This window comes from Sylvia atricapilla, chromosome 2, assembly GCF_009819655.1.
Source record: "Sylvia atricapilla isolate bSylAtr1 chromosome 2, bSylAtr1.pri, whole genome shotgun sequence".
NCBI lineage: Eukaryota > Metazoa > Chordata > Aves > Passeriformes > Sylviidae > Sylvia > Sylvia atricapilla.
The window spans coordinates 23804180-23947915 of NC_089141.1; the positions used below are offsets into that span (position 1 = coordinate 23804180).

The window sequence follows — 143736 nt, forward strand, 5'->3', positions numbered from 1 at the left end:
AAATTAAGATTTTGCAGCCACCTGCATTCCATAAGCAGATGTTTCTCCCTCTATTGATGCCAAGCACCCCAGCCCACAGACTTCCTTTCTTCAATAGGAAGTAGAACTTGTAAAACAAAACCCAGTCATCATTACTGGACTGCTTAGGCCAGTTGACCAGGGAAGAAAAGCTGCCATGCTTTTCTTAACTTACATGCAGGGTAAGAGTGGCCTCACAGGAGGTACCAGGTACTCTGCCTAGTTCAGTGTCTTTTCCCCAGCCATGGGCAGTATCAGCATCTCCTGGAATGAGCAGGAAGGTTTTTACCAGCATGTGGAGTGTTCAAGACCATTTTATTTCTACTCGTATAGCTTAGGCCAGCTGTAACTGCCTTTATGTTGGCTTCTGAGAGTTGTATGGTCATTCCTGGTAAAGGAGGAGGCAAATCGATTTATTCCAAGAAGCCAGTCAGGCCTAACAAATTGTCTCTCCTGTCAAAATGTTTCCGGGGAGTACAATCAGGTCTCTGAAGAGCCATTCCTTTCCCACAGAGGCGTACACTATATCCTAGGCTCCATCCCTGTGCAGGCTTAACATCCTCCAACAGCTGCTTCTCCCTCAATTTCCAGACCCCTGGGTCTCTGTTCCTGAGCATGTGGAAGATGGTGTTAGGTCTTCTGTGTCTTTAGTAATTTCCACTGACCGCCTTCTCTATTTCACTGAAGCTATGTAGCACAGGTGTCCTGATTTTTGAGATTCTCTCTGAACTTAAACCAGCTAGGTCACTAACTGCTGGATGTTCCTCTCCTATTCCCATATTTTTGAACTCTGTCTTCTGGTGTGGGCTCTAGAGTTGGTTTTGCATCTTCTTCTTGGACATATTTCTTCATATCTTTCTCAATATGAAATTTGTCCATTGGACACTGTTATGCTTCCTGCCTGGACCCCCTATTTCCCCTTTTGTTTCCCCATGATGTTATTAGTTATTGTTCATCATAAACTATTCTCAAACTACCTAGTTGGGTGATTCCTTGTTTGAAGGGGAGAAGTCCTAGCAAGAAGACTGCCTGGTCAGGACTCAGTCCAAATGAAAACACAGCCTCCCTGAGGGCTAAAATAACCTCTGTTATCTTTTCAGGATTTCCTCATGAACTCAGACAATTTCTATTTGTATCTATGGCAATGCTTGATGTTTATAGGAGCTCTACTGAAACATCCTAGGGCAGTAACTCCTTATATGTATATATATATATATATATATATACACACATATGAATTCAGATAGGGACGTTTGTAAGGCAGCTTCTTTAGATTCTTCTCTGGTTCCAGATTTTCTGCTTGTCTTCTCAAAAAAAGTCCACTTTAGAGCTACAATTAAAGATAAAATAAAAAGCAAAGCAATTGCATATCTAGGAAATTTCATGTTATAATTCACATTCTAATTTACTTCTTCTTCTGTGGCCTCTGTGTTCATGTCTGCAGGGTTAGTATGAAACATATGAGTCTGGATTTTTTTCTGGAGTCATGATTATGTAAAATTACAGCATCCCCTTACAAAAGTGCTTCTAGCTCTCATGGTGTTGAGATGAATTTGAAACTGTGCCTGGAGAGTGTCAGACACAGAGAAGTATGAATGTGTATGAAGAATACTGAGGTCAAAATTCTGTGAGATTCGAGCTATCTTGCATCATTTTGATGGGGCACAATTTCATCGTTCACAGTTACTGACAAGATTTTTAATAAGACTAGAGATATAGTAGGATGCTGTAAAGCACTTGAAAGCCCATATGGCTTAGCAAGTGTATGAATTTCTAGGAGGTGAAGAGTGCCTGATGTTGAAGGCTGTGGGATGGAAGGTGTTTCCATTTCTGCGTATTGTAGTTAAATGTTCAGCTCTGTGTAGCTCCACTTCAGCAGTCTTTTTATCCCTGTCAAGGCTGTGCCTGTTGCCCCAAGAAACTCTCACTGAATGACTGGAAAGGGACTTTTTACAAGGGTGTGTAGTGACAGGGCAAGGGGGAATGGCTTCAAAATGAAAGAGGGTAAGTTTAGATTAGATATTAGGAAGCAATCCTTTACCCTGAGGGTGGTGGGGCACTGGCACAGGTTGCCCAGAGAAGCTGTAGATGCCCCATCCCTGGAAAAGTTCAGGGTCAGGTTGAATGTGGCTTTGAGCAACCTGGTCTAGTGGAAGGTGTTCCTGTCTATGGTGGGGGCATTGGAACTAGGAGATCTTTAAGGTCCCTTCCAACCCAAACCATTCTATGATTCTAGAGCAAATTCAAACCTTTCTTCACCAAGACTCAGATGTCAGGAGTTTTTGTGCAGAAGAACAATCCCCCGCCTACCTCCATGAAGTGGCTCAGTATAGAGCAGTAACTAATGGTGCTCTGCTAAACCAAATAAGCTCACTCTTTCAGGTCTGCTGATGCTGTCTTTCTCTGATTCCAGTGTCTGGAGAACATTCCCAAGGGAATTATTCCATAGACTGGTGGTAGCCATAGTCTCCATAGGGTCATTTACAAAGCATGGCATCTCTGAGTCCTTGGTTCTAGAAAAAATGAAATCTCTGAGCTGGTTTTAGACTGTAAACACTCTTGCTTAGTATTGACCATAGTTTGCTTGTATTCAGGGCCCAAGTTTAAAGAAATAAAGTTAAATATTAGGTTGTCTTGAAGTAATTTTCTGGTTTTCTCAGGTAAGGTCTCTCCACTGCTCAAGAATGAGGACTTGGTGGTGAGCTGTCCCCCTCTATGTAGTGGGTATGAACTTCCTGACAACTGCTGCTCTGCAGCATTGAGCAGAAGCTAATGCAGTTTGATTCACCATTCACTAAGGGCTGACAGAAGAACTGGTCACTCTTTTTGTGGCAGTTTAGGCTACTTTCATATCCAGCTGTCTGCCTCCTCCACCAGCCACAAGTTATTGCCTCCTGTGACAGAAAGTCTCAGTGGCTCCAGTTCATCATCTGATGTCTCAGTGCTTTTAAGCTAACGCACCAAACTTTGCCATGGCAGAGTCACAGGAAGGATGCACATTCCCGTCTGCCAATTCTGCAAAGGGAGTAATGGGAGGAGGGTCACTAGAAAGTTCTTAAACTGCTGCAATGGGGCTCATCAAAGCTCATCTGTCGGAGCACTAGAGTGAATCAAGTTACTCATAATTGAGATCAGTATCACTGGTCTGTGCCTGAGCAGACCGCAGCTTCCAGGGTATGGAGGCTCCAGCCCAGCCCTGGGTCCTTAGAGCCTTAGGTCCTAAAAGGAAAAGTCTCTGCTTTTTTGATGGATTCAAGACTTCATGATCATATCCATATTTTATATGCTATAGCTGGAAAATGAGTATGCTTTTCATTCAGAGCTTGTCATCTCAAGGAAAATTACAGGATGGGTCACAGAAGGAAGCAAATTATGGACTGCAGCTAATAAATGGCCATTTACTAGGGCTGCAAAGACTTGGGAGATGGAGGGTCTTCCAAGGCTGCACTTTCACAAGCAAAATTAACATTTTGCTGCGTGGAGCTTGACAAGTATATTCAGTCTCTTTATGCAAATCCCTCAAGAGAAAAGAGATCTCCCTTTTTGTGAAATGGGGAGCATGGGCAGGTAGCTGGGGAAGAGAGAAAGATGAAAGGCTACAGGTTGAGTCAGGCAAGGCTTGGTTTTGTCCCTGTTCAGAAAGTTTGGAGGGAGACTACTTCAAGGAATCTAGCCTGGCTCTGGAAACATGCCTTCCCAAAAAGCTCAGCCTGGCTCATGGTCCATTTGCAGGAAAGCAGGAGATGGGCCTGCACCCACTGAAAGCCTCAAACAAGGACACCAATGTGGCAGCTGGCTACGGTGCCTCTTATGCTGCTCAGGCATTTCCCTGTAGCATATCCCTGTAAAACCCAGAGCCTCAGCAGAGACTGAGACTTTGCCATGGTGCAGACATTGGTGCTGGGCTCCCCCTCACCAGCTGGACTGCTCTTCCAGCAGCCAGGAAAAGCAATCATTGGCAAAGGTAATGAGATGGAGTCAGGCACACTATGTAAATACTGTTTGGGCTACATTCATAATCCCACACCATGAGCCACGTTTCCATGAGAGAGGCAGTCTGGCCCCCTTGGATAATTTTAATCATTTCTGACATGAAGACTTCTTCTCCTATTTCATGACTTATTTCCCCAGTATCATTTAAATGTATTAAAACACTGTTAGCGTAGAAAGTAGGCATCATGTTAGCATAATATCTAATCAGAACTAGTCTGCCTGTCCCCGCAGGGTTTATTTATTTATTTATTTAGTGTCTGTTTGTGCTGTTTTCTTGTTAGATTGGAAAGCCCTTCCTTGACATACTCATTTGTTCTGCTGTGTAATAGAATAGGATCCTTCAGAGCTGCTGACATCTGCTTTATTTTTGAGATCTGCAACTCTCAGCCCACAAAGCAACAATGATAATAATAATAGAGATAATAATAATCATAGTGCAAGGAAGCCTGAGAAGTGAAGTTAAGCATGAAGAGAAGAAGACAAAAAATGGATGCGGAAAAAAATGGGCTGGCAAAGAATGTTTCGATCGCTGGGAGTGTATTTTTATTGGCCCTGATTCTCCACTCATTTACTCATGCTTTATGATTGCACCGCCCTGTGGACTGCAATTAATTTCTTTGTGACTTGCAATATTGCAAGGGAGAAGGGATCAGGCACCGTGGTGTGTGTGATCAGGACACTTGTTCTTGGGTATATTCAGCTCTGGTCTCACTCAAGTACATTGCTTTGATTTCTCAATGGCATTGCAGTATTGATTTTGAAGGGAATTAGTTTCTTCAGAGCTCCTGAAGATCTGGCCACTGTGATTTCTCAGGGACTTATTCAGCCTCCTCCCCCACAACTTTATCCTCACATGTCACAGCTGAAATAATTGGCATTGCACTATATCAAAGTGGCAGGATGCAGTCCTGAAGGCTGAGGGAAATCAAATCCATAGCAAGGCTTGACAAAAAGCTGTTTGAGGAAGAGAGTTGTTGGGCTAAGCACTGTCTGAAATAGGCCTGGTAGCCATGACTGCCCACTCCAGGTCATCTTATCTGAATCCTGCTCTGTACAGGGCTTTGTACTAAGGAGAGGAGACTGTACTGCAAGGAGGTAAATGGTAAGAAAAGGTATGAAAAGGAAGGCAAGAAGAAAGGAGTAGGAAAAGAGGAAGGAGAAATTACTAAAAAGAAAATAAAAGGAAAAATAAAAAAGGTTTCTAGCAGTAAGATCAGGTCATGTTGAGCTTTGAGTGTCCTTAAGGGTGCTGCACTTTTTGAGTGTGTTAATCTAAGTGGTTGCCACATCATCTGCTAATGAAAATTATTCACACTTAGGATTCTGCATGATTTTTGACTTGAGATCGAAACAAAACTTAGGATTTGTGGTATTGAAAAGTTAGGTTCTGATGACAAGTTTCATGGCTGATCTCAATAGTTGTGGCCAGTCACTAGGCAAACAAACCTAGAAGGGCTTGAAATTGGTGAATTTACCTCATCCTGAGCAGCTGAGAGTGAGTGGCTCTCTTGCTCTTTAGCCTCCTTACTACTTTCTGTAGTAAAAACAGGGTACTGAGCAAATACAGAGACCTAAAGAAGTCTAAATAGCTTCATTAGCAAAGGCACAAACCACCCAGGCCCAGAAGCAAAACTCAGGTTCCAGCATTTGTTGCCCTCCCTGTTTCAGGACAGTCTGGGCTAAAGACTCTCACTCATAATGATTTTACCATGTCTCACTTCTTCTGGCCCAGAGTTTGGGTGTCCTCAGAGCTCCCAGTGCACACTATTACTAGCACTGGTGTCATTATTTTTTACACCAGACATAGGTTTGACATCTTAAAAATATTGGTAGGGTCACCCTTCTGCCAAGTTCCTTATGTATATGACATATGTATAAAACACAGGGTAATACAAAATAGGAAATGGGTTTATGAAGTTAGAGATGGAAAAGATTTATGAGGTCCTGTCCGCTCCCTTTTTCTCTCGTCATATGCTTATAAAGGATTGTACCTCTATTACTGTTTTGCCTGTTTTTAAATACTCTAGCCACAGGATTCCTGTGTCCCATGGAAGGCTTTTCCATCTACCAGCAGCTCTCATATGCTCAAGAAGTGCTTCAGGAGACCTCCTCCATCACCTCGTCCTGGGTCAGATCCAGAGAAGATAGGCATGTTCTACAGTTTGTCTGATTTGCCACTATTTGAGGTACATCAACCTGTGGCATCCCTCAGACACTTGGAAGCATTTTAGTACTATTGCATTCCATTCCATTCCATTCCATTCTATTCCATATGATCATTTTCCTTCAGGAGACACTAGCAGGAGTGGTTTTCCCTGGAAGATAATGGATTCTTACACTTCTCATGAGTGACACTGTGCCACCAAGCTGTCTGGGCCAGCAGAGTCCTTCTCTGGCATCGGACTGTGCTCACCACTCTTTCACACATCATGATTCAGGCTTGTGGGAGGGGCCTCAGGCTCACTGGCAAGCTCTGTCTTTACAGATCATATTTTTCTTCTGCTATGTCCTATCCTGTGCCTTCTTGTTTTGCTCCTTAATTCAGTCCCACAATACTTTTCTTGCTCTTGTGAATAATCGCTGTTTCTGCTCTCCACTGTTGTTGCCAAGAGCTGCTCTTCCCATGGTCTTTCCTCAAAATAAAACTGTTCTACCCAAATTTAGGGTTATTTCTACAGTTCTTCAGTTTCTACTTGTTGTTTGCTCTTGTGTCTGAGAAATCAGGCATTTACAATTAGTTCACTAGGCAAAAAAAGACATCTTGGATATATTTATAGTGTATCTGTGCTTGTACTCCTTAGTGAGCCAGTGCTTTTGAGTTTGAGAGCCAGAGGATGAAGTAATAATGCTTTTCTTGCCTTGTTGGTTAAATAAGACTTAGAAAAGCTCTGAGAAATGCGAATATGCCAGTGGTTCCTGGCATAGGAGAGGGTGGAGTGGGCCACAGTCTCTTGAGGTAGGTGGGCTAAGCATGCAGACAGAAAATGAGCTGCAAGTTCAGGATGCAAATTTATGGGAAAACATTGAGTTCAGCTGAAATGAAAAAAGAGGAAAAAAAAAAAGAAATAAAAGTGGAAGGTATATTACCTCCACTGAAAGGAAGAGAAGCCTTATGGCTTACAGGCTGGCTGATAGGACTCTTGGAAATGAGGGCAAGTGATAACAGGCTGTAGGGAAGTTCTTTCTTGTGAGAGCAATCTTCTACCTTTCCCAGTTTAACCAATGGGAAAATATTATCTAAAGAGCAAGAGCAGTGAGCTCTGTTTGATGAGGGCCATCATGGGTGTCATTTCAAGAAGAATCCTCACAAGCACTTTTAATTACCTATCCAAGCACAGTGGCTCATATTTTTGTACCTGAGTGCATAAAATTAATCTCAGGTCTTAATGTCTAAATAAAAGTGTCATTTATCTCCCACAGCAGCTAAGGCTGGAGAATTTATGGTTGTATAAGAGCTCTGAAGATAAGGCCCTATTTGTTTCCCATTTTTGGGGACTTAACTATGGTCACCCAAACCAAGATATTTTGTTCTCTGTTCCTATGGATATGATCATGTAATCCACACCAATTTAGCCAAAATAGAGAAATCAACTACTCAGAATTTCTCTCAGACACCAAACATGCCAGTTTTCTTGTACTCCTGTGTCACCTCATCATGGGATATTGATTTCCATTACTGTGTATTTCAGAAAATTCCCTGGGTAATGCTCTGGTGATTTGCTCCAAACAGGACACCTCAGTAATCTTTTGGCAGGCAGGAGAAACTGTCAACCCAAAAGACCAAATTCAGCCCACTGCCCAGTTCCTCATGCAGTATCTCTGAGGTGGAATTGAGCCACTTTTCGTATTTGTTCATGAATCAAGTGAGATTCAGGATCATTTGCTTAAAAATGCCGTATTACAGGTTGCCACCTTTCAGTGTGATAGCCCAGTGAGAAGGCATCTAGAAAAAATACTTTCAGAGCTGTAGTTCATCATCTCCAGCATCTTCTTGGTTCTCTGATTTGCTTCCTTTCTATGCTTCCTTGAGGGTAGGTAAATAAACCTTTCTTTTAAAAGCTCTTATGCAGAGAAGAAACCAGGAAATATGACATTTCTGAAAATAAGGATTTGGGCTGTAGGCCATCTTCAGGATTTGCAGAACTATTCTCTGAATTTGATAATCCTCATGGTTATTTTTCTTCACTGAAGTTTGGATTGTTGTGCCCACTAGAGTAAAGGTCAATCTATGAAGTGACGTTAGGTACCAGTGGGGTCAATATCCTGTTTCAAATGTTTCACAAAGCTCCAGGAAAGAGAGATCATGCACATGACTAATCTTTATGGAGCATGATTACAGAGCTGGTCCTCTCTGCCCACTCCTTAAAGTACAGGTGGATTAATACCTTCTTGAGAGCTGGTCTCCAAGAAGCCCCATTTCAGACATCCATCAGTCCCCTGCCCTTTCCTGCCTCCCCCAACATCAGACAGGTATCATATTTAGGAAAGGATGATTGTCATTTTGCTATTTAAACTAGATACGGTTAACTTCAGGTGCTGGCAGTTACCAAATTTTCAAGTTGTCCACTGTTCCTGAGAGCAATTTTCAAGGTCACCTGAGTCCCCATGTTTTGAGCACGAGCCATTTTCCTCACATAACAATGTCCTCAAAATGAAGGTGCATCATCCTCACCATTCTTGACAAGCATCCTGGGAAGGGATCCCTAGGGGCCCACTCCCATTTGCTGAGATGTGATACATGTGTGTCTGTAAAAGAACGATGGAAGGGATAAAGATGAGCTATTTAGCAGGAGTCTTGGTGCCATTGCCATGCCTGGAAGTGGATTTATCTCCATTAACTTCTCATGTCCCCACTTCATCTGAGATAGTCCCTCCTGGCTCCCTTTACGCTCACTGGAGAAAAGAAGACATGATGATCATGTGACACATCTTGCCTATTTTAGATGTTTGTGGTAGGGGGAGGTGAAATACTCACCAGAAAGACCTGTTTCTCTCCAGTAAGATTAGTTCAGACTGATTGGAGAAGGAGATGCTCAGCACTGATCACATAAATCCCACCCCCAGCTTACAGAAGAGGCCCATGGAAGTCTCATACATAGGTCTGGCCTTCTCTTGAGCTGAGATTCTGCACCTTACACCTTGCTTCTCCATGCTGGGCCTATTCATCTTCAAATCAGTTCATATTAAAAAGGAATTTCCATTTCTTCTACAACTGACAGCAGCAGAAAAAATGGACACCCTTGCTGTAAGATTTCAGAAGAGGCTCTAACCTGTCTCATTTTGGTATTGGTATCTCCCTACCAAAGTCATGGTCCAAACACCAATTTTTTTTACTGAGGTGCTGTTGGGATCTTAATCCAATCATTTGTCCTACAATTCCAAGACCCCTTTGTGATTTCTTTGGTTATTTGGTATTTCCACAGGGGCCTTTAGCAGATGGAGAGACCCAGGTTTTGTAAGTGTTGTAGAGACATAGGAGTTCCTGCTGTGAAGGATTTTAGCAGTTTTGCTTCTGCCAGTCACCTCCAGGCTAGTGACAATGTCCAGACAATGCACAGGTCCTCAGAGGTAAGCTGCAGGAGTTGCAGCTCCTCTGGCTCCATCTCTCACATCCCCATAGGATGTCAGAGAGTAGCTGCAATCCTCTTGGTGGCATGGAGCTGGTGCTGGAGTTCTCAGATTGTACCCATTCTGGCCTGGGGCGGTGTGAGAAGCTCTGATCTCTGTTTAGAGCCCTTCTCACATCCTTCAGAGAGACCTTGTTTGGCCTGACCAGTGGCAAGGAGGGGTTGGCTGTTGCAGGGGCAGAAGGGCACAAAGGCGCATTTACCGCACTTCCGAGGGCTTTCCTTTGGATTGGACCTGGTACTTTTATACTGCTCTTCCCTGATCTCTCTCAGCCTCACTCTCCACCCTCAGAACCAGACAGACTTGCAGGCAGCATAAATGGTCGCCGCTGCACCCAAGGCAGTCCCCCAGAAATCACAGCAGCTGTGGACCCTCTTCTCACCTCTCCCTCTTTCTTTCTCCTGATCTCTTCACTTCTTTGTCTCCCTCCTCCCCACTTTTTCTGCCTTTGTTTTTTTTTTTTTTCCCTGTTCCCTCATGATCTCCCTCCGCCTGTGTCTCTCAGTCCCTCTCCCCGGCTCGCTCTCTGGAGACAGGTCTAGTGGCCTGGTTGCCATCTGCTGCCTGGGCTGTTTTTTGTGTGAGTGCGGACGCGTATGCGCGCGCGCGGGTGCACGTGGGGCTTTTTTTATGAGGTTGAGATCAGATGGCATCTAATCGATCGTCATGGTCTCCATGGTTACCTGGGTGACAGAGTAGTTGGGAGAGACACATACTCCAGCCTGGGGCTGTCAGATCATTCCTGAGAGAAATAATAAAAAAAAAAAAAAAAAAAAATAAAAAAAAAGAGAGAAAGAAAGAGAAAAAAAATCAAAGCTCTTCCATCACATTTTACGCATTTACATCTTCCTTGGATCCAGGAAAACGTAGCCCGCGCTTCTGTTTTACATTGTCACCCTTTGACTTGGCTCGAGGAGGAACAAAGCAGACTTGTTTTTCTTTCTCCATGGCACAGGCACAAAAGTGAACCACATCTTTGGGAGAAGCTTCCCTTTCCCCTTCTGCTTCTCTGAAAGGTTTGCTTTTTTTTACCTTTTTCTTTTTTTTTTTAATCCCCCTGGTCACTGTTGTAACTGTAATGATTATTTTTATTCTTCTAAATTGGTTAGTCTCTTGAATTGACTAAAGGCAATTTCCCAGGTATTCTCTAGGAAAAGAATTACAGTTTATTAGTATGAGCAGTATCTTTTTCTCCCTGGCCTAAACCCCTAACACTAGACCATCTTCAGCTCTTGTTGTAAGAGATCAATCAATCTGTATATGATTCTATGTTTGGAAGCAAGTGGAGTGTGATCCTAAGGATTAATTATGGAATTAAATGAGTTGTCTTTAAAAGCGGATTGAGTTGGGCATGGCAACATCTCTGACCACGGCAATTAGTGTGTCAGGAGCATGGGAACTAAAACCACACAGTGCAGAATATGAATCTGGATGAATCAGGGGAGGAGAAGGACACTGCTGCATTTCAAACAATGTCGTTGTGGCAGACACCCCTCAATAATCCAAGAATTTCACAAAGTTTGCCTACAGTGCACCACCCAAATACACCCTGTCTGGTTCCCTGATAGCCATATTCTGCCTGTTTTGATTTGACCTCAGCATGGCCCCCAAAAGGCAATCAGGTTACATCCTCTGTTGTCTGGCAGCAGCCAAGGCATTAGTGCTCATGAAAGCTCACCCATTGCAGTGCTGGGGCAGCTGCTGCCTGGCCATGTTCCTGCTCATGGTAGCACACAGGGCTTTGGAAATGGCAAATGTAAACACAGGCAAAGGGAGATAATAGCAGAGATGAGCACGGCTGTGATGGGCTGAGACAGGCTGGTGACCCATCAGAGTTCTCCAGAGATCCAGAAGTGCTGACTTAATACTGTTAGGTATGAAATACATCAGATCAGAGCACCCCTGGACCAGGGGTTTGAGAGCTGGATATACCTTTGCTTTTCTCTTCCCCAGTTCTGAAATAAACTGACTTTTAATTGGAGCCTGTGGTCTTGCATTGCTTTTTTGCCTTCCCAGTGGAAGCACAAAGTGCCCAAGTTGGGTCGCTCAGTTCAGGCTGCAGATAGGCACTGAGGGTCATATTAAGTTGTCTAAGGGTGCCATTGCAGATGACATTCTATCCAGTGTGCATGCACCACCCCCAAAAGGCACAGGTCTTAAACTGTGCTTATGTGTGATCTGCCAAACTCCTTTGTTAAAAAAAAAAAAAAAAAAAATCCATGATCATGCCTGTTTGAATTCTGATTCTGCTCCCTCCCAGCAGAATAACATCCCTGCTTATAACCAGCAGGGTGGGAAATCCTCTGCTCTTCAATATTCCCTAATGTTAAATAACATGGGCCTCCTAGATTTTCATACTGTACAAACACAAACTAATTAAGGTCGTACAAATACATCCCAGGCAGAGAACGAGAATCTGCTCACTTGAGGGAAGACTGCTGGCTTCCACGTCCCAGGGAAAGCTCCCTCACAGTTTACATTGTTCTTTTTGCAAGGGATAATTTATGGTAAAGCCAGTTTCCACTGAAACAGCAGACGTGCACAGAGAGGGGAAAAAATGTAAACACAACAGCATCTTTGTGAATGCAGCAAGGTGCTGGTGCCTGCCTCTGCATGCTCCATAATATATTAATACACACTGGCTGGCCAATCCCACTGGAGCATTCAATCATGCCACATTATAATAGAATTTAATGGAGTTGACAGCTAAGACCTAGTTGCTGGAGACATGTGAAAGACCTTTGCAATGAGGATAACAATTAATAAAGGAAAGCGCCATAGATTTTTGGAGAACCTTATAAAAAAGTAAAATATCGACATTGATCACGGCATGCAAGGATATTAGACACGTAAATCGAGCTATTGCCTTTATTTATTTATTTGCACATCTTTAATATTATAGGCACAGGTTTCCCCAAGGCCAAAATGCAATTTCTTTCTCCATTTCTCAGCAGGAGCTTTTCATCTTCCTATTCACCAGGTTTTGAATTGCACATTTAATAAGCGATAAAGAATTCCTGTCTCTTTTCCTTGGGCTTTCAGCCCACAGTTTTTTCCTCCCTTCTGTCTTGTGATGGAAACAACAATCCCCTTTACCTGGCAGTAGGTTGCTTAGGGATGTGGGGGTGGTGTAAAAGGGGACCTGGAGACCACAGGGAGTGTCGGGACTTCAGTGTCTGCTGATGTGCTTTGTATGCCAGGTTGCACTGGCTAAGGCAAAGAATACATGGGATCAACATAAAAAGAGAGAGAAAGAGTCTACAAACACTGTAAACCAACATTTCCCTGTCTGCCTCACCAGGTATTTTTGGTAGGAGGAACAGCTTATGTCTTCACTGCCTTCATCCCTGTCTGGGGAGACACTCTTCATCCTTCATGGAATATTGTAGTCATTTTAAAGAATCAATCCTGAGGGTAAACCGTGCCTAGCTCAATCCTCTCCCAGATGGAGGTGGCAAAAATTTCATCAGCCTGCAGCTGGGAGCATTGCCGGGCTCCCACAGGCTCAAATCTCTCTGGATTTCCTTGGCTGAGCTCAGTTAACACAGTCCTGAATCAGGGCTGGCTCCTTGCCTCAGAGAAGTCCTGAAGAGCACTTCCAAGAGTATTTAGGTGTGAATTGGTACCTGGTGGGATATTTAGAAACACACAGGCTCCTCACTGCCCACAGGTGCTGCCCAGGCCCCTGATGCTCACAGTCCTTGCATCTGTAAGTGCCCATGTAGCACTGGAGAGCTGCCCTAACAGGCTTCAGTCCCTTCTGGCTTCAACTTTACACCACTACAAGCCCACTCATCTCATTGGGCTTCCTGTAAACCTTTCCTGATGAACACCAAGGACAGGATCAGCCCCAAATGAACCCAAGCTTCTGGTAATGTAAAGGTCCAGCTTCCTTAAGTTAGACTCAGTGATCCTTGTGGGATCCTTCTACGAGTCCAGCTGTGCAACCTCAGCTGCCCTGCAGCTTGGGGCATTGAGCTCACATCAAAGCCATTTGGAGCAATCAGGAAAAAAACTGAGGGTGAGATCCATCCCTGGTTTAGGACTGTAGAGACTGATGGTGCTATAAAAGGGATGAATTCAGCATTGTGTTTAGAAATTAAAAACAATTGAATGGATACTTGAATTGGCATGGTGCAATTGTAAAAAAGGGACTAAATAATTAGATACTTCCATTTCACAACCAGCTGCAGTAGGTTAATTTCTTGTCAGGTAAATCAATTTTTTGTTTTTCTTTCACTTACCTGTGGCACAGATGCACTTCCTCAGGACAGCTGACGTGTTGCTTGGAACAAAAGAGGCCATTTGTCCATTTCACAGCAGCAGCGACTGCACCATGTCATCTCAGGCTCTCCTCCAGCAAATTGAGTTTGTCAGTGCTCAGCCACGCAGCTGAGTGGAGTGCTGCGTGATGCCTCACGTCTCCTGGGAGAGAGAAGTTGGCATAAGCCATATCGTAATGGGATCCAGAAACAAAGAAGCGTGAATGAAGTGCTAATTGCATTCATAAAGACATTAACAAAGGAATTAAAATGGCAGAAGCTTCCTTTCCCCCTCAAGGTTCATATAAACAACCAAAAATATATTAATAATCACTGAGGTTTACACTACTTTGAAGGGATTATACAGAGATAGGGCATCAGGGCTTAGAAAGACCATTTCAGTGGTCGTTTTTATGGGATTCTGTATCAGAGATGAGACACACCACTGCTTCTGTTTATCCAAGTTTGTTTTTTCTTTCTATCTTTTCTCTTGTCCTTATGCTCCCTTCAAAGAACAATAAGACTGCTCATTTTCCCCTGAAAGTTTTAATATGCTGTAAAAATAATGATATCATATTAAAAACTGTAAATTTTCCTAAAAATTCCCCAAAACAAAATGACCAGAGAAATTTGGCCAATGGCAGAATGGAAGTTTCCTGTATAAAATGGCCTGAAACATCCTGCCTGGGTTTTTATCTCATTCAGTTCTGCTTACCTTTCCATGGCAAAGGGAAAAAAAGTCATGCTTTCTGCTTTTTTCTCAGTCAGTTTCTACATGATTTCATCCTTCCATTACCAAACTCTAGCACTCTGTTCTTGTTTGCATTGCTACTACTGAGAAAAAAACATTTCCTGTTAAAATTCTCTCCAATCAATGGGGTTTTTTCCCCCTCATGAGAATAGTGCTATTAGTCTTAAACATGGAAAGAGCTCATTTCAGAGATCCTAAATTTTGAGGCTACTTTAAATTGCTTGTGTCAGCAAAATGATAGCTCTTGCTTTTTCAACTACTTAGCTGTATTTATCACACCTCTCCAACTCCTGCACTCACGTCCTTTCCACCTGCTGATGTGGGTGTTGTGCTAGTGACAGCTCCAGCTAAAGTCAGCTAAACGGTTTGTTCTGTTCACTAATCTTCAGTCACTCACAACTTTCTAAAATGTTTGTTCTGGAGGCTGCAATCTGCCAGTTTCTCATGACCACTCAAAAGTGGATTTCTCTAGGAAAGATGAGTCCAAGCCATTCAGCAGTTCTGTAGAATGAGACACCTCTATCACCTTAGTGCTGGGGCTGAGGTGCCTGCAGAGGCACCATGCCTGGAGAAGAGGACCCCGAACCGACACAGGGAGGTTGCCAGCCCTGTGTCTCTATATGTGCTTCACCCTCACCTGAGACTCAGGACTCGAGGGTGCCAGGATTGGTGTTTCCAGCTCCGGAGGGCAAAAGGCAGGGAGAAGTAGGGAGCACGTCCAGGGAGATGAGATGGGATATGCCACAAACACCTGAAGGAAGGAAGCTCAGACCTTCATGCATGTGGGAGGTGTGTGGGAGCATGGGGATGGGGTGTAGGATGGGGTTTCTGGCTGGAGAAGAGGAAAGGCACTAACCAAGGGGGAGGGGCTCTATAAGGTGGGACAGGGTAGGCTGAGAGAGCAGAGAGGCACAATCTCTCCAGTATTCTCTGCCCTCGGGAAGAGGGTCTTCTCCAAGCAATGTTTGGACATGAGCAAATAAGAGAAGCCTTACCCAAAAACATTTTGAAAGAAGAAAGAGAAGAAAATAAACCCCTTTGTGCTGCATGGAGTATAGAGGGAGACATTCCACACCTGGCTAATACCCCAGCCCCTTTAAAGGATCTGAGCCATTCAGGGAAGTGTCCTTGTTTCAAGAGCATACCTTTTCCCATGGTGTGCACAGTCCTTTCCATGAAAGCCAGATTGGTTAGGACAATGAGGACTATTGGAGCTAAAGCACAAACAATGGTGAGGTAGTTGGTATTAAATCCTAATTCTGAGGTGGATTTAAAGCCTGTAGATCCTACCACACTAACATGATATCTCCCACTCCTCACTTCTCCATCTTTGCTTCCTTTCTTTACTCCCAGACACAACAAAATCCCTCAAAAATACAGTCACAGCCCATCTGCCCCTGTCCTGTCCCCAAAAAGGTCCTGCCAACACTTCAATGGAACCTCCATCTGTGGTTGCCTGGCACTACTGCACTGCATCAAGAGCTCCTGAGGTCATGTGCTAAAAGCACCATGGAAGGAGTGATAAAAAGAGTTGGTGCTACGATGAAAAATGAGCAATTCTCCCACATTAAATACAAAACCTGAAATTAAAGCAATTTTCCATGTTACAGACAGCTACAGGAAAACTGGTTAGCAGTTAGCAGCAGCAGGAATTTTCAGGAGGTGCTGGGAATCAGGATTCCTGAAGCTATTCTTCTCATCTCAGTATCCGCAGATCAGGAAGAAAACACTCCTGGCTGTGATTTCAGTGGAAGTGAAGGGAGCGCAAGGGCAGCCTCAGCCCAAGTCTCGTTTCTGAATAAATGAAAAGTGTATCTTCCACGTTTTCAGCTAGGAGGGAGAAGCCTATCTCAGGAGTGATGGCAGGTGCTGCTGAGCTATTTCCATTTTCCAGCTCTGCAACCTCAGGAACCTCTTTAATCCAAACCACCCGCCAAGCTCCATTCACTGGCCCTGAAGATCAGCCAGTGGATTTGGATTCATTTTTAAGGCTGTCTTTAATTTTTTTGAGGTATCTTGCTGGTGGATTTTTGGTCTCACCTGTGACTCAAGAAGAGATTTGCAAATCTCATTCTCACATTTGCAGTCATTTAAAGGGGCACATCACACCAAGAATTTAGATTCTGCTTTCAGTAGAGGAAACAGGGGGGTAAAGGTGTATGAAAAGCAAACCAGGAGGTACAGAAATGCTTTGACAGATTCGTTAGAAATGAAAACATTCTTTATTTAGTTTCTGCATTCCCTGGGGCAGCAGTGAGGGAACCCATATGCAATTGCAGTGAACTAAATATGAAAAAATCAGAGAGGGAATTTGACAAGAAGCTCCACCAAACCTACCCAAAAGCTCAGTGAAGTGCAAAATGTAAAGCTAACGGAGGAAAGAGTGGCGTAGCTCAGGGGCAGGATTTTGGTCACCGTGTTCTAAGGCATTGGTAACAGGAATGGAGGTAAGAAAATACACAGAAGGTACAACCCAGTGTGATCTTACTTGGGGGTTATGCTCCACAGTGCTGACAGCTATTGAGAGATGTCAAAGGTAGACAGTAATTTTTGAGTCACTCATGCAATTTTTTAGTCAATTCTCAGAAGGAAATATGCACACATGGACATGTGTGTGCTGCTACTGTCCAAGCGCCTTTTGGTGTCTAGCTTGCTGAAATGCTTTCAATTAGGGTTTGGAAATGGTTGCCTCAGTCAGCCTATGTGACACTTGCCAAAGACAAAATTAGTTTCAGTCATTGATGTTTTCCTTCCAAAAAACCAAAGCATCATTCTCCCTTTCTCTCTTTCCCTTTTATTGTGGGAGACTATTTCTCAGGTAGGTGTTTAGAGGACTTTTAATGTCATGGAAACTTCATCTGCAAATTAGTTAGAAACTCTTTAGTAAAGCAGCCTAGTAAAACAGATGATTAATATTGGTAAGCTCCTTATTTGCATATTAATTAGTCTCTGTACTCAACTAATTAAAACAGGCCTGCCTGTTTGTAGACTTTCTGAATTCCAGATTGTTGCTATTGCTCCCATGTAAGTGCATTTAGTGCAGCTAAGGCAGGCCATTGATATTACAAATCAGGTACCTCAAGCAGGAGTAGCATTATTTTAAGGCATTTAAGTCTATAAGGGAAGTACTTTCAGTGTTTTCTTAAGAAAAAAAAACAACACAAAAACAAAAACAAGACTGATACTTGAAATGGCAGGATGTAATGACTAAGCAGTGCGTCTACTTCCCTGTGATGCTCTCGCAGAGCAGGACAATTCCGGAAACCAGACAAATCCAAGGCCAGAAGGAGAACAGCACTGCAGAGCAGAAAGAAGGCCAGGCTGAGCTGCCCTTAAGCCTTGCGATACTCACTTTTCTCCAGAGATGCTGCCTAAAATTAAGCTCAGGCTGATGACTCAAGACACGAAAATTTGAGGTTAATTCTGACCTGTGTTGCTCTGGCAGAATTCTCTTCAGTCTTCCAAGGCCAGGGATAGAACTGGGACTTGGAGTCCTTGCAAGTCAGCTGGATTTGTCCTTGCAAGCCTAGTTCATGGCCCCCCATGCTCTGCAGAGACACTGTGGCAGCCAGGCACTGGCTGAACTTTTATAGGTAAAGAGCTGCATTTTCCCCATTCCACATTTCCCTGCTGGCTGTGTGGATGGAACAACAAAGAAATTCCCCTGTTGATTCCTTGCCTTCAAGCTTTAGCACACAAAATGCAGCCCTCCCATCAGCCACAAAGTCCTTCTCCATCCTAAAGCCAGACAGTGTTGCCCTCTCCAACAGGATCCTGCCTCCTCCTCCCTTTGCCGGCCTTGAGAACACACTATTTCCTCCTCTGCCATCCGGGCCAACAGGCAGCCCCCTTGTGTTTCTCTGCCAACACACCTGCTGGTGGCCATGACACTCCTCTGTCTTCCTACTACCCCTTCTAACTTCTCCTGCTGTTCTTGCTTCTGGACCTTGGCTCTTTATCTTCTTCACCTTCTCATGCACCTGTTTTTTGTTCCTCCCAGCTATTAGCATCCCCCACTTTGCTATCCCCACAGTTGTGCTTGACTCCTGTAGAACTTCAGGGACTGAGGATAAAACACCCAGGGCTGAGAGGCACTTCATGATGTATATTTACTGCCATAAAATATTTTGCATGGCAGTGACAAGTAGGTTTTCTCAAACTGTCTGTGCACTGAGACTTTTCCTCACCCTAGCTGCCAATAGCAGTTTGACAGGTTTTATTATACTCCATTATTCACAACAAGCCAGGTCGCTGTGCCATATGCTGTCCAGTCCTGCTAAAGCTAACCATGTGCCCATGTTGGCTGCAAACCAAGGCTGGTTAAAACCTGCTCCTTTTTTGCATGCTATTTGTTTTGAAAGAATTGGAGACGGGCTTCATGTCAGATGTTCCAGTGTGTCTTATCACACCACTTTGCTCACCCTCAGCAGCCTAAACAACAAAACAATTGGAAAAGCAGGGATCCTGGTATGATTTGGATTTGGGATTCTTCTAGAAACATGCTGTTCTGGAGCTGACCAAGTATAAGGCAGGAGAAGAGCCTTTAATGTCTCTGGGGCCACTGGCAGTGTGTTCCGTTTGGGATGTAGCTTTAGATATGGCTTCACGCACTGCTTAGTAGGACCTACAGCAAAGAAAAGTGCAATATTTCTAAGATGAAACCTGTGCTTCACCAATAGCAGCTGTTTTAGAGGCATTGCAGCTACAGCAGTCATTGTGTCTGCATGCGGCTGGACAGACTTCCTAGTGCATTCTCCAAAGCCCAGCCTCCTCCAAGCCTGCACTCACAGCTCCATGGCCCACACAACTTGCTGTTTCTTTCTTTTTAGCTGCTTTTGTTGATCTGTTTTGTTTGAATGTTTGCTGACTTGCCAAACCCTGCAGTTACCAACACACAGCCCCATCTAGAAACAACATTTATTGCTGCCTTTCAAGTCTGCCAGACTTCGGATCCCTCTCCTACTCATTGTTTGCACTGTTTCTGTTCTCAGATGGATGTTTTCCTTCCTCTTGCTGCATCCGTTTAGCTGATCCTTCTTGCTGTTCCCACAGCTTTTTCTTCCCAACTCCCCATCAAATGAGCTGATGACAGAGGCTACTTACAAGTTCACCCATTTTTTGTCATAGCTCTTGTTTCTTTGGATGTGCTGTCTGCTGGTTCTCTTACATTGTCTTTGATGGTGTTTTCTATTTTGGGAAATGAACAAAAACTGAAAGGTTTTTGCAAAGTGGTGCATTCTTTTCACCCTGCTCCATGTCTATCACCAGCCTGTGATTTCTCTGATCGCAAATACTGGGGACCCCTGTGGTGTGTGGCACTTTGAGGATCAAACAGAGGTCTTACCTGCCCAACACTGTCCATGTGGTGTCACTGTGATAGTAGATGTGAATCATGGTGGCAGCCTCAGGCTGGAAACTGTATCTCCCATTCCCCACAGTGAAGGTAGACTTAGGTCTGTACTGATGACATGAAGTATGTTTGATTTTAATTATATACCCAGATTTGCCCTTGAAACACAGTGTGAGGCCTGATTCTTGCATCTTCTCATAAGATTCTCGATTTCCATCACATCTCTAATGTACCTCAGTTTCTAAGAGTCCAGCCATTTGCAGAAATTATTATTTTAATGCTGTGTAGAATCATGAATTGCAACAGACTACATATTTCTTTTTTTTATACAGCCAAGGATCTTCTTGTCACTGTCTTTTTCACTTCATGTTGTCAAGATGTTCTTCATTGTTTTGCTGAGGCCAACAAAACTCTCAGCTCCTTTAGTCTTACAGATGGCACAAAGGGGTTACTATCTAACTTTATCTTAGTCTTGAAGGGCTTTCACCTTCTTGAAGTATTTTGGTATAGAGCTGGATAAGATCTACAATAACCTCTTCATCCTCACATATGACAAGGATGTTCTGGCACTCCACCATGATCCCAAACAATAAACTGAGTACTAGAATTTTGCACAGCCTTTTTTAGGCTGTATCCCACAGGCCCAAGGTAAGCTCAGGGCACAGATACCCAGATCAAGATTGAGCTGTACCTCTGCCTTATCCTGCCTTGCTGGCTGGTTTTCCAGAACTGTGTTGTAACCAGCTTTGCCCAGCTGTACCAAATCTCCTACGGCTTATGATTGAGCTCTCTGACCTCACTTCATCTTGTCTAGGACAGTCAGTGGACTGTCATTGCTCCATCCTGCTCCAGAATTGTGAGACCATGTGAGTGAAGGTGCTGTTCTCCCTATGCTGAAGTCATTCCCAGCTTCCTCTCTGCCCTCCTTAGCAGAGCAGCCATCATGCTGCTCCTGGTCAGGTATTGTGTTGGTGCTGTCAGGCACGTTCTGTTTAGTTAACTCCATAGCAATAAAAAGCAGCCAGCTTTCCAGTCGTTATCAGGAGAAATGGCCTGATGTTGTTGTGGTAGATCTCGAGAGACAATTAAGTCATGATGTCTATAACCTTCAGGGAGATGCTGGCACCCAGGCAACCTTGCTTTAGTACACTCCACACATTAGTACTGAAATTCTGCCTGCTGTTGTGGGTCTGCTCTTGACTCTTCTAAAGCATGTTTTTTGCTTTCTTTGAATCTTTCCTGAGATCAGGATGTGTTTAGCTGTTTCAGGCACATAATAGGTTGCTGTTTCTTGTACAGAATAATGCATTTTGTACTATGAATTGCATTTACCTTCCACTGGCCAATGCATAATCAGCACACGGATGTATTTCTCCCAGCTCATTTTCCTGCTTATCATTTTTGTTGGTATTGCATGGCAGCTGGGTCAGCAGTCCACCAGAAATCAAATTGGTCATTGATCTTAGAGCAGAGTTACTACAATGGTAGCTGAATGGCAGCCCTCAGAGATGTGCCTCGCATATGTGAATCTCTCTGACTCTGTTGTCACACTACAGAAATCCTTTGCACTGGAAGTCTGTGTCATGTACCTTACCATCCATTACACAGCTGTGCTTTCCTTCTGCACTGATCCCACTGGGAAGTGAAATGGTGCTGTTTCTCCAGCATCTTTCACACCTGCTCATGACCTGTATGTTATCCACCTTGTTTCTTGAATTGTTTCTGTGGGATGTGTCCTGGATTATGATTTATTATTTGGCTTTCCTGCTTCATGAAAACTGTTCACTCTGGCAAATACACAAGTTCTTCTACATCAGCCATTGTTTTGATTCTGATTTTTGTTCAGTTCAGTAGCCCATGCTACTCTTTCCCTGAGTTTCCCCTGGGTTTGTGTCTTTGGGCAAACTGGAGTTCTCGCAGTCCACAGGTAGGATCACTTGCAGGGATTTTTAGTGAGGCTCACTTAGAGTTTTATTGTTGTTGGTGTTTCTTCTCTGCCCATGTTTATTATGCATGGTATGTTTGTATAAGCACCAATACATTGTAACTGAAAGCAGTTCTCTCAGCTCTTATGGCACTGGGGTTACTGTACTCCCCAAATATATTGCAGGCTTCCCCATATCATGGGGGTATGGGTGTGTTTACCCACAACAAGTGTATCTCACTCACTACTTAACCTTTGACTCCAGTAAGATGTGAAAGGGATAGCTTTGACTTCTGTGTCCATGTGCCCCGTGACCAATGATGATAAAAAAAATCAAAGCAGGAACACTTCCTTGCAAGCTAGGGCACATAATTTTGAGACTTGAAGCAACTACCCCTGCACCATTTCTGCAAGTTGCTTTCTTTCCATGTAGTCTCATTCTTGCTGTAGATCTTACCGGACTACAGGCAGTCATCCTGTTCTATATTGCCACAAACTCACTGGGTAAAAACCAGAAAGGTTCCAGCTATATAAAAAAAAAAAGAAAAAAAAAAAAGAAGTCTCCTTAGGGATGAAGATGTCTTTTTACAAATAGCATTAAAATACATGTGCAAACTGACTTAGCAGTTCTTCCAATATTTCCTTCCCACTTCAACACAGACTGCTACATCAGAAAACATGTCTTTTGCTGGATCCTCAATATCACTCCAAATGCTGCCCAAGGAACTGTGAGCCCTCAGCCCCAAACAACAGATGGATAGGTTTCAAAGGCTGGAGTCTCCACTTTGTCTAGCAGCTATTTTATTAGTGCCAAACAGATGTGTGTGCAAATGCCTCCTGCTGGAAGCAATGCCTTTGATCCCTGATATCTAAACTATTCACTGGTGGAAGGAGTCAACAGCCCAGGTTTAATAATGAGTTATTGTTACCCATTTCTTTCTTATTCCCTGGATCCTCTCCAAGATGAACCGATGGCTTTGGTAGATCACTTGACAGACAAAAATGAGACATTGGCAGCTTCTACAAAATATCCCATGCTACAGAAACTGAAATCTTCAACCTCTGCCCTTCAACTCTCAAGGAAGAATGATGCAACACACTATTGTAAAAGAATCTGAAGATGATCTTGCTTATTAACAGATCACAGAAATGTGCCCTACACCCAATTGATTTCTGACCTTTATCTGACCATAAATGCTGCCCTTCTTGCCCAGCCCAGGGAAATGCCTTGAGGAATGGCATGATTGACCTTCCCTGCTTATCCACCTGACACAGTGCACTTGCATGAGCTTACAGAGGATTCTTTGCACGTGACACCACTTCTAGGCCAGAAAGAAATGTTTGCTGTGTATTGTGTCACTCCAGAGTGGCAATTCAGACTTGGGAACTCCTACCTCTGTCTTGCTTTGACAAGCAATATTACAGGGTGAGCGATCCAAAGAGCTCGCTGAGTCTCACATACAGGTCAGTGCCTTTGTTTAAACATTCAACACACTTCTTCCAACTGCCTGGCAAAAGGAATGTGTTTGGAGGTGTAAATGATTTTGACAATTCAAGTGTTGTGTGTTAATACACTGATCAAAACGCTGAGAATTTTCAGGTCAGGGCACATCTGTTCATCTCTGCGATCTTGTTAAGAGGTAAACCCTTATAGCCTGGGAGACACTGAGGAAGCATTGCAGGATTTCTCTGTTTGGCAGGATTCCTTTCCATTATTAACTAGTGCTGGATCTTCACCACAGAAGATTCCTGTCAGGGCCTTAAGCACTAAACAGAGATCTCAGCAGATGAGTGTTAAACCAAATGGGACCGAAAAGGCCAGAAGCGCCTCCACGCTGTTTCCCAGCCCTAGCACTGATGAATGGCGAAAGTCGACAACCATTCATCAACATGGCTAAATGAATGCAAGGAGTTTAGACAATGCTAAAAGAAGGAGCAGAGTCATGGGGCCAATCTGCAGAGCTATTCTTGCTCATGTGAGCTTTGGGTCAGTTCCCTGCCTGTGCTGCCGATTCATTAGATAAATCTGGGCACTTCTGAGGCTAACGGGAGGTTTCCTGTTGTCTGACAGGAGTTTGGCTTTAAACTGTCATTGCCTTCCCTGCTTAGGAAATATGGACATTTCTGCTCACTAGGGAAGCTCCCTTTCAGCCTGCACCACCGAGGATGTAACAATAAGCTAAATCTCCCCGCCTGGGTGCAATGCAGCTTGTCTATCAAGAAATATCCCTGAGAATAAACACTTCTGTTGAGTTGCTGCACTTCATTCCTAACAAAGCAGAACAATTTGCATTACAACTCAGTTGTTTTAGAAGACAATGGGTGAAATCTGGAGCTTGACACTTGGCTTTCACTCAGTCTGTCTTCTGTGGGACTATCGCCAGCTAAAGAAGGGACAGAAGACAATGTAAGATGCAGTAGTACCAATGGTGCATTTTTATTGTGCTATTTGTCCAAAGGCTGCAGAGTGAGTGTATTTATAAACTCAGGTAAAGCTCAGGGAAATCAGCTGAAATCTTTGCATTGACCTTAAGTAGCTTTTGAATCAGCGACAAGGATATATGCGGGTTCTGGAAAATCCTGACATGTAGGCAAGAAGATTACTCTGGCTCCTCTTGGAGGAAGAAATGGAGGCACAGAGGTGAAATAGCTTGTCTGGTGCTGCTTGGATAATCTGAGACTGACACTAGAAAAATGCATAGATCTTAGAAGTACTGAGCATGGCATGAGGACCTTCAGTTGATGTGAAATGGGATAAACTTCAAAATGCAAATTCAAATTGCTTCAAGAAACTTTTCAATCTAAAAAAAATCCCAATGTCTCATATGGATTTGGTGTAGCATGAATTAAGGAAAAATTTCTTTTAATTGAATGTAAAAATCTCTCTTGACTATTCTCTCTTCCATTTCTGCCCTTCCCCTCCTTTGGTGTCTTTGTAGGTGTTATGTTTTATTTCCAGATAACTGGAAATGGAACATAAATGATCCCAACTGGAACTCCAAAGAAATCAGCAATTTATGAGTGCATTTAAAATATTCTTGCTTAGAGGCATTAATGATGGATGGATGGACGGATGGATGGGTTGGCAAAAGGTACATTCTGACATGTGAGGTGAAAATATCTTAGATCTGGCCCCAGATTTTCCTGATTTAGAGAACAACTGAACCCCCAGACCTAAAATCTAGGAACTGACTTCCTTGAATATTTTGGTTTCTGTATAAGATTGACCTGCCTCTGATCACAGCTCTCAATTGACTCAATTGACAAGTATTTATTGACTTAAAATAACTGAAAATATAGATCCTTGTCTGAATTATGAAGTGTGGTTCCTTCTTTTGGTATTAGGAATATAACTTAACTGATCATATATTATGTAACTGGTAATAGAACTTAAGTGGTCATGATGGGCCAGAACATGACAGAGGAGAATACAGGACTCTGGCCAGATAACTAAAGTTACAGCAAGTTTTGAAGAACAGAGTGGTGCATTTTACCTCAAGTGTTGCATTCCCTTTCCTGGGAGGTGTTTCACCCATGCTGGCTGATTGCTAGGTTTCCCGTCCTTTCCATGGGCAAATCTGTGGTTCTCACCTCTTGACTATTTGCTTGTAGGTTTAGCAGTGCATCTCTGCCAAAAAACCTACCAATTTCCATTTTTGCTTTTTCACTTTCAGTCTATATAGACATAGATGTAACTTTTCTCACTTAACTTCTTTCTGTTGATTTCTTTATTAGCAAGTATTAAACTATAGAGAAGTTTGTATTGAAGTCCATATGGCACATATGATAAAGTTGTTTCAAGTGGCACCGTGGACTAATCACTTCCCAACTGTTCTCCACTCACGAAGAGCAAAAGCAGCTCTGCCTGTATTCTTAGCGAATCTTTCCTTGCTTTTATTGGCAATGCTTCTGTTTTGGCAGCAACCTGTCAAGTTTAGAGCTGGCAACCACAGTTTTTTCACATTCTCAGATGAAACGTAGGCAACATGTTTTCTATGAAAACACCCTTCCTACTCTTCATTAGTGCTTCCAACATTATTGTTCTTGGTACAGAAAGCAAACATTGGTAGCTTTCCCTCTCCCAACACTGTAACTTGAATGGAACAGGGCTGAACTGACATGAAGTTTTTGACTGAGAAAAAATGTTCAGTGAAGAAACAACAAAGTCCCGCCAAGCAAGGCCAGAATGGCTGAGTCTGTTATGCAAGTGCATACCAAGTCTAAGAGTTGTAAGCTGGTTTTGAATGAACTGCCAGGTCCACACTGCGCCATGCAGAGATACCCGATTCAGAATACTGGAAATGTTACAGTGTGTTAGCTTTGCTGCACCATGTTCCATTCGTGTCCCATGCATCTCTTTCAGCTCCACAAACTGATCCTTAGAAACACATTTCACAGGAAGCAAAGCAGGTCAAGTCCACGAAGTCAGCTTTCTTTTTCTCCTTGGTGTAAAAAATGGGGCAAACATCTGAAGCATCAACAGGATCAGGATACTCTTTGACAAATTAGCTTGTCCCTACAATCTTTGTTTAAAACTCACCTGGCTCCCTGTGCATTTCACAGATTATTTAAAATCCAAATCCCTGCAGGGACTTTATTTTATCCTCCTAGATCTCTCTTGTCCTAATGTGTCTACCCTTACTGTGAGTTTTCTGCCTTTGGCCCCCTCCTTGCAGGAGTGTTGCCAGCCCAGTCTTTGCAAAAAGAGCTGTGATAGTGGCAGTCCACTTCACAGCCGTATCTGGAAAAAGATCTCATAACATTTTCCAGCACTGCCGCTGACTCCCTGCACATCTCACAGAGCTTACAAAAGTCAGCTTTCCTCATGGCATCCATTTTCTTATGACTCCTAAAACTGACTTTTGAATTCTTGCTCAACTCTAGGGCATCTGGTAATTTTGGGTAGGATTCAGTTCCCCATACTCACACATGAGGATTTAAAGAATAAACTGGGAGGCAGTGAAGAAGTTAATCTCTGCTGAGAAGCTTGGAGCCCTTTCTGTGCCCACCCTGGGGTTAGGATGGATATCCCGGCCCCAGTGCAGAGTAACGCAGCTGTTCACACTTGTGCTTCCTCTATCCCTCCAAGTGGAGCCCTTGCCCCCTCGACACAACGCACTTCAGTGACTGCAATCATTAAAGGCGTTGGAAATAGGGTCTGAGACTTATGCAAACTCCTGCCTCAGGTGTTGTGACCAACGAACCGATCAAAAATGCCAGCTCCTCTTAGAATGCCATCCCTGAATTCATACCCCACGGCAGATCTGTCACACAGTAGCCAAACATGTTAATACAGCTGAAGCCTTTAGGTACACTTGTACCCTCAAAACTCAGTGGAGTTGCTGTCATTCTCCAACTGTTCAGTGGCCTAGATGAAATTAGTTAGAAGTCTAAGTGCAGCTGCTAATAAAGACACTGTATTTCCACCTCAGAAAAAGCACCAACTCCCTTTGCTACCAGATGTCCTCCTTGGCAGTTTGAGTCAATGAGGAGCTAAGTGATGGAGAATGAACCTAGTCTGCAAGAGGAGTCCTCAGGCCCTGAATGTCAGTTGTGGAAACTGAAGAAGGGAAGTTCTCTATTGCTGCTCACTACTGGAGCTTGGAGTTGATGTCAGTTTCTATTGATGTTGTTTGTCACCAGCATCTAATACAGTTGCTTGTGTGAACGGTCAGGAAACTTCTTTCATTAGCTCCATACAAGTCTCCTGGAGATTAGTCTGAGGGTGGATCAGCAGAGCACTTCCATCAAGAATTGCAGGGTCTGAGGCCAACTGACAAATATGGCTTGTGGATAAACAGATTTTGGGGAGAAGAAATGCATATCCTACCTTCGCTGCCTGCTTGTTACTACTGGCAAGAATTAAACTGGGAGACCAAACTCAGTTGGATGGATTGCTCTCACAGGCCAGAGTTCCCACAGAAGGAGGAAATGGAGCAGGAACATTGCCTGCAACCTTTTCTGAGTAGTCTGTAGATATGAAGGCTCTGCATAGCTTGAATTCAGCACCACTGCCACCTTAGGCAGCAAAAGTGTTCTCCAGCTTTTACTTCATTTATATTGACAGTCCTAAATCATATTGCTCCAAATGGCCAGCTCTGGACTGAAAGAAGTGCTTTGGGAGCTGGTTACAGAAAAACACACATCTGAGTACCTTTTATGCACTTTCCCCCTGCACTTCCAGCTAAGGAGCTTTCCCAGGTAGTTCTTCCTCTGTGCACTGTCCCAAAATAATGGCAGATGTAATGAAGTAGACAGTCTCAGAGAGTTGGGGCTGTTCAGCCTGGAGAAAAAAATGCTTTGGGGAAACCTTAAGAGCACCTTCCAGTACCTGATGAAGGGGGCCTAAAAGAGAGCTGGAGAGGGACTTTTCACAAGGGAATGCAGTGAAAAGCCAAAGGTGAATGGCTTTAGAATGAATGAAGAGAGATTTAGATTGGATATTAGGAAGAAATTCTTGACTCTCAGGGTGGTAAGGCACAGGAACAGCTTGCCCACAGAAGCTGTGGATGCCTCTTCCCTGGAAGTTTTCAAGGTCGGGTTGGGTGAAGCTCTGAGTACCCCGGTCTAGTGGCATACCATGATGGGGGGGTTGGAACTAGGTGATCTCTAAGGTCCTTTCCAACCCAAACCATTCTATGATTCCGTGAAAGTTTACAGAACTACAAGTGGCATGGAAGAGGCAAAATCTCCAATTTCACCGAATGAAGAACAAGGCATTGGCAGGTGAGGGGTGTCAGGATAACAACAGGAGGTCCTCTTTCAAAGAACATGCAGTTACACAGTGGAAATCCTTGCTACACAACACAGCGAACAAAAAAGTGGGCAGGACTTCCAAAGAGGACTGGACAATGGAAGAAAATCTATCCAGACCTACTAGCCATGAAGGAATCAGCTGTGGCTGAACCAGCCACATATTGTAAGAAGACTGGGAAATGGGCCTGAAAAATCTTGGAGTATACTTTCCACCTTCCCCATGATATCTTCCCCATGATATCTTCTCTTGATATCTGCAACTCATCAGTGGTAGAGACAGGGACTGATCTTTGTTGAGACACACTACAGCTACTTCTATATGAGCTGCGTACTAATGATACTGGCAAGGGTCAATGGGACTAGTGAGGTCTTAGAACGAGCTCATTTCAAAGTCAGACAGCCCACCCTGGCCAGCACAGGTAGAGTGGGCTTTCCCTGTGGCCATTAAACACTTACAGGAACTGAAGTGCAGACATCCATGGCCTTTGACTCTGGATTGAAGAAGATATCCAAACCCACCCCCACAGAGCTGTATAACAACTTTTACTGAAATCCACCCAGAACAGCAACGTGACGTTTTGGAAGGGCATCCACATTTCCAACAGACCTACAGAGTACAGAAGCTGTCCTGGAATGAAAGCAGCAGAGCCACCAAGTTTGTTCAGGGAATTACTCAAAATTTTTCAGGATAGAAATACTAGTGAAAATAAGATCTCCCTTTCCTTTATCATACACATCCAGAAAGACCGGAAACGTGGTTGTCTCTTGCTGAATGTATTTTGAATTCCTCTAGAACATGTTGATTCAGAAGATAATGTATTTTTAATGTGGAGAAATCCTTCCCTATTTGGAGGACAAGGATGACTCTCAGATTTGAGCATCATCCAGATTTTCGAAAAAGTCTTTGGGTTTGCTGTATAAGACTTCGATTCTACCATTTCAGTTTTCTGAAAGGAATTCTCCCATTCAGCCTACACTAACTCAAGACAAATTTGCTTCTGTGCAGTAGCCCAGAGACTTAAAAAATGTATAAAACTGCCACATGCATTTGCCTCCAAGAATTCAGCTATGTGATTTAGACTTGGCAAGGGTTTCATTTCACCCTTCTCCTGGGTTTGCCAACATAAACAAATTTTACAGCTACTCTTTACCTGTTATGGCAATTTAAAACACCCCAGCAGTCTGGAAAATGTGGCCATCATGGCCAAGAGACAATACACTGGTAAGACTGGTACTTATCATTGCCATGTTGAGGAAGTCAACTCTTTGTAGAGCAGCTGTTGCTCTCACTTCTGGTAGAAAAATGTTTTTTGCCTTTTCTTGTATATTACAGTTCCATGCTGGTATAGCGTGATGTAGTGATGGGCACGGTGACTAATAGTCATAGCAATTAAGAACTAGATCTTTACAAGTCTGAATGGCAAATTTGCATATCTTTTGCCAGAAACATCCGACGAGACCGCTTTCATATTCTGACAAAGATTAATCCAGGCTAGAGCATCCAACCCCAGATTTCAGCCGTGCCTTATTTAAATAGCACATTTAAGCAGCAAGATGTGCAAGTTGCTGTCATGCCCTCTGCTTCAGGAGACGCGCCAAGAGGGCCGATGCTCGAGTGCCGCCCGGCAGGAGCGGCTGGCAGGGCAGTAATCAGCCGCGATGCAGAGCCCGGCGCAGCGCACCTCGGCCTGTCCCGGCGCGGCGGCAGCGCTCGGCCGCCCCCTGCGGGCCCCCGCCGGCGCCGCAGCCGCTCTTTGTTCCCGGCGCGCCGGGAACCTCCGCCAGCTGTTCGTTTATTGATGGGTTTTGTCCCGTCCTGAAAAGAGATTTAGGCATCTTCCTCGGTTCCTGCCTTCTGTTGGGTGGAAGGGTTCCGCCCTCCCGTTTGTTTCACTCGCGTCTGGCCAGAGCTGGGGGCCGGGAGGGAGCATCTGAATACCGAGGGGCTCGCTTTTGCCTTCTTCCCACCCTGCTCTTTTTTCCTAAGGGCCAGTTGCCGAGGGTGCTCATAAGAAACGTGAGAAACCTGGCACCAGGGTAGGGTTAGATTGGATATTAGGAAAAAATTTTTCACTGAAAGGGTGGTCAGACATTGGAACAGGCTGCCCAGGGACCTGGAAGTGTTTAAAACCATCTAAAAGTGGTACTTGGGGACATGGCTTTGTGGTAAAGATGGCGGTGCTGGGCTAATGGTTGGACTCGATCTTAAAGGCCTTTTCCAACCTTCTATGATGCTATGAACCTGTGCCTTGTGTGTCTTATTTTTACTCATAAATGAACTGCGATGTCAGAACACAAAAGGATGACTTTAAACCTCCTTTTCCCTTGGGTATTGGGAAGCACCTGGGATTCTCCTTATTTTTTATTTTTCATTTTTTATTTTTTTATTTTTTTCCCCTAGCTGTGTAAGTTTCGAAACTGTTCTTTGCTGCAAAGCCTAGATTGTGTCACTGTCCCTTCCTGATATTATTGAGGATGTTCCCTTGCAGACATCTTTTGTATATGCCCTACAAGATCACTTTGAGAACTACAGTTCTTTGGAGAAACAAAGTCCACAAGACCTTTGTGTCTGTCTTTGCAACTCTCCCAAGAAGAGAAGGAAGGAAGACCTTTGTGTCTTTGGAAGGTGCAAATATGTTTGCTAGAGAAATGTCCTACTACTACCACCTATAAAAAACCTCTTTGTGGAATTCTGGTTATTCACATAATTAGTATCCCCACTTCCCATGTCTAGAGCTAAATATACAAAATCCCATAATCCATGACTGCTTCCTCTGTTTTGTGCAGAAGCTTAAGGTTCATCTACACAGTTCCTTAGATCATGTGCTCTGAGGTCTCCAAACTTTGGATAATTTTGACTATGAGCTTCTACCTAATACTCAGCAGCACTTGCCTGGTCTCGGGCTTTCTTCACACCTTCACCCCTTTTTGAGGGGTGTTCCTAAATTATCACACTTCTTTTGCAAAAGCAGTACAGGAACAAAAGCCTTATTTTGCAGTTTGGAGTTGCTGTTGAAAGATAAGTTCCTACTGTGATAACCTGCAGCAGTGGTGATTAAGAAATTTAATGGGGGGGTGAAACATATTGAGCAGAATACCAGTACTACACTACATGGCACACCTGGGATAGGAATAGCTGCTGAAATCCATGAGGTTATCCTTACTTTTTGCATTTTGAGGAAACTGTGAAAAAGCTATCACTTGTCGAATGACCCCTCTGCCTCCAAATCCAGAGCGCTGTTGCCTCTGCCAGGCAAACCACCTGTAAGTGCTTCTGCTTACTTCTGTGGGATCTTCACCAGTCTCCAGAGAAAGAGACATGGACCAAACAAGTCTTTTGCATGCTGGTGATATGGCAGAGAATGAATGGTGTAAATGTCAAGATTATGAGCAGTACTGCAGCCAAATGATGACTGCTTGGAAAGAAAAGAGCCTACAAAGAACATATGGGTTCTCTCAAAGGCAGCGTGGCTCAACTGTTCAAGAGAGCCATTTAGAGGTACAAGGATTCACCTTTATGTTCAACATTGTTATTTCTGTCCCAGTCACTGCTGAGAGGCCATGGAGGCCAATCCTGCTTCTTAGGGCTACCCTGTTTTTTCTTTTTTCTTGTTTTTTTAATGTCTAAGATGTTAGTATGTTTAAGCACAGAGGTGTGTTTCATAAACTCCTTTGCCCAACCTGAAACCCCTGACAGTGTTTGTGATTAAAGCAGAGCTCTCACCCCAGGATGGATACTGCAGGCAATGTCTAAGTGATGGGAAACTGAGCAGGATTGAGAGTTACAGAGACTGCTGGCCAAGAAGGTGTTGGTCACAGATGTGCACTTTGGAGCATGAACAGGGGAGACATCCTGAGAACAACTATCCCCTGCCAGAGATACATGATATGCGAGCAAGCTCAGATTTCTCTGGAACTGGATCTGTTTTGCAGACAACTGTCCATCTAGGAAGGGATAGGGAATCAGCTTTTAAAATCATTCACAGTTCAGACAAAATTTCAGTATCCCCAAGCCTCATCTAAAATTGAAAAGTGCCTCCAAAGGAATTGTTTGTTGCTTTGTTTGCAAAAAGTGCAAACAACACATCAGAGAAGCAAAAATGCCTTGGTGGATTGTTTGGCTGCACACTTAGTCAGGGTATATTGTAATGAGCCATATGCTAGCTTTGCATAGTATTATGGGGTAAGCCAGCTGCAACGAGCAGCTGATTAGTCTGGTTGGAAAAAATCTTCATTTTCCATAACAGGGGGTCAGCAAAGGCAGGCATTCTGGCAGATACTGTCAGCCCTCTGCTCCTGTCATTGTGCTGTGGGCCAGATGAAGGTAAGAGGTCAAGAGAACCTCTGCTTTATTTTCATCCTAAAGGAGGACCCCTTCTTAGCCCTGGGCTTGTTTAATAGTAATGGGTTTTATGAACGACAACTTTTTTATATCCTTGTGGAAGAGATTTTCACCACTCTTCCCACAGCTGCCCCTTCTCACTGCCACAGTCAGACCTCAGACTTTTGCTTTTAAGTGTTCAGCATTCAGCTCAGCTGATGCAGTGGAAACCTCCTGTGAGGTAGGGGGGTGGAGGCCACGAGGGAATGGGAACCTGATGAAGTGCAAGATCACAAAAGTGGCAACAGGACTGCAAATGTCCTTGCTGGCCCAAATGCCATCTCTTGCTATGGCCAAAAGCTAATGCCTACACAGGAGTACCGCAAGAGAGGGTAAATATTTCCTTCGGATATCAGCTTTGAACAATTTGTCTCCTGGTAACTTTTCAGAGTCAGAGGTGTTTCCTTTTTAAGATAAACCCCAGAGGAATTTAGTACTTGTTAGTACTTGTTGGTCCTTCACTTGAACCCACTTATCTTGTGTCATCTACAGCTGCCTGGCTACAGAGCTTCATATCTAACTCACAATATCCACTCAAGGATGATCTGAAACTTCTTTCATCAGGAACAGAACTTCTTTAGATCTCATCTGTGCCAACTGCTGAATCAACAATTTGTGTGGACCCATTTGAATGGGTAAGAAATCCCAGCCAGAAGGTAGGAACATCAAAAGTTCTTTTAAGGTCTTTTTTAAAACTACTATTGCTTCTGCTTCCAAAGAAAAATTACTGGACATTATCAGAATCTACTACAAATGAATATAGAAAATCTGAAAACACATCAGTGAAGCAGAATGAGTTTTTAGCTCTAAAGCTCTAAGATATCTGATTTCACTTTTTTTGGTTTGTTTGGGTTTTTGTTTTGTTTTTGTTTTAGATGGTTGGTTGGTTGGTTTGTTTCTCAGATAGGAACATAGCTTAGGGTTATCCCTTTGCACTTACATATAGCTAGTATTTTGAATGCTCTGGGTCATCATTACATACAGACTGAAAAAGGCAGAATGTATCTGGAACTAGTATTTCAGAAAGGCTGAAAAAGAAGCCAGGCAGCTGTCTCAGTTTTGGGTTGCCCAGATGAATTTAATGTGTAAGCCTCTAATGGCAACAAACCCATGAAGCAGTAGGAACAGAGCAAGGGTTGGGAGCGATGTGGAAAAACCTAGGGGGCACCACATTTATGGCTGAGTAAGAAGCCTGATTTGCTCTCATTAGAAGAAAAAATCCCCACAGACAGGATTATTAAGAGTATTCTTATTTGACATGGTTATTAATAAGGAGGAGGAGGGGAAAATTGTACATTAATGAACTTCACAGACAATAATTCTCTGGGAAGATCTGAGGGCTCCAGCAAGGACAGATCATTTGCTAAGTGGAGTGCAGTGCTATTGTTGACTGAAACATCTAAGCACTGCATCAAATCCTCTCCAAAAACACTGACCTACAAAGTCACTGGGACAGTGGCTTTTCATTGCCAGTGAGTTTTTTTTAACTTGTCCCATTGCCTCTTGCCCTGTTGGAAGGCAGCACTGAGAAGAGCCTGGGCTCCTCCTCTTCTTTCCTTTCTATCAGGTTATTTACTCATAGCGTGAAGTTCTTCCCTGAGCCTTCTTAGCTTCAGGCTCGACAGTCCTAGCTCTTAGCCTTTCCTCACACAACAGATGCTCCAGTTCCTTAATCACCTTCATGGTTCTCTGCTGGACTCAGTTTGGGAAGCAGCACAAGGGGAGCCAGCTCCCTGACAGCTGTTTTCCCCAGGCACAAGGCATTCATTGTTGCACGGTGTTGATGTGTAAGGCCAATGCTGTAACTATGGTCAGGACTGGAAGCTGTGGGAGTCAGAGGTGTTATCTCAGCAGAGGCTTGCCAGGAGCAGAGCAGAAGCATCATCTGGAAGGCAGCACCCCACGGAGGTGAATACAGAAAGCTGACAGTTCTTAATTGCTGCCCGTACAGCAGGCAGAGCCTGGAGCTTGGGTGGCTGTAAGCAAGCAGGGAGCATAGGAAGGAAAGCCCCCAGGCAGGAGCACTGGAGATCCCAAGGGAGACAGAGGTGAGAAGTGCGTGGGGAATGCAGGGTGCACACAGCAATTCGGGAGGCAGAACAACCCTGACAGGGAGCCACGAAACACCTCCTTCCCCGGGGTCAAGGAGGAGCTGAGTGTTGATGGTAAAGCTCCCTGTTGCTAGACAAGCTGGGATAAAGCTGTGGTTGCCACAGAGTGTGGCTGAACTGGCAAGAGTGGGAAGGGTGCAGGGGAGATGAGTGCACAGCTCCCAAACACAAGGAGGTGTCCTCCACATCTTAGCTGAGCAATAAAATGAGACAAGTGCAGTTGGGTGAACGGCAGAAAGGTCCTGACATTTCAGAAATCCTTTGCTGTTTTGCCTTTAATCAATCTGTACTAAGCCTCAAATATGAAAAGAAGTGCTTAGGGCAAAGGTGAATTTAATTTTAAGAGTAAATTGCTTTGATGATTGTCGATTTGCCAAGATTTTTTTCAGCACAGAAATGGTATTATTTCCCAGGCTCCTGGCATGGTCCTAAAGGTCACAGCTCACAACAACTTTCTACCTTTCTATTGTTCATACAATAAAAGCAACAAGCATAAAGACGTTGCTGCTGCTTCTCGGTACCACTAGGTAAAAAAAGTCTCAACAATCTAAGTTGTTTCATGTTCCTGGAGCTTTATCGTAAAGGTGTAATGAAAATGCACCGTGAAAAGCTCATTGCCATTTTGGAAGATGACTATTTCACTTGTACTCCTTTCCCTTCTCCATGCAGTAGAGTCCATGCTCCCTCCCAAACCAGTCCCCTTTCTTCTAAATGAGAGCCTGTACCCCACGTTCATAATGAAGGCGGTCAAAATTCTTTCCATAAAATACACTACAACCACAGTTTTGTAGAGACTGGTATAATGGAGAGAGGCATGTCCTCACCAGGCATTAAATCAAGAACAGTAAGGTTTGTGCGGGTCCAGAACTGACCTCTAGTGGCACCTACATGCCTTATGTCAGATTCGGGGTTTTTTGGTTCGGTGTTTTGTTTGGTTTGGGGTTTTTTTTCCAAACTGGGGGCAGGTACGCTATGAAGTATCATTACGGAATATTCCACAGCTGAGGTGTGTCAGCATTTTGGGGTCCGCTGTGAACTAATGGAACTAACGCACTGTGTGGGTACAGCTCCCCAGGCACAGGGCTGTTCAGCAGGGCGCAAACCCGCTGAGGGCACAGTGACTCCGCTGTGCTTTGCTGGGCGAAACCGGACGATGGGAGCCCAGCTGCTGTACGGACAATGCCATAAAACCAGCACGGCCCCAGCGCAGCCTTCTCGCCCAGCCCGCAGGGCCAGCGTGCTGCCCTGGTGTAACCAAGGCTCCAGAGGCAACCCGCCTGTGCCCCTTCCCGTTCCTAAGGCCGGGCGAGGTGTGACCCCAGGAGGCACACTGCCCCTGCACCTCGCACCCACCTCCCCAGCGCCGAGCCCACTCTGAGGGACCGGGCCGAGGCGTGTCGGCGCTGCCTGCCTGACAGCGCCCTCACACATCCCCCGCCCCCGCACGGCGCCCCACACGCCCCATCCCACCCCACGGACCCCGGCCCTGTGCCTGCGCTGGGCCCCAGCGCGCTTCCGCTTCCCCGGCGGCCGCCCGGGAAACAGGGAGGCGGCGGCATCCCGGCCGCTCTCCCCGGAGCCTGCGCAAGAGCCCCGCACCGCGCCTCCCGCCCTTCCCTCCTCCTCCTCCCTCTCCTCCTCCTGCTCCAGCTCCGTGAGGGCCCGGCCGCCGCTCCGCGCCCCGCCCCGCCCCGGGGATGCGCTGCTCGGCGGCCGCTCGTGGGAGCTGCGCGGCGGGCGGGGAGCGGGATGGAGGTGGAGGAGGCGTTCCCGCTGGTGGGGCAGATGGGCCCCTACCAGGTGTACCTGTGTGTCCTGCTGGCCGTGCTCCTCCAGGTGAGAGGCCGCCCTTCCCGCCCGCTCTTGTCCCCAGGGGGAGCAGTGCCGGGAGGGGGATGCTCTGGGCGCGGTGGACAGCTGTTCCCAAAGTGCTGGGTGATGTCCCTGCGGTGAGTGCTGCCCGGTGCGAAGGCTGGTGCGGGAGGGCTGCTGCTGAGGGCTGCTGGGAGCACTAGGAAGTCTCCCCTTTTGGGTCTGCCCTGCAGCAGCGTGCTGCGCCCCTGGGACACGAGTGACCTCTGCCCAAAGGCAGCGCTCAGTTCTGCAGAATGAATTTGGGGCAAGCAGCTGATGCTCTCTGTGCCACGTTGGCTGAGCGATTACACCGTGTGTCACTCGAGGAGCACATCAGGAGCTGGTCAGGTGAAGGGCTGGCTGAGGTTAAACTGAGGTTTCCGTGACCTGGACTGGAAGATGTGGAATTCTGTAAGAGGCTCTGCTGGGAATCCTGCACAACCTAGGGTTAATGAGCTGGACTGGGATTTTCTAGGTTGCATGTGGCTTGATTGTCACTGACAAAGTGACAGGTGGCCACTGATATCTCTGTGTGCAGAAGCTCTCATATAAACCATCTGACAGGTGATGATGCCTTGATTTGCCCTCACTTATCTTGTAGGATACAGGGGCAGTGTCTCTCATTAGGTGTTTGGATGAGGCCCTACATTTTGGGTAGTCAGGTTTGTGAGATACAAAGCTGGAACTCTCCTAAGTTTTGTGATAAAAGTGGAGTCCAAAATAACAGTAGAGTGCTAGAAGAAAACTACTAGTGTTCTAGAAGAGACAGACTCTCTCTGGAGAGAGTTTCAGAGACTGCATGAGCAAGTAATGTGCTCTGCACCCATGTTTTTCAATTTTGCTTCATCTTTTGGCACATTCCTGTGAGGACAGGGAAGGAGGACAAGAATAATACGTGTACTGTCACAGTCAGGCATAGGACTGAAGTATGGTTTGAATGTGACAGAAGTCTGATTTACCCCATGTTAGCATCAAAAACTTCACTGTCATGAATTCAGCTAGACTGACAAGTGCTGGATTACTTCCACTGTGGAAATTTAATAGTTATAGGAAGGAAGAGGAGAACTTAAATGTTCTCCCTCCTCTGCTGATCCATATTTTGTACTAATCAAGAACTTCCAGTCATGAGCTGTGAGACTGAAGATGTCTTTCCCTGGCAACCCCTACTTCCCCTAGACTGACTGAAATATTAAGAAGCTTTATGAGATGACCAAAGAAAATTCAGAGGCCCAGTCTTGCTGGATGAGAACTCTGTATTTGGTTGCAAAATTATGATGATAAATAGTAAAAGCTTTTTAGGTTTCTATTTCCTTGTGCTGGAATTTTCCCCTCTTTCTTTTTATACTGATTTATCTGATTAATGCCTTAAAATTAGACATTGATTGTTCTGCTGGTCAGCTGGCTAGAAAATGTGTGTGTTCACTGAAGATTATGAATTAAGGAAGCAATAGTTACTTCTTCTTCCAGTGCTGGCCATGTTCTGGAATGAGCTGCAAACCCTGTCAAGTCCTCTGTGTTTCCAGAACTTTCAGTATGGGTCGTTTGTTCTGTAATGTTTGTGTTCATTTGTTTTGTTTTTAATGGATTAACTTGAATTTCTCATGGGAGAAGTAAACAGAAGGATCTTTGCAAATCCTGGAACTAATTCAGAATAACTGAAGAAGAGGTGACAGCAGGTTTGCAGGTCTTGCATTTTTTCTTCTCATGTTATCTTTAGTTCTTGAACTGTACCACTGAATGTCATCCTCTGACTGGTAGGTTTTCTTTACTTCAGATCATGCAGGCACAGGAGTCTGTAAGGAGTTCAGATGTGAAGCTTGTCTCTCAGTTCATGAGTAGATGTGGACTTACTCAGCTGGTTCCTGCTTGAGTGGTTGATTGCTTTTTGTGTTCCTTTATTGGTGCCAAGTTACATAATGTGTCACTGGGATGTTCCAGAGCAAGACTGAAGGCAGGTTCATCGACTGGTGTTAGTCTTTTGTCTGGTTTATCATCAACCTTTGGAGGATGGACCCAAAGGTGAGTAATGTATCTTGTGTGTGTGATGTAGAATGCAGATCTAGGTAATCATGGGTTCCTGTAGTGGATTAGATGCAGCATATGGCAGCAGGATGAGAGCTCCTGGTAGTCTCTATCACTGGCTGTGCCATGATTATTCCATTTTGTTGCTAGTTTCCCTGTTCCTTTCCATGCGCTCCCTTAGTTTACCTATATTTTTGTGTTGGCCTGTTGGCATAAAAAGTATTTCTACATTCTTAAAGATAATACCTGATGTGTGAAAAATGTATCTCTGCTGTGTCAAGTCTCTTCATCTTTGTTGCCAATATCCAGAGCTTAGACACTGTGCTTTCCCTTCCCAGTAAGATTCCTGGCAGGTGCACTTTATTTCCTTGTAGGCTTTTATGTTTTTTATCTCTGCATGTTACTAATCTCTGAGTTTCATACTTTATAAGTACTTTTCTTCATTCTAGTAATTTGGTTTTTTTCATATAAATTTCTACAGTAAGCTACTTCCACCATGTAGCTTAGTGATACACCAGTGTATCTGGTCTCTGACTTCTAATTACAGACCTAGTTTAACTCACAGACCTCGGAGTCAAGCTCTACTAAACACTTCTGCCTGTAGGGGTGAGACTTTCCACATGAGGCAATTTTCAGGTGGCCTTGAGTGAAATGGTACTTGATATATGGAATGAGCTTACTGACGTTCTGACAAAGACCTCCAGGTTGCTTGTAATTAAAAAATATTTTTCTGTGTTTCTAGTGTAAAACTAGATTAAGTGTAAGTCTTGTGGGCTCCTTCTTTCATCTTCCCTGATTTCTGTTATTCCTCTGCTACCTGCTGATGTTATTCATTAACCTGCTGAGCTGTCACTGTATCAAGGTATGCCTGGCTTATTCGCTACTAACTTAATAGCAATTTGGAAGATTTTTAGGCATGTTCTGGAGCAATGGTTGCTGGCTTTATAATGGACTGACTACAACTAATGTAGAAAAATGCTTTTACAAATGATGTGGAATTACAGAAGGACTGAATTTACCTGAAGAATGTAAAGACTGACTAATGATGTGAAATAAGGGTTGGAATAGTGTTGCATTTCTAGTATATCTTTAAGAAAGTGAGGAAGAAACAAAGGAAGCTGATAACTCTTAAAATGCTTAGGACTTTATTTTGACCTGAAAATAAGTACTTCATTCCTGTTCATTACTGAAAATGCTGTCACAACCTTTTGAAGACATTATACAGAAGTATTATTAAAGAATAGTCTTTTGGTGTTTTTTTAGTGTGTGTGGCAACATGAGACAAAATCCCACACCTTGATCAGATGCTTGAGAGCATACAAGCATACTTAAAAATAAAAAGTTTCTTTGTCTCTTGTGGTTCAACGTATGTGGTTGAGCAAGTCTGGCCTGTGCCAGTGAATTGGAGCTGCAAGATTCCCCAAGCACAAACTGAGAATGGAAATGTGCTCTTACTGTATCTCCACTGAAAGGCTTTAAAAAACATGGTAAAACTTAAAAGGGAGCTCTTGTTTGCACAGTTGAAAAAGGTTTTGCCTTAAGATGAGTAATGTTCATTGCAGAGTAATATGGATAATTACCAAGGATGGTTGTTCCCATCCATCTTAGGAACTCCTTACTAACTGAAAGAAGGGTGTAAAAACAGTTAAGATAGTTACATCAAGTTGCTTGAATTATACTTTGATGTTTGTGAATTATATTTTGAATTATACCTTAAACTGTTTGTGATGCAGTGCAGCTGTAATGAGTGGTGTTGGTAACAATACTGTTGACAATAATATCATGTATGACTTCTGTCATTACAGTATCTCAGTGCAGAAAGATGGTCTTTAATCATCCCATCTGCACAAATGTTTTGAGGGAAAGCACATTCTGGGACATGTGGCTTAAGTAAGGCAGCCTCATTCCAAATCTCTAGAAATAATTCAGGAGAAATAGTGTCTGTCTTCAGGCAGGATGCAAATGTGATCCCCTATGTAGCCTTGCTTAACTGTTTCTTGACTTTTCTTATCTATGCCCTGTACATACTCTACCTCTTTTAATGGCATGAGACATCTCTCTGTAGTTGCAATGACAGTAAGTCAGTGAATCTTCTTCCAGTACTTATATTTGCTTGAATCTTTTAAACTTTTCTTTGAACCACCCAGAATCGATCATACATTGAACAATTTATTCCCAGTCCTTGATGATGTATGCTATTTGGACTTTATCTGAATAGGAAGAGCAAAACAAATTGGAAATATAATGAACAGTTTAAAATTAAGAAAGGAGAGGTATATTTCACAAATTGCATTACAACTCTGGTATAATGTGCTGCAGTTGTTCCAGGGGCATCATGACAGGTGTGGTGTTTACCCAAAGCACTGTAACTTAGGTGCAGCTCAAGTACAAGTGTCTGTATGGTGAGCAAGGTGACAGATATAAAAAGGATTTTGAGAATTTCTATGTAATCTGTTTCGAGTTGGATTACCTCAATGTTTGGGGTTTTTTCTGTATGTGGGGGAAATATGAGTCTAAGTCTTTCTGGTTCTGAATAAAGCAGTTGCAGAATGTGTGTCAACATGTGCAGCCACTTATGTGGAGGAGAAGTTTCAAATGTGGCTTGAATACAAACATAAAAGTAGAGACCCAAATGTTTTTCTTGAGGAAAGCTTTGTATTCCAACATCTTTTTGTGCATTGTGTCTTACTCAGAACATGGTTATACTGAAGGATGGTGTTGCTTTCCATGTAAATATGATGAAGGCTTTTAAAGTACTTGCATCATTGCATATAAATCCTTGTTCTGGTATAGCATACTTCTGTTTGGGAGGCCAAATAAATGAGGTGGGTATGAGTATTTAAGTTATTAACTTAATAACATTAAGTTATTGATGCATGAAGATGTGCTGCTACTCATTTAGCTAAGAATATTTCCATCTGAAAGCTGATGGAACTTCTAAGTGAAGATAAATCCTACCATTTACCTCAGTTGGGTGGGGGGTATCTTTCAAGGAAAAAAGGTAGTTCTTTGTTCCCGTGTGACATTTGATTTCAGTGGTGCTAACCAACAGTCCTTGGTCTCTTAGTCCTTTCAGATTCATAACTGACTTCCTTAAGAGAGACAATCACCTGCCTTTTATGATACTACATTTATAACCTTAAAAACAGGAATGCAGCTGATGCAGACATTGTAGTATTTTCTGCAGAAAACCTGAACTGACAATGCTGGGCTGTGACATGCCTTATTAGCAGTGGGGTCCTCAACTCTCAGATACAGTGCAAGAAGCATGAGTTTTGGGAGAGGCACAGAGCAGACATTCTGAAAACTTACCAACAGAGAGAGAAGGTAGCAGAGTATTCTGCCTGTTAAAAAACCAAAACCAAACCAAAAACAAAAAAACAAAACCAACCAAAAAAAAAAAAAAAAAAAAAAAAAAAAAAAAAAAAAAACACCAAAAAAAACAACCCCTAAAGCAAACCAAACCCCAACTTTCCTTTTTTTTTTTTTTTTTTTTTTTTTTTTTTTTTTTTAAAGAAAGGTGGCTACATGGTGTGTAGAGTGAAGTTGTCAGAAGGAACTTGCTCTGGGACTCTTTTCTGGAGTTGTGGCTGAATGTCTGGATTTTTGCAATATCTTTTTAACAACGGGGAATGGAAGGTGCCTGCAGGCACTGTGTAGTAGTGATTGTCATCTTTGTATGGGCTGTGGGTAAAACATATGGGGAGCTGTTTTCAGGTTATTAATAGCAAAGTTGTTATTACATAGAATATTTGGTGCAATGGGGTGATATTTGGACTCAGTGAGAGCTGGAGCAATCCCATGTTCTCCTGTTTGCCTTTCAGCCTGGCAAACAGCAATCCATCTAGCCTGTCTGTCCTCTGAGCACCCTTGAAGAGCAGGTGGGGAGTTAACAGGCATAATTCTACTGGGTAGCAAACACTATGGGTTAAAAATACTTGTATTATGACACATTATCTCCCCTTCCTTCTTTCCTGCCCCTGTGTACACGCAGTCTCTAACTTCCCATGTTTTGTAGGCAATGAATTACCTGTGTTTTTCCACTGGCAATATCAAGGCACTCCTCACTGACACGTCTCCATTTTAGAGGCTCTAAATTCCTTTCCTCTTGAGTGAGAGAATTAGTAGGTGTGTAATTGAACTCAGAATAGTTGTTATTCACTTGCGTGAGAGAGTTGCTGTTTATTTCTGACATAGATAAAGTTTTATGTTCTCAAATGTCTTTGTTATTTTAACTGGAGTAGTTAATATAACTACTTCTTTATGGTAGTGCTTCTTGTGTATTGTTTGCATTAAGCAAAACTTGTTTTTGCTTTTTCCAAGTGTTAGCCCAGTGGGACTGGTGTCCCTCTGGAGCAGTAACATCTGTTTTCTAGGTCTCGTCTGTTTACAGTATGATCTCTGACTAAGTTTGCAGTTTAACCTGGTTAAACATTTCATTCACCGGGTCATTTTCCTAATTGTGGTGTGCTCAGGGTGAAAGGGTGTTAAGAATTTGCCTTGGAAGGCTCAATAAAGGCTTTGAGATCCTTATATAAAGAAAGATGGAGAGAGTTGTGTGTATGGTTACAAAACTTTGTGGTGTGATGTTTAGTTACTGGTGTCTTAAAAATGTATAAATACCAGAGTTCTTTCATGTCTTTCAATTTGTAGACCCCTGACAGACTTCTTCCTGAAGAGGTTATGCCCTTTTACAGTAAATTTAAGAGTGCTGGAACAGTTTTGTAATTCTTAATTATTTTTCTGAGCACTTTTAAGAAATAATTCAGGGAATTCTGAGGCCTGTAGGCTGTAAGCTGAAAATCAGTAGTTTAATAAGTTCCACAATGAAACTGGGAAAACATATTTTTTTCAGTTCTGGAGCATCATGCTACTCTGAAATAGTAGTAAACAGAAGATATTTTTCAGTTTTAAAAACCCCATAAACAAAACACAAGTAGATCTAATTGCTTACCCTCAGACAGGTCCTTAGAATGAATAAATAAATGGAAGTATTTTATACAAATGTCAGCATTGTCTTTTAGTCTGGACACTTAAACAAAAACTTTGGAAGTAATCAGTAAATTAAATCAGTAAATAAGTTAAATGCTTTAGCCAAGAATATGTTTTTCTTATAGTCTTAGCAGAACTGCCTCTCTGAGACCAAGATGCTCACCCAATATTCCTTGGCAGTGTCCCAGAATGTCATGCAAAGGTGAGGACTTTGATCTCTTAAAATACTGCCTGTGACTCAGATAAGTTTATAGCCAACACAGGCTGGAAAGTACAGAGAGAAAGAGGGGCAAACATGAAACACAGACAAAAGAATAATCATGTTTGTGGAAGCAGGACTAAACTCTTCCTGATACTTGTCAGCCCACAATTCCTGGTTTTTTTTTTTTTTTTTTTTTTTTTTTTTTTTTTTTTTTGTGTGTGTGTTTTTTTTTTTGCCAGCAGTTGCTAACTTTTTTTCATGTTACCCCATAATACCATTGGGATGGTCCACTCCTGGGCTGCTTTGCACTGTATTCATAAACTGGAAGAGGAACTTACAACACTTTTTTGCTTTATTCTTTTCCAAATCCTTTTCCTCATAAGATGAGTGGAGTGGCACTTCTCATGTGATATTGGTGAAACTATGTAGCTAGTATTTGACTGAGGAGTTGTGGCACTTGATTGCATATTCATGTAGTTTGACTTCCTTGAATATGCCTATTGAAGAATATGCCTATTGAAGTAGAGATAGTATTAATAGTGCTTTTTGTAATTTTGATTCATGTGTATTGCCTTGGTTCTCTAACTTGTCAGTCTGTGAGCTTTCTTTTTGCCCTGTGTTTTTGAAGGCAGAAAAATAACACTTCCAGCTCCATTGTTCTTGTTCAGAGACCTGTTGACCTGCCGTGTGAGTGAGGGTGCTGTGTTCCCGTGGTCCTGTCAGGCACAGGTGTGTACACAGGAGTCACTTGGGTGGGTGTTGCAGAAAGCTTGTACAATGAAGATATTTGCTCTTCAGGCGCCGGTGTTTGCCCGTGGAAAGTAAAGCAGCCCTTGCCTGAGCATGGCAGCAGTCACCTGACTCATGGGCACCCAGGCTGGGCAGGAACAATAAACCCTGCTGCTGCCACTGCCCACCAGAATTACACTGAGCATGAAACAGAGCTCAGAGGTGCGTGCTTGGATGTTGGGAACAGGAGGGGGAACCTAGAGGGGCATTTTCCACAAACCTGTAGGAGGTGAGGCTCTAAGAGTCGTGGTCTACTGTGCAGTGTTTGTCTTCATTGTAGATGTTAAAGAATTTCTAGAATGAAGTTATGTAAGGTTTTGGACAGATTTTAGACTTTTTGCTGTGGATTCTGGAGGCCAGCAGTTTCAGGCTTAAAAACTCTGAACTGTGTAGGTTTTCTCTGTTTCTCTGCAGAAACCCTACCTTCTTTCAAAATATGTGTCCACTCTGTCCTTGATAAGTCACAAGTAACAATCAAGAATGGTTACATTCTGCATGGGAAGTATTTCCTGTCAGAGTGGGTCTGGGCTTGGTAAGTAACCGAGATGCCATGCTCTTCTGCACATGGTGATTCTTTGCTTTAACAACAACAGCTTTTTCTTCTGTCCTATGGTGTTCTCCCTCTTACTGTGCCACCAGGAAGGGAAGGATACTTTCATAGAGAAATGTGTTGTCAGCAGCAAATAGTAATTTTGAAGTCAGAAGATATTGTAGGGCTTTTCTACATAAGAGTTATTGAGGAGAAAAAATAATGTCAATTTAAAGCCAAATCACCCTTTGGAGATGACTTAGAGCAGATGAGATCATCAGATTTTCAAAAATTAGGTTGCCCTCCAGCTTTTCAGCTGACTGTCATGGGTTCAGAAGAAATTATTCTAATCCTGAACTGTAACCATCTCTTTGTCAAAACCTTCTACCAGAGCAAGGTCATTCATTGTTCTTCGTTAATTTCTGTCTTTCTTCAGGGTGCAGTTTTAATGTATTTTTGTATTTGAAAGGTCAGAAGTTACTGTCTTACTCATTATTTTGTTGGGCAATGAGCGCATCAGCTGATACTTGTCTAGAATGACCAGGCTAGGTGGGAATTGCTGATAAGCTGACTAAAAAAGGTTGAAAGCTCCTCTTCCTAGAATTGAAGTCTTGCTTTTGTTTTTTTCATTTGTGTTTCACGGTGGGTAAATCGTGAGGTCTAAAAGAGTTTCTTGAATAATTTTTGTGTTCATTTTCACTATGCACAAATGAAATTTAAGTTCACTCTCCTCCTTCCTTCCTAGTCTTATTAGAGGTTCTACATCTTTCTTGAATGTAATTTATTATGAAAACGAACATCCGGAAAGTTGGTCAAGATGTGGCAGGCACTTCTATTAATATTAATTTTGAGGTAATTTCAAAATCTGTGAGTGAAATAGCTTTAACTGGCTAGCTAAAATCCCTGCTACTTAGCAGGGAACATGAAAGTTTACAGGTTATTAGGGCATTGCCTTTTAATAAATTCCCATACACCACAGTCTTCTAATTTAGACAGACTATAAAATTTTAACCTAAAGAGAATATTAACAAACAGGAGAAACCTCAACTAGCAGAGCTCTGAGCATCTCATCATCAGTGACTGAGAGCTGGTGCCTTGTCCCCCTGTGCTTGGTATTCATCTTGATTAATACAGATCAGTGCAGGGAATTTGGTAGGGGACTGTTAACATCCATATAGAGCCAATTAAAATGTTTTATGAACTGGAACTATACACTAAACGACATATATTTGACTTGACATGGGTTATAGAACAAATGAAAAATGAAGCACTTTATTTGCCACTGTGCATATAATGTAGCCGTTTTATACAGTTGTTATATAACATTTCTATTTGATTTGTTACTGTTTTATGTTGTTCACCAGTCTGCACAACTATGTTACTGTTAAGTACAAGCATTTAGAATTCTTAAGGGAGGAATCTTCAGCTTCATTAACACAACTCTTGCTTAAATGAAAACTTTATTTTGTAATTAAGTCTAGAGTTTCCTTCATCATGTTTTTAAAATCACTTCTAGAAAATGTTTCTGAGCTTCAGAATTGTCAGTGAATTTTGGGGGGGTGTGTTGTGGGCTTTGTTTTGTTTCCTTAATAAAATTAATAGGGTTTACTGTACCTCTTACCTAAAATACAAGGCAGGTGCTCACTAGGAAGAGGAGTTTTTTGTCAGCAGTGACTCAGTGAACTTGAATATAGAACAATACTATTTGATAATATGAAAACACATCTCCATCTTCATGTGGTTTGCTGATTGCACTGATCAATTGAAAGTGTTTCTATCTTTGTGATATCCTTGGTTGCTGCCTCACTAGGATGCTAAAGGCTGATTCTTGGGGATTTTTTTATTGAAAAAACCTTGTAGTGTTTGTCCATGTGCCTGCAATTGCCTGTTTTTCTATTCAGTTTTCTGTAGCTGGTTTCACCTAGTGCAAAAATGAAGTGTGATGTTTCCTTCTTGAAACCAAACGCCTTGAGGATTTTGTTTCTTGATCTACTTCAAAAATATGTTTATTTCACAAGACAAAAGCAAGGATTTTATCACTTAGTCCTGACACAGAATTCTATTCTGAGTGAGTCAGAATAGAGGGATGCACCACACATCATGACCTGTAATTCTCATTTCTCAGTATTTCAAGCTGTTATTGAGAGTACTGTATCCACACATCCCTAGCAACATGGCCACTCAGCTTTTTTAAACCACTTCTCCCATGTGATCTTAGTCATTGCCTTGTTTCCCAGATGAGTTGTTCTACTTTTCATTGCTGTTGATCTAGGAGTTGTTCTTTAGCTTATTAAAGCTGTTCTTTAACTGTTTTTGTTTAGCTTAAATAATAACAGTTAACTGTATTTTTCCAAATTTCTTCTAATATTTGATAATTTTAATGGAAAATGGAAAGAGAATTATTTTAAAAAATATTAATCTACCTCCTGCCGCTGAAGTAGCAGTTGACCATGTAGAATATAAAGAGGAGCTGATGGGAAAAATTGCTTTCAGGTACTAACTGGGAGCTCTGTTTTAGATTAGTAATAATTCTCATTTAGATCTGGGTGTAACTCCAGCTGCTCAGCTGTTGTACAGAACAGAGCAGTATTATCTGGTGTTGCCTGCATCAGAATTCAGAGGTCCTCAGGCTGCTTTTTCTGTACCCATGGTTCTCCCAGTTTTGTAAATTATTTGTGAAACAGCTTTCCAAGAGAACTGTGGGGGCTTCCTGTGGGTATGTTCTTCCTGAGGACATGGGGAGGAGATGCTGGGAGCAGAGCAAGGACTGTTCAGGAGGTGCCAATACAGAGTTTGAAGAATGGAAGGGCATGAATGAGGGGTTTTTATGAGGAAGAGGTTTGTTTTGTCAGGAACCGCTGTGCCGAGTTACAGTTCCTCAGTGAGGGCTTGAGATAAAGCAGTTTTATTTGGAGAGTATGTGGGGTTGTTAATAGCGGTGCCTTTTGTCTCTCTGAAGACTTTATGATCCATCTTCTCTTGCAGAATTTGTGCCACTTCCATGTTCAAACAGGTCTCAAACCATGGGGTTTTGAGCTGTAGTTGTAATGTGACCTATGAATGTTCTTCTGAACAAGCAGCAAGCCAGCTCTAGATCAGGCTTGAAATGTCTGGGTTTCCAGCAGTTTTATTTATTCTTTCCTAAACAAAAGCAGCTGTTGATCACTATTTAGACCTTGTGTGTATCTGTAAATATGTAGGCATATAAAAAATGCATGTATGTGTTCTCATGGTTGTCTCTGTCTCTTCTAAGAGTAAAACAGCTCCACAGAAGGTAGAAAGCGAGCAAAGAATTAATTTTGTCAAAACTGGGAAAGACTGGATATGAAACCATGAGGAGGAGATCTAGTCCAAAAACCCAGTTAGAGGAGGGCAAAACACAAGTGTAAGGAGAGGATATAAGAGTAATATACTTGCATTAAAGAATAGGGGTTTTCTCCTCCATAGTGTGTCTAATAACTCTCCCTCCATCCATGGTCTGTACCTGCTGTAAGTTGGAGTTTGGGGCTGTCTGACTGAAGGAAAGGTGTCAGAAGGGGAACTTCTTTTCTCTCAAACATCTGACACATAAAAAGTCCAAGAACCACTTTGTTAAAGCTGTGGTTCTTCAGTGTGTGCTGTTTGGTCGACAGGAGCTATACATAACATCTCATAGGGGTAGAAGGCAAATATAAAAATAGGAATGTTTTTAATACTGATTCAATCCGGCTGTGGAGGAGACATTTTTTGGATTCAAACTGAGCATCACTGATGTTTTTTGTCTTTCATGCCAGCTCTATGTGGCCACTGAAGCCATCCTCATCGCATTGGTGGGTGCAACTCCTCCCTACGACTGGGATCTCCAAGGGCTCTCAGCTAATCAGAGCCATGGCAACCATTCAGTGAGCCAGCAGAGAGCTTTTGGGGAATGGCTTCTGACTGCCAATGGCAGCGAGGTGCATAAGCACATACACTTCGGCAGCAGCTTCACATCCATAGTCTCTGAGGTAAGTCTGAAATGTGTTTTGCAGCCTCATGTGTGAGTAGTAAATCTTACTGAGATGGTTTTGGGGGTCTCCTTTCACTGGTTTTTTCCTGCATACTAATGCATGTTTTGATTAGTAAATGAAATGTGCTACCTCCAGTTACAGCACAGGTAATGTGCTGATGTCTTTACTGGCAAGAAAAGCTAGCTTTATATTGCTATGCAGCTCTTGGCCAATGTTCTGCTCCAAAACTTCCCACCTTTTCCATGTGGAGGTTACATAGTGCATCCTGTGTCCTGGTTTCCACGTTTGAATCGCAGCATTCATTTAACAAATTTGCTCAAAATCCTTTATGGACTCTGAGCTCTTTCTGGCCATCCCCTTGCTGAGCTGCAGTGTGTGTAGTGCATCCATCATGCAGTTAGCAAGCACCTGGAGGAGCTGGAGGGGAAGTGTCTCCTGCAGTATTTGTAACTCCAGATACAAGAACATGGGCAGTGGGGAGTCAGGTGGACAAAGCAGCTCTCTCACATTCTATTCCAAAACAAGCTTTGGCTTCACTGGCACGGCCTCTGTGTTTTTTAAGTGATGTCTTTCATAGTCTATCCACAGTCTGTACAGGAATGATTCCAGACTCTGCATTGATTTGTGCAACACCTGCCCTTCCTGGGTCTGTCAGTATCTGTTAATGTCAAATTGTTCTTTACAAGAGCCCTGAGTGCATTGGTTACCAAGCCTGAGTGTAGAGCTGAACTGTGGAGTCAAGTGTAGCACCACTTGACAGTTCATGGCTATTGTCCAGAGGTATTAATGCTATCCAAATTACTCCTAAAGTAAAACAGTTTATTGGTTAGGAGCATATTAATAAAAATGGCCAGGTTTGGAATAGTACCAAGCCATTGTGTACACAAGGCATTGCTTCTTATTCTGGCAGTAAAGAGGATATGAGTACTTGTGATACCATTTAAATTAAAATTTTAATGGATAGTGGATTTCTTAAGCATTATTTAAAACACAGTAAGGTTTCTGAATTTTCTCTAGGGTTTGGTTTTGTTTTTTTTTTACTTGCCCAAGAATCTTTTACTCTCTTAAACTTGACAAGTCAGACATGCTTGTAGAGCCTAGCATACGACATAGATTTTATATAGATCTTTATACAGTTTGGTTGCATAAATAAGAAATGCGGGTAAAGAACAAAGCCTGCTTGAGCAATAAAAAACCAAAAAAAATCTCCCCAACCAAAAAACCCCAACCCCAAGGCAACTTGTGTAGATTCTGCTATTTCTTTAGCATATATTTCAGTAGAGGACCATTTGAATAAAATCTTCTTAGCTCTTCTGTTTCCCTCTATTGAAATGCAGTTTTTATCAATTTGTTAGCTGAATATTTGGTGTATTTGGAGGTTATGTGCTAAGCACAAACATTTTGAGAGAGAACATACATATCTGGAGAATATTTCACCACTGATTCATTTTTAATCTAATTCATGATTGATTGTATAGAAGTTTTTTTCCTACGTAATTAAAGAGGGTATGTCAATGCTTAACCTTGTGGCATCGCTGATAACATGACCATTACAAATTTACTCTGAAAAATATTCTGATGTAAAAAGCTTGATTTGGGAATAAGCATATATGTAAAATATTTTTATGTGTAAGAGAAAAGCCTTGATCTTTCTAAATGGCTTAGACATTGAGATAAATTTTGAGAACAAATTTTGCAACCAAGTTATCCCTTAATCCCTGAATGATTCAGAAAGCATCTGATGTCAACAATTTTCATGTTGGCAGCTTTTTAAATTTTTATACCAAAAGTTATTGCATGATTCTTGTAGCTGTTATAAAACAAACTGACCATGTTATTTCAGGATAAAATTAATCTCATATGCAATTATTCTACAAATGTATTTTTCCGAGAATTGTTTTAAAGTCTGCAGAAGCTTCATAAGCTGATTTATGATCATGTGGTTGGTTTCAGTTGAATTTTGTCTGTCTTGGCACTTTATGAGCACATTTCCTACTATTATCAGTAACCACCTCCCTGTTGAAGTAACAATTCAAAATGAAGCAGATATAGAAAGTAAGCAAGTTATTTTCTTGGAGCTTATGAATGATGTTTTGTTAGCATCCTAATCTTTGTGAGGTTTAATTGCATGGCTCTGTTCTCATGATGAGGTAGTTTATAACTGAGCTTTGAAATAATATAAGCTTTGCTAGAAAGGATATTTAATGAGATTTTGGTAGAGGAAGAGGAGATTATGAAGAGAAGATTAGAGAGTTATTGCAGGGATAATGACATAATCACCAGCTTACCAGCACAGGAAGAAGAGTTGGTTGTCACTAAAAGGAAACATTATCTCAAGGTGCAAGAGGAATAGAAAAAGAAAAGAACAGAAGATATGGAGTGTTTAGAATACAAAAGGAAATAACTTTTGAACACTGAGAGCATGGCATATTTTTATTCTGCACTTCTATGGGGCAAAGAATTTTCTCAGGTTCAACTTGAGACAGTAAGTCTGTAATAATCAAACATTTCAAGACCAGCTTTGTATTTAGAATTGAAAAGAACTGGAAATGACGAAGTACATTGTAAAAAAGACGAGTGTGTGCAGAAAACCCGACTAACTTGTGTAATGGTACCAGAATATTGCTCAGGGACAAGACAGTTCATTAAGAGGAGCATGTGCAGGAGTTACCTTCGGACAGAGACCACAACTATTTTTTCACAATTTGTCTTCTATACGCTGCAGTGACACATGTCAATAGGTAGAACTGAGTCTATTTAGGTTAACAGCTTTATGTGAAAGAAGACAGAAAAAGGAAAAGTGGGAGAAAGCTGCAAAAATTAGTGTATTGCAAGGAACCTGTTCTTGATTTCAGAATCAAAAATTGGATTTGGTTTGGGACAACTGCAATTGTTAGTATCCTGTGGCAAGTTTGGGAGACAGCAGTGGGGGCTGGTGATTTACTAAATATGATGCTTAGGAGATTTATGAAGAGTTTGATCTTCTTTAAAATGTGTAACATCCCCTCCAGCTATTAGCTGTTGGTGAACTGTTTGGATTCTGATTAACATGCCTTTTTGCTGGTTTGTTGTTTCTGTTTTTCCCCTCTCCCTTCATCCAGTGGTTTTTAATTGGCAATGCATCGTACAAAGTCAGTGCTGCCAGTTCTTTCTACTTCAGTGGTGTGTTTGTTGGAGCCATCTCCTTTGGGCAGCTGTCTGATCGCTTCGGGAGGAAGAAAGTCTATCTCACAGGTAACCCCTCAATAAAACAGTGGCATGAAGGTGTTGTGTCCCTGAGAATCAGTGACAACGGCCCAGTTTCTGCTGAGAGCTTGATATGCAGCTGTAAATCACGTGCTGTGATTTTGTTTGGTTTTTTTGGCATTCCAATATACTTGTGCCATAGAAGTTGAGAATGAGGTATTAATATTTCATTATTCACTTGAATTTCTGCAAGGTGTTCTGGGCTTGTGAGTCGTGCCATAAAGGCTTTCTCTTGTGCAGCATTGTGCTCATGGGACCTCTGCAAGTTGCAATTAGCTTTTTTAGTAGTTTTGTAACAGCATTCTTACCTGTATAATCTGTTAGGAATTCGTTGCACCTTTTATCCCCTGTCTGCATGATTTAATTTTTGTGTATTTGTGATCCTCATACTGTTTTGAAGCTCATAAGCTTTGTAACTGTTCCTGGATCAAACAACATTTGAAACTGCATGTTTTGTGTATGTATAAAGTTGTGTGTCAATGGAAGAACATGTAGAGTTTAAAGAAATGCTTTATGCTTTTTTGTTTTTCTTTTAAGGAACAGCACTCATTCAAAGCACATAAAGGTGGGCCTGCTCTGCATGCAAACCCACCATGTATTGTCCCCTGGTGACATTTCTCTTCTCTGGTTTCTATACACTGCTCTCTAAATATGAGGAGAGATGTTTGGTCATATATTCAACCTGTGGTTTCTGTATCAGGGATAAATATAAAGCTGTCTTTAACAGGAGTCAGACAATGCTTCTGAGTGTCTAAAAAAAATTGTCTGCTATGAACTGAATTTAAAAGTTCAAACTGCAGACTGAGTATGAAAAAAACACTGCTTCTGTGTCCCCTCCTTTTTGATACTGACTCTAGGTATTTAAATTTCTTTCCAAATATGTGGTTGTGGTGTTGACTGTGATGTCTTAGGACAGATGCCAGTGGGCATCAAGTAAAGATACCAGTAGACGCTTCTGTTTCTTTAGGTACCCTTCTAAAATGAAACTTCTTGGCTTATTTTCCAGGTTTTGCACTTGACATCTTGTTTGCCATTGCAAACGGATTCTCACCCTCGTATGAATTCTTTGCCGTTTCCCGATTCTTGGTGGGGATGATGAATGGTGGGATGTCACTGGTAGCCTTTGTTCTGCTGAATGAGTGTGTGGGTACAGCCTACTGGGCATTAGCAGGTAAACTGCCTTTATTGTCAGAATTCATAGATTTCAATCTCACACACCACTTGAGGCACACAAAGCAGTTGCAAATTTAGCTCCACTTGAGCATATCTGTGATCACAGTCTTTGAACTCCGCTTATTTAATAAGAACCTTGGACAAGCAGGGTAGATTACTTGGGGCCATTCAGGTCTCTGCATCACTCAAGTTGACAAAGATACAGCTGAAACAGCTCCCATAAATGTTACCAGCTAATACTCATCCCAAGGTTTGTCACAAGTGAGCTCTATTAATCAGAATGTTGGACTCTGCTAAACAGAGCCAAGTGTTTGTATGCTAAATATTAATTCTTTCCTTCCTGGCAGTTCTTAAAAAGAAAGTTGCTAAAAAAAGTCGTTCCATGTAGTAATTATCTTTAGAATTTAGATGATACAAACACCCCTAACTGTCCTGATTGCTGGTGTTGGACCTATCCCTCAGAAATCTGTGTAACCTGTACTGCTACAGCTCTGGGGCCTGACTTAAAAAGCTGAAGAATTGCCAGGCTGAGACTGTTTTGGAATAGGGTGTCTTACAGATCAAAGGAGCTACAAATGAACACTACATATACCTGAAACTGCCAATTTTTCAATGTTTTGTAGTATTTATTTTTACACATAGAAAGGTGCATACTTATGCTGCATATGTACACATACTTATTTTTGAAATTGGAAGACTTCATTATTCACAGGGCTTTGTTGGGTGTGGAGGATGTAGAAGAGTGCTTTTGGGGCTTTTATTAATCTTTGCAATTAGATTTAATACTTCTGCTCTGCATGAATGAAGGGCAGCATGTTCTTTGGTCAAAGCTGTGTTTCTGCCTGATTTGCTGAGTAAAATTTTTGTTAATGAAGAGTTAGTTCTAACTAGTTAGTTAGTCTGATCCTATTTGCTGAGATTTACTAATGTTTCTTACAGAAGTAATAATGTTTTGTTTTGTTTTGTTTTGTTTTTAACTGTGTGTTAGGTTCTATTGGTGGCTTGTTCTTTGCTGTGGGAATTGCCCAGTATGCTTTATTAGGGTATTTCATTCGCTCCTGGAGGACTCTGGCTGTTGTAGTTAATTTGGAAGGAGCAACCGTCTTTTTCCTCTCTCTGTAAGTTGTTTTTCTTTCATAAAGAAAGATTTTTAAAAGTCCAACAAACTGAGTACCTAAACTACTGAGCCAGTAAGTCTACATTGTGCTGTGTGTGCAGATTACTGTAGATGGGAACAGTTTCTAAGGTGGTGGAGAAGCAAATTCTGTTCTTCAGCTGATGTGTGTAGATGACCTAAACTGGTGTGCTACCAGGCACTATAAATTCATGTTAAAAGATAGAGGAATAGTTTCATATTCATGTAATGATGCTTCTCTTGTGTTTACACAGAAGGAACAGTATCAAAATTGCTTGCCTGTCCTGTCTTAAAAGTGACATGCAAAAGAAAAAATGGGTAGCTTCCTTTAATTTTTCAAATGTGATCTTTTTGGAGGTGGCTGGGGGTTTGTGAATTTCAGCACTGAAAGCTCTGTGATGCAGTGTGGTGGTATTTTCTTATATGCTCTCTGACCTCTAAATCTCAGTAACTAAAAAAGTGAAATTACTTTAGCTGCTGTTTAAACTAGAGGACTTTGCCTTTCCAACGTCTATTTCACCTCAGTAACTCATTCAATAAAGCTTCTGCACCTCAAATAATCCACGCACTCTTTCAAAGGAAGCATCAGAACTCAGGGAAGGGTCTTTGAGGCTGTTCATTTCAAAACCTTGTGGTGATAGGGACCCTTGGGAAAAATAATAGCTTTCAGATAGATAGGTACAACTTTTTAAAGTGAGTTATGCTTGTCCCTTCAGAGCTGTGCTCAGAAGCCTATCTTTCCTGTAAGAAAAGGAGTTTTAATTCCAAATTTCACACTGCCTCCCTGCCACATTGCTTAAAAATTACTCAATGTAGTAAATACTATCAGATTTTTATCCTAGGATACAAAATATGTTCCTTTCTAAGCTTTTTTTTTTTTTTTTTTTTTTTTTTTTTTTGTGACAACACAGAATCACATTCTTTTAAACTCAGAGGAAAAACAAAATTTTTGGTCTGAGGCAAAAATCCTAAAAAGCTTCTGGCAAAAGGTTAAAGTTTAAATTAGTCCTGCAAGCCTGAAAATAATAGATTTATGTAGTAGATAATATTGGAGTTATAGATCTGTCAGGTGAACAGTGCACGTGAGGAGCATGACCTTTGCACAGTTTCTGCCTTCGTATCTGCAGGAGAGAATTTGGCAAAAAGCTGAAAAATGGGAAGTGGAAGTTGGTCTTGTGGAAAATGAGAAATGGAACTAGTGGGTCTTAGAAAAGCATCCTGTGTTACTTGCATTAATGTGTGCCTCCTTAATTCTGAATTCCCCAAAGACCAGATCTTAACCATACTGTAACTTGTAATGTTGTTTGTTCTTTGTATGTATATATGTATACACTTAGTGTAATTTCTTGGTATCTAAATTATGTATGGCTTACATTTCCTTTCAACATGCTGTGTTTCTGTTTTGATTTTCGATAAGTGAATTTTATATCTGAAGGGTTGTTTGAAAACTCTTGATTATACTGAAGTGCATTTCAACCTTATTCCTTTTGACAAGTCCGGCGTCACAGAGAAGAGAATCCCTAAAGGTGTCTGTGTGTGTGTGTTTCAGCTTCATTCCTGAGTCCCCCCGCTGGCTCTATTCCCAGGGCCGTCTGAACGAGGCAGAAGACGCCCTCTACCTCATTGCAAAGAGGAACCGCAAGCAGAAATGCACTTTTTCATTAAAGCTCCCAGCTGAGAGGAGCTCCAGAGAGGCCGGCAGCTTTCTGGACCTGTTCCGATACAGGATTCTCCTGGGACGCACCTTGATCATGATGTTCACCTGGTACTGGAAATACTTTGTAGGCCCACCTGTGCTACTGTGACCTCTTTAAATCTTTGAGAGAATACGGTGCTGAGAATTGTCCTACAGATTGTTAGAGACACTGTACCTGAAAAGGATCCTTTGTAGTATTTAAGTATCTATTACAGTCTTTCCTTAGTGCATTTCTAGCACAAAGCCATTTTTACAGTCCAGTTCTGAGGTGTTTTATCTCTGCATTTCTATCTTGTGTTTTGAGTCTCAAAACAGTTTAGAACTACCCCTTCTGTTCTGACCCACACGGCTGCTGAGATGAGTCACGGTGTCCTCCTCTTAGGCTCAGAGCTGTCAATGTCTCTTCACATGGGTTATTCCTTGTTTTGTGTATGAGGAGCCCATTAGCAGGTGGGTGGCCTACCTTGTCTAATGAGTAGACATCATAGGCAACAGTTCTTTAAGAGAAAGTGCTGGCTGTTGCTGTAGTGAGGAGCAGGAGCCTGTGATGGTCTCTCTAGTCACTAGCAGAAATTTAACTCCAAAAGTGCCTCGGTTTTTTCAGATATCTTGCTAGCCGTGAGGTCTTTTGCTTCTACTTTAAAAAAACCTTGTGTGACATGGTATGCAGGTCCTTGGGCATTACTGCTCCTACAGTTGCTTTTATAATGCATATATTTGGGAAAGATGTATCAATTAAGAATAAAAACAATGGTTTTGTCAGCATACACCATTGAGCTGTTTTTCTTTTGCTTTTCCAAGTGCTTACTGCAGGATAAATAGTTGATTGTTCTGTTCCTTAAATGATAATTGCTGATTTGTTGCAGAATGAATTAATGACTAGATTCTTTCCTTTCTGTAAAGACAACTCCCTTTACAGGGGTTAACATGACATTAGGGTTACAAAAGAAAAGTTAAACAGAGTTGGAGAATGAATGAATAAAACTGGACCAGGGTATAGAAATTAAAAGAAGGTTGAAGTATTGTTTAAACTGCTTGAGAAATTTGGTTTACACACAATTGTAACCTGATTTTAAAAAAGGGACAAAGACATTTCTGAAGTTAAATAATACAGTTGTGATTGTTTTCTAACTTTATACTGGCTTATGCACATTGTTCGTAAGTGTAGTCTTAAGTTTCACTCAGTAGTAAGTCAGGAATTTGCTGAGACAAAAAGGTTTGTTCGCCTAGAAGGCATCCTACACTTTCTGAAAAACATTTTAGACCTATCTGCTGAAACACTAAATATAGTTTATAGTGTATTCTGCCAGACCAGTGCTTCGATTTTGCAGGCAAAGTGTGAGCTCTGATTTAACTTTTTTTTCTCTTGTCTTTCACAGGTTTGTGTGCAGCTTGGTTTACTATGGTCTTACCCTTAATGTGGGTGACTTAGGGGGAAGTATTTATGCCAATTTAGCCCTGTCAGGCTTGATAGAAATCCCAGCATACCCAATCTGTATTTACTTGATTAACCAAAAATGGTAAGTGTGGAATTTATTAAGCCACTCAGGGTTTTCGTCATAACTTTTCTCAAAGATAGGTTTTCTGTGTATCGCATCTCCTACCTTTTCTGTTGTGTGGGGCTTCCCACTTCAGTGTGAAAGTGCCATTGATTTATCTCTACTTCAAATAGCAGTTTAACTTGTTTTTAGTCGCTCACCTAATAGTGAGCCGTCCCTCTGGCTCAGGTGGGGTCGATGTAACTCGGAGGAGGCTGCGCTGCCTGCAGGCTAACACTAGATAGCGTCCTTCCCACCTCTGCCCCGTGATCCCCTCTTCCCTGCTGGGACAGAGCTATCCCGACTCCACCCTGCTGCGGCTGTCCTGTGGTCTCCTGCAATACCGGTACCTCTGTGAGCTGCTGTGTGAGCAGAGCAGATATTCAGCCTTTTCCTGAACTATGATACTCTGGACCACGTCTCTCAGTTTTTGTAGATCTTCCTCCCAGTCTCCTGAGGAGGTTTACAAATGTCACGCACGGCAGGAAGCAACCCCGAATCCTAGAAATTGTCAGCTGCTGTATAAAGTTGGTGCTCATTGTGCTAAGTGTGCAGCACAAGCTTGTTTTAAAAACGGTGTGAGAGGAAGCATTGGTGGAAGATGGTATTCAGAATTCCCAACTGCAAATAAAGAGTCAGTGTGAATTCAGAGGATTCATTACTTTGCAGCACACAAACCCAATGCAGAATATAAACCTTTGTTATCTTTGCGTATCAGGTTTGGTCGGAAGCGAACGTTGAGTGCATTTCTGTTCCTGGGAGGATTGGCTTGTCTTATTGTCATGTTTCTGCCTAAGAAGAGAGGTAAGTATTCTTTTGTTTCTGGAGTATGTGGTAAGAATTGGTAAAAGCAGCATCCTACAGCATAACAATTTGATGGCAGCTAGAAGATTAGGCTCATACCACATGTGAGTCTCAATTTTTGAACCCAGAGAAGCCAACTCAATAAAAGAATAAGCAATAACCTCCCTAAACCTTAGAGAAAACTTGTTAGTAAGGTTTGAATTTGAATTTTTGTCTTTGGATTCTGCCCTTTACTTTTGTTCACTGCTGTTTTCCAGTGTTTTTGACATAATCCAAATGAATAATATTTCTTGTGGTATCTCCAATAGCTAGATGATAGGTTAGTGTAAGTAGTACCCATGCAGCTCAGATGTATCTCTCCAAGTGGAAGATCAGTGTGAGAAGATCTGAAGAACTGGGTGATGGAGCAAGTGTCTATCTTTCCCACACTGCTGTGTAATGTTCAAGAGTAGTGTGGTTGTGGTAATAGTAATGTGGCCACATAACTTACAGCTTAGAGAACATTCTGATAAACTTCTGACCTGGGGAGTCTTTAAGAAATGTGAAATTAAACATGTTTTGTGTAAAGGTGCACTTGTTAATTTTTCAGGATGCATAGCGATTTTCTTTTTAAAACCAGATAGATAAATTCACCTTGCTGGTAAGATCTCTGGATGTATATTTACCTTTCATAAAGTGAGAGAATGTTTCAAACACTTGAAGAGTGATTCAAGAAATTAAACATCTATGACAGAGTACAGAATTTGCTCTAGATGGCAATGGGTCTAATAGGTAAAGCTTTTTTAAAAGAGTGCAACTCAAGTTTTCAGAATTATTCCAGGTGCTAGGGCATGGACACTTGGAAATACTCTGGTTTGGCTGGAACCAGTCATCAAGTATTTTTTGCATATCATTCCAAACATAAAATGTGGAAAGAAAGGACAGAACTGTGAGACCCAGGAAACAGCTGTGTACTGAAATGCCTGAGTCAGGCAAGGGTGAAGTGCCTTGGGAAGTGAAAGGGCTCACTGGCCAGAAGGAAGCACCTGTCTTCACTGGGCATGAGCTCTGATTTGCCTGTTAAAAGCAAATAAGCACTGGCTGTTCTGACAAACTAAGCTGGATGGGAAATCTATGATTCTTTACAGCATCTTCCTTTCAAAGCAATAATGTTAGAAGAATACTATCATACTATAGAAATGACAATGAATGGGACTCTTGCTAATAAAAAAAGTGCTCACTTTTGGAAAATGTATCTGTTATACTCTTCTTCAACTTTCTGATAGAACTAACTTAGTACTTAATTAGTAGTAGACCAAAAATGCTGTGTTGTAGCTTCAGCTTTTAGATTCTTCACTAGATTCCTTTTCATACCATACTATTGTGTGATTGAAATGATTAGAGGTGTATTGGCATGCCCAAAGCCTTACAATAGTCACATTTTCTCTCTCAGATACTGGAGTGTTTGCAGTAGTGAACAGTCGCTCTCTGTCTTTGCTGGGAAAACTGACAATCAGTGCTGCTTTTAACATTGTCTACATCTACACATCAGAACTTTATCCCACAGTCATCAGGTAACACAAGTTAATTTTGAGTCTTCATTTTTCTGGTTCTCTTACATGATCATTTTTATTTCTCTTTTTTTTTTTTTTTTTAAATTAACTGTAGTTTTTTATTTGACGTTTTTATTTACATGATTAGATGTAGTTTTACATCTGAAATTTCTTCCCTTATCATCTTCTTACTCCCTCTTCCATCAAATTTGCAGTGTTCATTTCAGACTAACCACATCTTTATGTTACAGTAAAATAAACCTTTGGCTACTTGGCCTGCTTTCAACTCCCTTTCTACTAATGAGGATAACTATAGCACTGCTAGTATTTCTTTTAATGAGTGCTTTATAAAACCAGACGACTCTATTATCATACATGCTTAACCAGGAACACTGAAGATGGCTGGTGAATAAGCTTTGTAAAAGTAACTTGATGCTTCACAGACTATGTGTGAGCAACAGTAAGGTTTCACTCACTAGGGGCAAAACCCCCAAGTGCTGCTTTTGCAGACAGAACTTCTGCCATGTGGGTGCATATGATGGTCAGCCACCAGTGAAACTATACTGTGGTGTTTTTCACGAGTGGGTACATCTGATGATAAGTAGGAGTTGAATAAATGAATTTGGCCAGAGTTTCAGACAGAGGCAAGATGCATGAACTGGAATCACACTTGTTTTGCCTATGTGTGTGTATAAAAATTCTGAATATAAAGGGGATTTTTGCTTCATTTTAATCACAAAAACATGTTTCATTCCTGTCTTGGGATGCTTTGAGTTACATTTCTTTGCCAGTTAATGTGCTCAGAGTCATGACTGAGGAGTCTTTTTCCTTGCTCAATAACACTTTTCCAAAGATTAATTATGTTTGTTTTTTTCCATAGGAATGTTGGAATGGGTGCCTGCTCCATGTTTTCCCGTGTTGGTGGAATCATTGCGCCTTTTGTTCCTTCATTGGTTTGTGTGAACTTCTGTTACGTATTTTTGTTTTGTGGCTCTGGTGTATCAAAGGCTTACAGAGATGGGAAGGTTTGGGATAAATTTCATATATAAATTAAGATACATAAATTGCCTATCTTAACACTATCATGGTAGGCCAAAGCCATTGCAGTATTGCCTGTGTGATTAGACAAAACCACAGCATTGTTTAATTCAGAAGGTATTTTAGCTCTGTAAGAATTTTGTGACTTATCTAGTAGACCTTAAAATATAATAATTTCAAATCACCAAGATGTTGATACCAAATTTTAAACCCTGCACAAGCAATAGCAAAAGACCCATGTGGTTAAGAGAACTACTGCATCAAAATTAGGCATATGGGCTCAGTAATTCATATTTTTGAGAAAAAAGTTTGTTTTACTGTCAGTGCACTTCATTAAATATCCATGGATTATAAATATCAGCAAAGCAGTCTGTCTTGCAGTAAATGAAGGTGATGTGGAGGTCTGATACACCAGCAAGTCAAAGAAAGATTCAGAAGAATAAAACATGGGGATGATACCTTTATTTTCCTGTGCTTAGAGTGTTAGGTGTATGCAGGTAAAAAGTGTGCCAGTTTTTCCCAGCTGTTTGTTGAGGCCCAGTGACAATTCCTTTAATGTGACAGATTTCATCTCAGGTTATTTTCCTCTCTTCCATTTGCCATTTTACATGTGAGGCAGAAGGTTAGCAAAAGAGCAGGTGAGCACAGGGAGCCTTTTAATCTGCAGAATGAAGCACTGGGCAGGTGAGAGTGTGAGCTCCTCTGGGAGCAATAGGCAAAGCCAAGACTGCTGCCAGTCCACCAGGTGGATTTAACAGGCAGCTTTTATGTAGCAGTTGGGGCATCCATTATATTGTGCCTGCCAGAGATTTGATACTGCATGAGACACAAATCTTGGATCATAACGTTTGAAGGGGTTCCATGAAAATGAAAGCAGTTCTGGTTAAATAACAAATGAACCCTAATTTGGGAAAATAATCAATTATTTTTGTGTTTCATAATTTCTTCCAGTATTTTTACGCATTTTCAGTGCCTTTTGTCTGGAGATCTCATAATAGTAAATATAGGAGAAATTAACTGTCGAGATAAGAGATGAAATGTTGGTAATTTATTTGATCACAGCCTGTTATTTTTCTCAATTGAGAATAGAATTCCTCTCTAATATGTGATTTTTTGAAAGAAACAGCTAAACTCTTTCCATTTTTTTAAAATAAGCATTCTTTACTGTGAAAATAGGGACAGATATCAGAGGAGTATAAACACTGCTTGGGCTGTCACAGGTGATGCCAGGAGTGCCAAAACTCAGTTGAAGCTAAAACTAGCAAGGAGCAGAAGTAGGGATTCTGTCAGCTAAAGGAAATTCAGTGCAAATGCTGTTGATGAATGGGATGGGCATCCCATTGGTGGGTGACATGGAATAAGCTGAAATACTTGTGCTTCAGTCGTGAGAGAGAAAGCTTGACTCCAATGCTCTGCCTGACAGCGCAGCTGAGGGAGCAAAAGACCAGCAAACAGTAGGAGGAGCAATAGGTTCAAGAACACTTACAACTGAAAGCATTCCATTCCATGGGGTAAGATTCCATAAGAATGGTTGTGATAGTGAAGCAAGTGTTTATCATCTGTGATAAACCACTATTGTAGTGAAGGATCTCTGGTAGGTGTGGGAGGAAAAAAGCTAATCCTGTGTGTGTCCTCAGTTACAGAAAGTGGAACCGAGGTATTACAGGCTGAGTACCTCTAACTCAGTCTGTGGGAGGATTGAGACCTCCCAGACCTCCCAGAGTCTGTCTATAAGCATGTGAAGGCAGGAAAGGTAATCAGGATCAGTAAACATGGATTTATTAAAGACAGTTCCTTCTCAGCCAACTTGATTTGATAGTCAGCCATTTCATCATGGAATGCAATATGGATGAGGAAAGGGAGGAGAGCAGGGAAGGCTCTTGACACTATCCCACATTGTTAGCATATGTTAGTAACAAGTTTTGGCTCAGAGGTTAGATAGGAAATTTGTAAAATAATGGTTTTGAGAGGCTTAATGCAGCCGGGAACAATCTACTTGGAGGGGAAATCCCCATCCTTGGAGTCTTTTCAATAATTAGCAGTGATTGACCTAATCTAATTGAGACTGTAATTGTGCTTAGAGTAGGTGTTTGGCCTAGATGATCTCAAGAGATCTCCAAGCAGCATGTCTGTGTTTCTGGGGTGTCTATTCCCTGCTACAAGGGATGTTGCATTTGTTAAAAAGTATGTATGCTAGAGGCAAGAATTGAGTTCAAATTCAGCAGACGCTTCTTTTAAAGTTCATGACAAAATCTGTAGGGTTCTAATAGTATTGACAAGATTCAATTGACAGTACTGGTAAAAAACCCAACCAACAAAAAAAACCCACAGCAGAAGGATTGGTGACTTCTGTGGTAAATAGGAGCACAAACATTGCCATAGGGAATGGTTTTAAAGACTAGGTCTTTTAATATGCAACATGAACTACAAGGAACCAATCTGAACCTAATTCTGTCTTTGTTGTGTTTTTTTTTCACAGAAATCTGTACAGTGGTCTCTGCCTTACATTGTGTTTGGAGCAACTGGTCTGTTGTCTGGGCTCTTAAGCTTATTGTTGCCTGAGACCTTAAACAGCCCTTTGCTAGAAACTATTTCGGACCTGCAGGTGTGCTCCTACTGGAGGCTGGGTGACGAAGCCATGTCATTGCAAGCCCTAGATGGTTCACAGGTATACTAATTCTTTTCCTAGTACTTTTCTGTTGTGTTTATTTCGGCTGTCAGCTTGAATCTGCCACTCTAAATAGATTGGGATAGTGATTCTTGGCCTGTGGAGGATAGGCCCCAAGGAGAAGACAGTGTAGCAACCCTAGCATCACATCTGAAATGTTTTCTGGAAATGCAGGCTGAAATATAGCTGGATTAATTCATCCCTTCAAGGTCACAAGCTTACAACATTTCCCTTTGGGATAAAGTGCTGTCTGTGCGTCTCTAAAACTGATTGTTGCAGTGTGCTTCAGCCAGAGCTGGACACTGAAGCTTGAGAAGCCTTAGATGTTAACAAAACCAGAAGCCTGTTTGTGAAGGGCTGCTCTCAAAGGCAGCACACTGCTTCTGGCTTGCCCCCGCTGTTCTGCAGTGCCAGTTACAAGGTCTGTCCTAGACAGGCTCTGAATGGGTTAAAGCCAGACTAACCTCTGCTGTTTCTCCCAGTATTGACTCTGGGAAATGAGATTCATTGAAAACATTGGAACTAACTCACTGAAAACTCCCAGGTATAAGCATAAGTAAATGGGGCTGCAGGATGTTTTTTCAATGAGATTTCCTTGAATTGTGTTTTTCAGATCACTATTTTGTTAAACTCCTGGACACCTCTCTAGGTGTCTGCATCTTCCAGTCATGTGGAGGCTTTTTTATATGATTATTTCTTTGTGAATGAAGTGGGATTAGAAAGAAGTAGCTAGAGAGCTGGGAGTGGGTGTTTGAATTTGGGTAAAGTTTAAATCCTGGTCCCAAAACTTCAGGTATCAAGGGACTTAAATAAATAGAATAAGTAGTCAGAGGATTTGAAGGGAAACAGGGTCCTTTTAACACATTTACTTTCATTTGAATACTTGGTCGAACACTCTAAGATTCACAGGTAGTCATACTTATTTTCATAGAAATCACATACTTGTAGAATAGGGACATTTGCTTCTTATCAGAAGCTTCAGTATGTTGCCTTGTTTACCAGGTTTAGCTTTAATAGTTCTTGATAGGACAGCACAGTTTAGTGACAAAAGCACTCTTGAAGAAAGGCTGAAAGAGGCAGCCCTGTAACAATTTATTTTATACTTTAGCTACTTTACATGCTTAATTTATAAACATTTTCAACCATACTGGATAATTTGTTATGGCACCACATTCTTGCTGACTACACAAATCCATCATATATGTTTCCATCAGTTGTTATTTTGGTAATTACATTATTATTACATCTTAATTGTGCAGATGGTTTACCAATGAAAGCAATTTTTGTAAGCAGTGCAAATGTTACAGCTTAGAGGTGGGGAGTCGCATTTTTATTTTCTTCTTTAACCCACTACAGTCGGTATTACCCTTTGAGGTGACAAGTATTGTCTGTTAGTATGCCCACAAATTGGTTTGCTTATGTCAGTCCGTCCTCTCAAGTTTAAATCATCTTTGTGCTTCTGTAGGCTTCTTAAAAATTCCAACCTAAACACAAGGTCCCACAAAAGGGGGTGTTGTTCCAAATGTTCTTCATGAACATTTTGCCCAGATGGATTAAAATTACTGAATCCAAATGAGAAAGTCGTTGGTTCAGGCCTTAACTAATCCTGTAACTTCAGAGAAGTTATATCTGAAATGTCTGTGACACATTAAGGATTTATTTTAAAGCTCACAAAGAAAGCGCTGATAAAATGGAAAGCTGTTAAACATTAACCCTATTTGACAAGGCCATGAGAGGTCTTATGAAGCTGTTGTGAGAAAGATTTAGAATTTATTTGGCATACCCTGAATTCTCCCTGTGGAATCCATTGTCCTTTTGTACCATTTTCAAGATAACATGTGTTCTGATTGCCCACAACGGAGGTTTTGTTCCTGTTAACATACATGAATGCGATATTCAAGTTGGACAGCATCCAGTGATAGCCTGACTTTCCTCAAATAGTTTTAGAAGTCTAGGGAAAAAAAAAGCCTAACATGATTTCCTTTACATCTTCTGACAGGTCGTAGTGCTCAAACTGCTTGAAATTCCTTTGCAGTTAACACACATTGCTGTAGCAAAGCTCCTCTGAAGAGAGATCTAAAGCTACAGATTTTGCTTGCATGGTGCTGTCAGTCAGGAGAACTATTTCCATTTCTCTATTTTTCACCCTCTCTCTCACCGTTCTTAGCATATGACTAGGCAGGCAGAGGTCTTAGGATGGATGCAAGCATACTGGGGAAAAATCCTAAATAATCAAACTAGATGGAGTTTATACTAGCAGGAGAACCTTTTTGACTGGAATCGTTTGTGTCAGTTCCATGGAAAAATGCTACACTGGCCAAATAAAAATCAATTAGCTGTAATAACTGGCTTTATTTTGGGTATGTGGTATAAATTATGTTGTGGAAGGGACTCTGGCTGGAGTAGGTATGCCTGTAATAAGAATTTTACCTTCTGAACATACAGCGTGGTAATGGTTTTTCCCTTTGCTATAACACTTTCATTTAGTATTGCAGGGGGATCTTTTTAATTCAACTTGCACAGTAAAATGTCTGTGCTACCCAAGGAAAAGTGCTAATTCTGGACAGGGAAGCTTTATCTGAACAAGTAATATGTGTCTTCTGAGCTCTGATGAGCTACTATGTTTCCAGTAGCTCTCCACAGAGTAGGCACCTTAGACTAAATTTAAGAAAGTTTAGTAGATTACCACTTCAGAACCATTCTAGCCAGTCATTTCTGCATGAATTCTCTAGTGTACTGGTGGAGTAGACAAAGTCCATCCATTATAACCCCATGTCTTTTAAAGATACTTTGAAGAACCAAGAATTTAAATCTGAATTCACACAATGTCTTTTACAAAGTTTTAATACAGCGGTTTGACCTGTGTTTTCTTACTTTTTCTCTACCAGCATTCCATAGAAGTGTAATGGTTCATGGTCATGTATGTTGAGGTTGATGTAGCGGCTTCAGTCTAACTAATGACTTCCTTTTTTGCTTCTAGTCTGGAGACAAAGACAGCTCTACAGGGAGTGGAAGTGAAGATGAGGAGTTCTATGACGCCGATGAAGAGACTCACATGATCAAGTAATGGAAAGAAGAAACACTGGCCTATTCTATGCCTCCTCTTTCCCAGTCAGTCCAGCTGTATGAGAAGTACTGGGGACCTTTCTTGCCAGGCAGTGTAATTGGGCAAGTGCCTGTACTTTTCCTTACTGGGAGAGGGATTTGAGTACTGTTCAGACTGATGACATCACTGATGCTCTCCATACGAGGCAGCCATTCCAATTCTTGTGGTTCAGAATGACAGTGCATGGACTGCATTTGAAGCCAGGTGAGACATCAAGAGTGGGATGATGTATTTCAGAAGCCCAGGAAATAACCTAGGCTTAGACAGATTTGGACAGATCATCAGTGCACGTGTGTTAGTATTTTATTTTCAGGGTGGTGGGTTTTGTTTCAGTACAAATTGGTAAACTGGGAAACAGCCACTGTATTTTTCCATAAGGTGAAAGTGGTCAGAGAATGTGCTGTGTGCTACTCCAATGGGAACAAATTGCTGAAATTGTCTGCTAAAACAGCTTTTGTATATTCAGTAGAGGAGAGGCAGCTGTGAACAAAAGGTTTCTCTGTGCACACCTGTGCAGAGTTACAGGTGCAACTGGTTAGTCATGAGCTGGGCTTTAACTTGGTGATAATGGAAGGCTGAAAGGAAGGACTACACCACAGAGCAGCCACAAAGCCTGTGAACATAAGGAACATTACTGACTTTTTTCCTTCTTCTCATACACAAAGCTTTTTCTTGGTCTGTCTTGTGCATATGTTTGCCACATATTCCCCACATCTCAGCATGGCTGTTTTACAGCCTTGCCTACTTTTACCTTGTCCTCACTTAACTGTTGAAGCAACTTGTCTGTGGAGTGAAAAAAATTCTCTGATGGATCTCATTTCCTGGGTGCAACAAAGGTGAGGTATTTATCACATACTGTGTGTGTGGTGTGTTAGAATGTATAGCTCACTTTTGTGGCCCTATCTGGGTCTTTATTTCTGGAAAAGGCTTAACTCTGAAGTGGTAAGAGGAACTGTGGGGTGCTGTTATATTTTGGGTGTTATTTTCAGGAAGCTGGTAGTGTTTATTTAAGAATCTTGTGAGTAGGTAAGGTTTTCATTTAAAAAGAAAGCAAATCTCTTTGGACCTTTTTTGGTTATTTGATGTTTTTTAACCAGTACTTTCTCAAGCACTTGGTTACTTGACCTTGTTAAGGAAAACAATTTCACTTTCCTATTTTCACTGAACTTTCTGTAAGTGCATTATTAGAGGGATATGGAATCCTGAAATATGAAACATGAACATATGAAATGTTCCAATTACAAAAATGAGGCCTTACAAAGATTCAGTTTTCTTGATGACATTGTCATCTTCATCCTCTAATCTGTGGCTTTCTCTTTGTTAAGATTGGTTTCTGTAAAATGTTAGTCTTCCTACTTTGAGTTCCTAGCAAAGTGCCAAACAATGGCAGCAATATATATTTTCAGGCTCACAAGCCATTTTTGCAGATTTAGAATTAAAAAAGGTGGGTCTAAAAATATCAAAAAACTGCTGAATATTTCCTGGTTAAATTGGGAAGTTCCTTTACTCTGCAAAGAAGTGAAAGTAAACAGCATCTGAAGTTTGCAGCTGGCTGCTTGAACTTTGTTCACTGGGAGCTGTAATGCTGAGCAAAGTGCAACTGCCCTGGTTGGTGCAGAGGGCAGCCCAGAGTCTGCGGTTTCACACATGCAGCATTCCAATTGAACTTGATCCAGGTGTTGACTGTGAGCAAAGTTGGGAACTTCAGTCCCTGTGGACAGTCTATCGATACTGTTGTGATTTTTGCCTGTATTATGAGTGTCACTGGAGGAATTCTCACTCATGGTCTTCACTGGGTTTTTTCCCCCCAGACTATTGAGTAGATTGTTGCATTGACAGTTGTTGTAGATGTGGCACTTTAAAACTCAGCTGGGTAGTCTTTCTGCCTTATTTGGCCTTACTCTGTATAAGAAAATTTCACCAAATAAGGTACTCAGAAATAGTCAGAAAAGTTGAATCTGTTCAAATATTTTTAAGTTTTTTACTCACACTTTAATTTATGGACAGCTGGGAAAATGACTTTTTATTGCTGATGGCAAACAGCAGTAAGCCTGGCAGTATCAACATGTTGCCCAGAGCCAACAGTTGTTTTTCAGTGTTTGTTGCCTCTGTCCCTCTTTGGATGTTGGGTGGAATAAGTCAGGAACTGTCATTATCTGCTCCTGGCAACCCTGTGTAATGCCACAAGACCCTCAATAGAATTTTCATTAGCAGTAGGATGCTGTAATGGTTCCGGTGGAGAAGATTACTCTTTGCAGGAACTGAGCTAGATTTTGTGAATCTTCAACTAAAAATTAATTTTCCCTCTCCACTGATGCACTTTTATATCATTCGTATACATATGTAAAATTGGAAAAAAACAAGAGTGAAGACGAAGTTAGCAATTTTTTTGCATAGGAATTGCTGCTCTATTTTTTATCTTAAGTCTTTCCCATGTTTTCACCTTTGGAATTTTCAAGGGAATATTTAAAAAGGAATTTTAGATCTTGCATTGTTACTTTCCCATATCAGTTAATTCAGAAAGTTTAGAGGAGAGAACTCCTGCAGGAGGAGCTCAGCAATGTAGCATCAGACTTTCCTCTCCAGCTTTGTGTTCTGAAGTTGGAATCCATTAGGTGCATTAAATTTCTTTTCTGAGGCTGTTCATTCTTAGTATGAGCTGGCCTTCCAGTACAGAAACCTGTAGGATCACTTTTCTTCTTACCCATGATATGTAATGCTTTACAGTATTGAGATAGTTGTATCTCAGTGTCTAGGTAGTAAGTTGGCCACGAGGAGATACTGGAAAGCAGAGGATGATGCAGCACTGGATACATAACTTTCCTGCATGTTGTAGTGCTGGGAGTCTGAGACCAAGGTTCTTGCTATAGTTTAGTGTAGTATGATAATCTGTCATGTTTTTTGCTAGAATAACAGGTACTGTTGGCTATTTTCGTGTTGTGTAGACACTAAGGTACCACTTTTCCCAGGATAGAATTTCTTCTCTGGATTATTTTGGCTGTGATTTTTTTTTTCCAGGTAGCTCACTCAGTGGGATTATGCTAGAGAGAAGAGAGCCTTTCCCATGGTGCTGATCAGTCAGGTCTCAGCAGAGTCCCAAACATACCTCACCTACCTGGGGTGCTCACAAGTGATGACTGAATACAGCTAAGAGTGAAGGAGAGGGGTAAAGAGAGGGGTAGGTCATGTGAGGCAGCATGGAGGAGAATGAGCTGGAAGAAGTGAAAAAAAAAAAAAGAAGATTCAACCAAAACACCTTAGGGCAAGGGTAAGTGAAAGCACAAAACAGCAGCTGTTGGGTAGAAATAATTGCCTTCTTGCTCCTTGTCTTGACTTGAAGCTTCTGCCTTCAGAGCTAGTATTGGTTCCAGGATGTCATATTGGGAGTATCAGTTTCATAATTTCCTTTTTAATGTCCACTGTGTCCAGCACTGCCTCTTCAGTGATGAAACATTTCTTTGGATCAAAATAAAATGGGGCCTGCCTCCTTTCTTTTGGACTCAGCTTCTTTATGAAATGGCATTGCACCAAAATAATTAAAATTGGAAAGCCCTGTTTTTGAGATTGTTATATAGCTGGTTATTATGGCTTTAATTTGCCGGCTTGCCTTTAGGACAGGAATGTTAGAATTATTTGTTGTGCTTGTCATTCAACCTCTTGTGAAATTATGCTTCAGCATCTAAAAGAATTTTACTACCTGGCTTCTTTTGGTAGGCTGAAGAGAATACCATACAAAAGTGATGAGACAAGTTTATTTTTTTTAAATTTCTCCAAACAAAGCTAGTGCTCTTTATTTAGGAATTGTGAAAGTGCTGTTCAGAGGCCCCTGACATACCAGAAACTTAGAAACTCTGTGTTAAAGGAGAGCCAGAGAGATGACTGTGTTCATGGGAGGATGCTGAGTGAAGAACCTCTCCAGAGACACCTAGCTAACATGCAGCAGGTTGTAGCTTGTTTCCACTGCAGTTACAGTCAAGGCTTTAAGGATGGGAGCCACATGCTCATCAGCTCAGTGTGCAATCCATGCCAGCATCTCCAGACTGTGTGGATGTTGTGAGGTTAGTAGGATATCATTTACAAAACCATGGGGAATGCAGCTGAGCCATACATTGTACAGTGTATTTCACCTAAACATATAAAAGCAGTTTGCAAGAGAATGTTTTTCTTCTACTGAGGAAAAGGGGAAAGTGAGGAATTTTTCCTGGAGTGTGTTAAAGGGAACATTTGAGCTAAAACTCTCACTCCTGCTGAAAGCAGATAATTATCACTGAATGCAGATTGGGTTAGTAGTATTTTGTTTTAGCTGAAGGTTGGTGTGCTGTTGATCCCTTTTCCCACCCTGTGAGAGCTTCTCTGGCACATGCACTTTGACACAGCTGAATCTGTGACTGCAAACTGTGAGCCTTGCAGTAAAGACGTCAAAAAAGCCCAAGAGCAATGCTGTCATTTGATGGTGGAAGTTAGTCTGGCCTGACACAATGCTTGTGTCAGAAATGTCTATATTCGGCTGTTTACCAAACAGGAGACTTAGGGTGTAGCTGTATTTTGAGTCTCATTCATTGTATCTTACTGCAACATACGTGGTAAAAAGACACCTACATAAGAAAACCTCTCTGGCAGATCTAAGTGTAGAATTGGAGGGTGAACAAATTTATACATAATTTTTACATGCTGTGTATTGTAACGCATTTTAATTTTATCTAGTCCGTTGTAGCCTTCAGATTTTCCAGGTGCTACTGTTATTTAAGGATAGCAGAGCTGAGTAAAGCTTCTACCCAGATAGACTGAATTTACTGAACTTTCTCATCTTAATTTTGGTTTGACTGCACTATTTTCTGTTTCTGCTGCTCTGGAAAATGCTCCTGCATTGCCTAATAGGTAACAGATTTTTTTTGTTCTATTTTGAAGTGCCGGTTTTATAAAAGTAGTCTTTAATTTGCTCAATCAGTTTTATATGGGAATATGTGTAAAGTACCATCACAGAATTGGATTGTGTAAGTGCCAAAGACAGTTTTTGCTGGAAAGCAATAGTCAAAACTAGTTCTAGCTGCCTTCATTTAGAATTTATCCATGAAGCCTGCCAGAACTGGTATTTACAAGCATCCTTGAAACTATAGGGACAGAGAGTTACCTTTGTTTGCTTGTCTTCCATTACTCAGTTCACTTTAGTAGCTCTTGTTTCTGAGAAACCAAAGAAATTAAATGAAGGATTAAAGTGTTCTTTTTGTAGAACATTCAGAATTTATACCATGTAGCCATTACAGAGAAATTGCAGAACCTGTTTGATTCTGAGTTGCAAATATCAAAGTTTACTCTAAAACTGATAAAACCCGGTTAAAAACTGCATAATGGAATTTGTTAGTTCATTCATCAATCTTACAAATTAGCATTGCTAGTAAACAGTTTGCCTGGAGCTTCATGGGATCTAGCAGATTTTTATAAAATACACACTCTGTTTGAGGCATTGCTAAATAATAATGTATGAATTTTAAGTCCCTATTACAGCTCATATTCATTGCAAGTCGGCCTTGTCATAGCTCCATGTGTGTCAGCAAGAAAAAGGCAGGTGGATAAAACTTCGTGCAGCAAGGGCTGATTAGGCCCAGAAGAGATTATTTCTTTCAAGCCATTCTCTGCTATGTGTACAGAATAAAGGGGGACCAAGGGGTGTATACAGCAAGATTGTAGGATGAAGTTTGTTTAAATACTTGGCTGCCCTCATTCACTAAAGGTTTCTAGAGGAAATCTGTCTTTATCATGCATGTTACTGCTTCCCACCAATGCATCTGAGGTGCTCATATTATACCTACTATGTCAGGAGCCAGGGCAGAAGTATGGCAGTAAGAAATCCTTTGCCAGCATTGAAAGTTGTATCTACTTAAAAATATCCTGGGAGAGGTATCTGGTACGTTATCTGGTACATCTGTTTTCAAACAAAATGCTTTTAAATTACAGAAGCCTGATTTGGAGACAGGCATTTCTGATGTTTGTTAGTCTGTAGGAAAAATCAGTTTTGCAGATGCTGATGAAAATTGTTACAGAGCAAATCACTGCTAGGTGATTTGTGATGAGAGTTGTGTATACCTTGATTTCAAGTATGCCTCTAAAATACTGGTTTCTAGTATTTGATGCCTTTCACTTCTCAAAATCCAACCCGAATTTTATTTTGTTCATGTTAAAATTTGACTAATGTGGAAATGGGAAATACATTTTTTGGATGGATACTTTTATTGCACTATCTTTGCTTCCTGAATCAAATAATATTTTGATTTTTTAAGCTACCTCTTATGTTGAGATTTTTTGGTTTTTTGTTGGGTTTTTTTTTGGTCACTTTTGTATTTAATTGATTTTGGGGAAACTACAAAATATTTCCTTTTTTTATTTGTGTGGGAATCCATGACTTAAAGTCCTCAAGCCATCCTTCTCTTTTAAAGGTTTTGTCAAAGGCCTTGTAAATTTACTTAAAAGACTTAAAATTTCCAAGGAGCGTCGTAGTTAACACAGTTAGAACGTGGCATTTCTGTATATATTGTTTGCCTTTAAAAGGGACAGAAAGCCCTTAATTTTATGCTAATGTCAGCTGAAGACATGACTTTTCATAGGCAGTAAGTTTTGAGTTGGGGGACTTTAATCAGTTTAATTTATTGCCAGCTAATTTTTTTGTTGCTGCTTTGGTATTGGAATTAAAAATAATGAAAACACTTAAGGAAAATGCTGCTGCTCTTCTCCAGACACTTGTCTTGCCTCTCTCTCCCCATGCCATCCTCCAGTTCCTTGGCTGCCTGTCATGCTCAGTCCCTTCAGCAAGGCAACACGCAGCACAGGAGACTGGGATCACTCTGTTGTGCTCTGTTTATTCACTCCTCTTTGTTTCTTGTTCCACTGCTCTCTTGTGGGTTTCATCACCAGCCACAGTCCCTTTAGAGCTGTAGCTTCTTTTGAGTCTGCTCTCAGCCTCTGCTCAGGCTGATTCTCCTTTGGTGTTTTTTTCTGCTCAGCTGTCTCTCAGTTTCTCTTGTGCTGGCATGGGCTTATCCTTTTTCCTCGTCCTGTTGTAGCACTGTAATGTCTTTTTCTTGGCATTTACAGCCCTGTCTTAGGTCAAGTAACTGAAACTCCTAAGGACACAAACAGACATTTATAGCCCAGCTCTGTGTCTGTGCATTTACGTCCTTGCTGATTTCAGAAGACAGGACTTAGGCCTCCTCTTGACCAGAGGACCAGCCAAAGGGGTAAACTTTTTTTTGCTGCTCCACCTTTCATCATCATGGAAACAAGTCTTTGTGTAGTCTCTGTATCCTGTAGACTTCTACATTGTTTTCTCATTCCTATTTAATTTGAACTAACAATCGATAGTCTTGGCCAGTTGAGAGCTGAGTAACAGGAAATTGGTAATGGGGGCAGGAGGAGCAGATTCAGTACAAAAATGAAGTTGTATATAGTTGATGTGTGTACTGTCGAATATTTAGTTTGGATTAATGGAATACTGAGTGTTACAAGCCTTCCCATGTTAAAATGAGGGTTGATATATTTCAGAAGTATTTTCTCTTCTTTTATTGTATTTGTGTGCTGTTGTTAACTCAGAGCTGTACTGCTGGAAAGTCTGTTTGTAGAATACTTCATCTGAGAAGTCACAACTGAGGGCAGCATAAGCTTTTCCACAGTAGACCTTTTATGGTGATATATTCATATGTTCTGTGAACAGCTGTTGGATCCATCTTTTTAAGATGTTCTTTGCCATAGGTGAGGGGCCATAACAAATGTTGAAATATTCAGAATAATTGCACTTACCTATTCTGTTTTCTTAATGTATTTCCTATGCATACTGCCTTACCTGTATGTATTGTACTTCACTGGAGGTATGAAAAGTAAATATCAGGTTCCTAATTTACAACATGTTAATGAGTTTTTAAAATAATTCTGTAATACTAAATATTTTTCCACAGATCTCTGTCTGCAAAGAGAGGGTGATGATGGGTAGACCCAGGTGAATTTAGTAAAAAGTTAGTATTTATGGTCTTTACTTTCTCTGTTAATTTCAGAATTATTTCAATAATTTTAAATACATCTTTTAAGAATTTTGTAGAGGCTAACCTATGTTAGTAAGCCAACTTTTAGGTGATTTGTAACAGCTCTGATACTGCCTCTGACTCATATGGTTCGTCCAATGTCTTTGTAACTTATTTTGTGCCTTTTCTTCCCCTGACACAATATGTCTCAATAAAAAGAAGTTCTTTTGCAACACCACAAATCTATTTTATTGCACTGATTTTTTTTTTAACTTGCCTGACCCTTTTGTTTTGTTTTCTGGAGGGACATGAAGCTCTCAGAATAGAATAGATATTTCTAATGGACTCTGCAGAAGAAAATTGACAAGGTGGAAAGCAGGTCATTTTGGAAAGGCAGTGCTACAAAGCGCCTGGGAAACTGGGACTGTCAGTACTAATCAATATATTCCACCATATCTATCACAAATCATTTCTAACAAAATCTGGCACCAGTGGAATGTGAGAATCAATTTACTACTGGCTTCAGTTGTGCTGATTGATGTTGAAAGACTGGAAACACTTTGGGGGGTTTAGCATAGCAAAATGTCCGTGGTGGTGTTACTAACATGTACTAGGGGAGTTCCCATGAGCTCTAGTGGTCTCTTGAACACCCCTTCTTAAAGTGGGATGCAAATGCTCAAGGCCATAGTCCCTGTCCTCAGTGCTCCTGCCAAAACATCATCAGGGAATGGCAGAATTTGGACATTTGTCTTCATTACCTGGCAGTGAGGTAGTAAATGGCTTGACTGCATTTCCTGTCCCCTGTCCAGTGGCAAAGAAAATATTGTCAGAATCTGGAAAAAGTGACTGTGGGGAATAGGCATCAGTGCTCTGTTCTAAACTGCCATTTGATTGTTTTCTCTGCCAGCCTTTGCTTTGATAGAGAGCAGTTCATGGAGTAGCAGAAACTGAATAATCCTGTGCTCCTGTGCATGCTATTCTTCCCTCCTGACCCAAACTGTCCCTCTCCCACCAGATGACTGGTAGCATTATTCACCTCGTTTTCCATTTGAAGCTCGTCTGCCTGTTTCCCTCCCTCCATGAAAACCCAAGGATCAGAGAGATGCTCCCTCATGCACTAGCCTGGACAAGCAACTTGCTCTGCATATTCCCAGTGGTTTTATTCCACTATTGTTTTTCCTCCCCCACTCCTGTTCTCAGTGCCCTTAATCTGCATTTAACTAGTTCTAGCCCTGGATATGTGTCCCGTGGCCTGTCACTGCCTGGAGCAGATGCAGCACAAACGATTGACCCTCTCCCTTTGGCAGTTTGGCTCTGACTGCACAAACAGCCAATAAAGTGGAAAGGGCTGGGCAGCTGGTTATGGGAATTAGCTTGACGCTGTATAGTTTTATGAGTCTGAGACGAAGGAGGAAATGTTTGCTTAAGAATGAAATTGTTTGCTTGCTTGCTTTCTCCTGCTGCCTGCTGTTGAGGATGACAAATTTTCAGAAGTTACAGACTGAAAGAATAGCACATGTATTAGCCAGACATGGCTTGGACTGGAGGCTGTTAGCTCATGTTCCAGTGAATGAAGCTGGAGTGTGTAGCTATGCAGGTCATTATCTTATCTGTCCAGAAATTCTCTGAAAAGTCTTTACTGAATCAGCCTCTGCAGAGATTGCTTGTTCTCACTAGTTTGCTTATTATCTTTGTCTGCTTTGTGATACATACATCATACTTCTAATAAAAAGCAAGTTATTTCTCACTTCTGCTGGTGTTCTCATTGCACGGTAATGTTCCCTCATGGCAGTTGTTTCCCTCTGGGCCCATGCATTGCAGAGTCACAGTGACTCTCCTCCCCTGCTTTCTTCCCACACAAAATGTTGTCTGGGCCTTCCCCTGTGCTTTTCTTGGGCCCCTTCTGCAGGTATATTGGCAAAAATCTTCCTTTAATCCTAATTACTTCTTCAGCTTCTCTTTTCCAGCCTCTCCGCAGTGCCATATTAGCCCCAGGACACAACACAGTGTCCAAGCTGATGTACTCTAAGGGATCACCTGGGAAGTTTGGTATTTCTGACCTTTGTGCATAGGGTGGGAAGCTGAGGAGTTTGATCAGACAGCTTTTGTAGTAGATTGGCAATACTGCTAACCAAGGTTGTACAAAAACACATCTGCTTTTCATGTGGTTCAAACAAAATGTGGTTGTCAGCTGTCTTCACTCTGTTGGGGGCTTTTTGTGGATTTTTGTTTGGTTTGGGTGGGAGGGGGGTTTGTGCTGCTTTTTTTGTTGATGTTATTGGAATTTTTTTGTTGTTTTGTTTGGTTTAGCTATTTATTTTTTTTTAATCTTACTCTCCTCCCACACAAGTATTTCTTTCAGCACTCTAAAATAGCTCCTAGGGACCAGGCTTTTTTGGGCCTGAGGACCCTTCTCAGTTTCCTTGCTCAAGCTGACCTGTTTGTTCTGCAGTAATTGTATTTTGATCAAGAGAAGGCAATAGATGTTATGGGTATGTAACTGTTATTGGCCTGTGATACATGAGACTTATTTTCTCGCTCCAGCTCCAGTGAACTCTTGTACCTTTTTTATTAGTCAGTGACTGGATGAAGCACATAAACAGGGATGCCAGTCTGAGTCTTCTCTCTCCCAACTGAGTTTGTGTTGGAGTGACTATTCTCACATAGCACTGGTAATTTACTCAATTTGCTTCAAACTGCCGTGGACTCAAGCAATAAGTTCTGAATTGGGTCATATTGGACACAATAGCAAAGTGTAAAAGTAATACAAGCTAACACTGTGTTCTGAGAGCAGTCAGGAAAAAAAAATACCAGCTCCTGGAAATGCAGTGATCGAGTCTCATTCAGCCCCTCTTGTTGACAGAGCATCATTGCAAGCATGCTTCTTGGTTTGGCTCTTCTAAATCTTAGGCTTGCTCTGTCTGTCCCAAGTTACTGTGCCTCTAGATTTAAAATCCTTTTCTTGACACCTGAAAAGAAACAGCAAACCTATGCTGAGATCAAAAGTGAGGCAGCTTTTTTTCACCTGAAAAGACTTCTAGTGCTAAAAGTTTTCCCAGTTGCACTGTGCTTTGCCAAACATGTTTTTTCCAGATGCTGTTTTTCTAACCATGTGTTTAAATCAGTGGTATCAAGTATTTCATTTTTGGCATGCAGGCCATTTACCTAAGCATATAAATAAAAGTGCTGGAAGGCTCTCATTTTTGTGGATGTTGGCTGCAGGTAGGTTTTCAAGATGGTGCGACATCCTGATTGAAACAGCAGAAACAGTTGTAGTTTAGTGATGGATAAAACATGGAGGAAAAATACCCTTAAAAATGCTTGGAAATGGTCTAGTGCAATATTTTATGTTTAAATTATGATGCACTGAACTTACACTATTTCAGTGAACTTACAGAGGACAGTATGTGGATTCAGAATGCAAAATGCCAGTTTTCCTGCCCAAAATCTGAGAAAACTCTCCTGGAAGCCTCAGAGCAGATGCATACAGGGCTCTCAGCTTCCTGCCTCTCCTCCCATCTTCTGAGCTGACCATTTTCAACGTGGAAATTTCCAGACCCTGAACACATCACCACACTGGGTCCCAGTGATGTTGGCAATACTAGAAGCACTGCTGTATGATTTATGTTTGCTGCCCAGTGGCTTGATGCTTAACAGCAGCTGCAAAATTGACTGGATTCTGATGAATTTCCTAATTGAGGCTGGTCGGTGGTGGGTAGCAGCATTATAATCTCAGGCTTTTTCAGAATTTCCCACATCCTCAGTTGGTGATCCTGGAGTGATCACTTTCTTTGGAAATACTACACTGCAGCCTGAAAAGACTCAGGTTATAAATAAGTTTGGGTTTCAAACCTCTTCCAGGTTAAGAGAGCTCATTTCTAGCAAAAGCTATCTGCCTTTTTCTAACGTGTCTGGTATGACCACGAATGGAGGAAAGATACCAGGTTTTATAAACCACTGGACCTGATCCAGTGCTGGACTTAGTTTGGAAAGGATATAAACCTTAAACTTGCATGCTATGAAGTGCAGGCCCAAGGCTAATGTGAGAACGTGTGGCAGTGAGAACAAGCAGCATAGGCATTTGGAGCATTTCTGAGCCTGCCAAGTATTGATTGGTAACGAGAGGGAATGAGTGGAGAAGCATTTCAATTTGGCACCCATATATGATTCTGGTGCTGTCACAGTGAATTAGCAGGACTTTCTTTTCCCTGTAGACCATCCCAGGCTTTTGTCATTGAAGTATCCCCTTTACTCATATGAACTTGTTCAAAGACAAAGTGGAAAAAAAAAACCCAAATAAATTCCCAGAACTTTTGCCCCCAAAAAGCCTGATTATGTTATGCTGCTATCCTCTGAATGGAGGCTGAACAGTACTAACGACTGTCAAGCATAAATGTTATAGGGGATTCAAGCTACAATTACTCATTTTGCACAGTCACTTAATCCACTAATGGGGAGAAATGGGACAACAGTTTAAGAAGGCAAGAGAACTGTCAGAGATTATTAAATCTGTTGGGATCATTTGGTTTAGTTGTCTGTCTTGACCCAAGTACATGCTTCAGCTAATGCAACAGACTTAATGCCTCCAGTAATTAGAGCAAGAAGAGATGGGTCATCATTAGCAACTAGAAATTCAGAGTTGTATTTCGTCTGTAAGGCAGCATCTTCAACAGGGCTTATTTGTTGCCACTGCAGATCATCTGTGAGTCACAAGTGGTACATTGGACTGACTCATTTGTGTGATTTAGCAGAGGCTTTTTAATACATGCTCACTGTTCCGTGTGAATAGTTTTTCTAAATAGTTGCCCAACAGAAAAAAGGCACAATATTGGACAACCCTGTGCAGTTAATACTACTGCTCTTATTTACAAGATGTTGATGATTTCTTTATTGTTGTGCAGTTCACAGTTCAGATTACTTTTGATTGTAGGTTTGAAATGTCTCTGTCATATCTGTGAAACTGAAGAGTGAAGAAAGGAAAGCCAAGCAAGCATGGAAAGCATCAGTAATTGGCATCTTCAGAAGATACAAGAGCCAATCTAATACCATTCAAGGCATGTATTCGCAGAATGCTTTTACAAGGGTTTCACAGATCCAAAATCATATTCAATCCTGCGTATTGCCAACAGCATGAATGAAAATGATATACCACAGATTCAGTGTTTTTGCAGATACTAGGAAAATTCTAAATCCTCTTCAAAGGGTACTGGTAAGTAAATGAAGATGCAGGTCCAAGGAAATTAGCCACAATCTGAACTCCGTTACAAGGTACTATGACGTGGGAACTGAAATAATATAAATGGGGTGATGTAATATAGCTGAGTCATCTCATATGATCTTATGCAGATCAGCAGGCAGGGAACTGTGACTTGAGAAGACCAAATTATTGAGGTGGGGCTTGAAAATGCTTGAGAGAAACTGTATAAATCAATGGATGCTCATCAAGCAGAATTTGGGTGTCTGTGGTTGGCTAATTAAGTATGTGATGCTGAAAACCTCCTCAGGAACACCACTGAAGAGGGAAGAAAGGTTGCAGTGCTTCAGCAAGAACAGTCTGGAGGAACTGACTCTCCAAAATATGCCCAGACCCCAGCGGGGGCTTAAGGCACTTGCAACAATCACTAGGAAAAAAAGGGGTTCAGAGGTGTCAAAAAGATAGCCATTCTCAGTGTGCATGGGAATCTACTTAGAAACAAGTATACTTGGAAGTTTAATTTGCCAAATTAATCTACTTCAAAAGCTTCAACAGTGCTGATGTCCATGATATCTGATGGATTGTGAGCTAAGGGGAACTGAAGAGATCTTTTGTGGTTTTGTCTTCACATGTTTGCCTGGCTTCAGCAGAGTGCTTTTTATCTCCATGGAGCTGTTGTGAGCTTTTCACAAAAGAATGGGTCATCTGGTCCAACCTCCCTGCTCAAGCAGGGTCATCCCAGAGCACATGGCACAGGATTGCATACAGACAGTTGTGGAATATTTCAGGGAAGGAGACTCCACAACCTCTCTGGGCAACCTGTTCCAGTGCTCAATCAGCCCCACATTCAAGAAGTTCTTTCTCATATTCAGGTGGAACTTTCTGTGTATCAATTTCTGCCCATTGTCTCTTATCCTGACGCATGAAACCACTGAGAAGAGCCTGGCTTCATCCTCTTGATGCCCTCTTTCTTTCTTTCTGTGCTTTGTGAGGAGTGAGGAAAAAGAAATAGCCATTCTTCACTCCCTCTTGCTGGTGTGCCTGAGGAATTAAGTTGTCGTAGGCTCAGAGGAAATATTTTCTCAGGAGACTGTGTTTATCAGCCTTTGGAGCTTGGATCTGTCTCAGATTTTCTTCACCTTAGTCTTACTTTATACAAGCACTGTCATGGTAGAAGGTTCCTGAAAAGAACCAATCTGATGGAGGTTTCTCTGCAATAACACTGCATCAGCTTAGTAGACCTCACTGGAGAAGCCTGGATTCTTCCCACTTTGTGTCTATATCCTCTTTTATCTATGTGGATATTCTGATTTCTGCACTGTCCCTTTTTACCCTTTCACTCTGATGCACGTTTTTCCCACAGTAACATTCCCTCTTCACACATGGCCATTATCTGCCTCTACTTTTCTGCTGTGTTTTGTGCTATCTGGTCCTCATGTGACAAACACAAATTCATGTGAGTTCAAGACTGGCTGCTGCCTCCCATACCACTCTAATCTATATTTTGCTGGTGGTGTAAAGGCTTTTATCAGTTGTAGTATGTCAGCCAAATAGCACTCTTCCCATCCTATAAGTAACATAATATGTGCTAATGGATTGGATGGAAATAATGAATGGATTATAATAATAAGGATTATGAATATAAGGTATGTTATTATATAAAATAAAAATGACCAAAAGCTCTTAATCTCTCTGCCAGCACCATGTCTCTGGACAGCTGTCATGAGGAGGGACCTTACAGGTGCAAGAACAAGACCCTTAATCTCTCCTTGCTTTGTAATACATGTCTGAGGTTCTGAGTATTAAAGTAATGCGTGGTGGTGTCAAGAGTGTTAAAGAAGTTGTCCACTGTGTGTGCAGCTAAGTATCTGAGGGAGGACAAAGGACTTAATGTTTTAATGGAATCTGAGCATTTCAAACCCTAATTCTCCTCTCTTGTACACTCTGCTTGAAAATAATCCCATCCAACCTACACTCCTACAAGTTCCATTCTAACCTATTGTTCCACTTGCCTTCTTTCAGACCCTCCCCTTTATCTGGCTTCCCTAGCAGAGCTCACATAAACTGCTGGCTCCTCAGAGGAAAGATAGCCAGTAAGTCTTGAAGTGAGCAAGAATGTGGTATGAGTCCCTGAACACTGGGGAAACATGAAAATCTTTTTCAGTGCCCAATTCTAGTGGAAGCTGGTTTGGGAAGTAAATGCCTACATGCCTTTGTGAAGGAGTCCTTGAGTCCCTCAGCAAAAAGACAATGGCAGCTGTCTGGCAGAGAAGGGTTTGCTTTGTAGGTGCTGGGGAAGCAGATGTCCTGCAGGTATTTGTGCTCCAATTAATTACTTAAAGGAATGTACTTTGTATGTGACTTAATGAAGGACATAATGAAAGATAACTAGCAACAACAGTGCCTGTCCTGAGGTAGCACCCAGTGCCCACGCATGTGCTGCCTTTTGCCAGCTGCTGCAGAGGCAGTAAATTGGTCAAGGGATGTCAAAGTTCATTTTCCAGGGGGAAATAGTGATTTTACTCAAAAGTGAAGTGTGCCTTCCCTAATAAGGAATGCTTAGCAGCATGGGATCTTATCTCTGTACTCTGTCACTCCCTTCCATGTGCTGATGTACCCTTCTTTCTAAAAGCCACCAAGCTTCACTGGATCAATGAGGCCTGATCAATTGTTTTTGCCTCTGAATTATCCATATGGGGTTGTTAGCTGAGCTGCTGGCAGAAAACGAGAGGCAGCTTTCTGTCTGTTTACTGTAAAGAAAGTGAAGCAAGCTACAGGAGGGGACAGGCTGCACAATATTTACTGTCAATACAGCCGGAGAGAGAGAGGAGATATAAGGAGAGGGGAGGAGAGGGGAGCAGGGGCTGCAGACTGCAACCCAGTGAATGATCTGGGTGTAAAAATACCCATGCTTTTTCAGATGGAAAGAGAGTGGATTAGTCAACAAGGAATAACAGAGCATTTAAGAAAGGGTGTAGTGAAGGTCTAGCGAGGCAGGGACGTACTAGTGGCATGCAGAGTAATAATGCTGTGCATGAATGTACTGAAGCTGCACTGCAATCTGAAAAGCACATCCAGATCTGCCCTGAGACAGAGCAGTTGCTGGGATATTTTTGTGTATGCCTGCATGCAAGATCTACCACTTAAAAGTACTAAAATGAATAATAACAATTGAACTTAAAGAATAATATTTGGAGCTAGTTTTCTGAATGAGCTGGATGTCACCATTGTAGCTCAGATCAGAAAAAGAAAATTATTAAAAATAGGCATAATTCCTTGCTTCTTTCTCCTCTTATTCATCCAGAGAGGTATTAGGTGACCTGAACTTCACAGGGTAAGAAGGCTCTGAGCAGCTCTCTCTGAGTGTTCCTCTACTTCCAGAGGCAGGTGAACAAGTGAAGAGTGAATTCACACTTTAAAGAGCAGCGAAGACCATCTTGCCATGAAACCATTCACAGATGAAGATGTAGAAATCTACATCCAGAGCAAGGTAAGACTTTATCTGACCAGATTTTCTGTCTCCCACAGTAGGTGTTGATTCTGAAGGGTGCCAAATTTGACAGTTAGTTGCTCGCCTGCTGTCTTCTTTTCTGAGACAAGATTGGGTGAAGTTTCATGAGAACTGTATTTCTAATGAGATTTCTAGGTTTCTGTTGCAGAATCTTATCTGCTGGTAGCCTAATTTTTCAAGGTGCTTGTCCTCTTCTTCTACATATCCTGAATTTTTGTTCCTGATCTGGAATTCCAGATGTGAGACTAGCTGTATTTGCCAGCATTTAAATCTAAGGAAAGGTCTTTGCCTCTCTCCCTTTCTGGTGGTCTTGGCTTGACCATAACAAGACAGACACCAGGCACTGCCTCTAAAAAAGATTCATGTAGGAATTGCAGAGACAGACTGATATTGTTAGAATTCAGTCATCAGTCTGTCACCTCAGCTTAGGATACTTCTCTATATACCATGATTAAAATAACATGTCTCATTAGCACATGCAGACTGGAATCTCATTTTCTATTTTATAAGATATTCCAGCACTCATTTTTTCCCCCATTATGAAATGAAATAAAACAGAGTAAAATCCTCTGTGAAACAATACTGTTTAATAAAAGCTCTAAGTGAGCCATAACATTTTTTAAAGCTGGCATATTTCATGGCAGTACTTAGCAAGATCCTGTTTTATAGTCTACTTTCCCCCACAAAATGCAAGATATCAAAGTGACAAATAATTTCAAAATCAGAAAGTGTAAAGGTCTACTTTCTGTAAAGGATCACATATTCTAGTACAATGAAGGTGCTGGTAAGAAAGCCCCTTCTCTATTTGTTTTCTCTATGGAAATGTTTTCGTAGCAAGTATGAAAGTTCTCACAGAAATATACTTTCTTCAGGCATGCAGTGTTGTGCACAGGAAAATCATTCCATGAGAATCTGTTCAGTGATCTATATCAGTGAATGCTTCTCTGAAGATTTAAAAAGCAGAGCTACAAAGGAAGGAACAGAGGGAAGCCACGCACAGGAAGATGCTCATATGACAGCCATAAGTACAAGGAACAGAAGCAGACTGTAGTTAAGTGAGGCTCATAGTTGCCAGTATTTTAGGTTATACTGAAAGTCTGTTTTCTAGCATCCCTCCAGCTCTGATGGATTCTTAGTTTCTGCCTGCTCCTGAGTCTGTTGTCCAAAAGATGCTGCCTAACCTTCAGGCATTTCAGCTTGCCAAATGCTGCCTGTTTTTGGAAATAGGTCAACCACCTGGTGGAATGGATCTCTATAATACCAGAGGTTTCATCCTTAAGCCACTCATCAAAGGAAAAATTAGAATGCATATGGAGTGGATGTGGCTGGCTAAATAAGAAAAACCCAAATGTTCTTAACAGTTCCTAATAAATCCCAATCACGCTTCCTTCCCCCTTAGCAAAAGCTTAATTGACCTTGTTATTCAGGTTTTGTGCATTTGTTTTGGCACAATTCCCCAAGTTAAGACCTGGTAAGGGGAATTCCAGTTGGTCCAGCAAAGACCTTACAATCTCTTCTCCCAGTATGTTTGTGCTGGTACTAGAAGTATCTGAGATAAATGCCTTGGCTCTTCAGACTCACGTTCTGTTTTCTGATTTTTTTGCCCTCCCTTCTGTAGGAAGGTTGTTTTTTCCAACAAGATGATTAGGGAGCTAATTATGGTTAGCTAATTATAGTGAACACACTCTGTCAGTCACATGCCCATTGTTCTTTTATCCCTGCTCCAGTGATGGGGAGTAAACATCGAAAGAGGTGTTTAGTGGTACTCCCTCAACTGTTTTTTGAGACTGTACTCTTATAAAGAATTCATGACAACTGCTGTAGCCTAGCCAGTAGGTGATGAAGGCAGAATTAAATGAGGCCAGGTTGGGTTGAATGGATTCTCCATGGATACTGGAGGTGGCAAAAAATGTTTCCAGCAGGTGCCTCTTGGAGAGAACAGAGCATGAGCAATGCATACAGAGGGCACTCTAGATCTCTGTTTGACCTGAGTGAGATTGTATACTTTTTATACTTTTCAGTTTTATAAACTCTATTTTTTTATTTTTTTTTGTCTAAAAGCTCTTAGAGATGAGCAACTTTCTCTCCTGCTCACCATTCACTTGCTGGAGAAACCATTACGTATCTTGTTGAGCAAGACAAGCTTATTGGACTGTTCTAAGGAGTTGTTCTAGATGAACAAAAATAAGGTGGAGAAAATAGATAGAGTATAGATACAGATGGAGAAGTGCCATAAATGAAAGCTGAGATGAGGAGGTGAAAGTGAACACGGGCTAAAATCTTTCAGTGTGTTGGTTTTTTTTCCAAAGTAGATGTAAGTAGCTAAAACTGCTCTTCAAGAAATGGATGAATGAGGAGGAGAGTGAATTACTAGGGAAATTAAAGGGCATTATATAAATATAAAGGTCTACATGGTGTTAAGATAGCAAAGAAACAGGATGCCCAGGGTGAATGAGAGCCCAGTGAAGGGAATATGGTGCTGCTGTCTGATGTATTTCCCACTTCTAAAAGCTATTCAGGCTTAATAAAAGTACTGTTAAATTTGTTGTCTGAGGTATGAAAGTATTCAAACTCTGCTCATCTTCAAGTTCAGTATTAGTCAATTGCTTTATTCATTGGTTAATGGATATGAGGCAAGCACTAGTCCACTTTAGTCTATTGAATGATCCCTTGTTGTGAAGAAGTGAATCTATTTGTCCCCTTCGAGGGCCTGGGGACACATTTCAACACACTTCAGTGTGTTTGGCCGATAGTTCAATACTTGACATAAAGGTGTCCAAAAGGACTTTTAAAAGAGAGTTATTTAGATGCAGAAGAAGATGCTCAGGACACAGGAATTTTAAAAAGCCATAGGCTGGTTTGGGTTGAAAGAGACCTTTAAAGATCATACAGTGCAATTTCCCTGCTATGGACTGTGGCACCTTCCACTAGACCAAGACTCAAAGCCCCATCCAGCCTGGCTTTAAGCACTTCCAGGGATGGGATATCCACAGCTTCTCTGGGCAGCCAGTGCCAGGGCCTCACCACCCTCCCAGTAGAGAATTTTAAACTTGTGCTTTTGCTTCCTTTTGGTCTTAGATAATAAAAAAAAGACTCTGGCAATTATGTTTGACTGTGGCAATTATGCTTTATCATTCACTTTAGCCAAGTGATGAACTCTGTTTCTGATTTTTTTTCTTGGCTGCAAGCAGTAAGATTTAATAGAATGTCGTGAGGAAAAAGAAGAATCAAAAAGAAAGCAGAAGCTGCAACCAAATGAGATGAAGCATAGGATCCAAAAAAGAACAGTAAACAGTCTTAATATTTACCTCTGCATAAGTAATTCTGGTTGGATAAGTAATGACAAATACTTTCATGAACTTCATTAACAGTAGCTGAATCTCCTCACTTTGGTAAATGTGTAAGGATATTTGGAAAACATTAAATGTGCTTCACTAACATGGTTCCTTTATGTTCCTTCTGTCAAATCTCCTTGTTCAGACTGTGACAGTCCCCTTATGCTCCCTTTATTTTCAGTCATAACTGAAGGTTCAGGTTCATCTTATATTTTTCTGAGTTATCCACTCCTCACCTCAATCCTTCAAGACTCACACATTTCACTGAAATAATTTTCAATAATTCATTATGCTACTACTTCTTGAATTGAAGAATTACCCTTTGAGCCACACAAACACCTAGTTCCCAATAGGACCAGCTTTGGAAAGGTGCTTTCACACTATCTAGGAATAGAATCTCAACTGTACTTCAGCCATAAAGACAGTGTGGATACTTTCAGTGAATAAGGTAGATATCTAAATGATGTCACATACATCTACCACCTGACTAATGAGCAGATCTGTAACTCTTGATGACCTGTCAGTTCTTGGAATGAAACATATCCTGGCTTTGAGAATGGCTACTGTATGCAGGGGAGTAACTGGTATTCTGCATCAAATGGATAAAGAATTGAGACTGTAGCTGTAGTTAATAACAAATTTATCTGTGTAATGAACTCCTTTCCTTCCATCCCAGTGTGTTGGCATGGAAATATCAATTAATGCTCAATAGCCTTGAATATTGACCCTTTGGTGTTCACAGATCTGTCTCATGGTAAATTGGTTGCAATACACAGGGAACAATATTTATTCCCAGTGCAGCACAGGCGCAAATGTTTCAGGATGCTTTAAGCTGATTTGTCCGCTTCCCACTGGAGACAACGACTGCAATTACCTGTGACAAGAAGTGTCTTTCCTGGAACTGACAGGTGGAACAGCGGCATTACCTGGTTTCCAAAGCAGTGGAGGAGGTGCAGAAAATCATCCAGCAGCTGACCACAGAAATCAGCTACAAGGCCGTGCGATTCCAGGCGATCTCCAACTCTGGCATTCACAATGAGAACATTAAGGTATGAACAAGAGCTCTAATGCACTCTCTGGCAGCCTGTAGGCAACCAGAAAGTGATTTCTCCATTATGTAAGTGTTTGTGTGGGCAGGTACCTCACCCAAAACCTCACCTCACCCTCACCCAAGACGATGTGCTGACACTTCACTGTGGAGTTCTAGCGACTGGGTCATTGGCACTCACTCATGGACATCTCATAGCCAGAGGAGCGGAAGAGAGATGGGTAAATCAAGCAGAGCCTCTTCTTACAGCTGCTGTGTTTACAAAGAGCATCTATTGCCAGAGCTGTCAATCCATAAGCAGAAGCCAAAGCTCTTTGGGAGACAGAAAGAAAAACGTATGCAGCAGTAATGTAAGGAAAAAATGATCATGCCTTCATGAGCTATGACTCATATTTTTCACAGGTGGAAAAGCTGTCAACTCACTTAAAAGAAAGAAAGAAAAAAAAAATTAAAAGTCCTTCTTCTGCTATGAACATTAGAAAGCTCCTTCTGAAAAATATGGTTTTTCTTTGTCATGGATCAGAATTTATTTTTTATTGGGGGAAAAATGCTTATTAGTGGGAGAAGTTAAATATCTCCCCATTTTTGACTTTCAGATGTGAAAATAATGATGCCCTGTCCTAACTGTGACAGAAGGCTGTGTATTTCTTGTGACTCCATTACACAAAAGTAACTAGTAAAGACACAAGAAGCAACCACATCAATGGCAAGGTCAAATGAAAACAATCTTTTTCATCTGAATGAGTTGAAATACTAATGTCAACCATTATACTAAACCACAGCCATTTACAGATCAAAACACAGCAAGTACATAAAAGCATGAGGCAACATTTGCAGCTCTCTGGGACTGAAAGGGAAGAAGTCTTTGTATGAAGCTGCTGGAAGGGTATGGAGGTCATGGCAAAATATAATCACCCAGTGTGAAATGTGGCTATTGCCCTGGGGACAAAGACATTCAGATTCATAGCTTTTCTGGAATTTTGTGTATCCCAGAGCATGTGGTCTTGTCAGTAAGTATGGCCACAGTGATGTAAAACAGTGCCACATCCTGGTCCACGAGTTCCTTAGTGCCAAAGTCTGCCAGCCACTTCTTGTGCTGGAACAAACCTGCTTGGCTAATGAAGTCTGACAGGACCATGGTCAGGGTAAAATTATTGCTCTGGAAGGCAAAGCAGAACAAAACCACCAAGGCAATCTATTACAAGCAGTAACTTGGTGTTATAGCATGCAGATCGGAACAAATTCTGCTTGAAAGAAGTCCTAAAAATCTGTTTCCTTAAAAGTGGCAGATCTGTTGTTCATGCTTAACTGGACCCAGTGTTACAAATCCATGGAAGTAACACTAGGAGGACCTGACTAACTGTCCTATATATATGGGGCAGCAAAGAGTGGGTTGATGGGAAAAGATTTTGGTTTGGGCTTCTACCTCCAGAAATTGGAAACTTTAATACCATTACTAACATACTTCAACATAGAGGAGATTTGTGTCCAAGGAAAGTCAATGTATTCTTTATTCCATGTTTAATTTCGCACCTTTTTTTCCCCTGACAGTTAAATCCACAGTGGTTTTCCAGAACTTTCAGCTTCTGGCTAAAAGGATTCAATTTAACATGGTGAGAGATCTAGATTTGTTGAGAAGCCTCAAGCTCCCTTCTAAATATGAAGGGCTGAGTGGAGAAGAGTTAAGAAAAGTCTTCAGGTATTCAGTATTTTCCTGTGACCCACATAGCAAAAAGTCACGCCTTAATGAAAAACCTGAATTAAAATGCAGATGAACAACACAGATTAATTAATTTTTATCAGTTCTCAGTGTTTGTTTTTGTTGTGACCCACCATTTTTGGAGCTGTCAACTGTGCAGGGCTGATGCAAAAGCTGTAGAGGCTTCAGTAAGGTTATAATGAAGAGGTCCAGACTAATCACTGGCACTGCACTGCCCAGTGGCACTGCCAAGTGTTTAATCAAGATGGGGGCAATGGTAGGATTTTCCTTCAAGAAACTCCAAGCAGCCAAGGAAGCTTGCAGCTTTGCTGTGAATGAATGACCTAGCACACTCTTTCTCTCTGTTCTGTGTACTTCTTGTCTTCCTTTCTGCTTCTCTCAGGATCAGCCAGCTTTACTGGCCAAGTGGTCAGCTATGCTTCGGAGGAAGCGCCCATTCCACCCGTCCATCCAGGTACAAAGCCTTCCTGGTGCCTGACAATCCCTGTGCTTCCTTCCTCCTTGCACACCCTCTTCTCCAGATGACTTCACCCACCAAACTGGTCCTTCCATGACTGTTTTGTCCTCTGCACAAGAGACTTGCCTTTTTTTTTTTTTTTCTCCTCAAAACAGAATTTTCTTTCTAACCTAATGTTTCTGCCTCCCTGGAACAGCCTGGCAAGGTTCACAAGAATGAGGTTGCATTTCATTTGCCCAGCATAGTCTAGACAGGATTTTAATACGGTAGAACTGGCCACAAGTTACACTCCCCAGAACTGGAGACCTTGCTCAAGCTTGAGCTTTCTGGGTCCTGTGGCCTGCACATAGCGTGTGAGACCATTGTGTGACAGAGCATAGGTGTGGGACTGGGATTTGTTTAGGCCAAGATGACACCAACTGCCCAGCTTTACAGTGCTATTCCCAGCCTTGTGTATTCTGTTGTTTTCTGGTAAGCCTCAGGTGGAGGACCCTTGTGACTTGCATTTGCAGGCACTCACATAACATGTGCAGCTCTTCCCTTTATAGTCTGTTGAGTGCCAGTGCATACAAAACAACATTTTGGTATGGAGGGGAATGGTTGTTTACCTACAAATGTGGTTGAGGCAGTGAGAGGAGCAGTAACTGCATGACAGCCATTGTATTTTTTCCTTATGGAGCCTACTGTTCAGTTTCTGAGCTGCCCACAGATTTCTCAGCCCCACCAAACCTGATGTGTGCCGGTCAGCTTGATCTGCAGTGTTATCATTTCAGCATCCTCCTGCCTTTATGGTTTATATTTAATAAATGAGCAACTTCCTGGTGTTTTCTTTGCTATTTCTGTGCTTCTGGCTGGCCATCTTTTGTTTTCCAAATCTCTTGCCAGGGAGCAGAGAAGACCAGCTGCTCCCTGTGAGAGAGAGAGAGAGAGAGAGACAGGAGGTGAGCGTAGCAAGGCAGCCCCTGCCCTATGGTCCCTGGGTGAGATAGACACAAGGAGGGCAGCTGGGTCAGCCAAGAGTCTGGATCATCAGGAAAGTCTGCTGTTAAGTCAGGTCTGAGGTCAAGCCACTCCCCCACTCACTGGAGCCCAAGGCTAACCTGAAATGGGGGCCCCAGACCCATGAGCAGAAGGTGTGGGTAACAGTCCCAGACAGGCTGCTTAGGGACAACAAAGCCTGTTAGTGCCCTCAGGGCCCTGGCACCTCTGTGGTAATACTTTAAATCAGCTGAGCTGAGCTGAGGAAGGCTACCAGAGTGTTTTGGATTATTACAGGAGAGTGACAAGCATGTTTCATTCACCGTAGGTGTAACTGCCTCGCAGCAGTGGCTGTCACTTCACATCCTGCTCATGCAGCAGCTCCACCTTTCTTATGCCAGTGTAAGTTAGGCTTGGTATCAAGGAGACTTGAAAAGCTCCTAAGCCAACATGGTAAAAATCTGAAGGAATTTGAACATTCCTTCTGGAGCAAAACCTGCCAGCTGCTTCCAAAGTAGCACTTGGACATGTCTGGCTATGCCCTGGGCCAAGACAGATGATGTTTTGTGGTATTTGAGTCACCTTATTCTTTCCTTGCAAATACTGTCCTAGAACTGGTTTTTATTGGAAAATGGTTGTTCCCCAAGTGCAGCAAATTAACTGGCTTACAAACAAGCCTGCTTAAGGCTTCCTTGTCCATTGATTGCTGTCTCCATCCTTACACAGTTTCTGTCATGCTCATCAGAAGATGCAGTTCCATACATTACAGCTGGCCAAGACCTGGACTGATTTCTGAGGGTGACACTGCCTCTGTAGGCTCAGGCATGTCATTTGCTTTAAAGGCCAGTGGAACAGAGTGACACATTTGTAAAATCAATGGGCCATAGCCTTATTTTGCTAATGTCTGTAGTGGATTTTGAAAGAGATCAGAAAGGTGCACATTTTGCATAATTATTACTAGTATTGGGCTCTGGGCTTATCTCAAGTAACAATTCTGAGATAATAACTAGCACTATTTGGGTTTCCCTTGGCTGGATCTCAAAACATATTCTCTGAAGCCTTCCTGCTCCTTGGAAGCTGCTGGTTATTACATCTCATTCAATTGCAGACTAGAAATAATGAGAAAAGGTGGAAAGCATGGCAGGTGTGGTGGCAAATCAGCCAGTGAGCTCTTATCTTCTAAGAGCTTCACATCAGACACCTGCTAAGACAATTTCCTTTTAGTCTGCATGCCTCCAAGGTAACCCTTACACAGGTCCTGGCTGTGCTCACTTAGTCCCATCATACCATGGTTTTTCCTTCTTTTCAAACCCTCCGGTTTTACCTAGTACTTCCTCAACCATGTTTTCCTCATTTTAGCTGATGGATCTGCCCTTGTCTCCTCTCTCAATCTCTCTGAACTCTCCCAGGTCTTAGCACCCAGCCAGTTCCTCATCACAGTTCCTCTGCGTGGCCTGACGGGTTACAGGGAGTGCCAGGTACGGCACTGGCGCTATTACACCGTGAATGGAGCCAAGCTCCTCTCCTCCGTGCGGGACCCTGAGGAATTGCATCAGTGGCTGGAGGTGGAGCAGTTCTCAAAAAGCCTTCAGCAGTGGCATGAAGAGGATGTGAACATCGAAGGTGATCTGGTTCCAGCCAAAGTCCTTATTGTCTTCCGGGAGCTGGTGGAGAAGTCGATCGTCTCCTGTAACCTCTCCAGTGAGTTTGGTGGGGACAGGTGTAAGGGAAACCATCACACACACACAGAGTGTTTGGCTGGCGTGGTCAGAAGCTGAGCAAACCCTCCAAAACCAGGAAGCCTTCAAGTGATTGCAGTGACATACACAGACCTGCACTGAAGATGGAATTTGGTAGTTCTTGGGCTCTTTATACCAAAGATATTACTGCTTTCTTAGGAATTTGGGTAGGGTCTCCAGCAACATCACCTGCAAAGAGGCAGCCCAGATTTTTAGAACATTTAGGAATTTGTTTGGGAAAAAAATCTTTCTCTACTACAGCATCTGCAATATATTTGGGTTATCAAGGAAGGTAGTATGGGAAAATTCGTGTCAGAGGAGAATGTGTTTGAAGATATTTATAGGGTAGATAATGCTCTGGGGAAACCTTAGCTGCCCACAGTTTTCCAGCATGGGATGATGGGAACTAAGTAGAAGGACTTCTACTGAAGCAACGTTGGACTAGTGCTCTTTTCCCCAGTGTCCAGGCTATCCTGTGGTCCCTCTTCCATAGCATGTTTCCAGGATGACTTTATTCATCAGTAGCCTAATGAGTCTTCTGTATTTCAGAGTAATAGAAACTATTTCCACTCATCTGGTTGCACTCTAAATTGTAGTCACAGAAAAAAAGCGTGTTGAAGTTTAAGCTTTGATAGATAATGGCTTTTTTTTCAGGAAATACTTGTTATCATAGGACTGGAAATGTGGATAGGAATGAAATCTCACCATTGAGGCTCACAAGAAAGACCAGCTGGAACAGGCTGAGGCTTCTGAGGCTTTCCTTATGTGAAAGTTATTGTGTTGGGCAGCAGTCACATAAAGTTTTTGAGTGAAAGTTGAGTGTTGCAGGAAAGGTATTTGCAAGCACCCCAGAGAGTGATGTTTGGGTTGATGATTCTGATGCCTTTTTTGTAAGGTCCGCTGAGAGGAGATGAGTTAAGATGAAGTCAGGAGAAGCAATTACCATTTTTGTTTGTTTCTGTGAAGGATGGAATTCCTTCATCCCACAGTTTGGCTGAAAAACTTCACTGATATCTTTGCTTCCCTGTTTTTTAATTCTTTCATCACCAGCAAAATCAGTTTTTGAGGTGTCTCTCTTTTCCTTAGTGGAAAAATAGTTAGAAGCATTGCAGTGCTTTAGGAAATGCCATGAACATATTAACATGCTGACACATTGGTTGCTCTAGCACTTTCCTGCTGGAGGGGTCCTTGTTAGGAGCTTGGGAACAGAACAGTTTCTGTTTTAAAGCCAGGCTTGGCTCAGCAGGGCAATAGCACATAGATTTTCTGAGGTTTATGGAGTTCTGGTTGGGATGAACTCTGCTCTTTGCAAGGCAATTCACCCCATGAATTGCTCCTTAGCCCATGCCTCTCAAAATGAGGTGGGATAACACACTGCTCATTAAATTGCTTACATTCATCTGCTCAGGTTTCACTTCAGTGGGTTAGAGGATGAACACGGAATTGGCTCAGATGGCAGAGCTGAAGGGACAGTGGTCCTGCCAGAGTGACCAGGACAGAATTTTCTTCCATGAACTCAACTACACCAATAGGAAACATCCCACAAAGTCCATTAGTTGCAGCTTTCTTTCCTTTCTGTACTCTTCAATTGTGTTCCTGGAGATGAGCCACTCTTCTTTCACACTGAGGAAACTTCTTTCCTCCAAATCACCTTGGAACTAACTCTTCTTAGCACTCAAGACTTGCAGTGATGTAGCTGTTAGCCTTTTCTGCGTGACTGCTCTGCATAACATACAATAAATTCTGGTATTGTCTTCTGTGCAAGTGCATCTCCAGAAACAAACCTTACAGATACCCCACAAAACATTCTTAATGACTGGCAGTGGTAAGTGTGATCTGGCAAGGGTCTGATCTCAGGTTGTCTGAAGAAAGAAGAACATCTTTAGATTGGAAGTTGCTTATCTGGTCCTCTCCAATCTGCAGTGATCTCCTTGTAGTGTACCATTAGAAAAGTTAGGTTGCACAACTTGTCTAGCTTTATTTTTAAGAAGCTGATCCTAGCATTTAAGATGACCCCCAAAGAAATAAAAAAAAAAAAAAACACAAATAACATGATAATTGAATGTAAAGGTAAGAACTTTGTTCTTTCATCTTCATGTTCTCATTCCCCAGGATAGACTTATATAGATTGAGATTTTTCTTATATTCTTTATGTGTTATTAAAGAGAAAGTGTTTAGACAGACCAATAGAACTGCAGGGTCCTAGACAGCCTCTTGTTTGGCTTGTGGAAAAGGACCTTTTTATCTCTATTTTCTTCTCTTGTTCTTCTTTCACAGGTAAAGTGACAGTGCTGGAGAGCTTCAGCTCCGTGGTCCGGGTGGCTGTGGAGACATCAGAATCCCAGGTTGAGGTGGAGCTGGTTCCTGCTGTGGAGATTCCAACTTGCTGGCCTGAGAAAGCCCGGTGGCCTCGTTGCCTTAGGCGTTGGCCTTCTCGGGAAAAAGTGCAATGCATCAAGGTAAACAGTGTAAAAAACTCCCATAACTCTGGGATGAAATTTACCTCTCAGTTGTCTGACAGTGTTTTCCCAAAGGAAGAGCTGCATGGTGGTGGCAGTAGGGTTAGAAGATGTATTCTCTAAAGAGAGAAGCAATGTTTCAAAATATTCTGTAATTTCTCTTTGGATTTTGTTTTCCCCCCTTTACAGGGGTGAGTTCTATAGAAAAAAATCTGAGTTAACTTTTTATTATGTGTCTCTTTAGCAAACAGTTCTGCCTGCATCCTACAGCTCTGACATGCATCATTCTTGCTCTGCCTCATGTAAGAGTTCAGCAAATGGGCTGCTGTCTCGTGGTTTTGCCTCCAGCTTAATCCCATCTTTCCCTACAACACTCAAGGCTGGATTCTGGCACTTCAGCTCAGCCCCAGCTGCCCATGTTCCTGCAGGTCCCATTCCACCTTCCAGTCCTGCTCCCCTCTAATGCACAACCTCCTGCTCCACAGCAAAGTGCCTGCTGAGCTGCACCTCTGCTTTTTTGGCACTGCTGCTACTGTGCCTGATGCAACAGGATGTCCCTGCAATAACTGATACCAGCACACAAGGAAACAATGCAAAAAGCATCTTTATTCAAACAAGAATTAAGATGGGAGCACGCCTCATGTTTGCTGCCTCTGCTAACCCTGTTTAGAGCAGGCTTTGAGAGATGTCACACATGCTTTTGTACCCTCTCTCTGCCCTGCTGGGAGAAGTTTGCCTCTGATGTGCTGTCACACTTCCCCTGTTGTTCACAGTCGCTGGGTTTCGATCTCCTGGCCCGCTCTAATTATCACTGGCAGCTGTGCTTCTCCCGTGCTGAGCACATCCTCATGGAGGGACTTGATGAAGATGGTGGTTGTCGCATGAAGTGCTTCAGAGTCATGAGGCAGATGAAGGAGGATGTCTGGTGTGCTGGAAATAAGCCTGTCATCACAGCTTACCACCTTCAGGTAGGCATCACCCTGATACCACCACACGGTTGCGGGATCTGTTGAAGTGGCTTCCATCCAGTAATGTCAGAGTGTTGTTGTGTAAATCAGTGTAGCATCTGTGCAACTTCGAAGGTAACTGTCAAAACTGCTGCACCTTTTCATTGCTTCATGAGCAAAGAGTTCACTAAATACATGTTCCAAGCTTCAATAAGAAACTAAGGCCTGTAGGAACATTATGACTGCAGCATCATAGAGTTGAGGCCCCTGCTCTGTTTTGACTTCACGTTGTGCTGTTGTCTGTACTTGCACACTTATTTCTTGCTTCTTGGCTATCCCAACCATCTATATCCATCTGTCTCTTTGGTGGAAGATGGTGCTTTTTTTCTGTGTGGATATGCACCAAACAAGACTGTCTTAGGTGAGCATTATTAATGAATTAGGTGAAAACTACAGGTGGTGTTTCACCTGGGGTAGGAAGAGAAGAAAGGTGCAGGGAGGATGCCACCACCCCTTTAACTCTATTTTAGAATTCAAGATTGCTTCAAACAAGATTTGTGAAAAAGAGAGAAGACTCTGCTATGACTGTGTCCCCACATCTAACAGCTGCAGACACTAATGGGCTACAGGCAGCACAATTTGTTAGATTATAGATTAACAATCCTGTTTTCTGGGACTTCATCCTCCTGGAGTTGCCAGGGAGAGGCTGTACTTTTCCCACTTTGAACCCTCAAGGCCATTAGGTTCTTACAGTAGTTACCAATCTTTTGGTGTCCAAAACCAGATGCAATACTAAGATTTTTCCTAAAGAAAAAGCTAGTGACCATCAAATGCTGTTACAGTTATGGCACTATTCTAAGTCAAGATGGAGTAAAAAAAAAATTTGATGAGGTTGATTGTAGCTTAGCTGAATGCAAAACTCCTCAGTGCCTGTAAGAACAATCTGGTGGGAAAACTATCATATGTAGAACAAAGTGGAAAACCATTTAACCATTAGGAACAATGCTTTTCCCTGGCCCAAGGAGCAGATGTGCAAGAAATGCTGTTGCATGAACTCTTGACAAAAGCAAGAAACTATTTAGAAGCTCTTCAGTTCTTTACTTTAACTGTACTTCTGGATTTTACGGCAAGAGAGGATTGGTTTACCAGAGAGAAAGAACTTTTCAAAATTATCCACATTAAAAAGAAAAACAGGGAAAAAAAGAAAAGAAAAATGAGAGAAACAGTCAGTGGATAAACCAGCAGTTGAGCAGAGGCTTAGTGTTAGGTTTCTTCACATTCTCAGGTTCCCTGTCAGAGGTATCCAACAATTAAGATTAAACAAGATCCTTCATGACAGAGGAAATCTGCATCCCAGAAGCTCTGAAAGCCAGGGGGGACCACATAACTGCCCTTCTTTTGCTTACTTGCATAGGAATGAAGTTTGATATCTGGAATTTCAACAAGATCTGGGTACATTCTGAAAGCCAACCCTATGCTGTTGGTAGAGAGCTGGAAGTTAGGGACATAAACGCTGGGGATAGATCAATTGTTTGGGCACCTGACTGAAAAAGCAGCACTGTTTTCCTTGCCTCCAGAAAATTCACTGCAACTGCTGCCTGCTGAAGTAGCTTTAGTGTGTCAGAAGGTAACTGCTCTGCAAGTCTTCAAGGAGCAGCTCTCACAGTGTTATAGCTTGAATTCCTGACTATGTCTTTGTTTCTTGGCGACAGTCAAGAAAAGGCTTTGTGGTTATTGCAGCCGTGAACAAAAAAAAAATTTATGTTTGGAAAACTGTTTGAGGAGAAATTTGTCAGCAGTAAAACTAGAGATGAAATTCTACCTCTGTAGAAACAGACAAGTTGAAGGCTGTGGCTCTGCCACCTCTCACAATGTCTGTGAATCTCTTTTTGGGTAGCTGAATTTGCAAAATAAAATTGGGATTCAGAGGACAGTTAAGGGACTTAGCAGAATTATTGAACACAGGATAGGTGATTTTGTACTTTAAAAAGTTATTTCAGGCTGACCAAGGCAGTCAGTGTGGCTTTTTTGGTACAGTAAGTCTAAGTTCCTTGAGAAAATTCTTCTCAGTTATGGCAGAGTCTGAGAAAATGCAACATGGGAGGTGTCAAAAATAATATAAGAGCAATAATCATATGCATTTTGTTATTTTTATTATGTATTTCTCAAATGTTAAATCACATAAAATAATTTTGGAGGAACAGAACATAAGACATGCAGAAAGTATCACATGTCAGAAAAAAACAGGCAGCGTTTGACCAGAAAGCAAGCCTTGCACCTGCAATAGCTTCTTGGAATTTCAGTCTGTTTAGGATGCAGATCTTTGTGTCTATCTTCAGCACAAATACAGCTGAAGCTAACAAATAATTATGTTAATCTCATTATGCTCTGTCCTTCCTTGCATCTACTGGCTTCTACCCTTGCATGACAGGCCTAAAATGCCTGGCATTTCTACAGAGGCTCCTGCTGGAGGTTGGCAAATAGGCCAAGACTATTTTAGCAAGACCATTTTCCTTGGGCTCCTGGCTCAGTCAGGGGAGAGATCCTAACCAGGCACCTCCGAGCTGCTCTTCCTGGTCCCCAGAGGAGACTTCAGCTGGGATCCCTCCATTGAAATGTTAACACAGGGAGGTAGCAGCGCATGTCTCTGTGATTTCCAAGGCTGTCAGCCATTCACCAGCACTCCAAGTGCCTTAGTAAGCTGTGTGAGCCCTCGACAGAACCTCTAACACATCTTCTCTCCCATCTGCTTCTTGCAGACAGTGCTATTCTGGACGTGTGAAAAATACCCACGCACCAAGGATTGGCGCTGCTTCCCTGAAGCCTTTCTGAGGCTGGTACAGAAGCTGCACAAGTGTGTAAGCCAGCACTTCCTCAAGCATTACTTTCTCAAGAACACCAATCTGCTCAAATATGCCAACACCAGTGACCTGGACCTGGTGGCCAGCAAGCTTGCAGTCTTCTTGGAGAACCCTGTTTTCTGCCTGGACTAAGGCAGGCAGAGGTCTCACCCCAAGCCTGAGTCAACCCCCAGCTCCTCTCCCCACCTGTGGCTGCTCCCCGTGTCCTTCCAGTAGATGTTGCAGCTGGCTCTGTGAGACAGTTGGCACATGCAGCGCGAAAGAGAAGTGTCGAGCTGGCAGCGGTGGGCGGTGAAAACTGATGGGAGGTATCACTTGATGCCCAGCTGATCTAATTTGCTTTCAACAGTGACAGCCTGCCTGCAAGCTGCAGCCAGTGAAACCCAACTTTGTGTGTCAGTCAGAGCAGGCAACTGCCTTGTTCTGTCTCCAGTCCTGTGGCACCTAAGCTGAAAGGCAGCGCAAAGGAGTCTCGCTCTGCTGCCTCCCTAACCTAGCACATGTATTGTTGCTGCAATTGCCTTTCTCACAAGGACAGAGGGTTTAATGGCCTGCTTACCTCACAGGCCAGCTCTGCAGAGGGGCAGAGGAACGTTCCCGAGGTGTTCTGAAGCTGGAAGCTTTCTCAGAGGAAATTCAGTTCAGTGAGAACCTGCTCCGGTAGGATCCAGTAGGAATTTAACCATGCTACTAGTGTTGAAGAGCCCAATAGAAGCAAGAAGAGGAACAGTGGGGTTTTGCCTCTTCATTTTTCTCTCCTCCACTTACTTTTTTCTTCCAGTTGCTTCAAGTATGTCTTTTTCATGTTTGCCTTTGCCAGTTATGTTAAGTGCTACACAGTCAGGGGGCTTTGGCAGGGCAGATTACACTCCCATCCCTGTCTCTAGCCAGCAGGCTGGACAAGGAGCAGGTCTTTCCTTAGTTGTTAGCACCCATGTATTTTGGGTGCAGAAGGAGAAGGTTTTTCAAAGGCTCTTAGCTCCAAGACCCCCAGCGCTTTTGATTTTGTGGATGTTTCAAAAGAAGATGGATTTTAGTATTTCGAAAGAACAGAACTTTAGAACTAATATAAAGAATGCTGGGTTTAATGTTATTAAATTGCTAAGGCTAAACCAAGATATGGGGGGATTATGAGTTTGGTTTGGTGGGGTTTTTTTGTCACATCTGTGCAGGAAAGTAAGCAAGTCCTTTGCCAAGGGAGCTGGCAAAGGTGGGACTTGGAGCCGGCGCTCCAGGAACCTGCACGAGGCGCATCCGTGGTGCGGCATCTCCCCATCGTGGCAGACTGCGGTACAACCACGCGTCTCCAGCGCAGCCTCTGCCTCTGGAGCAGGCTGTCTTCTACAGGTTCTGAGCAGAGTAGATATGGGTCAGGAAGGATCCCAGCTGTGTGGTCCTGGTCTGGTCGTGGTCCTGTATCTCCTGCATCAGATCTCACCACGTATAGACCTAATCCAACCATGTCAGCTGTCACTCTCTTTGCTCAGATCCTCGGAATCACCTCTCCAAGTCGCCTTTCCACGTGGGTCACTGCGTTGTGTGGAGCTGTTTTGAACAATTAGCTTCTCTTGCTAAACCTTTGTTCTCCAGGCTCCCTAAATCAGACACGAGTGTCAGTTTCATGATGACACCTCCTGTTCAAGTTTGGCTTTCCTGTTTCCTGTGAGCTGAGCTGTTTCAGTACAGTGCAAGGAGATGCTTATCTGCCAGGCAGAGTGGGGCAGCTGTGGCAATGAAGTAATGTCTCCTGTGTCATCTTGGTTTTGTCTTGTGGTTGGAGGGCTGCCTTCTCAAGTTAGAGGAGGGCAAAAACAGTTCAAACTGTTTGAGGACAGCGCAAAACATTCAGAGCTGTTAATCCCAAATTTGATATGTCACTGCTCTGACATACAACCCTTTTGGGATTTAGTTGTGGCTGTTGAAGAACTTATCTCCCTTTATAGCTGGGTGAAAAAAACATGTTTTGGTGGTGATACCTTCACTTGGATGCAGCTGTGTATCAGAGTCCTCAGCTGCTGGGGCTCACAGCCTGCTGTGAAGTGAAACCACGGGCATGCACCGTGTGCTGCACAGCCGGGACATGGAATGTTCCACTGCTCTGCCAGAGTCACGGCCTCTTACAGCCAGGAATGACTCAGCAAAGCCAGGAAATAAACACAGAATGACGGACCCCTGCTTTGAGGCAAGCCTGATCAGTTTTTGCCCTATTTTCTTCTTGTTTACACAAGCAAATGCATCAGCTAGCATATGCTACTGCAGAAAGTATCCTTGCCACCACTGAAACATGAAGGGTACATAACTACTGACCACGAAGACACAGGAACAATCCAACAGCTTTTTCTCCAGAACAGCAAGATGCGACACAGCCAGCCACTGACAAAGGGAAAAGGCTCTGAGGAAAGCACTAACATGTTCATGGAAGCAGTTGAATACAAGAATTAACTCCTTTCAGAGACATCTTTGAGATATTACTTTACACCCTCTCGTGCAGGTCTGCTCAGGTGTGTGGGGTTTCGTTGTGAGGCAGTTTTCTGTGGTCATGGGAGAGTTGTGCAGGAGGTCTCTTATTAAAAAACCAAACTTGCCAAATATATTTATTGCATTTCTTACCACAGTAAACTTTCTGCAAATAGTTTTTCACTTATACACCAAGCCTGACTGCAAAATCATGGCCTCATCCCAAGATTTTCTTCCAAAAAGAGATGCCACATTGTGTTTTGGCTACACAGTAATTTTATGTTTCATATTTATAATTTTTCTTTTTTAGAAGTGACCATCTGGACAAATACAGACTTTCTTGAAATAGGTTTAATCAAATGTTCAGAACATCTGGAAGGAATGTGACGACCATTTTCTCTCCCTCTCTTTTTCATTGCTTTCATGACTATTTGCTGCATTCTCAGCTCTCACCACAGTCAGCACCGCTCTGTCAGAAATTTCAATGGAATGCATTGCTCTGCCATATAAAACCCTACAAAACTCATGATGTTTTTAGTATTTTTACACAGCCTGCCTTCTAGTCACTAGAGGGCATTGTCTTTCTGAAGCACAGACACCGATCTAGGGTCTTGCTCTTAAAATCAGCATCTTGTTATTATCATTGAGCTGAGACAAATGAGCTCGATTAATTTAATGCTGAATTCTGTTGCCAAAAAGGAGAGAAGAGACCACGGGAGAGCTTTCTAATAAATAGCAAGACTTGGGTAAAAAGCCTCTAAACTCTGGAAGCCACTCTAAGAGCCGAATGGGGATTTATTGGTTCTGATGGTCTTGCAGTAATTCCCAACGGCCTTTGATTGGGAAAGCACCGACAAGCAAAGTGCAGAAGGGGTTCTGGGAAGGAGGGAACTTGCAGGAATAGCCACTCCCCTGCTCCATTAGGGTCCTGCCCTCCCTCTATGAGGCTAGGCCATGACTCTCATGTGTGCCTACCCCTCAAGCTCCTCTGTCTCTCTCTTTTATTCCTCCCTCCTCCAGGAAAAAAAAAAAAAAAACAAACCTCTCAGAGCAAGTTTTCTGATGCCACCCCTTTGGCTCTGATGGGAATGGTCATTTTTAAGTGAACATCAACTCTCTCTTAGTTCATGGGACCCAAGTGTACACAGAGGCCATTACAGACCATCTAGTCACCCTCACTTACTCTCCATCTTTAGTTTGAAATGTTGCCCAGCAATGAAGTTAGATCATCTTGCAAACTGTGTTCGCAGTGGGAGCAGCCTGGCCTCTCTGAGCAAAGCTTGGACATGGACAGTGATAGGCAGGATAATTCTGCCTTCACACTTAATAGTTTTCTGCTTACCAATGCTAGGACTTCTGGTTTTGAGGAGAAACATATTTATTATTATATACTCCACCCCCAACACTCATCTGAGGGCCTTGCAATGTCATGTGAGATAGTGACACAGCGGCCAGTGTTCAAATCATGGTAAGAGATCCCACTCACCCTATCAGGACAACCTGTACCATTACTGTAGGAGGCTGTGGTGCCCTTGACGCCTTTGAGACCTGACTTCTCTGGCTGGAATAAAACACACAATTTCAAAGGAAATTAAACAGCTGCAGGTAGCAAATGTATTTCAGGCTGTTTTGACCCAGACCATTGCAGCACAAAGAAATGGACAACGCTTTCATCATGTTACATGTACCTGTCAGTTCTGCTCCAAGCAACATCTTTGAACTGAAAGAAGGGATAGGATGAGCACCTGGCTTCACAAGCATCTCCTGGATGGGTGATGAAGAATGCACAGATGCCACCAGAGACCAATCCTATGGAGAGTGCAGAATGTATTTTTCACAGGAAAGATTGTCTAATTTACCATTAGCATTTTCACAGATACAAATTACAAGGAAATGCATTAAGGAAAGAATTAATCAGATTGAAAGGCTTTGTAGTAATTAGAAAAAAGAATGGCATCTTTGTAGGCTCCCCTGGGTGGTGGTAATTACCAGCTGCACAACTGTGGCTTGTGCCACTTGAAGATTTCTGGACTAAAAATCTTAATATCTTTTCATTTCCATTCTTAGAGAAGCCACTCTTGGAATCAGGCAGCAACACAGGCCAGCAGCTCTGAGAAGCTGTCCTGGTTTGGAATAAATTAGGGAAGAACCTCTAAAAGGAGTCCCCTAAACCAAAACCCCCACCACCCCTTGAACAGCCAAACCTCTTCTGCCCCAACTGCAGGCAGCCTTACACCCATCTGCTTCTGCAGCACATCCCAGCAGCAGAGGGCAGGCCATAGCCCCTTCTGGTGACAGTGTTCTCACCAACACAGCTGGGGGACCTGAAAGGTAAGGCTGCATGCACTGCAACTCCAGGAGGCTAGCTAGTGCATTCCAGGGAAAAAGTTTAGTTAATTCAGGAGAGCTTAAGAAAGTCCACTTTCAAGCTAGTAGTGAACCAAACAAAAATGCAGCTCAGAGAATTCTTTTAAAAATCCATGGTAAAAATTAATAAGGGAATTAACATCTATGTTGAATTCCTGGGATCCCATTTTTAAAGGGTCAGGACATGTAGCTGGGAGGAATATCATCAGCCACCGAATCCATCTGCTGCTCTTCATGGTCCTTTCCCCCAAATTAACCAAGAGCTGTTTCAAAGGTAGGTAGATACTTTGCCTCCAGCTCCTGAGGCAGGCAGATTATTTCAGACCCACACATATCATTAGGAGCTTTCTTTGAACTTTCAGCCTAGATGTGTTCACAGCCAGTGCAGTCTGGTTTGTACCAGAGCAAGCTGCTGCTCACCCTCCATGGGGTTTGCTGTCTGTGCAACCATCACAAGGGTAATCACAAGCTCCCTTGCCTTTAGCTGAGCGTGACTAGATGTGCCAAACCCGGTGGTCTCTTTTCCTCTGATAAAACCTCTGTTCCAGTCTTGATCTACAGTGAGTGTAATTCATCTCTGCACGGATAACCGGGCTGGTTTGCAGCCTTCCAGATGGATTCTCATCAGTGTCTCCTGTAATGGCATGTCACATGGATAATACTAATCCATGCGCTATATCCCCTGTGCTGAAGAGGAAAGAACACACAGAGGTCACGTTCCCTTAAAAAACAACTGCAACTTCAAAGGAGGAGCAACTATCATCAATGATTTCCTTGGCAAACCAGGTTAGGCTGGTTGAAAGGCTTGCTGTGGTCTGGTTGTCTTGGAAGTGAACCATATTCCCAAGGCCATGGGCCAACAGCTTCATCATCTCCGTAAGACCTGAGCTCAGGCCAAAATCAATGAGTCTGCTCCAGGCTGTTCCTTTCTGCCTTCCCCAGGCAACAATCGACTCTGGCCTGTAATTCTCCCTCACTTCTTCCCCTTCAGTTAATGGTAGATACCATTCCTCCTTGTAACACTTATCCAGCTTTTACCACTAAGCTGAAGAGTTTGACTGTTTTCTAGCTGTGTCATTAAAATGCCATGGGCTGGACAGGCAACAGATCCGTGACCAGAGCTAATAGCAGCAAAAAGGATTAAATGAACAATGGATCTTGAGCATAATTTATGAATGCCATTAGCCACTGAGAGGGAATTATGTTTTGGCTGCAGTTCTGAGGGGGAAGGGTGGATCTTATCTAAGCAGGAAGAAAAAAAGTGCTTGATTGCATTTGGATTAACAAACAACTATATTGATTTGCCATGTGATACGTCTTGGGCTTTTATGTTTAGAGCAGATGTAATAACATCTGACCAAAGACAAACTAGGTCTTTGGTATTTTCTCTATCTCGTATTCAGACCCTCATGGCCAGACAGCGTTTTGGTCACATCTCACAGCTGCCAGTCATGGAGCATCTGCCATCCTGCCTGACAGAACACAGTTCTCCATCAAAACGCTTGCAGAAAGGCAGGTCTTCTCCTCTTAGAGAAGAGCCACAACATTAATTGCATGAGTGTTTCCCACATCCTGGGGATGGGACTGAGCAAGCAATGCCTTTGTCTGCAATGTCTCTTCTGTCTTTCATTTGATAACCTACACAGTATCTCATTAAACTGCTTAGCTTGGCAGCTGGGGCCATTTGTTAGAGTGTGATATGAAGGATCATAATCAGATTAGACCTCAGGATCATACTGTAGAGACAGAGATTAGACTGGAGAATAAAGAGAAAGTTTAATTTTGTGTGACAGTGCAGAGTTGCCTCTGCTTGGGGTGGTCAGGAGGGTTAAAAGTGATGGTGGAGGCTGGAGCCTGAGGGCATTTGTTTCGATGTCTCCCTGCTCAGTTTTGAGCACAAGGGTTTTCGCACCCACTTTGAAATAGGGAGTAGCTCTGCAGCCAGCAGCCCCTCACTGCTTTCCTTTCCCAAATGAGGGCCTGAAGAGGGGGCTTGCATGGGAAAGGAAAGCTCAGCAGGTGTAAATTATGCCAGAAGCCAAAGTTGCACGTGCACTGAAGCATGGTACTTCTGGGAGGGGATTGCCCCTGGCAATAGTAGCCACTTAGTTATTTTCTCGATGCTGGAGGCCCAGGTCCTTGACTTGAACTGCTGTTCCCTGAGTTCTCCCTGTTCCAGTGCATTAAACACAGCATCTTATGAGTCATCCAGTGTCTGGGGACAGGACACACCCTCCGAAAGTCAGCAGGTGCTCCACAGTGAGAATATACATCTTAGGTCTTCTTGTGATCTCTCAGCTGGTTTGGCTAGTATTTCAAGTAGCAGTAAGAGAAAAGTTGGCAGGTTGGGAAAGGTAGCATACAGATGGATTTCTGGCATCTGTGCTGTCAGAGAGAAATTACCACAGGTCAGAGCAGCTCGGTGTGTTGTGAGCCCATTTAACAGACAAGTCTCAGGAAAGACCCCAGATACCACCAGCTTTAGAATAAAGCTCAGACCTCTGCGGCTCTCTCCATGGACATTATCTAGTCACAGCATCACATGCACATCCCATCATGAACAGTGAAAACAGTGGGAACTTATAAATACAGTCATTTTCAAGAATGGTATCTAGGTCTAGTCCTATCCCAAGTGAAGTAAACAGATGTCAAAAAAGAGGAGATAAAAATGGGTATATAAATTTTTTACTACTGTACCTAAGACCATTGTAAATTCTGTTCCCGTACTCCCTCTCTTACTTGTTCTGGAGGTATACTTAATGAATAATATATTCTCTGACTGGCTTGATCTTTTGCTCAGATACTGTACCCTCTTTCTTCTCTTTTGTCTGCCCTCTATTCCCTGGAGACTAAGTACTTTAGGGCAGGAGCCTGGCATACAAAGATCTTACGTTTCTTTGTGCTTCTTGAAACTTAACACAATGCAAACCCTTAGCAAAACCTCAGAGTAACAAAGGAGATGCTGATCTGAACAGCTGGAAAGACAACAGAGCCTTTCCAGCCACCCAAGATAACTCCTGGGGTGGTAAGGAGGTACTTGGGGAGGAGCAGATGGATGAGTGCCCCTTGCAGTGCCACAGCCATGCAGATCGCTAATGACATCCCCTGGTTTAGGATGATGAAGTGGCAGCATTCAGGGGATGGCAGTGCCAGATGCTCGATATATGGCTTCAGGGAACTCATACCCGATATTAACAACCAAAAAAAGACCGCAGCAGACTGTCTTCCCCTCCTGGTGCCTGACAGAGATTGTAGAAGGGCACTCACACACTGGGAAAGCACACACCTAGCTGTGACACTCCTCAGCCTTGCAGCAGGCTGGGGTGATTTTCTCTGTTCCCTCTGGGCCAGATATAGTCCTGAGCTGTTCCTGGGACCTCTGCACAGCATGGTGAATTTGGACAAGCACCTGGACCCACAAGGAGCCAGGGAAGCTGCTCAGGAGGCAGAGCCTTTTGACGACACCTGGAGGATTTCTGCTCAGCCTACAGCCATGCTGGCAGTGGGGCAGGAGCAGAAATCCTGCTTTGGCTGGCCAAGCCCACCTTGGGTGTAGTTTCAGCTCGAGACAGTGTTGTACAGGATGGCAGCAACTGTGTGCCCCCAGAAGCTGCTCCCCCTCTGGCTCTACATGCTCCCAGGAGCATCCCTGATGATTAAAGAGGTTGCTTCCAGCAATGGCACCTCGAGTCTTGATGAAGATTTTAATAAGGGATGATGATCATATGCATACAAGAGATATTCTATAATGCATGCACCAATCTAGCCAGACTTGGGCTGTATTTTCCTGCATCACTCTCTAGAGGTACACAGACACCATCAGTTTGGGACAGAGCCCAAACTCTCTCTGCCTGTGCTTCCAGCTGGAACTGAAGGCAGCTGCCCCTGTAAGTACAGGGCAAAATGAGCTGCCCAGAGGAGCAGACTGGTCAAATGCTGTCCTTCTGTCACCCTGGTGACTCTGTCAGCTAAGGTAGCCTATGCTCAGGCACTGTCCTTGTGTTAAAGGCTCCTAAATGCATGGGTCCTGCTCAAGCCCCCGTGCAGAGGGGCCCCAGTCCTGATTGTGCCTCTTGGAGCTGCTGTAACATAAGAACTAATTTGGAAGTGTTTTCAATTAGGTTCCTCCAGGCACTGCGAGAGGGGAATCGCAGTGGTGAGACATCAGAGCTGACAAAGTCAAACCACATGACACACATGGATTTGGGACCTAGAGCAAGGGAACACCTAAAAACATGGATACCAACCCTCTGGCAAATTGAAATACTTCAAGAGCTGTTAAAGAAACCTCAAAACATGATCAAAGACCTAAGATGATCACTGCTCTTCCTGCTGTATGTGAAACAGCCACGTGGCAAACTGGACTGATGGAGGTTGGAATGTGACAGAGGTCAGGATGTGGGGATGGCTGGGATTTGGTGGTGGCAGCAGCCTCATCACGCAGCCTTGGCAGAGCCCCTTAATGTGATCCCAGCATAGAGATGTTGTAGCAACTGGTTACTTTCATTTGCTAGGATTTAACAAGAGGAAAGTTTTTCCATTCAAAGTGGAGGACAAACTTCCCTGTTTGTGTTCCAGTACTTAACATTCCCTTTTTGCTTAGGAAACCACCGCAAAGGCTACTTTTGATGTTCTAAAGCTTTATCTGTTTGAACCTTCAACCTACAGTCAAAACAAGAAAATAATAAACAACTTTTCAACAAATAGTCACTGTTTACATCCAAAATATATGTAATTTATTGAAAACATGCTAGCATCCAAACCCAGTGTTTTGCTTCCTGAGCTCTGTGTAGCACCTGGTTAGTAACTAGGAGGGCACTGGGAGCTTGGGGTGTTTTTCTAAACAGGAAACATATTAGAAGTTTTGGCAATACTGAGCAGTTGTTGAAAAACAGCCTAAGGCAATCTGGGAGAGCCCTAATTCTCATTTATGTTTTACCCAGGGCACTTCAGGCATAGCTCCTTGGGAGGCTAATCAGGGACCCACAAACTTGCTGTGCTATACCTTCACTGAAATTTCACACAAAACTCGTGGGTGTGAACAGGGGTATCCCTCAGTTCACACACAGATTGATCTGGTCTGTGACCATTAATAAAGGAAAACTGTAATATGTGCCCAAGTCTAGGGCTTAGCAGGGTGAAGCACCAATGTCAGCCCAGCAAGCATCTTGTAATGCTGACAGCAGGGCTGTATGGGAACAATACAATGGTTCTCTCCTACATACACTGGACAACAGCTCAATCTAAACCTCATTCTATTAGAGGCTGCAGTTCAAGCTTAGCTTTTATTGATTTTTTTTTCCAGTGGTCTGTTCTTACAAGCTGGAAAAGCCTGGCCAAATGAAGTGCAGGCGCTGGGGTCTCATTTGAAACACTTGTAAGACACACATGGTAGTGCTTTCAAAGTTGACCATTAAAATGGACTCTCTCTTTTTCTTCCTTCAATTCATCCCTGTAACATCCTTAAAAGTATCTTCAGACCCTTTCCCTGCCTGGGCAAGACATGAACCAAACACACATCAACCCATCTTGAGAACCTGGAAGAACTGGATAACGCTTGAGCTGGATTTAGCAGGATTTTTAAGGTGAGGGATCTGAAGTTTTTTCCGTCCAAGTATGACATTTGGCACAGGTAGAACTGTGCACCATTTTGGGAGAAGGGAGGGAGGTATGACTGTGGTGGTGCATATTCCAGGCTTCTCCTTACATGTATTGGTGCATAGGGCAAAAGGATGGCCTGTGACTTTTCCAAGGTGATGCAGCAGAGGGTGTTACACAGACCCAGACCCAGCTCTCCCAGCCTTCTGGCCTGACTCCTTAACTTGTGCTGAGCTGTGAAAGACATCTGTGACTGCCTGACTGCTCTATAGGTAGAAAATCTGCTGCTGCTGCTGCTGCTGCTAGTAAGGCTGTATTGTTTTTCTCTCTGTTGATATTTGATATCATTAATGGTAGGGTTTCCTTTCTGTTTGTGTGCTTGTGCTTGTTTAAATCTTTCTTGGTGATTATAGAGCCTCTCTTGCCAAACTGCAGTGCTCCATCTGCACATTTTTTGTGCCTTGGGTGTAAACATTATTTATAATACTTTATGGCTGTAAATGCAGGATTTGTCATGAGGAGAGCATTTTTTATGCCACTGCCTTTGCTTTTGTTTCAAAAGTGGTCCGTGCAACTGGGCAGGACTGACTGGCAAGGCCATATTCCTCAGACTGGCCAGAAATAGCAGTATTTGCAGTAATTCTGTTCCTCTGGCTTGGGCAGGAAGCTGTACGAGTATCTGGACTACTGTCAGTATCTGCCCAGAAACACAGGGGAAGGGTGTGAGTGGATGCCATCTCACTGTCCTGCTGCTGGAAGGTGACCCCTCTCTGCCCTCCTTTCTGCTGTCTGATCCAGTCAGCTCAGGTGGGAGCCCTGCCATGGGTTGTCTGTGTCTCAATGCCACAAAAACGCCAGCTGTATTTGGGAACAGTTTCTGCACTGCAGCTGCACCTCCAGGTGAAGGGGGCATTTATTTCACCCCCATCAGGGGCAGGGCTTCACTCCAGCTCTGCTGCTGGCAGTTGGGTGCTCTGGTGCCCATCAGGGTGACAGTGGGTGTGCAGCTTCAAGCTCTGTTCACAGCCTTCCAGTGAGAGCCCTTCTTGCTCTCCTCTGTGCTCCTTAGCTTGTAGGGTCTGGTGTGTGTGAGCTGGCAGCTCATGCCCCACATCCAGGGCATGCCAGCTGGTCTCCTCTAGAGTGTCACAGTGCCATCCCCCGGCCTCTTCCCCTGGAAGAGCTGCTGGGAGGCTCCAGGTTGCCTTGACTGTGTCCTCTCTGGTGCTCCATGTCGTTCTGGCGTGAGAGAGAAGAAGGTCCTGCTCTGTTCACGTACTTTACTCGTGTGTTCCTGTATCTGCTGCAAGCAGACCTCAGCTCCCCAACCCCTGTGCCACAGTCCTTGTGCAAGCTTTTCCTTTGGCTGCAGTGGCCAGGGGAAAGAGTGGGACAGAGGGGAAGCAGGATAACGGGAGGCACTAAAGTGGCTGTAATACTAAAAACTGTCACAGTCTTTGTGACAGAGAGGCGGTGAGGAGGGCTAGGAGCTGTCGCAGAGGGAAGGCTGAGGTTGGTCTGAGTGATGCCCGAGGAGGGAGCCCGAGGGATCCCTTTTCCCACCAGGAATTCTGCTTGCGAGAGCTCGGCGGCCGCTGGGGTGCAGTGCAGCCCCGCCATCCTCCCGAGGCTCCAGCGGCTCCAGCACCCACTCGGTCCCGGCTCGTGTCCCCACTCTGAAGCCATCGAGGTGGCCGAGGGCTGCTTGAGAACAGCAGTCCGGGCACATATAAACCTCCTCATTTCCCCAAAAAACGTGATGTGGGGAGCGTGGTCCTCCGTGAAGAATGCCTTAGGAACAAGCCCCACTCGTGGGGAGTGGCAGAAGGAGCTGGGGCAGGTAGAGCTAATCCTCCAATCCATTTTAAGCAAGGGTCTCCTGGATTTGGGACAGTCCAGCACCGGAGCCATCCCTGGCAAGGCAGTAGGTACTTGGCCTTCCTGGACAGAAGCAGGGGTGATCATGTCTGCACCCCTGGGCAGTTTGTTCTCACAGTCAGGTAGTGCAAAGCATCAGTTCAGACATGGGCACCTCCTTATAAATTTTCCTAAAAAGTTTCTCATCCAATTTAATTTCATCTGAAGGTGAACAGGTTTGAGGTTTTTGTTCTCACCTGCTCTGATCCAAGCCTAAGTTTTTCTCTGCATTATCTATGCCAGCATGACTGAGCAGCCTCTCCCCGGGCAGCAAATGTGCCCATTGCTCCATTGCCTGCCCGTTGTCCTTCCTTGGCCCTAGCCTGGGCCAAGAACATTATGTACCTGCTGGTGGGTGGTGCTTGTCTGTGACTCTGCTGCACTGTTATGTTCCTCAAGCCAACACCAAAAGTTGTCCTTTTTCTTTTTTTTTTTTTTTCTTTTTTTTTTTTCCTTTTAAATGAATGCACTAGATTTATTGAGTAATGGAAACTTTCCATTCCAAATGACTCGAGTTACACTGGAAACTGAAATATTTAAATATTTCTCATCAGCCCTCTGCACAGCTCCCTCACATTCCTTCTCTCTGGAAGGGCTTTTAAACCCACAGATGAACTGAGACCACTCACTGCCCCCTGCTCCACCAGACCACGGTGCAGACTCCAGGCTGCTGAGCACAGCAGCCCCTCTGCTGGGATGGAGGTGCCCTCGGGCAGCATGGGATCCAGACATAGCAAGGCACTTTGGATGCAGTTGCTAGTCCTAAAGTTTCCTGTGATGACTGCATGTGCCTCCTTAACAGTGCTGGCAGTCAGACCCACTGGGTCCAAATTCCTCCCCACCCGCCCAGATACCAGCTCGGGAAGGCAGTGGGTGCTGTGCCAGCCGGAAGGAAAGTCCAGGCACACGGGTAGCTGGCAAAGGGAATGGGGGTGTCCTTTAATTGCTTAGCATGGTGCTTCCACCTTCCCACTGTGATTTGGGGCACCTCATGGCTCCTCTGGTCACACACAGCAGTCCAAGATAGTCAGGATAATGCTGCGTGGAAACTGTAGGCAGTACCTTGTGATTGGATCTGCTTTGAACTTCATGCATCTCAAAAAGCTTGTCTCTAAATGGAGTTATTTCAGAGTGGAGGAAAAGCACTCACACTTCATACCACACATGGTGTTACTTAGGCAGAGTAGTTATCATGCAAATACTACTTGCATCCAAATTAATTGCTGGGCAAGGGCATGCCCTGTGTCAGCAAGTCAGCCCTACCCTGGGTTATGTGATTTTTGAAGACAGCGCTTCCTGGGACAGGCAGCCAGGGCACAAAGAGCATTGGGCTGTTGGTGTGACTCCCTGCTGGCACTCAGCACAGCTTGGCTCAGCCCTGGGGACAGCACCTGTGCCCTGTCAGCACTCCCCCTCCCTGCCACTCTCCCCAAACCTGCAGCAGCCCCTGGGTGCAGCTGGAAAGGGGTGGCCCAAGCAGGGATGCCTCTCCTCCTGAGCACCCTTGCAGGACAGCCCTGCCCAGTGTGTAAGGGGATGGGGTGTGGGAAATAGGATGCCAAGGGAGCCTGGGCCCTCCAAGTGCCTCCTAGACTAAAGAGTCCCAGTAAAAATCATGCTCCCCTGCCTTGGAGAGGACCTCTTGTGAGCATGATGATGCGCCCCTGGAACACATGTCTTCTGTCCCACGAGGCAGATTTCCAGTACCTAAAGAAGGCCTACAGGAAAGAGGAAGAGAAATCTTTGCAAGGATATATAGTGCTAGGACAAGGCGGAACGGCTTCAAACTGAAACAGGGTAGGTTGAGATTAGATATTAGGAAGCAATTCTTTACTCTGATGATGGTGGGGCACTGGAGCAGGTTGCCCAGAGAAATCATGGATGGTTATCCCTGGAAATATTCAAGGCCAGCCTGGACAGGGTTTTGGTCAAACTGGTCTAGTGGAAGTGTCCCTGTCCCTGGCCATGACAGGGGGCTTGGAACAAGATGACCTTTAGGGTGCCTTCCAACCCAAACCATTCTGATTCTGTGTGTCCCCACGTCACGGACAGGTGCTTTTGGCTGCATCCCTGAGGAGCACAGAGGATAAGCACGGCTCCATTGCAGCCAGCAGGCTGAGGATGGTCGTGCAGCTGAGACAGCTGCGGGGAGTCCAAAGTGTTCGGCCTTGTCCTGGTGTGACCAGATGACTCATGTCACCCTGGTTTTCCGAAGCAAAGCAGGCGGCACTGGGCAGGCAGGGTGCGGCTGAATCATCGTGGGCAGAGCAGCTGTACGCAAAGCGCAGCAGGCATCTGGGCTCCTCTGGCAGCAGGAGCGCTGCAGCCAAGCCCCGCCGGCCGTGGCTGGGTGGGAGCAGGAGCAGGAGCAGGGGCTGCAGCTGTGCCGCAGCAGGAGCAGCATGGGAGCAGCGGGCTCCCATGAGAGGCACCGTGATTTACCTGCTAGCCCCTCCTTGTGAGCCCAGGCTCTGTGGATGCCATTCGCTGACTTCCCTTTACTCTGCACCCAGACCTTCTGCATCCTGCTGGGGTTGTATTTGCATTATGTACAGGGCAGCGTTTAAAGCTGGGTAGTTTCTCTCTTGATAGTAATAGTTAAAAAAGACAAAACAACCCAAACCGCTTCAATTTCAGCTGTTTAGTGCATCAAACCTCCATCAACCATCACAGTTATTTGTAAATCACTTCTAGGATTCTCATAATAAATATTACCTCTCAGAGCTTGAAAGACAGACCCTGCTCTTCATCTTAAATGTAATAGAAACCTTGATTTTTCTGCATGGGTGGCTGCACTGGGCAGCACTGAACAACACCCAGAGTTACTACTTATTCCAGTGAAGCTCCATATTTTCATTTAAAAATAATAAAGTAACTTTCCAGGCCTGGGCTGTGTGTGGGGGAAAGTGTGAAAAATGAACCTACAAGCCTCACATTTTTCATACTAAGCAGCAAATAAACCCCCTACAGATTCATTTTAAAATAAAATCTCAAGGGTTTTTTTTTTAATCCACCTTCATGACACTTCAAAATTTCACATATGGGTTTTTTTTATTAGTTATTTTTCTCCTTCCTGCCTCCACCACACCCTGAAGGATGGGGAGCTGGCAATAAAAAGGCAGCCATTAATCCACCCATCAAGTGGTTCTGAAAATGTGACCTGTGGCCGTGTAGCTGAGATGGATGGTGGTGCCTGGCTGGCTGTGTACATAGCCAGGGAGGAGCCTTCTATATTTAAAAGGCTCATATGGTGGTCACAGCAGAAAATAAGACAAGTGAGTCTGTTAATTAGGAATAGAAAGCCTCAGTCCCTGCAGCTCTGGTACACATCACACTTTCCTCTAGCCCTTGACTTCCTCTCCACCCTGGTTGTTCCATCTCTCTTGTTTGTCTTATATTTGATTACGAGGTCTTGGAGCAAAGGCTTCCTTGTCACAGCAGAGCAGAGTTGTCAGCTGTAATAGCCTTTTCTACTCCTCAGGTCACCTAAAGAATTAGCCAATACTCGATTCCTGACAAACATGGATGGAGAGCTAAGAATAGTGTCCTGAAAGCTCTGGTCAGCTCCTCTGTCCCTAAGGGCAGCTTCCCAGGGGATCTCATCCACTAATTTTTTTGAACAGATAGAAGTTCACTCTGCTCCCCATGAGACCCATGCTCCTCAAGATCATGGACCCATCCAGGGCCTGGCTGCTATAGTCCAAACAGCCTCCACTAAACTTGTCTGATGAGCTCATCAGCACATGTGAGCACCAGGTCCAGAAACACTTCTCTGCCTGGTTTGTCCAATGTCTGGACCAGTAGGTTGTCCTCTGGGCACTACAGGAGTCTCCTGGATTGTTCTCAGCTAGCTGTACTGCTTTCCCAGCAGATGTCTGGATGGTTGAAAGCCTCCATCTGGATGAAAACCTGTGGGTGTGAGGCCTCTGTAGCTGAAGCAAAAAGCCTTATCAACTAGTCAGGCACCTGGAGCAGACCCCAACCACAAGCTGTCCTTTGGTGGTCCCATCCTCGATTTTCCTCCACAAGTTCTCAACCTGTCTGAGGCTGTTTCTCAGAGGCAATTCTCCACAATCCATTCATTCCTTAACCTAGAGTACAACAACCCTCCCTCCTTCCCAGCTTGTCTCTTCTGGAAAGCTCACAGCCTTCAATTGTAGAGTTCCAGTTGTGCTACTCATCCCACCATATTTCTGGGATAGCAATTAGGTAATAGTTTTCTAATTGCACCATGGTTTCCAGCTCCTCTTGCATCTTTCCCATGCTATGTGCACTGGTGTAGAGACACTTCACCAATGATAGCTGGGCTATCACCCTCCTTACCTTTTGGGAAGAACCCTCTCTAACTCCTTTGGGATGACTGACAGGTATTTCCCTGCTGCTTCCTTAAGTGTTGGTGTTTCATGATTCCTCTCTGACGCTCCAATAAACAAATTTTGTAATTTGTGGCTCCTTGTGAGACTTTTTTAGGGCCATATTAAAATTTGGGATGGCAAGCATTGCTGTGTTGTGTTTGGCCTGGTATCCAAAGCAGGAAGTGCCCGAGGTCTCAGGAACCCAGTTTCCACATATCCAGACTAATTTTGGCAAATTCAGGACGCTTGGAAACAACAGCCAGCTCTTATATGACCTTAATCATGTGTAAGTATGCACTGGTGAGACAGGGAAAGGCTGTTTTGGGCTCATCCAGAAAAAGTAAAGGCTGAATTGGGAACATTTTCAGAGAACGGGGTGGGAGGGAGTCTCTCTCCATCATAGGCTCACTGTAATACTCCAAAATGCTGCAAAGGACTACCAAACCAAGTCATTCCCTAGGGCAATAATGGTCTGTACCACACTCACTCCAGCTGCTTGGGTTTGCTCCACAGCTGAGAAACCATTCTGTGGCAATCAGGTGGTTTTCCATTAGAGGTCCATTACATTTAATATCATCAATCCACAAAGCTCTCTGCTTCACCTGCAGCCTTAAGAGATCTCCTTAATAATTCAGTGCCTTTAGATACACACAGTAACAATTTGGCTCCTTTCAGTGGGGATTTTACCTCCAAAGCAGCAAGCAGAGGTCTCTCAGTGTGGTAACGCTGCCCTTTTCCCTCCGGGATTGGCTTGCCTCAGCAGATACTGGCGGCAGAAATGCAGCTTTCTTTGGCTGGAGAGCTGCCATGCCCATCTGCCTTCCTGGAAAAGCCAATTTTAGCAAAGCTGTAGCCCTCCAAAATTGCTGTCTTGCTGTGATTGCTGGTGGAATCCAACCTGGGACATCCCAGGGCTCCCCAACAACAGCTGATGCAGGGCTGTGCCATTAGCCTGGGCTTCCTATGGCTGGTGGCGCTGAGCTGATTTATCTGTTTAGCTGTTGTTCCCTCTGTCCCACAGCTGCTCCTGGCTGTGCCAGGGCCTGGAGGGAAAGAGCCTGCTGTTCCCCACACGAGGTACAGTCTTGCCAGGTATACCATGTCCACATTCAGGGAGGGCTGCTTATCTCCTGACCTGCAGCGGCGATTGCAGTGTTCCCCGAGTTATGTCTCCATTACAAAGCAGCCAGGGACAGAGCCTGAACACAGGGAGCATGGGGGTGCAAACATCCCCACTCCTTCTCTGCAGCTGGCCAGGGACTGGGAGACCTGCACCCCCCCAAGCCAGCCTTCTGCCCTGCAACACGGTCATCTGAGGAAATTTAATTAGATAGCAAGGAACAAGTGGAAGGCATGGGGAGTTAAATGGGTAGTTGAGGGAAAGAAAAGTAATGAGATTTATTTTATATTTTTAACTTTCTCCCACACGCAGTGAAGATGTTCCCTCCTGCTGCTCCACCTGAGAGCACTGGCAGCTGCAGGCATCCCTCTCTAGACCTTTAGCTGTGGCTGCACTGATTTTTTTAATTTTTTTTTTAAGTTAACTGCTATCCATATGCCCTCCTCCGTCAAAAGGAAGCCAAGAGAATGAGAGGTAGTAGAGTCATCTCTGCCCAAGGGCTCGTAGCTCTTCTTTGCAAGGTAACTTGGAATCAGACCACCTGGCCCAGAAAACATCACACCCCTATGTCAGGGACATCCACCTGCAGTCCCCATTTTCATTACAATTAAAGTTTTGGAGGAGAGTCTCTTTGTCAAGAATGTTCCTGGGAGCTCACTTCTGCAGGTGGGGTTTGCTCTTGGTGTGTTTGCTCAGGCCTCACTGAGCTGGATGGTGGGGAAGAAGCCTGGGCTTGCTGGCTGGGTGATGTGGCTCTGGTGGCTGTGACATCATGGAGGATGCGTCACAGTGGGAGAAGTCACCGGGGCCATCAGTAGGCAGCCCCAGTTCCACCACGGCTGCACTTATGTAGCACTTAGGTGACGGTGAGTGCTTATGCAGGCTGAGCTGGATGGAGGACAGGGCAGATGCCAGAGGGTTCTGAAACAGAGAGAGAGCCGAGCCCCTCAGGACAGGCACTACCACCCTTGGGTCTGGGGCAGAGAGGTTCGGGGTTCCCAGAGGTGGCAGGTGCCTAGAGAAGCTTTGGGAATGTGCTGGGTATCCCCCAGCTCCTCACTCTCTCACATGCAGACCTGATGAGCCCCCTTTCCTCCTACTTCCTCCAGGTCATGGCTGGAGCAAATGCTCTCATCCTAGCTGCGTTGGCCAGAGACATGATCCAGCCTGGCCAGAAGAAGAATCACCACATCAGCAGAGCCACGGCCAAACAGATGCTGGAGCGTGAGGTGTATCTGCACCAGGAGCTGGTTCAATTGCTGCAGGAGATTGAGAATAGCAAGAATGCAGAGGAAGCCCGGCGCTTTTATGTGTGGCTGTTCTGGACTGCAGCAGTTGGCCTGGTCCTGCTTGCTGTCATCTGCTGGCTGATCAGGCGAAGAAGGAAGCGCCAGGCATCTCCTCAATCGTTCAGAGTCTTCTGGCCTGATCTCCCAGAAGACATTGCTGAGATTGAAATTGGATTAAGCGTTTATGAGAACAATCGCACAAGGCGCAACAACTTGGCCTTGGATGTACCCAGTTCTTAAATTTGCTCAGGTTGTCTGGATGGCATCCCTTGCTGCCATTGTGTCAACTGCTTCATTAAGGTTTCATATAGGACTTAAGGAGTCATATTAAAATTTGGGAAAGCAAGCACTGCTGTGTTGGTTTTGGCTCGATATTCAAAGCAGGACTTGCACTGGTAACTTCTGCTGCAGTAGTTTTCCATTGAGGCTGGGTATTTTCCAGAAAGTGAGACAGAAATGTTGACATCTTCCAGGACGCCCCCTAGTCATCAGCTGGTACAGCTGACTCATCTTGTGCCTGCCTCTGTGCCTCCTCCCCACCCCTGCATCTCCCTGCACATGTGTACACTGCCGGCATTGCTGCTGCTCCAGGGGGGCTCTGACCACTTGTGTGGCACGTGCCATGCAAGAAGCAAGAGCCAACCTGCTCCATCCCTCCTCCCAGCTATATTTCCAGAAACCTCCAGTCCCTCCCCTTCCAGGGCTTCTCACCCGACCTCTCTGCTTCTTGTAATTTGGCCCATCAGGGTCCTCTGCATTCTTCAAAACCCACAAATGCCACAGTCCCCTGCCCTTTGCAAACTCTTTTGGAAAGTCTCAACATGCCCTTGCTGCAGCATCCTCCCCGAACACCACCACACCCATGGGCACAGAACAGAAGCTCCTCATGCAGGTGGCAGTTCATCTGATGTGATGTGGTGGCCAGTGTGTAGGGGACAATTTTTTAAGCAAGGCTCTGAGCAGTTATTTCCAAAGTATGTCATGCAGGGCCAGTGGCAATTTCTCTGAGGGAGGGGTGTAACGTTACTCCTACTTTAAATAGCCTTAATTGCACAACCTGCATTTTTGTGAAATTGGAGGATTTTTTGCCTTGAGTCTGCCTTTTCCACTTGCCTTGCAGCCCTCCCCTTCTGCCTGAGCTCTGTGCCCATCTGTGCCCCCCACCCTTGACCCCCATTAACCCAAGAGGCAGCTGCCTTGGTCCACACTTGTCCTTTCTTGTCTTGGAGGATGAAGGAGAGCTCTTCACCTCCAGCTTGGTGGCTTGCAGGCACTAGGTCGTTATCACAGTGAGCAGGCTTATCTAAGGATCTTTTCCATAAGAGCAATACAATACAGCAACAAGAAGCTGGGTTGTCCCTTAGGCCTTTTCCAACAGCCCTTTCGTGCCCCTTCACTTCCCCCGTCCCTCCTCCTCTTCCCTGTCCTTTGTCTTGGCTCTCAGCCGGTGCAATTCCAGCCAACCTGGGCGCACGGGGCTGGGATGCACGTGCCCATCCTGTTTACCAGGATAAAAAGGGCCAGTGGAGGGAGATGCAAGCAGAGACGCAGGCAGGCGCTGGAAGGCAGACGCAGGGAGAGGCACACGAGCGTAACTGAGCAGAAAAACACAGATGGACGTGGATGGGCAGGCAGCCCCGGGCAACCTGAGCCTTTACTGAGAGCAAGACAAGCAGACAGGGCTGCACGTGCAGGCAGGCACATGGGGACAGGACCCTGGCACATGCCGAGGAGGAGACAGATGAGCAGACAAGCAGAGAAATAGCAGGTAATGAGGGACCAGGACAGGAGGAGCTGCGGAGGCCTGTGGTGAGGGGCAAGCAGCAGGAGGTGCTGTGCAGGGCATGTGCCCTGATGTGTGCCACAGCCCCTCTTCCCAGGAGAAGGGGTGAGCAGCTGGATGAGTCTGGCCTTCTCTCTCCTCTCTCCTTTCTGGCTGGATCCAGACCATAGGCAGCAGCTGCTTTCAGTGCTGGCACCCCACTCGGAGCAGCTGTCCTCATTTATAGACAGTTTCCTGTCCTTGGCTGCCTCACAGACTTGTAGGGAAAATTACGGTGAAGGAAGTTTCTTGAATGTTGCATGCTGACCTGCACAAGAAATGTGGGCTCATTAATGCCACTGTGCACAGTGAGCAGAGAAAGTAGAATCCTTTCTCACTCAGGAAACTTTGAGACTGTCTCCTGGCTGGAACACTTGCTTGGCAGCTCCAGCCTCTTGCTATAGACTTGACACGAAATAATCCTTTTCCTTTTGGCTCCTTGATCTCCCTGACCTGTCTCCCCTCCCTCCACCAAGGAGAACAATAAAGTCCCAGTCTTCAACAAGATGGTTTATGAAGTTCCTTTGTAGCAGGGGCTCCAGACCATGTGAGAGGTGCAAGGGGGGTTGCCCAGAGGTGCCCTGCCCAGAGCCTGCCTCGCACTCCTCCTCCTCCTCCTCCTCCTCCTCCTCCTCCTCCTCCTCCTCCTCCTCTTGCTGCTCTGGCACTGCAGATGGGAAACCAAATCCCCGTCACTCACTCTGAGCCACCAGAGTCTGCTGCAGGTCACTTCCTGGAGACAATGGCTTTATTCCTTGGACCACTGGAAGGCTTTTGGCACAGGAGCCAAATCAGTGAATGGAAATCTCCTCCCTGTGAGCTGCAGTGACATCCTGCTATTGTTGGCACCCCTTGGCAGGTTTGTTCAGCTGCTTTGTACCAGTTGATATCTCCGGGCTTTCATCAGTGCATCAGCATCACCCTAAGGCACATGGGCTTCCTGACCTAGTGCCCAAGGAAAGCCCTCTTCTCCTGTTTACGGTCAGGATGCGAAAGTAAAGGAAGCTGAAATGCTACTCAGGAATCCACTCCAGGCTTTAATCACTACTGTCACTGCTAGAAGACGTGGGGAATGTTGAAAAATAATCACCATGCTGTGTAATAGGATGCAGATGTTCAGGTTGTGATCTGTGTAGACACTGTGACCTCCTGGCTACTGGAAGACAAGCCCTAATCAAAACTCTGGAACCGAAAAAAAAAATTCCTGCAAGCGTCCAAGAAATCTGGAAGACCTTTGTGTGTGATCAGTAGAAGTACAATGGCTCTGAACACAACTTAGGTTAGGCTAGGACAGATCTCTCTGTTGACAGCACAAACAGGGTTAACTGTGCAAACAGGGTTAACTGTGTCTGGAGCTGGTTTGGAAAGGCCCTTGCCAGACAAGAAAATTAAAATTACGAGTGTCTTGTAAGCTGTAGGGTATTAAGGTGCATACGCACATGTATGCATACAATATGCGTGCACTCACACCTCCCTGGGGAGGACTATGGGCTGATGAAGTCCTTTCCTTTCTGTTCCTGGCTGGCCACATTTGGCCCATGCTGCTCTTTCCCATACAGGAGCTGGCTGTCTGGGAGTTGCCAGGGCAGTTTTGGGAAGAGAGGAGGAAGTAAACTGCCTAGTCTTACAGAGCATCACAGTCCCACCATGCCCCTGGAAGGCAAAATTGTGCAGACCTTTTTCAGCTGTCGTGATGAATTTTCCTGTAGCTACAAGAGTGCTGGCATGAGAGAAGAGGTCCAGCTGCAGCCAGTTGTGCCATCCATCCTAGTCTCCTTCTCCCCTCTCCTCCATCCCTTGGTACACCCAGAGGCATCTACGCTGGGGACTGCTGAGCCACTGTGGCCATCAATGCTCTCAGAAGAGGAAGAGGAGGCAGAGAAATGAGGGGATCAGAACTGCATCTTCATGCAGTACCCAGGTTCCCAGAAATGAGTTCTACACTGGCCAAAAATATCAGCCAGGCAGCAGAGACAGTCTCCCTTCCACACACACCTCATTGGTGCAGACAGTTATGGCAAATCCCAAAATAGCAGAGTTAGATAAATACAGAGAAAAGGGTTTACAAATTTCTAAGAGGGTGACAAACAGCAGTGCTCGCTAAGGAGGGGAGCTCTTTTTAATTCAAGGGCTTTCTCTTTCCGAAGGTCCTTTCCCCACACAGAATAAAAGATTAGGTAGTTTTCAAGAAAAGTGCCCTGTAACAGGAAGACTGACTGATAGGAAGTGATGCTGGGGGCTACACTGAAACAGAGAGGAAATTTTTGGCAAATGCGTGACCGCAAGACAGAGAATAACCTGAGCCTCAAGTTTACTTTTTCACAGCTCCAATACTTTCTGCCTGCTTAAAGCCTGACAGAGTAGCTATTTAGGAAGCATGTAGGAAAATAAGTATGTGATGTAACTGGATCTGGGAAGCAAGCTGCCAGCTTCTTCACTCAACTCTGTTGAATGCTTTCCTGCACTGCCTAGCTTCAATTTACTTGCATGGATGCAGATCATGGTACCAATTTCACTGAAGTCAGTGAAGCACTGTCATTTAAAGGCAGCAGCAGCTCACGGACAACCTTCCCACACTGCAAATGACCTATTTTAAAATCAGAATTTTTGATCATATCTGCTCCTCATGCCATACCTGATGTGGATGAGGAGAAGCTATGGCCTGTATGTTGCCTGCTGGGGATGCATCATCCTCTTCCAGCACTCCCAGAAGGCAGAGGGGTGCCACGGAGGCTGGGGTGAGGGGTGAAAGGGATTAGACACCATCCTCATTTTACTGCCAAATAGGCACTGGGTGCTTTTGAACACGCAAGCAGAGAAACCAACACTTCTTCCTGAGCTCCTGCACTTCCCGTGGTGGGGGCACTGGGACAGCAGCTGCTGCAAGGTGTAGAGGGCAGCCCAGGGGACGCTCACCCAGCTGAGCTGCAGCTGGGCTTGTAAACCAGACTGGGAGCACTGGGAGTAACGGAGATCCTGCCGGTGCCCCTTTCTGAAAGGAGCATTGTAATTCCACAGAAATGACCTTTGGAGTCCAAATGTCTTCATTTAAAATTAAGCAAAACCAACCCTAACTGCTCTTTAGGCAAAAACAAGTTCGCTGTTATTGGTGCACAGCTTTAAATACACTGTGGTGATCTTCCACATTTCTCAGTGTCTGCCTGGTCAGAGAATACACGGTGCTGCCTTAACTCCCAGCTCCTGCCGCTCCCACGCAGGTGAGAATGGCAGGAAAACCATCAGGTCTCCTCCCGCGCCTCGTATTTTATTTCACCTCAGAGAAAAGATCTTAAAATTACCAGAAAAAGAGGAACGCAGTTGGGTTGGCTGAAAACTGTTGATCAGGAAGCAAAAACCACTGCAAGTCTGAAGTATATTATTTTATGTTTTAAAAAAACCACCGTTGGTTCATGAGGGCTCTCCTCTTTCTTCTGTCCCTGCCAGGAGTTAATGGCTTTTTTCAAGCATCTCCCTTTGCTGTCACTTCAGCAGAAGTTTGCAGGAGCTCTGCTTTATCTGCCTCTTGGCTGGGTGGTGAAAATGAGTTGTAAAAAGCAAATTTGGAAATCAGTTCCTCTGGCTGCATGACTAGTTTGTTTTCTTTTAAAAGCATCAAACTATTTTCTCGGACCTTTATGTCCAGAGAGAGCAAAGCACAGTTTCCCAGCCAAGTTTGTGGTAGCAAAAATGGTGTGTGCTCATATTCCTCCTCTACCTCCCTCCTCTTTTACAGCCCCAGCCAAACATGGCTTGTGCTAAAAGTTTGTGACCCTTGCATGGTATTTTCAGAGCCTTTTCAAGCCAAACCCAGAGACTGTTTCCAAACAAACTTGAATTTTCCATTGGGAGCTAGATAATCACAGTGCAGAGGAGGACACTAAAACCAGAGCTTGTGCTCTGAAGTTGCATATTTCCACAGCATCCTTCATCCAGGAAAATTCCAGAAGCCTACTGAAGGGTGCTAGCTGTGAGAGGTGAGCGGTCAAACAACCTGCTTGCCTGGAGGACATCGGTATTTGATCAGGTGGTTTAGGAGGCAGGAGGGGGATGCCCCGGGCAGCCAGGGGAGGAGAGCTGACCCGGGTATGAATGACCTTGCCACTGCAGTGCAAGCACAAAGCAGCCCAGACATCTCGTTCCAGTGCTGGGGAGCAAAGCCCTTGCACCTTGGAGCCACAGGTACTGCCGATGTCTGCCCTTGGGGCTTCTGTCCCCCTCGGGGGGACAGCCGAGGGGGGCTGTGTGCAGGGGCACAGCCAGGCAGGGGGGTTCTGCCGCAGCCCCTGTGTCCATGGCCAGAGATTTCCCAGCCTGGGCAGACACGCTGTCTCCTGTCTCTAATTGCAGCCTTGTGCCTGTCCCAGAGTGGGAGCTGGCTCCTTCCCGTCCATCGCATTGTCTCTTCCCACAGCGCAGCTCCCACGGGGCTCACGGCTTTTCCTCTCCGGCTCGCAGCCCAGCTCTGTCTCACTGGCTCTGCCTTGCCCCTCGCATCTCAGCGTCATCTGCTCTCCCTTCCCCCTCCTATTCATTCAGATTTTCCTTTTTTTTTAGCCGCCACCTTACTGTGCTCCCCTACATCATCTTTCGCACGGAGGTCCAAAAAGCGGTGGGGCTGCACCCTGGAGACACAAAGGTGGGCTGCCTGCTCCAGAGGCTTCCATCCATCCCCTTCACCTTGTTGTCCGTGCTGCTGGGCTGCAGAGGTCCTGGCTGTGTCTGCCTGCTGGGGATGAGAGGGCCCAGAGCCCAGCAGGACAATGGCAGCACTGTGCTGGAGAAAGCAGCTCTGTCCAGCTGCCATCACGGTCTGCATCCACTGAGCACAGGGGAGGGGAAGGGTGTCCCTCCGTGCCCCTGCATGCCCCTCACTGGGCAAAATCAGGGAGAAGATGGAGGGATTGATGCCCGAGAGCAGCGTCACCCCACTCCCTCAGGCACTGTGAAGGCTGATGCAGGCACTAGGGTGGCTCTGCTTTCACCAGGCACTGGCTGGGTCACACAGAGCTCGGACCTTTGCTGCGCTGCAGACACCCAGGGGAACCTCGGGCATGTCCCTTGGGCCAGCCTGGTGCTTTGTGATCCCTGAGAGGATGGAGGCTGCCTGGGCCAGCTGCACAGCTGGGCCCTGCATCCCCACACTGGAGGTGTGGGCTGGGAGCCCAGGCACGGAGCCACCCGGGTGTGCCCCCAGCCCCAGAGCAGCACTGCACACAGGGCCGTGAGATGCACCAGCCCAGGGGTCTCTGAGGCAGCCTCGTGCTGTGTGGGTTGGGAAGACCCACAGACTCTGTGTCCCTTGCCCAGGTGGCACTGGGAGGGGGATGGTAGCACAGCTCTGCTTACGAGAGCCATCACACAGACCTTCTTCAGATCCTGGATGCACTTCTGGCATCACTGCTGGGCTGCTGTGAACAGTGACTCTCTCATTCCTGTCCTAATCCATCAGCAGCATCCATCAGCACCTCTCAAAGCAATGAGTTACCAAAACGGAGTGATTGCAGCATCAAAATAAAACATTGTCACTGGCAAAGCTGTGGTGGCACACAACACCCCTGAAGAGGGCAGGAAGAGGGAGCTCCAGCTGCAAGCCAGAGAAGAAAACCTCTAGTCACAATGTGGTGGCAGTAGGGTCTGGCTGCTTTGCTCTGCGGCCTTCCTGAAGCCCTGAGAGGGACAGGAGTGGGGAGCAATGCCCACAGGAAAACATTGCTATATGCCTCACCTGGAGAAAGAAAAGGCAGCTCTTTCCCAGCTTACCAGTGCACTGCCTGCCAGCATCAGTGGGGAAGAAATCCCAGCTTGCTTCCTTCTGAGGTGTCTCCAAAGTGTAGTTTGTGATGAGACAGATGCAAACTTGAAGAGAGACTTTCCCATCAGAGCTATAAAACCCTTTGAACTCTGGCTTGGAAAACACACATTTCTGTTTCTTTCTCTAAGGCTGTCACCATAAAAAGAACCGAAAAGGGCTCCACAAGCCCATGGCAACAATGAAGGGCCTGTTTGGGTTTCCCTCCATGCCACAATTCCTTCCATGCACATTGGTGCACATACATGCCATGGGCAACATGCCTATTAGAAAGCCTCCCTTGCAAGACTTCTTTTAGCTAGCTCTTAGAGAAAGAGAACATTTCCTTTGCTCCGATTCATGCACTGAATTGAATTTGGGACTTCCTGCTTCTGCCCTGCAGGGATTAGAAGATCAGGCTGGGAGTTAGAGACCAGGAGGAAATTGGGGGTCCTGGATGTTCCATCCTATCCACAGGGGCTGTGGTGGATCCATCCCCTTGCAGCTGCAGGTATGTGGGGAAGCTCCCTCATGCAGGGTGAGCACAGCTCATACTGGGACATCCCAGGGCCACTCCTTCCTTTGCCCTGGTTGAAACGGGTCCAAATCCAGCTGGCTTCCCAACAGCAGAGCAAGGAAAGGTCTGAGCGAGTGCCAGGCTGCAAGCCAGTCACTTTGCGATGGGGACACCTGAAAAGCCTGGTTCCTCAGCTCCTCTGTCTGGGACACAAGTCCTGAAACAATAGTCTGGCTTCCCAGTAGTCCGTGAGCCAAAGGATGCCGTGTGCTGAGGCCGCCAAGCCCACAAGGATTAATGACAGCCAGAGGAAACCGCTCTCCAGACGCCTTGCCGTGGGATTTGGCAATACAATGGCCAGAAGGAGCATGCAGGCTCCTCCACTTTTTCTCAGGGCCTAGGTAAATAATCCCCTTCCATGGGAGCTGTATGGATTCCCATAAAGCTGAATAATAGAGGCAGTTCCCAGGCTTATGGTTAACAATAATTTTTTCCAGGCCACATAATTATTATTATTTTGAGAGTCAGGAACCTGGGAGAGAATGCACAGGCAGTATTTTCCCAATCAGCTCACAGTGAGCATTTTGATTTCACTTAGAAAGAGACAGTGAAGCAGTAAGTACCCCCTAACCCTCAGGAAAGGAGCACAGTGGGTGCCCTCATGCTTGTGGACCCACTGCCCCTGCACTGGCCAAGACTCAGAGCTGAGAGCACATGACAGAAACCACATCTCCACAGCTCATGAATTTGTGTCCGGGTCTTGGATGCCACAAAAATGCTTTGGAAATTGCTGCAGGGCAGAGCAAAGAAGGGAGAGAGGAAGGAATGTGCTTAATCAGGGAGGGGAAAGCAAGGCAGCTTTTTGCAAGAGTTAGAAAGGAACAGTGTGCAAGACCTTCTGCAGCCAAAATCCCAATATTTTGCATGGCTCATGCAGGAGAATGCAGTGAGAAACTGGTGGACATTTGTCCACAGCTGAACTGGCAGCGTTGGAAGCCGGGTCTCTCTGGATGAGGGTGGGAGGGCAGCTCCATGGAGCTGGCAAACTGGGGGCTTTCAGCAGGGAGAAAAGGAGGACAGGAATACCAGCAAACTCCAACACATGTAGGTGGTGCAGAGCACTGGTTAGATCCCACTTCTTGGTTAATTCCAAGTTAATTTGCGTGGCTGGAGAAAAACATGCTGTGGGCAAAATCCTGCCTTTACAGGTTGGAGCAGCTGCCCCAACAGCAGGGGTGAGATCAGCTTCAGACTTCTCCTGAGGAGACAGGAAGGCTCAAGCCTGTACAGCCCCACCACACAGCACAGAACATGCCAGGGCAAGGAAACAGGATCCATGCCCTGCTGCTCACACGTGCCAGAGCTGGTCTGCCTCAGCCAAACCCTGTCCTTGGGAGCAGCAGGGCCCAGCTGGTGGAGGAGCCAGGCATGGCATGGCATGGCATGGCACGGCACACTTACCAGGGCAACAGGTGGCGGGCTGCACCCTGTGGGAGTGCCCAGCACCTTCCCAACTCTGCCTCAGGAGCCTCCTGTCTTTGCATACTCTAGGGCAGCATTGGGAGAGGGAACCCAAGATACAATTCAGTGATCATGTGGCTGATTTGACAGCTTTGAACACTAAAAGGTGATACTTGAAACATGTTCACAAGGGTGGACAGCATCTGCACAGGCCTCCTGTCTATTGGCTTTTCAGATTCAGACTACTGCTTTTTCCAGTCTTCACCTTGTTGTCCAGATCTGTCCACCCGTCGTAGCAGAGATGGTCTGGGAGAACAACAGCAAGGAGGGAGAGAGTCACTGGAAGGGAGATTGGAACTAGATGATCTTTAAGGTCCCTTCCAATCCAAACCATTCTACGACTCTATGACATGTATATCTCCTCTCTCCCAGTATTCTCGTGGGACAGGGTGTTCACCCCAGCAACTGGAGCCTCCCACTTGTATCTCCTTTCACGTGCCTCTGCCAGGAGAGTTTTACCTTTTTACATATTGCATAAGTGCTTTCCAGTGCCAGTACCAATTTTGTCTGCTCAGGTTACAGGAGGTTTGCAAGAGCCATTTGAAATACAGGAGCAGCAATTAAAGGGCCCAGGCCGCAGCTCCAGAGGGTCTACCTGGCCAGCTAAAGGTGGAGACAGGTCAGTGCTGGGCTTGCAGAAGAATTCATGCTCTTGGAAAGTTAAAGCAAGACCAGGAAAGGCTACTTTTAGCAGGTTTGAGGCGCAGGCAACCAAGGCAGTGCCTTGCCTGAGGCTGCACTCAGAGGCAGGGTGCACACACAGCCTCCCCTCTGGCATTACAAAGAGTGCCCTAACTTTGGGAGTCTGCTTTTGGCTGCTGTCTGGTTTCAAGGCAGTTTATGGTACCTATGGTTCTCAGAAACATGCTACAGAGTGAAGAAATGTTGGCTTTTCTGTTTCCAGGTCTGAGTAAAGGGTCCTCCAGCTTCAAAGCTTTCCTTGCAAGCAAGCACATGTTTGCTCTGAGGCTTTGGCAGCTGTGATTCCCTCAGCCACTGCAGCTCTGCCAGTGAATGGGGAGTCAAGTTCAGGGGTCTACCTTGTGCCCATTGCCAGTCAAATGCATAAAAATAGATACTTTTCCCCTGTATTCAATTCTAGGACAAATCAGTTGTCACAGGTCCTGTGGTGAGACTGTGGTTTAAAAGGGAAGCTTCTCTACGTAGACCTTCCCCAGGGACTTTCCTGGCATTGTGCCCTCTGTAAACCTTTCTCTGCAGCCCGTGACGCTGTCATGGAAATGGGCACTTGAAGTTGCCAGACTGTTGGTGTGGAGCACGGATCACCCCTTGTCCTCTGGCTCTCCTGCTGCCCGGGGATGGATAGAGGCAGGTGGTGCCAGAGACATGCGAGTAGGGAAGGGCAAAGTAGATTTCCTGAGGGACACACGGTGTGCCTGAGCCCAACACTGTCTGCTTTGCCTTGGGGAGGTAGGGCACAGCCCAGAGGGTGGCAGGACAACCCTTCCCCATGGCAGCTCCTCTGCAGGACAGGACCTGACTGGACCACTCATTCCTTGAATGTTCAGCCGAGCCAGCAGCCAGAAGAGGGCCTGTGTTGGACTGGGTGGCAAGGGCTGGGTGTCTCTAAGGGAGGGAGATGCCAGTGAGATTCATCCTCTGGCAGAGGTGGTGCTGCAGGAGGCCAGCACCCTCTGGACAGTTTCAGCTTTGAGGTCAATACTTCACCAGGACACTGCCAGAGGCTGCTCAATGATATTCTTGCCACCTTCAATTGCTGTCATATTTGAGCCATTTTATCTGTTGACAATATGCTGTGGGGAGACCAGAGGTGCTTTCAAAAATGTCTCTTCAGAGCCAGCCTGTAAGTGATATAATCCCTTGATACCCTGTCGAAGCACCAGCACAAGCATCAGGTCAGCACCTGAGAGGCAGTGGTGGTGGGATGCTGGAGAGAAAGTGAGACAGGGAGGGGAAAGACAGAGAAGGAGGTGAGTGTAAGGATGGAGACTATAATTCAGACATTCTTGCTTTCATCTTTTCAACAATGCTCCCCTGCTGTAGCACTTACAGTGAGAGAACCCATTTATATTTTGTTTCTGTTCTCTTTCTCTCTTTGGGCTTGATAGAAAAAAAAAAAAAAAAAAAAAAACAGCAGATGCAATGGAAAAATGAAGTGAGAACAGCAATCCTCCCAGGTCACCCTCTTTTTCCTTTCCACTGTGCTTGCCAAGCACAACCCATTCCAGTCTCTGCTGACAATGCTCCATGCTGCAATATGGTGTGTTCCAGCCCTCCGGGGCATGAACTGAAAGAGAAACTCCTGGCAGCCCCCAGGAAGTGCAGCAAAAAGGAACTCATATAACCTCCACAAGGCTCCTACCCTGCCACGAAAGCTGTGCAGTGTCACTGTCCTGAGACACGTGTGCCAGGGGAACTTCGTAAGAGCTGCAAATGACTTAGGAAGACACCACATCCCGTGTCTGAGCAAAGACCCAGCTACTTCCCTGGGTGCGTGAGAAATGGCAGGGCAGCCTGTGATGAGATTGCTGATAATCCCCAGGGGGGTTATAGACCAGTCTGTCACTGTTAATCAAAAAGACTTTTTTTTTCCCCTCCGCCTGTGCACAGCCCCCTTGACACTGAACTGCTTGTTTTTAGGTCTGTCCCAAAGAAGAGCTCCGAGATACAGAATGCTCCCCGGGAGCCTAATCCAAGGCAGAGCCCCAGGTTCAGATGCCTAATCCTTTGCACTTGGTTTTCAAGAGTCTAACTCTGAATTCTCTTCAGCAAAGTGCCCTTTGACCTGCAGGCCCTCTGTTCTGAAAGGTAATTAAGGAGAGCAAGCCTTTGGTTGGCCACTTTAAATTCACTGTATGGGGCCTGCATCTTCAAAGGGAGAAAATCATAGAAAGCTCTACAATCAGAGAAGTTGAAAGCCACCAGTCCAAGAAACTGGAGGCACTTACAGGAGAGATTGCTGTGCTGGCTGTGATTTATCTTTTTGTTCCCACAGGACAAGTTTTGCCTGCATGTAGAAAGCACTGCAGGACCTAGTTCCTCTCACAGTCCTCCCTTAAGCATTGACTAAGGAATAAATAGAGGATGTTTTCCTTCCCTGAATATCTATTTCCTTCCTAAATAAACCATGGGTGAGTCTGTTTGGGTTTTTTGAGTTTTTGTTTTGTTGTTGTTGTTGGGTTTTTTAATGGAAGAAACACAAACCAACAGGGATCTTACAAAGCTTTTAATAGCTGTATTTGGTTCCTCAGTACCACGAGGAATGGGGAAAACACTGAACATAGAATAAGACCTTGGGATCAGCTAACTCATCCTCCTCTCCAAGGCAGGATTAACTAAACCTGACTAACTAAACCAGCCCATGCCTGATAGATGCTTTTTGACAGGTATTTAACAGCCCTACAACCCTCCAGCCAACTCAGGAAGTGATTCACTCACCTTATTATTTAGAGAATGTTAATGGCATTGATGTGGGTCTTCTTAGTGTGTTTAAGGCACATGAGTTTGGTTTTTCCCCTGTGGGAAAAGAGAACAGGTTCTTTTTTCTTTCCCTTGCCTTTTGCAGTGACCTTTCACCTGATTGAAGCCTGTGGCAGTGGCTCCTCGCAGTCTCCTCCAGGTTGGAGGAAAACACAGCCCATGCTTTCTCACCTCCCACCACAGTCAGAGTGGAGGAGGCAGCTGGGCAACCCTTTGTGCAATTCTTTCACTGTCTGTGATGGTGGTGATACACAGGGAGTGGATAAACCCGGAGCTGGACAAATACCACCCATGCTGTCAACTCAGAGAGCTCAGCTGAGAGCAGTTCACATGCATCAGCACTGAGGTGCCTTCTTCAAACCATCCAAAGGCCCGAAGCTGTGGTTCTGCAAAACTGCCCTCATTCTCATGAGTCACTGGACAAAGGAGCTGCTGGATTTGGACTCTGCTACCTGGTCTGAACCCTCTGCTGATATGAACCCTGGGATCTCTTCTGCTCTGACTCTTAACCTCCCTCTTACACCACGGAGCTTCCAGGAAGGCTTGGACTGAGACCCAAACACCCATTCTGCATGGGCAAGTTCAGAGACAGGTTTTTGCAAGCCGGTCTTTGCTTCACCCATGGACAATTTTCATCTGGATGGTTTTCCTCCAGCCCCATCTGTTGTTGTGGCCTCACACAAAGAGTTCATGGCTTGTTCTTGCCTCCTACTCCTTGGCCTGCCAAAGAGTTAGATACCCTGTTGCAGATACCACAACCTGAAGCAGCCAGGTACAGTATTCCCCTCGTGGTACTGGAAAATCAATCATTTTCATCCACAGAGGATTAGAACTGCATTTAACTGTTTTCTGTGTTAGCATCACTCTTGAAGCTAGTGAAATGTCAGGATTTGGTCCATGATTTCTGCAAGGCTGTGATATGGTAAACTTAGGCTGATCCCTTCTGTGTAGATGAAGCCAAACTGTTTATGACAGGACATTGTTCCATATCTAATCTATTGAAGAGGCACACTTCCTATCCTTAGTGTTATTGCCTAACCCTCTAACACTCAAACCCAGGTCACCCCAACAATATTGCAGTGGAGTGCAATATTGTCCTGCTATATTCAGCAGGACAAAACCATGTTTTGCAGGTAACATTTCAACAGCTCTCCTTAGAGCTGAAGCCTGGGGCATTTTTAGGTGCTGGGGAGGTTCTGCCTGTGGAAGGCTCTACAAAGCCACTGCAAGGCCCCTGCACTGGGGTTTTTGCTGGGATACAGTTGTCATTGCACAGAAAGGAGAACATTGTGATTTTCCCCAGTGAATGTGCTCAGAGATGCTTTCAAGAGCAGGTGAGCACTTTTCACAACCACAGCAAGTGTGTGCTGCAGACCAGGGTGCACTTCATGTCAGTGGCTGGGTGCCATCCTCCAGTGGCAGTTTTTGGTTGTTCACTGATGTGGGAGCCATGCCATGTCCTCACCAACCAGCACAGCAGTGCCTCTGGCAGCTCAGCATCACCGTGCCCAGCACTGAACAGCTTCACCTGCTTCCCCAGAGAAACTCTGACCTTGGAGATGTGGTCAAGGCAACCTCACAGGTCCCCACTCAGGCTGCACGCAAAGGAAACATCTTCGAAATCATAAATGCTCACTTACCACTTCTGTTGAGGGCACAACTCAGAATTCCTGCCCTGAGATGGGAGTTTTCCAGTGGAGATCTGTGTGAAGAGGTAGGGTCTCTGATAACTCCTGTGATGGGTTTGCTTTCTACACGGGGTGGAAAAAGCCACATCTTATGAGTCACACCTCTGTTGCAGAAATGCAGGTGACACTACAAACTCTCCTGATGTACACAGACCAAACACTGCCTGTCTTGTTAGCTTCTCAGCTCCAAATGACAAATTTTGAAGCTCCTGGCAGAATTTATTCTGAATTCATAATTTAAAAGGCAGAAACTTCTCATGCCTTCCCTTATTCCAGAAAAAGCTGAGAAACCCTTGGATGGTGACCTAGCCTTTAAGGTGCTGCTTTTGTTCAAAGGGTTTCTTACATTGAAATTTTGGTGCTTGAACTGAAAATCTGACGCTTTTTGCTGCTTTGAGCAGCGTGAAAATGTTGAATTATGTGGATGTCAGAAAATAATGATGAGTACTGTCCACTTGGGAAGTTTTAGGGACATAACTTCTTTGACTGTGTGAATTATGCCGGCACAGCCAAACAGATGATAGACATGGCCACTGATGACATGTCATTCCTTAGCTAATACCATGCAAAGATTGCTCATTGTGGGCAATACCTGTTTTGATGTCTCTGGCCTGCATCAACTGTAGCTTCCTCAGACTGCAATCCCCAAGATTGCACAAAGGTTATGGACTGCCTCCAAACTTCTAGTTTGAGACCACTGCTGTGTGCAGGGGTATAGTAATAGCTAAACTATATAATTACATCTGATTGCGTTCACATCAGGGTCTTCGGGACCTTTGCCACATCTGTTACCAGTGAGGGCTGTGCAAAACCAGGATCTTTGGCTTACTGAGCTGTGTCAGCAAGCCCCTGCTGTGTTGTACATGGAGGAGGTGAATTAAACTACAACTGGTTGTTGCTGTACGGCCCCTCACGTTTTGCTGCACAACGTAGCAGTGAGCTACATTGAGAAGGAGTTTCTTAATACAGACTTTGTGGGACAGTGGCCAGCCAAGAGAATTTTGAAGCTGGCAGCCTGTAATCAGTCTGCATAAAGAAAGGACAAGGGTTTGGGGGTCTGAAGGGCGGTAAGGCCCAAAGCAACCGCATCCCACAAATCCAAGCAGTGCTCAGATCCATGCAGTGATGACAGCAAAGCCTAACACTCTTTGTATCCTGCCTGGTCTTCCCTGCCTATGGATGCCTTGCTAGCTTCATTACCTGCTGGGGGATGCAGGCTCCCAGCAAAGAGAATGGAGATTGTCCTCTTCCACCCTGCCCAGTCCCACATCACTTAGCCTGACCAGCCCCATCAAGATGCCAATAGCTCTGGAGATGGGCAAGACATAACCACTAAAATTCTGCTAAAGTAGAAATGTCAGATCTCTCTCTTTTTTTCTGCAGTGAACGAGTAGAATCCAGTCTTTATCACTTGCTTATGCATGAGGGATGATTAGGACAGGGCAAAGCCGGCAGGCTGGGCAGCCCAGGTGTAATGGAGATGCATGTTCTGCGAACACAGAGCCCTGCACACACGGTGCCATTTGTTGTGCCGCTGTTTGGCCGGGCTCCTGCAGCTCAGCCGGTCACACAACAACCCCTCGCTCTCATTAATGCCAGATTGGGCTCCTGCCGCCGCTCCCCCGCTGCTTTTAATTATGTGGCCACCAGCCAAGGACTGCTGGGGAAAACCCTACCCCTCGGTTTGGGTGTCAGCTGATCCTAACTAAAACATATGGCTCTTGGAGGGGGGAGAGGGCGTAAAGGAAAACAACAGAAATGGGAACAAGACACGGGAGAAAAAGGGTGAAGGTCAGAGGTTAAAAGTGCAAGAACAGGGAGCCAGGAGGGGACACAGAGCAGAACCCCACCATTTCTGCCCACCTCACCCTACAAGCATACAACGTGCAGGGAGAGAAATAGCCACCACAGTCGCCTCTCTTCATCCTCCTTCTCCTGGGGCGGCAGGTGGTCAGTCTGAGCAAGGCAAAGAGGAGGCTGCCAAGGTATTGTGGCACAGTGGGCCTGGAGGTGGCAAAGGTGCAGGTACAAAGGCAGTGAGAAAAATACACAGCCCTTGGGGAAGATGGGAGAGGCAGTGGGGAACGCCAGGTGCACGTGGGCCAGGTTCTGTCTCATGCTGCAGAAAGGATTTGTGTCCAGGAACCCCATAAACCGTGCTGTGACCGTGCTTCTAGAGGGTGTGGAGTTGGCCCATGGAACTATTAATCCCACCAGTGTCCTTCAATATCTTCTGAGGGTCAGGGTTTACCCCACTTAGGAGTTGGAAAAAGGAAGTGATGGAGACTAATCACTTGTAGTTCAGAAAAGCTCCAATTTTGGTGGCACCTGCCATGACTGTTCTCTGGAGAACCTGGGTGTCTCTGCCACCTGGACAGAAAGTGTGGAAAATATACAATGGGGACTGATCTAGGGCATCCCCACTCTGCCTCTTGGTGGTTGCAGGAGACCTGGCTGCTCTGAGCTGGAAAGCAATCAGTAGCAGAGACAGCCCTGGGCACTCTGGCGTCCCAGCATGGCACAGAGCATAAGCAAAGGGACACACGTGGCTGGTGCTCTGAGCTGCACTGATGTGGGCAAGGGTGTCCACATGCCCCAGGTCTGCTCTTTAGTGCATGCCAGGAGCAGCACCTCCAAGCCTCCCTTTCAGCAGCCCCCTCGCCCCGCTGCACGGAGAGGAACTGGTCCCTGGCAATTCAGAAATCCCAGCCTGGCAAGGCCAGCCCAGAGGCACTTGCTGTACTGGGATATAGCACCAGTACTGGGTGATATTTTCAGGGGCAATGACAGTTGTGTTCCCAGGCATTCAGACTCAAGGTCAGTCTGACCCTGGTACTCCTTCCTATTGCCTAGCCACAGGCAGTTCCCCACATAGGCCCTCTGAATTGCTTACCAGCCTCCAAAGAATCTAAAAAATCCCTTCAAAGTCGCTAAAAATCTCTACTGTCTGCACACAGGGTCTTGGGAAGGAGGCAGGCCACCTGAATGACAGGACACTGGTGGGCTGACCACGACCAGCTGCCAGATCCCACTCAGCCACTCTCATTCCCCCCACCTCAGTAGCTCGGGGAGGGAAAAAATCCCCTTGTGGTCAAGATAACTACAGTTTAACAAGAAAAGCAAAAGCTGCACATGGAAGTAAAGCAAAACAAGGAATTCATTCACCACTTCCCTTTTGGGAGGCAGATGCACTACACAGGCTGCTGTGAAAAAAGTTTAACTTCCTGACTCCATTCCTGACAGACCCAGCTCAGATGTAGACATGTCTTGTGTATTTTGTGTACACACTTGCAAGTGCTCACCTTTTTTTTTTTTTTTTTTTTTTCCATTTTTCACACTCCTGACATCTCACTTGGACCTGGATCTGTCTCCTAAGTGATACCCAGTTCTTCAATGCTATCATGTCAGCTCCATTAGCTATAAAAGGAATGAACCATGCTCAGATATCCTCAACAACCTCGGGAGTGCTCCCACCCACAAATGCCCATTTCCCCTGTGCACGTTACCACAAACACCTGCAAATGGGCCATTACACAGTTCTGTGCTCATACACACTCATTTGTTCCTACCACAAATACAGCTCGGACATGAGGCTGAACCCCTGTACTGGCAAGCTACTTAGCAACGAACTCTTAACATAAATTAGGCTGACTGCACCGGTGAGCAGCTCTTACAATAAAAATCACGTTACCTTCCCCTCTGGCTTCCCATCCAGACAATGTGGCAGCCGGGGAGTCATGTTAGGTCAAGAGACGTAGAAGTCTGAACTAGCTGCAGCTGCCTCAAACAGCTCTGGAAGGATCTTTTCCCCTTTGTTCATTTTTGATCCTGTTTTAATAGGCAAAAGTAACTGGTTTAAAGCAGCACACAGAGTCCCTGGGAAACCCACGGCTAGAGCAGACACTTGGCTTTGTCCGGTGCCTGGGCACCTCATGCAGAATGGGGACTTTGTATTTGCTTTTAGAAGATAACCAATTCATATAGGAGGTTCATGAATATTCAGCTTGTGCTTAGGGCTGGGGAGAACAATCCCTAAAACAAAGAGGCAAATTCTTTTACCCTTCATTTGGGGGAATGTGTTTTTCAGCCTAAGGGCTCCAAGTAGCCTGCGATCCCTTTCTGTGCAGGATCCATTAATGACCTGTGTTTTTCCAAGCCTGAGTGTGCATCGCTGCTGAAAAATAGATGCAGTCAGCGAGGGCTTGGGGTTAATGTTTCTGGATGAAGGAGAATTTGGAGGTGAGTCCAAGAGCATAAGGAGCCAGGCTGAAGTCAATCTTGCTGTTGTAGCCTCTGTGGCTTTGTCCCTTTTCTGTGGCTGTACCTGCCCTGGGAATCTCTAGCAGAGAAGTCTCCCAGCAGTGGGAAGATACATGGACATGTCTTTTGCTGCATAGCTACTGCAGATATTCCTCTACGCAATGAAAAGCAACCAGTGAAGATTCTGTCTTCCCCAAAGAGGTTTGTCAGTCGCAAGCTATTCCCAAAATTGCATTTAGCCTCCTCCCTCATTTTCCTTGCACAGCACACATTTTAGTGCTTAGAGACACTGCCTAGGTGTGGTAATAAACTACCAATACATAATGATTGTATCTTGCTTGTCTATCTGCAATGCCCCCGCATTTGTTGTGAACTCAGACCTTCCACCCCCGGCAACATGCAGCCGATGAGCAGGAGTTTGCTGTATCACCGTGACCTGGGTGCATTTCTAGGCTCTTGTATACATACTTCTTTCTCCTCACGAAACATCTGTTAGTGTTCTTTACAGGAATTTCCAAGTGAAACAGGCTTTCCTTGAAAAAGTGAAATAAGCTTTCCTATCAAAAGTGCTCCGTCGCAATATAATTGTACCCATAACTGGGTTGTTGCTGCTCTGAGTGCTGTCTTCCCTCCCCTTCCCAACCCCCTTCCAAAATGATTACGCTGGAAACACTTTTAAACACAGCCTTGTTTTCCTTGTCTTCATCCTCATGGGAACTCTCCTGTAACTGTTCCGTGTTGTCCAACCAAAGCAGCAGAACAAGTTGGGTGACCACTGTGTGACTGATCACCACCCTGCCATGAGGAAGACAAACAGTCAAAGCTGGAGCCGGGCAAAGTGGGCGCTGTTTGCACCAAATGCAGGAGGTGTTACTGTTGTGGATCCCTGGCCTGGTCCCAAAACTGTTCCAGCAGTGCCAGGTGAAGCTGGTTGCTAACTGAGTGCATCAGTGCTACCAGGCTCCTGCCTGGAGCTGTGAGTGCTGGGAAAGAGCCTCTGTGTGACCTCTCATATTTTCCCCTTTGCCAGGAAATGTGTGCAACACCAGCTCCTATTGACAGGCCCTCCTCCATGCTTCCACCTGCTGCCTTTCTTTTGCAACCATGTCTGCGTGCTCCTTTCTCCCCTTCCAGCTTTTACCTCAGGACCTCCACTTTCTCCTTCTGTTCAGCTCCAGATTTTCCATCCCATCCCCTGCTGCAGCCCTCCATTCCCCCTGCCTCCCTCCAGCCTTGTCCTTCCCTCTGTCACCATTCCTCTTCTGTTTTGCCCAGGTGAGAGGCTGCTCAAGCTGTCCACCTGCTGACCAAGGGGGAGGAACAGGGATTGAGGAGAGACACGGCCCGTGGGCAGCAGAGCTCCTTTAGCCCCCAGCGCTGATGGAGAGGGCTGTCACGTTATTGTTGTGTTGGCATGGCAAAGGTGGGAGGAAGGAGGCAGGGGATGGGGAGGGAGGGGGGAAAAGGGATTTGAAACTTCAACTGCCCCTTTGTGTTTTCACCTCCTCCAGTTTATCTGGTGCCCTGTGGAATTTATGATCCTCCCCCCTGCAAAGAACTGTTGTGTTTCAAGTCACAGAGTGCCTTCCAGCCGGGTGATAGACCAGCTAGCCTGCTCTTTAACAACCTCAAAGGGCATAATGAGCAAAGCCAAACTTTCTCCCGGCAACAGTTTTAGGAAGACTGATTATCTCTCTTTTGCAAGTGGGAAAACAGTGTCAATCCATTCCAAATCCCCGTGGTGGAGCTGAGCAGTGGATACAGCCCATGATTTATATGCTATTCTAAGGCTGCTAACAATGTCTTTTCCTTTCTCCCTCTCCATGCTCAGCTGGACATTTGCCCAACTTAGGGAGAATAAGGAGACTGACCCTTGTCATCAGAAGAGGCAGAGAACAGGTAAAGCAGAGGACAATGGGAGCAAATATAGAAGTCAGACAGAAAACTCCTATCTCAGCAGCAGGAGTTGCCATCTAGGTACTGATTTTCAGGCACCCCAGAGGAGGGACTTTAGCAGTCTCAGCTCGTCTGTTTCTCACCTCTCTGCTCTGGTGTGTTGCAGAGGGGACGGGAGGCGTGTTTTGAGAGGACGCAGCCTGTGTGACAGGCAACTGGAGAACCACAGCTCCCAGAGCAGCCCTGCCAGTGAGGGATTATACAAAGAGAGCAGCCCCTCAGTGAAGCCCCAGTGCTAGCAAGCGTGAGGAGCAGCCCCTCACTCCATTGCCCTGTGTCACGTCACTGTTCAGGGTCCACCATTCCCTCTCCTCCAGCCAGTTCACCGTGGGCCGGGTCCCAGGTCAGCCCTGGCAGCAGAGTCCTTCTGAGCACCTGTGGCTTTTTCTGATTAAGGGGCACAGAGCTAAGGGGCACTGGGAATTAGAGATAAGCTCCAGCACTAGGAGCACCTCTGACAGCCCCGTAGTAGCACGGCTGGAGAGACAGAGGAGTGCAGAGATGTGGATTTTACAACCCCTGTAGAAGGCCTGTGGCACACCCAGCCCTGCAGGATGGAGTTGAGCCCGGAGCACCTGGGGATGTGGCAGGCTGGCCAGAAGCCCCCTGAGGAAGGTGTTGATGCAGACACCTGCACACTGAGTGAAGTACCCAGTGCCTCAGCTCCTGGAGCAGGTGCACAGTTGTGAGGTACCACGTGTTCCTGGTGGCTCCATGCCCTTTGCCAGCTCAGCCAGGGGTGGAAGGACACAGACCTCAGACAAGCAGGATGCCTGGCAGGTATTGCTTTCTCCAAACATCACCAGCCCAGACTGCCTTGCCTGTGCACCTGGGCTGGCTGTATTGCAGTGGCACAAAATGCAGCTGCACCAGTGCTGCTGTGTGCAGCCTGAGAGCCCTTTGCTTCCACAGGTCACCGCAGATACCCTGCAACCCTCCGTTTCTGTATGCAGCCTGAAGGCCCATCAATCCACCCCTCCTCTCTGCCTGGGCATGTCCTGTGCCTTCAGGCTGGGGTAGGAAGCTACAAGACCGTTAACGCCCTCCTCTCTGTCCCAAGAGATAAAAGCAGAGATGAATTTGTGCCAGGCAAAGCCTCCTGGCAGCTGAGATCCACACCGGCTGCTTCACAGGACCTGGCACTCCAGATGTGTGAGTCTTCCTCTCGGATGCTAAACTTCACAAGTCAACCTGTGAGATTCAGCTCCTGCCACTTTCTTACACATGCCCTCTCAGGTTCTCAGTTACTATGACAGTGACACATAGTATGGAAAGTTATTTAATTTGCATTTATTTTTGTATTTATAAAACGTGAAAGGCCTGTTTTTCCATAATCTCTGATACAGCAGTACTGACAGTGGGATTTGCAGCAGGATAGGCTGGTGGACTGCACGTTTATTGGATCAATTTCAGCTTGCCTTCTTCATGGCTCTGCCACGGCTTCTCTGGTTACCACAGGTAGATGTGCTGAAATCCAGAGCAGTAATGCACACCATGCCTTCTGCTGTCCTTGCTGCTGGGACAGGGAGAAGGAATGCCACCTGGAAAGGCTCCTCCACCTCTGCTGTCATAGAGAAGTCACGCAGGCCTTGGTGCTGAGACCTGCAACTCAATCTGTGGACATGACCTTTTGGTAAATCAAGCTGAGTGTCCCAAGTTTCTAACTCTTGTGCATTATTAATGTCTTGCTCAGGAATTAATGTGGGTCAGGCTCTGCTTATGGGCCCATGTGTGCATTTCAAGTGTAAGCTTATCCAGAGTTCAGAGATGGCTAAAGAGAGGATTTTGACTCAGGCTTTTTTAAAAAAAGACTCTGTGAAGTAATGACTCAGTGACAAGTATCCTCTTTGATTTTGTTTCTAATCCCTCACCAGGGAAATTGTTCACTTAGAGCCACAGTGAGTTTAATGTTGGGGCCAGGATTCAGACTTATGTTTGCACTGTGTCATGGTAAAGGCTTGGAGAGGTGGGCAAGAATTTTAAGAGCTGGGCAGAGGGCTCAGAAAACATGACCTCTGAGGAAGATGTGGTAGACTCCATCATGTTTTCCTCTAGGCACAACTGTAAAAGTTGTGATGCATTATTCCCCATGTCCATGGGTGCAAGGCAGGACTGACTTGATTTACAATAAAGGTGATTTATGATAGGCATAGGGGCAATATTTTCAAAGTTTAAGGATTGCTAGTCTTCCAGTAAGTACCCACAGACAGTGCTGCTGGGCTACCACCCATCCATCTTTAAAAACCTGTCTCCACAGTTGGGGGAGGGTGAGGCATCCTGGATCCTGCCTCTGAGCAACGAGAGGCTTAGATCACCATGAGCTAATCGGTGAGGCAATTGGGCATGGCCCATGGCCTTTTTGGAAGAAGGCTTTTAGGAATGCATTCAATCAGCATCCCCTTCATTCAGCTGGGTGGGGCTGGGTGAAAAGAGCCAGAATCTCACTGCTAAACTGCAGGAGAAAATGCGGAGGGCACCTTGTATAGGAGTGCAGTGGGGAACTACAGTTTTCCTTAGGACTTAGGATATAGCTGGAGTTTCCTAGGCTCCATGATGAATCCTCATCAGTTAGTACATGGTGTTCGAGACCTAAGTATGGCTAGAAGCAGGGTAATGCCTGTGAAGTTTAAAGCTTTATCTCCTCCACAGTTCAGGCCTGAACTCTACCATTTGGATCAACTTTTCTTTCTCTTAGAGACTTTGGGTAGAAGTCTAGCCTTGCAATCCAACTGGTGTAAAGGTCTAGTAAGACTGAGTAACATTGCAGCTACACAGTGCTAAGCGCAAAATTAGCTTCAGTACTTGGATTACCTTTTTTTATTACACTACACTGTTCCTTCAAGGCATTCTCTTTTATAGAGGCAAACACAGTTCCTACTCATTAACTCAGGTGGACTGACAGCAAGGAGCTTGGCTTTCCTGTCCCAAACACATCAGACAAACAAAAAATAATCCTGCATCAACAGAGACACAAGCACTGTGTGCCAACAGGAACCAGACGTATAACCTGCACCCACTTGCATAGTTGTTTTCCACCCTGGCCTGCCCTGACCACTACATTTGTTAACGGCATTGCATCTGCAAGAGACATTTTGCAATCTACTGCCCTGTTCCTGAGCAGGGAAATGAGGCTCCACACGGCATAACAGGAGAGTGGAAATTAAAGAGTCAACAGCACAAGATTGAATAGCAGTCCTGGCTGGGTCCCTCTGCAGTCCTGAAGACCTTCAGGTGAAGAAAGGGAGCTGACATCTTTTAACTGTATTCTGGCTTTTCACACCTGCCTCATGGCACCCTGCCTGGTGGCACCCTCCCCATATGTGATTACACACACCCTTCCTTTTTTTCTGTCCTTGCCATATTTTAGGCTGATTTCAGAATTGCTAGATGTCTACAGAGCATGAAGGCACCTGTGTTTTGCTGTCAAGGACTCTGGAAGTGCTGCTAGAACCTAGCTGACCCCCCGTTTCAATGCTGCCTGTGTTGGCAATATTAACAAAAAGTTATTTCCAAAACTGAAGAGAAGAGCCAACTCCCTGATTGGAAGAGCAATAAAAAAAAAAAATAATCTCACTCCTCTTTTACCCACACAATTTTTTTTCCCCCCTCCTACTTCTCAGGGGGTTATACCCTTTTATCACCATGTCTGTTCTCTGTCTCCTGGGAGAAATAAAAACCTCAGCATGACAAATCCATCTTTCTTAGTGTGGAAGCTCTCCCAAAAGCCTCAGCACACTGATGAAATCCTATACCTCAGAGAACCACCCACCTCACTCATGCTAAAACCATTGCTTGGAAGATCACATAAAACAATCTGTTACGCAACTCTCAGAACATCAAATACCCCCCTTATTTATAGTATACACACTTGCAA

General features: G+C 44.1%; 2 protein-coding genes across 2 annotated transcripts; both read left to right on the plus strand.

Moving 5' to 3' along the window:
- The first annotated feature begins 36923 nt into the window (after positions 1–36923).
- SLC22A15 (solute carrier family 22 member 15) lies at positions 36924–68245 on the plus strand. The gene is made up of 12 exons (XM_066340997.1): positions 36924–37010; positions 49336–49548; positions 52653–52785; positions 53804–53968; positions 54959–55088; positions 56655–56870; positions 58181–58321; positions 59058–59143; positions 60576–60696; positions 61556–61628; positions 64193–64381; positions 67362–68245. Exons 1-12 carry the CDS (start codon positions 36924–36926, stop codon positions 67446–67448), a joined length of 1641 nt encoding a protein of 546 aa, XP_066197094.1. The 3' UTR covers positions 67449–68245.
- A 15887-nt stretch (positions 68246–84132) lies between these two features.
- Positions 84133–103584, plus strand: MAB21L3 (mab-21 like 3). The gene is made up of 7 exons (XM_066338396.1): positions 84133–84180; positions 88445–88585; positions 90687–90758; positions 93149–93440; positions 95756–95937; positions 96711–96905; positions 99644–103584. The coding sequence occupies exons 1-7, from the start codon at positions 84133–84135 to the stop codon at positions 99875–99877; spliced, it is 1164 nt and encodes a 387-aa protein (XP_066194493.1). The 3' UTR covers positions 99878–103584.
- Positions 103585–143736: the final 40152 nt, after the last annotated feature.

Bases quoted from the DNA above. Each gene is read 5' to 3' on its own strand.
- MAB21L3 (XM_066338396.1), top strand. From the start codon at position 84,133: ATGAAACCATTCACAGATGAAGATGTAGAAATCTACATCCAGAGCAAG. The intron at 88,586-90,686 runs GTATGAACAAGA...TGCTTCTCTCAG, and splicing joins TTCACAATGAGAACATTAAG to GATCAGCCAGCTTTACTGGC. The intron at 96,906-99,643 runs GTAGGCATCACC...TGCTTCTTGCAG, and splicing joins TCACAGCTTACCACCTTCAG to ACAGTGCTATTCTGGACGTG.
- SLC22A15 (XM_066340997.1), top strand. From the start codon at position 36,924: ATGGAGGTGGAGGAGGCGTTCCCGCTGGTGGGGCAGATGGGCCCCTAC. The intron at 37,011-49,335 runs GTGAGAGGCCGC...CTTTCATGCCAG, and splicing joins TGCTGGCCGTGCTCCTCCAG to CTCTATGTGGCCACTGAAGC. The intron at 55,089-56,654 runs GTAAGTTGTTTT...TGTGTGTTTCAG, and splicing joins ACCGTCTTTTTCCTCTCTCT to CTTCATTCCTGAGTCCCCCC.